A 144,179-nucleotide genomic window follows, 5' to 3' on the forward strand; every position below is an offset into this window, starting at 1 on the left:
CTATCTTCACATTCTGGTGTGCCCTCAAAGCAGTAACACGAGGGAAGCGATTCAAAGTGCGGCTAAGCTTAAAAGGGCATATCGTAAGAAATTTGAACAAGCTGAGCTCAGTCGCTTCCCTGGAGAGCTCCCACAAGGCGCATCCGCACGATAAAGCCCTCCTCAAGTCATTGAAAGAAGCAAGGGAGGCGGTTAATGTTTTCTATCTAGCGGAGGTCCAACGCAACCTACATAGACTGAACCAAAAATTTTATGTTTATGGCAACAGAGCTGGTAGATTACTGGCGAGGAAGCTGAGGGGGAAGAGGGCGAAAGAAAAAAATCCATATTGTCCATTCAGATAGGGGTAAGAGAGTCTACGATCCCGACGAAATTGCAAATGTCTTTGCATCCTATTACTCTAAATTATACAACTTAAGGGGGGATTCTTCTACTTTCCAACCTACAGGCATAGATGTTCAGAATTTTCTGAGTAACTTTCCTCTCCCCTCGCTGTCGTTGGAGTCATGTAGCTCACTCAGTGCGCCTTGGACTTTAGCCGAAGTCGAAAAGGCTATTGACTCCCTTCCAGCGGATAAGGCCCCGGGACCCGATGGTTACCCTTCTGGTTTTTATAAATCCTTTAAGGAGAACTTGGCCCCGGTCCTCTAGACAGTGTTTAATGAAGCCTCAGAGTCTGGCCACTTCCCCAAAGAGATGCTGGAAGCTCAAATCATCACCATTCCCAAACCGGGAAAAAGCCCTACCTCAGTCCAAAATTTTAGACCAATTGCTTTATTAAACACGGATCTAAAAATCTATGCCAAATTAACTGCTAACCGTATCAGTCCCCTTCACCCATCCCTAATCAACCCTGATCAAGTGGGCTTAGTTTTAAACAGACAAGCCCCGGATAATACGCGTAGGGTGATTAATGTTAATGAGCACTCTGCCTGTAGAGGAGAACCCCTCCTGGTTTTGTCTCTGGACGCCGAAAAGGCGTTTGATAGATTGAACTGGGACTTTATGAGATTAACGCTGGACAAATTTGGCTTCTCGGGAAGGATCTTAGACTCTATCCTGGCTCTCTACTCCACACCCAGTGCGCGGGTCTTTGTTAACGGATGCCTTTCTTCACCCTTCAATATTTCTAATGGCACGCGGCAGGGTTGTCCGCTATCTCCTCTTATTTTTGCATTGGCGATAGAACCCTTGGCTACCTGCATTAGATCCCGGGACTCAATTAGAGGCCCGGTTATAGGGGGCATTTCCCACAAAATTAGCTTGTTTGCGGATGATATTCTGCTATGTCTTTCTGACCCCGAGGCTTCCTTGCCAGTTCTTCATGATGTCCTACAAAGTTATTCGGATGTTTCCTTTTATAAATTAAATACAAATAAGACTGAAGCCCTCCCACTCAATATAACTCCGACCGTGGTCTCTAGGTTGAAGGATTCGTACAAATATGCCTGGAAGTCCTACTCTTTGAGATATCTAGGAATTAATTTAACCAGAGAAGATAATTTGATTGAGTGTAATTACGCCCCGTTATTAAAAGCGTTTACGTACTGACCGGGGAGTGGATGCTACAGGAGGTGTCTTGGTTAGGTAGGATTGCTGCTGCCAAAATGGTCCTATTGCCGAAATTAATGTACCTCTTTCGCGCCATACCTAGGCCCCTTCCCAGACTCTTTTATAATAAATTTAACCAGGTCCTGATCAGATATGTGTGGGGAGGCTCTAGACCAAAAATTGCAAAAAAAAACTAATTTTGCCCAAATTATCTGGAGGGGTAGCTTTTCCAGATATAGAAAAATACCATGCTGCATGCCTGATGAGTCAGTCTAGTGACTAGTTCGACACCTCGAATCCGAAACCTTGGGTTATCCTGGAAGCTTCACGCTTAGACGCCGTTTCTCTTACTGACCTGTTTTGGTTACCACTGTCTGCTGCTCGGAGTAGGGCCGGATCCTGCAAGTCTATTAAAACGACCCTAGATTCATGGCATAAACTAGTGCTCTCTTCGGAAGAGATTCATTTACCTGCCCCCTGCCTGTCGTTATCTGCTCTTATGTCATCGATTCCTAATGTCTCCCTAGAGGAGTGGATCCGTAGGGGGCTCTCCACTGTGGGCGATTTATTTGTAGGCGACGTCTTGATGTCCTTTTCTCAACTGCAAGAGAGATTTGGGATTCGGACTCAAGATTTTTTCAAATACCTGCAGGTGAGAAGTTGGTTACACTCATTTACTCCCTCACATCTCCACAAACCTTCTCTTCCGGCTTATATTATAAGCCGATTGGAATCGTCCTCACATAAATATGGGATTACGTGGTGGTACCAATTTCAATTGACTAATGGCCCACAGACAAAATTAAAAGCTCAGACTTTATGGGAAAGAGATTTGAATAGGTCCTTAGTTGATGCAGATTGGGACAGTATATTTAGATCTTGTTTTAAAGTCTCCAAATGTGTTAACCACTCTGAAATGTTCTACAAGCTTATACAGAGGGCCTACTTTACCCCTGCAAAACAACACAGGATCTGGCCTTCACAATCTAAATTATGTTGGAGAAAATGCGGCTCTACGGGGGATATCTATCACATCTTCTGGGCATGCACTCATATACAACCACTTTGGAGAGAAGTTTTACACATGGCTAGCATAGTGTTAGGGCTCAACATCCCCATGGACCAAGCTCTGGCGCTATTCCATTTATACGTTGACCGCCTCTCCGTAGGTGATCGCTACGTCTTGGGACATATCTTGATAGTCACTAAAGCCGCTATAGCACAATTGTGGAAGTCTGAGAATATTCCTACCCTAGCGTTTATTCAAAATAAAATCCACAAACATTTCATTTTCGAAACAGCAGAGGCTAAATACTCTTCCTCAGCTAACTCTATCCACCTGAAATGGGTAGGATGGTCCGACTATAGGAGTAGAGAGGGTAGACTGACAGTTTATAGCTCTCCAATTGATGTGTCTGTGCTTCACCCATCCTAGATTGACCTCTACAAGAAGGTTGTACTAGCAGGTATTTTCTAAGTTTAATATATTTTAGTCCTTGTTTTTTCTCAATGCTTTCTCCTCCTCATGTATTTGAAAGCCTAATGTAGCCAATTGTATATTCATCCGACTGTGAACTGTTTATAATCTGTATATGGTAACCATTCTGGACTTCCCCTGTGTTTCCCCTACCTCTCTTTTTTCTGTTCCCCATTTTTGTGTGTAAACCCTTTAATAAAAATTTCTCTATCGTCCTAAGTGGATGCTGGGGTTCCTGAAAGGACCATGGGGGATAGCGGCTCCGCAGGAGACAGGGCACAAAAAAGTAAAGCTTTTACCAGATCAGGTGGTGTGCACTGGCTCCTCCCCCTATGACCCTCCTCCAGACTCCAGTTAGATTTTGTGCCCGAACGAGAAGGGTGCAATCTAGGTGGCTCTCCTAAAGAGCTGCTTAGAGAAAGTTTAGCTTAGGTTTTTTACTTTACAGTGAGTCCTGCTGGCAACAGGATCACTGCAACGAGGGACTTAGGGGAGAAGTAGTGAACTCACCTGCGTGCAGAGTGGATTTGCTGCTTGGCTACTGGACACTAGCTCCAGAGGGACGATCACAGGTACAGCCTGGATGGTCACCGGAGCCGCGCCGCCGGCCCCCTTGCAGACGCTGAAGAGAGAAGAGGTCCAAAATCGGCGGCTGAAGACTCCTGAGTCTTCATAAAGGTAGCGCACAGCACTGCAGCTGTGCGCCATTTTCCTCTCAGCACACTTCACACAACAGTCACTGAGGGTGCAGAGCGCTGGGGGGGGGCGCTCTGAGAGGCAAATAAAAACCTTATTAGAGGCAAAAAATACCTCACATATAGCCCACAGAGGCTATATGGAGATATTTAACCCCTGCCTAACTTCAAAAATAGCGGGAGACGAGCCCGCCGAAAAAGGGGCGGGGCCTATCTCCTCAGCACACAGCGCCATTTTCTCTCACAGAAAAGCTGGAGAGAAGGCTCCCAGGCTCTCCCCTGCACTGCACTACAGAAACAGGGTTAAAACAGAGAGGGGGGGCACTGAATTTGGCGATATTGTATATATATAAAAGATGCTATAAGGGAGAAACACTTATATAAGGTTGTCCCTATATAATTATAGCGTTTTTGGTGTGTGCTGGCAGACTCTCCCTCTGTCTCCCCAAAGGGCTAGTGGGTCCTGTCCTCTGTCAGAGCATTCCCGGTGTGTGTGCTGTGTGTCGGTACGTGTGTGTCGACATGTATGAGGACGATGTTGGTGAGGAGGCGGAGAAATTGCCTGAAATGGTGATGTCACTCTCTAGGGAGTCGACACCGGAATGGATGGCTTATTTAGAGAATTACGTGAGAATGTCAACACGCTGCAAGGTCGGTTGACGACATGAGACGGCCGACAATCTATTAGGACCGGTCCAGGCGTCTCAGAAACACCGTCAGGGGTTTTAAAAACGCCCATTTACCTCAGTCGGTCGACACAGACACGGACACTGACACTGAATACAGTGTCGACGGTGAATAAACAAACGTATTTCTCATTAGGGCCACACGTTAAGGGCAATGAAGGAGGTGTTACGTGTTTCTGATACTACAAGTACCACAAGAAAGGGTATTATGTGGGAGTGAAAAAACTACCTGTAGTTTTTCCTGAATCAGATAAAATAAAATGAAGTGTGTGATGATGCGTAGGGTTACCCCGATAGCAAATATTGGCGTTATACCCTTTCCCGCCAGAAATTAGGGTACGTTGGGAAACACCCCTTAGGGTGATAAGGCGCTCACACGCTTATCAAGTGGCGTTACCGTCTCCAGATACGGCCGCCCTCAAGGAGCCAGCTGATAGGAAGCTGGAAAAATATCCTAAAAAGTATATACACACATACGGTGGTTATACTGCGACCAGCGATCGCCATCAGCCTGGAGATGCAGTGCTGGGTTGGCTTGGTCGGATTCCCTGACTGAAAATATTTTATTCATGTAGAGCATTTAATAGGATGCATTCTATATATATGTATGTGAGATGCACAGAGGGATATTTGCTCTCTGGCATCAAGATAAGTGCGTTGTCCATATCTCCCAGAAGATGTCAGGGACACGACAGTGGTCAGGTGATACAGATCCCATACGGCAGATGGAAGTATTGCTGTATAAAGGGAAGGAGTTATTTGGGGGTCGGTCCATCGGACCTGGGGACCACAGCAACAGCTGGGAAATCCAACCTTTTTTACCCCAAGTTACATCTCAGCTAAAAAAGACACCGTCTTTTCAGCCTCAATCTTTCCTTTCCCATGAGGGCATGCAGGCAAAAGGCCAGTCATATCTGCCCAGACATAGAGGTAAGGGAAGTAGACTGCAGCAGGCAGCCCTTTCCCAGGAAAAGAAGCCCTCCACCGCGTCTGCCAAGTCCTCAGCATGACGCTGGGGCCGTGCAAGCGGACTCAAGGTGGGGGGGTAGTCTCAAGAGGCTCAGGGCGCAGTGGGATCACTCGCAAGTTGACCCCTAGATCGTACGAGTATTATCCCAGGGGTAAAGATTGGAGAGTCGAGACATCTTCTCCTCGCAGGTTCCTGAAGTCTGCTTTACCAACGGCTCCCTCCGACAGGGAGGCAGCATTGGAAACAATTCACAAGCTGTATATCCAGCAGGTGATAATCAAAGTACCCCTCCTACGACAAGGAAAAGGGTATTATTTTTCCACACTATATTGTGGTACTGAAGCCAGACGGCTTGGTGACACATAGTCTAAATCTAAAATGTTTTGAACACTTACATAAAAGGTTCAAATCGAGATAAAGTCACTCAGAGCAGTGATAGCGAACCGGAAAAAAGGGGACTATATGGTGTCCCTGGACATCAAGGATTACCTCCATGTCCAAATTTTGTCCTTCTCATCAAGGGTACCTCTGGTTCGTGGTACAGAACTGTCAATATCAGTTTCAGACGATGCCGTTTGAATTATCCACGGCACCCCGGGCCTTTTTACCAAGGTAATGGCCGAAAAGATGTTTCTTCAAAGAAAAAAAGGCATCTAAATTATCCCTTACTTGCACGACCTAAAAAGGGCAAGTTCCAGAGAACAGTTGGAGGTCGGAAGAGCACTATCTAAAGTAGTTCTTCGACGGCACGACTGGATTCTAAATATTCCAAGAATCGCAGCTGTTTTCCGACGATACGTCTGCTGTTCCTAGGGATGATTCTGGACACGGTTCAGAAAAAGGTTTTTCTTCCCGAGGAAAAAGCCAAGGAGTTATCCGACCTGTCAGGAACCTCCTAAAACCAGGAAAGGTGTCTGTACATCAATGCACAGGAGTCCTGGGAAAAATGGTGGCTTTTTACGAAGCAATTCCATTCGGCAGATTCCATGCAAGAATTTTCCAAAGGGATCTGTTGGACAAATGGTCAGGGTCGCATCCTCAGATGCACCTGCGAATAACCCTGTCGCCAAGGACAAGGGTATATCTTCTGTGGTGGTTGCAAAAGGCTCATCTATTGGAGGGCCGCAGATTCGGCATACAGGATTTGATCCTGGTGACCACGGACGCCAGCCTGAGAGGTTGGGGAGCAGTCACACAAGGAAGAAACTTCCAGGGGGTATGGACGAACCTGGAAAAGTCTCTTCACATAAACATTCTGGTACTAAGAGCAATCTAAAATGCTCTAAGCCAGGCGGAACCACTCCTGCAAGGAAAACCGGTGTTGATTCAGTCGGACAACATCACGGCGGTCGCCCATGTAAACAGACAGGGCGGCACAAGAAGCAGGAGTGCAATGGCAGAAGCTGCCAAGATTCTTCGCTGGGCGGAGAATCACGTAATAGCACTGTCAGCAGTGTTCTTCCCGGGCGTGGACAACTGGGAAGCAGACTTCCTCAGCAGACACGATATTCACCCGGGAGAGGGGGGTCTTCATCCAGAAGTCTTCCACATGCTAATAAACTGTTGGGAAAGACCAATGGTAGACATGATGGCGTCTCGCCTCAACAAGAAACTGGACAAGTATTGCGCCAGGTCAAGAGATCCACAGGCAATAGCTGTGGACGCACTGGTAACACCTTGGGTGTACAAATCAGTATATGTGTTTCCTCCTCTGCCTCTCATACCAAAGGTATTGAAGATTATACGGTGAGGAGGAGTAAGAACAATACTAGTGGCTCCGGATTGGCCAAGAAGGACTTGGTACCCGGAACTTCAAGAGTTGGTCACGGACGACCCGTGCCCTCTACTTCTGAGAAGGGACCTGCTACAACAGGGTCCCTGTCTCTTTCAAGACTTACCGCGGCTGCGTTTGACGGCATGGCGGTTGAACGCCAGATCCTAAAAGGGAAAGGCATTCCAGAAGAAGTCATTCCTACCTTGATTAAGGCAAGGAAGGAAGTCACCGCGAAACATTATCACCGCATTTGGCGAAAATATGTCGCGTGGTGCGAGGATCGGAGTGTTCCGACGGAGGAATTTCAACTGGGTCGTTTCCTACATTTCCTACAATCAGGATTGTCTATGGGTCTCAAATTGAGATCTATTAAGGTTCAAATTTCGGCCCTGTCAATATTCTTCCAAAAAGAATTGGCCTCAGTTCCTGAGGTACAGACTTTTGTTAAAGGAGTACTGCATATACAGCCTCCTGTGGTGCCTCCGGTGGCACCGTGGGATCTAAATGTAGTTTTAGATTTCCTCAAATCCCATTGGTTTGAACCATTGAAAAAGGTGGATTTTAAATATCTCACATGGAAAGTGACTATGTTACTGGCCCTGGCTTCCGCCAGGAGAGTATCTGAATTGGCGGCTTTATCTTATAAAAGCCCTTATCTAATCTTCCATTCGGATAGGGCAGAACTGAGGACTCGTCCGCATTTTCTCCCTAAGGTGGTATCAGCGTTTCACCTGAACCAACCTATTGTGGTGCCTGCGGCCACTGGCGACTTGGAGGACTCCAAGTTGTTGGACGTTGTCAGAGCCTTAAAAATATACATTTCAAGGACGGCTGAAGTCAGAAAATCTGACTCGCTGTTGATACTATATGCACCCAACAAGTTGGGTGCCCCTGCTTCTAAGCAGACGATTGCTCGTTGGATTTGTAACACAATTCAACTTGCTCATTCTGTGGCAGGCCTGCCACAGCCTAAATCTGTTAAGGCCCATTCCACAAGGAAGGTGGGCTCATCTTGGGCGGCTGCCCGAGGGGTCTCGGCATTACAATTCTGCCGAGCAGCTACGTGGTCGGGGGAAAACACGTTTGTAAAATTCTACAAATTTGATACCCTGGCAAAAGAGGACTTGGAATTCTCTCATTCGGGGCTGCAGAGTCATCCGCACTCTCCCGCCCGTTTGGGAGCTTTGGTATAATCCCCATGGTCCTTTCAGGAACCCCAGCATCCACTTAGGACGATAGAGAAAATAAGAATTTACTTACCGATAATTCTATTTCTCGGAGTCCGTAGTGGATGCTGGGCGCCCATCCCAAGTGCGGATTATCTGCAATACTGTACATAGTTATTGTTAACAAATTCGGGTTATATTGTTAAGGAGCCATCTTTAAGAGGCTCTTTCTGTTATCATACTGTTAACTGGGTTTAGATCACAAGTTGTACGGTGTGATTGGTGTGGCTGGTATGAGTCTTACCCGGGATTCAAATTGCCTCCCTTATTGTGTACGCTCGTCCGGGCACAGTACCTAACTGGAGTCTGGAGGAGGGTCATAGGGGGAGGAGCCAGTGCACACCACCTGATCTGGTAAAAGCTTTACTTTTTTGTGCCCTGTCTCCTGCGGAGCCGCTATCCCCCATGGTCCTTTCAGGAACCCCAGCATCCACTACGGACTCCGAGAAATAGAATTATCGGTAAGTAAATTCTTATTTTAATGTTTAAAAAAAAGAAACCAGAAGCTGGTAGGCTCCTCACTGGGTACGCGGTGGTCACTATTGGAGTGAGTCGTGGTACGGCCAACAGAGGAGTTGGTGAGAGAACTCTGAGGACTTTCACCGTCTGCTCGTATTGTTCATTTGGGGATCGTGTATAAAAGGCCTACGATGGAAGCCAAGTGCACAAGCGAGAGACGTTCGGCAGCCAGGGTTCAGGCTGGAGAGCTGAGGCCAAGAGGGTCCGCTTGGTTGTTGTGTGGGAAGTATGGTCCACACGGAGAGGCTTTTTGTGATGAGTGGGTATGTATGACTGCTGATGATAGGACATCATTTCCTAGGGTTGGTAGTTTTGAACCAGAGGTACTGCAGAACCTAAGGAATAGAATATGTCTGATCAAATCTAAGAAACAAAGGATCAGACATAACGACTGTTTGAACATATGGCAACAGGAGGGAGACATGCAAAGGAAGCTTGCTCGCACAGCAAGTTCCAAACCAGACAGGAATGTGAATGCGAGTGCACCACCACCGCCATATGTCGATGGAGAAAAAACAGCTACAACCAATGGTACATCGGTAAATAATAGGAACATGCATAACAATTGTACTAACTCTAATCCCTGCAAGTTGTATCCTGTTTTAAATTCTCCCAAAGGTTGTGGTTTTGAGGAAGACGATGAGCCCAGCATGATCTCTGCCCTCTCCCTAGCAGCTACCATACAGGACACCCAGGTGGGCACGGCTCAACCAGTAAGAGCAGCGGCGATGTCCCCCAGTGGAGGGGCTAGTGAGGTCATATCCACCAGTAAGTATGGGACCGTCCATCATGCAGAGACAGTAGACCCCCGTATTATAGAGACAAACAGAAATTAAGTGGTTGTGTTAAACCCGGTCAGGGTGATTGCTGTCCCCAATGGGAGAACTGATAATCAGGGAGTAACCCCCATCAGGAACATTGCAATGCATTGTCCATGGTCCCGAACAGAACTGAGGTCAATTATGTCAGAATTCCCCGATCCCAGAAAAGATCTAGTCGGATGCCAGAAATTTATTAAAGAATTGGACAATGCCCATGAGCCCACAAACAAAGATTGGCGGACAGTGTGTTGGAGATAGACTCCGTATATCAACGCCCTTCGGTCATCTGTTTAATACCATTGAACATCAGTCAATGGTTCTGTACTTAGCAGCCGGCTGGAGACCAGAAATAATGAGACAACACACAGGAGATATGTAGAAGCTCAGCAAGTCATTTCTGATCTGACTCGTTATTTTAGGAGCCTTTATTTATACACAAATGAACAAAGGAATGACAGTGTGTTAGCCAATCAAAGCACACCGTGTGCAGATATGGCAGTGTGTTAACCAAAGTACACCATGTGTAAAGATAAACAATGATTTAATTAAACCAATTAACATTCCTGTATGTATATTCTTATCAGTATCTGCTCATTAATTTAATGACAAGGCCTGTTCCTTATAGCCATCTGGACAGTAATCTTGAAAGCCTTCTTTCTATTGTCACCTGGACATTCCAAAACATACTCCTTTAATGTTCTCATACGCAATTATAGTTTTATCTCAGCCTGGGAGTTAACTAGATGTCCATGTGACTGCAGCTGGAGAATTCATATTGCTCTCAACAAAAATAGTTTCTCACAGAAACATCCATGTAATTCATTTAAGGAAATTACATGTACTAGCTGGCTATGTTCATTGATTATTGCAATGAACATTCTAATCAATACCAAATTATGAAACATAGAATCACATAACTGCTTATTGGGTTGAAACATATATATATATATCATTATACATGCTTTTAGTTATTAAATACAAAGCTTACAAACAGTTATAAAGATGATTTTACATTTGAAACTGTTTAATTCCTTAAGAAACTCTTGTGGTAATTTTTCTGGGAAACTTGCCAAAAAAACTCCTATCTAGCAATTATATATCTGCAGGTGTAAATTTCTTAGCCTAACAAGCTAATAGGGAGTCTCTTCCCTATCAGGTCATTATTTTTAACAAGCTATTATTTCTTATCAATAAGTTTAGTTTTTATGTAGTGCAAACATTCATTTAAAACTCTTAAAGGGGTAGGTAGGATTAATAACCCATATATGCATCTGAGCTGATCCTTGACCATTATCAATATGTTGGAGTGCATATTTCTTATACAGGTTGCTATGGCCAAGGGTCTCATGCATATATCATATAAATGTCAGCATTACTTATAAACCTATAAAAAATAGCTTGAAATACATCTAGAATGGCTGCCATTATGCAAAATGGCTGATGGCTGCTTTAGCATAATGTCTCTTTCAAGTGTTAAGAGCGAGTCTACCCTCTAATATTGACATCACGAAATTTATAACAGACTGCAAACTAGTTGCAGAAGTGCCACTGACTGATGAATACAGTCAGGAGACTGTTAGGCAAATTAACATACAACTAGGATTGTATTTCCCCACTGTTGTCAAGTGGAATAAAATTTTCTCCATAAGACAGAAAGAAAGTGAAACGGCATCCGAGTATTTCCATAGAGCTTTACAGGAAATGGCTAGATACACTGGGATAGAGGATATAAAGGAAAATGCCAACTAAAGGGAGGTAGCTGTCTCTGTACTAATGGACGGACTAAAGGAGGCATTGAGGACCAGAGTGCAAACCTCTGTGACAAATTGGAGAGGTATTACGGTAGCTGCACTGAGAGAGTCTGCAATCGAACGCGACCGTAATATCATTTAGCACAGGGAGTCGCAAGGGGATAGGTTGATGCTGGTAAGTATACAGGCACTTGAAGGGATGTCCAACCAACCTAAACCCCTGAAGACTGGAAGAATGCAGGAACGAAGGGCACTTTGCCAGGGATTGTAGGAGTAATGGGACACATAATAAATATAGACCCCCTAGACCAGAGTACGAGCCACGTTACCAAACACAGACGGGATCAGGGAACATATAGGAGAGATTACGAGCCGCATAGAGGGGAAACAAGGAGTTACCCACCAAGGCGGGACTGGCAGGCCTCCGAAAACTCAGTTATCCACCGCACATATAGTAACTGCCAATACTCTGTGGGAAGGCCCAAAACCACAATAGGGTTCAGGTCATACCTGCAGTCTGCAGCCAGTGAAATTGATTGCTGGCCTTGGAGGTGAACCTGAGGTCATGGTCCGTGTAGCTGGCATACCACAACTTTTTCTTGTAGATACAGGGGCGGCCAGATCAGTACTAAACTCTACAACAGGTGTAATAACCATGGGTAAAACGATTTCGGCAATGGGAGTAACATAAAAGGTGCAACAGTACCCTTTGAGTAGACCTGCAGAGATTACGATAGGGCCCTTGCATACCAAACATACTTTCCTGTTGGCTGCATCGGCTCCGACTAATCTACTTGGCAGAGAGATGTTGTGTAAAATGCATGTGTGTCATATATTGTACCCCTAAGGGTGTGTACTTGGATATCCCTGAGAACCATGCACAGGAAGTACAAGACATATTAGACACCCCTCAAAGGCTAACGTTACACTCAACCATTATAGACACATCTCCATCGCAGGTAGAGGAAATGATCTCACAAATACCGGGTTCCCTTTGTACCAAAGATGGACAGGATACTGGACTGATGGCGAATGTAGCCCCAGTAGTAGTGCAAGTAAAATATAGCAGGATAGCTCCAAAAATCCCCCAGTACCCTCTGAAACCAGAGGTGGAAGTAGGAGTTTACCCTGTCATACAACGGCTGCTACAGAAGGGCATTCTAATCAGGACGTCCAGCACAGCCAACAGTCCCATCTTCCCTGTGAAAAAGAGTGGGGGGAGGGGTTACAGGCTAGTGAAGGATCTAAGAGGGATAAACAAGATAGTCGAGAGCCAATTACCCGTAGTGCCCATTCCAGCCGTCATCCTCATGCAGATTCCCTCCACCTCTAAGTTCTTCACTGTCCTCGACCTCTGTTCTGCTTTCTTTTGTCCCTCTTCACCCCGACAGTCAGTACCTTTCCGCTTTCACCTACAGGTGAGTATACCTGGACCCGAGTGCTGGGTGCGCGGCAGAGTCTTAACCCAGAAATATGGTGATGCCAGCAGACCGGTAGCCTACTACAGTGCACAATTGGACACTGTAGCACGGTCTCTCCCCACTTCCCTACGAAGTGTTAAAGCAATACCTTTGTTGGTAAGTAAAAGCAAAGACGTAGTGTTAGGACATGACCTGACAATCCATACACCACATGCAGTATCAGCCTTGCTGAACTCCGCCCAAACCAGACATGTCTCATTCGCTCGGTTTACAAAGTGGGAACTATCACTGATGGCCCCTGTAAACATCACCATAAAGAGGTGCAGCACACTAAATCCTGCAACTTACTTGCAGAGTGTGCCTTGTCATGCACAAAGGGTGGAGGATGAGAATGATGGTGAAGGAGGATTTAGTGTAAACACTGATATGCATGATTAAATGGAATACCTGAACCAGACTTTCACTGCGAGACCTGACATCAGTGACAACCCACTGGAAGGTGTAGACTTTACCATCTACAATGACGGTAGTTGCCACAGACAGCCAGACTCAGGAGACCTGTGCACCGGATACGCAGTTGTAGATGACGAAGGTATCATAGAAGCTGAACCCCTTGGTCCACCTCACTCAGCACAAGTCGCTGAGCTGGTAGCACTGACCATAGCATGCGAGTTGGCAAAGGGCAAGTCAGCTAATATATACATGGACTCTAGATACGCATTTGGAGTGGTGCATGATTTCAGGGCCCGGTGGTGCCTCAGAAATTTCATGACGGCACCTGGAACACCTGTAGCGCACGCGTCACACAATAAAAGGCTTCTGACAGCCATACAGGAACCGGACAGAGTGGCTGTTATCAAGTGTAAAACACACACTTATAGGCCCTACCCACATGCCGATATTCTGAAAGATATGAACGATCTCGTTCATAAATGAACGAGAACTTGTTCATATCTTTCAGTGTGGAGACTCCAGCGATGAACGATGCGCGTCCCCGCGCTCGTTCATCGCTGATCTCCCGTCGGCTGTGCATGCAGGCCAATATGGACGATCTCGTCCATATTTGCCTGCACTTCAATGCAGCCGGGTGACAGGGGGAGTGAAGAAACTTCACTCCCCCCGTCACTGCCCCCCCGCCGCCGGGTCGCTCGTCGGCCGTATCGGCCGTCGGGCACCTCGGCGGCGCATCGCAGAGTGTGTAGGGCCCTTTACAACCAAGACCCAATTTCACTTGGTAACAGCAGAGCGGACAAAGCAGCAAAATCAGCAGCGAGCACTACCACACAAATTGCCACCACACAACTGATGACATTCAACACGGTAAACATGCAACAATTAATCGAAATGCAAAATTTGTGCTCCCTGTCTGGAAGGCGAAGGGATATGGTCAGGAGTCCTCAGGACTTTGGAGAGAGGGACAAGGTAAGCCAGTGGCCCCCAGGGCATATCTCCCAAGCCTAGCTCAGGTTGCCTCATTGACAGGTGGGAAGGACCGTATCAAGTTTTGTTGACCAGCATGACAGCACTAAAAGTTGCCAAGAGAGACTTGGGTCCACTCGTCCTACTGCAAGAAGGTCGCTGACCCGGAGAAAACTCGTGAGAAAGAGAACCTCATATCACTAGAATCTGTTCCAGGAAAGCTGAGAGGCAGGACTGTTGAACGGCACCTGAGCGTGGTGAACAGCAAAATCAAGGACGGTTGTCATAAATTTTTTTCCTCCAGTCACCCCCCCCCCCACTGCATTTTTTCTCCCTTCCTACTTTCTCTTTACCAAAATGGATCCACATCAAGAGACTGTGTTCCGGCTTTTTCTTGTGATTCTATTTTTGATCAGGACAATTTGGTTTTGTGAGGGCCCCCGAGAAGTCTAGCAGGGATCTGGAATGGGTTCTGATGGAGAGGATGAATTCGTAGGACCCCAGGATTAGTCCATCACTTTGGTCAAAGCTGGTATAAGAGATATGGTAGTCACGGAGCTCGGAGGCAATGTGAAGGGTTATTGTCTGATGAATACTGCATTTGTACGTAACATATAACATAGTCGAAGATGAGTGCATCCAGAGATGTCGGTCAATCAATAATATCGTAATTGACAAGACATCCTTTGAGTGACTATCACTCTTTAGTGGGTACGGTCTTAAACCAAAAGGAATGCTGGTGGCGCTCACAAGTACCTCAAGGACAGAGTAAATCAGGATTAGTGCCATACCCCTTAACAGTAAATGAGGTACTCAAATTACATGGAGGGAAACTGGTGGACAGGAAATTCAATATATCTAGGCCCCCTAGCTTGAAGCTCCACCAGTACCACATAGATAGGTCACTACTGTGTTTTAACGTGTCCAATTTCCTGAAACCAGGAAATTGAGAAGTGACATGGAACAATCAGACAATGACCTTCTCACATAGGGCTGATAGAACCCATCAACTCCAAGCTTGTACGTGGGATAACCACAAGTGGAAAGTACTTCCGATACAGGTATACACGTGGGATCAAAACAATGTGGGCTGGAAAGGTGTCACAGGGATATTGTGCACACATCATGACAGCCTGATACTTGTGTAGAGCAGATGAAAGAACTGGGGACAGGTTTCTTTATAAGGATTATGTGTGACATGGTATTAATGCATTCTGTCCCCTATGTTCTCCCAGATGATGCATATTTCATATGCGGAAGGAAGGAGTACAAGTGGCTTACTCCGAGCTCTGAAGGAATGTGTTACATAGGCAGAGTACAACTTTACAGGATGTGAGGGGACAAAATTAGGTTAGGACGTGGTGTTTGGTATCCAGATGTACAGTATTTTAAGGGCTACATTCCGATCGCAGTTTGCAGATTATAGTATGCTCCTGCGCATAGATATGCGCAGGAATACAATATTCATATCTCACTGTAATTACTGTACTCCTGAAATTCGGCGGAAACCCAGTGGAGGACACCTGCAAGTACACCTGGACCAAGCATCGCCCACCTATTCAAACCAACCTATGACCCCTCACGTACTGTAAATGACCAGCCCTTTGACCTATGAAAGAAGAGCTTACAGTTTCTTTGTATTATGTTTTGGACTATTGTATAAAAGCACAGCCTCCTGGCCAGTCCCAGTCTAATTCTCTGAGGTCATCTTGCTAGACTGACTGAGGACCGGATCCGGGTGGCGCAGGCGAACAAACGTATGTACTATTGGTTGTAGCTCTTCTCTTGTATTATTGTTGTATTTCTGTGTGTATCCCCTTTTAGTAAATATTTGTTGCTGCGTTGGACCACAACATAACATATACAACTGGTGTCACATTCCATTCTTGTTAAGGGTTTAAAGAGTATTCAGCCACACTTGTCGCTGCATTGTGCTTACAGCGTGTCGGCGTGCATACATTTCATAGATGTTTATCGCATACATTCAGCAGCCGTTGCGGCCCGAACCCTTGTGTAATAAGGTACGGCTTTTTCCTGAAAGTTAAACGAACTTAACATCCTTTAAAGGAAGAGGCGCCCGGGAGTGGTAATACCACCTTTTTTTAGATGGGCATGAGATCGACACATCCATTTTTCAGTACACTATTTTCATGTATAAAAGCGGCTCTCCCCCTTATTTACACCCCTGTACCAGTTTCCTGTGTATCTTAAGTGTCCTGGAGGAGCGGTGTGCCTTGCTGCTGCAGCTGTAAGCAGAGGAAGGCGCCAAGAAGCCGCTGGTCCCGCTTTAAGTAAGCTCCGCCCCCTTGTAATGGCACCGGGGCCATGCAGTTATTTATACTGGCAAATGTCTCCTGTGGTGTAAAACAGAGTATGAATACTTGTTTTTACTGCCCAGATTACGCAGGGGGGCTATGGGATCCCACCCGGGGACGGGGGTCTGGATGCTGCCCCTGCGATAGCACCGCACCAAGAACCTGGTGACCCCCGGTTTGTACTCACCACTCTTGTCACCTTCAGGCAATGTTAGGGGTGTGCGATTGCTTCCGCTAAGGCGCTGTGCCTGCGGTACCACAACCTCTCAGGACGGTGGTCCTGCAGTGGGGAAGCAGCTCTGACACCTTACAGAGGCCGGTGACCATCATCCCCCCTAACTCCCACGGTGCAGGTATGCTGTTGCCCAAACAGCATACCGAAAATAAGAAAGTTTAAAATAGAGTGAAGAAAAATCCTTTGGAGCTCCAGAGTGTGCATCCTCTCATGAGGGAACAGGTTTCTAAACTGGCTGTGGGAGGGTCATAGAGGGGAGGAGCCAGCACATCCAGTTGAAGAAATTTAAAGTGCACCGGCTCCTTTGGACCCCATCTATACTCCATCATACTAAAACTCCAGTATCCCTTATAGATGCTAGAGAAAGATGAAATTCCATACCTGTATGTTAAAGGTTTAAATTTGTTGTTCACACGACCAACTAGTGTCATCTATTTAAAAAGCTTTATTGCACCATTATATTTGCTGTTTGCACTGTTACACTGAATACCCTCGAACCTTCAAGAAGGTTTATAAACATAACAAAAACAGAAGTTTTAATAGAACAGTTAAAAGGGGTCTAAACATTGGTTAGGTTTGAATACAAAAAAAATAAGAATTTACTCACTGGTAATTCTATCTATCTCTCGTAGTCCGCAGTGGATGCTGGGGACTCCGTAAGGACCATGGGGAATAGACGGCTCCGCAGGAGACTGGGCACATCTAAAGAAAGATTTAGGACTATCTGGTGTGCACTGGCTCCTCCCCCTATGACCCTCCTCCAAGCCTCAGTTAGGATACTGTGCCCGGAAGAGCCGACACAATAAGGAAGGATTTTTGAATCCCGGGTAAGACTCATACCAGCCACACCAATCACACCATATAACACGTGATAGGAACCCCGGTTAACAGTATGATAACAACTGGAGCCTCTGAAGAGATGGCTTTTACATGACAAAGCCGCCAATTCTGACACACGCCTAGCCGAAGCTAAGGCCAATAGCATGACCATTTCTACGTGAGATATTTTAGCTCCACGGTCTTAAGTGGCTCAAACCAGTGGGATTTCAGGCAATCCAACACAACGTTAAGATCCCAAGGTGCCACTGGAGGCACAAAAGGGGGCTGAATATGCAGCACTCCCTTAACAAACGTCTGAACTTCAGGCAGTGAAGCCAGTTCTTTTCGAAAGAAAATAGATAGGGCCGAAATCTGGACCTTTATGGATCCTAATTTTAGGCCCATAGTCACTCCTGACTGTAGGAAGTGCAGGAATCGACCCAGCTGGAATTCCTCTGTAGGGGCCTTCCTGGCCTCACACCAAGCAACATATTTTCGCCATATACGGTAATAATGTTGTGCTGTCACGTCTTTCCTAGCGTTTATCAGCGTAGGAATCACTTCATCTGGAATGCCCTTTTCCGTTAGGATCTGGCGTTCAACCGCCATGCCGTCAAACGCAGCCGCGGTAAGTCTTGGAACAGACAGGGCCCCTGCTGTAACAGGTCCTGTCTGAGAGGCAGAGGCCATGGGTCCTCTGAGATCATTTCTTGTAGTTCTGGGTACCAAGTTCTTCTTGGCCAATCCGGAACGATGAGTATAGTTCTTACTCCTCTCTTTCTTACTATCCTCAGTACCTTGGGTATGAGAGGAAGAGGAGGGAACACAAACCGACTGGTACACCCACAGTGTCACTAGTGCGTCCACAGCTATCGCCTGAGGGTCCCTTGACCTGGCGCAATATTTTTTTAGCTTTTTGTTGAGGCGGGACGCCATCATGTCCACCTGTGGCCGTTCCCAACGGTTTACAATCTGCGTGAAGACTTCTGGATGAAGTCCCCACTCTCCCGGGTGGAGGTCGTGCCTGCTGAGGAAGTCTGCTTCCCAGTTGTCCACTCCCGGAATGAACACTGCTGACAGTGCTAGCACGTGATTTTCCGCCCATCGGAGAATCCTTGTGGCTTCTGCCATCGCCATCCTGCTTCTTATGCCGCCCTGGTGGTTTACATGGGCGACCGCCGTGATGTTGTCTGATTGAATCAGCACTGGTTGGTTTTGAAGCAGGGGCTCTGCTTGACTCAGGGCGTTGTAAATGGCCCTTAGTTCCAGTATATTTATGTGTAGTGAAGTCTCCTGACTTGACCACTGTCCTTGGAAGTTCCTTCCCTGAGTGACTGCCCCCATCCTCGGAGGCTTTTCGTCCGTGGTCACCAGGACCCAGTCCTGTATGCCGAATCTGCGGCCCTCGAGAAGATGAGCACTCTGCAGCCACCACAGCAGAGACACCCTGGCCCTTGGGGACAGGGTGATCAACCGATGCATCTGAAGATGCGATCCGGACCATTTGTCTAACAGATCCCACTGAAAGATCCTTGCATGGAACCTGCCGAAGGGAATTGCTTCGTAAGAAGCCACCATCTTTCCCAGGACTCGCGTGCATTGATGCACCGACACCTGTTTTGGTTTCAGGAGGTCCCTGACCAGAGATGACAATTCCTGGGCCTTCTCCTCCGGGAGAAACACCTTCTTCTGTTCTGTGTCCAGAATCATGCCCAGGAAGAGCAGACGCGTCGCAGGAATCAGCTGCGACTTTGGGATATTCAGAATCCAGCCGTGCTGTTGCAACACTTCCCGAGAGAGTGCTACGCTGACTAACAACTGCTCTCTGGACCTCGCCTTTACAAGGAGATCGTCCAAGTACGGGATAATTATAACTCCCTTTTTCCGAAGGAGTAACATCATTTCGGCCATTACCTTGGTAAATACCCTCGGTGCCGTGGACAGACCAAACGGCAACGTCTGGAATTGGTAATGACAATACTGTACCACAAACCTGAGGTACTCCTGGTGAGGTGGGTAAACGGGGACATGCAAGTAAGCATCCTTGATGTCCAGCGACACCATAAAATCCCCCTCTTCCAGGCTTGCAATAACCGCCCTGAGCGATTCCATTTTGAACTTGAACTTCCTTATATAAAAGTGTTCAAGGATTTTAAATTCAGAATGGGTCTCACCGAACCGTCTGGTTTCGGTACCACAAACATTGTGGAATAGTAACCCCGTCCCTGTTGAAGGAGGGGAACCTTGATTATCACCTGCTGGAGGTACAGCTTGTGAATTGCCGCCAGTACTACCTCCCTTTCTCCCTTTCCCTGGGAGCAGCTGGCAAGGCTGATTTGAGGTAACGGCGAGGGGGAGTCGCCTCGAACTCCAGCTTGTATCCCTGAGATACAATTTGTACAGCCCAGAGATCCACTTGTGAGCGAACCCACTGGTTGCTGAAGTTTCGGAGACGCGCCCCCACCGCACCCGGCTCCGCCTGTGGAGCCCCAGCGTCATGCGGTGGACTTAGAGGAAGCGGGGGAGGATTTTTGTTCCTGGGAACTGGCTGCCTGGTGCAGCTTCTTTCCTCTACCCCTGCCTCTGGGCAGAAAGGATGCGCCTCTGATCCGCTTGCCTTTCTGAGGCCGAAAGGACTGTACATGATAATACGGTGCTTTCTTAGGTTGTGAGGGAACCTGAGGTAAAAAAGTTGACTTCCCGGCTGTTGCCGTGGATACGAGGTCCGAGAGACCGTCCCCAAACAATTCCTCACCCTTATAAGGCAAAACCTCCATGTGTCTTTTAGAATCAGCATCACCTGTCCACTGCCGAGTCCATAATACTCTCCTGGCAGAAATGGACATTGCATTAATTCTAGATGCCAGCAGGCAAATGTCCCTCTGTGCATCCCGCATATATAAGACGACGTCTTTTATATGTTTTATGGTTAGCAAAATAGTATCCCTGTCGAGGGAATCAATGTTGTCTGACAGGGAATCAGACCATGCGGCTGCAGCACTACACATCCATGCTGAAGCAATAACAGGTCTTAGTATAGTACCTGAGTGTGTATATACAGACTTCAGGATAGCTTCCTGCTTTCTATCTGCAGGCTCCTTTAAGGCGGCCGTATCCTGAGACGGCAGTGCCACCTTTTTTTGATAAGCGTGTTAGCGCCTTGTCCACCCTAGGGGATGTTTCCCAACGTAACCTATCCGTTGGCGGGAAAGGGTACGCCATCAGTAACCTCTTAGAAATCACTAGTTTCTTATCGGGGGAACTCCACGCTTCCTCACACAATTCATTTAATTCATCAGATGGGGGAAAAGTCACTGGCTGCTTTTTCTCCCCAAACATAATACCCTTTTTGGTGGTAGCCGGGTTAATATCAGAAATGTGCAATAAATTTTTCATTGCAGTAATCATGCATCGGATGGCTTTTGCAGACTGTGCATTTGTCTCATCCTCATCTACACAGGAGTCAGACTCCGTGTCGACATCTGTGTCTACCATCTGAGCTAGCGGGCGTTTTTGAGTCCCTGATGGCCTCTGAGACGCCTGGGCAGGAGCGGGCTGAGATCCCGGCTGTCCCAAGGCTGCTGCGTCATCGAACCTTTTATGTAAGGAGTTGACACTGTCTGTTAAGACCTTCCACATATCTATCCAATCCGGTGTCGGCCCCGTCGGGGGCGACACCACACTTATCTGCCCTTGCTCCGCCTCCACGTAACCCTCATCAAACATGTCGACACAGCCGTACCGACACACTGCACACACACAGGGAATGCTCTGACTGAGGACAGGGCCCCACAAAGTCCTTTGGGGAGACAGAGAGAGAGTATGCCAGCACACACCACAGCGCTATATAACAGGGATTTACACTATACTGAGTGATTTTTCCCAATAGCTGCTTATTATCTTATTTGCGCCTAAATTTATGTGCCCCCCCTCTTTTTTACCCTTCATGTACAGGATACTGCAGGGGAGAGTCTGGGGAGCGTCCTTCCAGCGGAGCTGTGAAGAGAAAATGGCGCTGGTGTGCTGAGGAAGAAGGCCCCGCCCCCTCAGCGGCGGGCTTCTCCCGCGTTTTGTTTCTCTTAATGGCGGGGATTTTTGCACATATACAGTTTTCCAGACTGTATTATGTGCATACTGTGCCAAAAGGTATTCTTATTGCTGCCCAGGGCCGGCTGCCCCCCCCCCCCCCCCCCTAGCGCCCTGCACCCTACAGTGACCGGAGTGTGTGGTGTGCAGTGGGAGCAATGGCGCACAGCTGCAGTGCTGTGCGCTACCTTAATGAAGACCGGAGTCTTCTGCCGCCGATTTCATCTCCTTCTCTTCTGTCTTCTGGCTCTGCAAGGGGGACGGCGGCGCGGCTCCGGAAACGGACGATCGAGGTCAGGCCCTGTGTTCGAACCCTCTGGAGCTAATGGTGTCCAGTAGCCTAAGAAGCACAAGCTAGCTGCTCGCAGGTAGGTTTGCTTCTCTCCCCTCAGTCCCACGAAGCAGTGAGTCTGTTGCCAGCAGATCTCACTGAAAATAAAAAACCTAACAAATACTTTCTTTCTAGCAAGCTCAGGAGAGCCCACTAGGAGCACCCAGTTCTGGCCGGGCACAGATTCTAACTGAGGTCTGGAGGAGGGGCATAGAGGGAGGAGCCAGTGCACACCAGATAGTACCTAATCTTTCTTTTAGAGTGCCCAGTCTCCTGCGGAGCCCGTCTATTCCCCATGGTCCTTACGGAGTTCCCAGCATCCACTAGGACGTCAGAGAAATTATCCTCAAAATCAGGGGAATATATTATTCAAAGCAATTTTATGATGGTTCAGCAAGAAATTATTTACAGAGACGATGTTTTAGAACGCTTTTTTCTAGGACTCTCGGTGGTCTTTGATGGAGTAACAGTTTTTCTTTTTTTAGCAGAGTCTGCAGTTTTCTGTTTTGTACTTCTAGCAGGTTTTGATTTTAGCTGCTGGGGAGTCTTAGCTTTTTCTGGGACGGCGGCCTTTGTTTTATCTGGGACGGAGGCCTTAGCCTTATCTGGGACGGAGGCCTTAGCCTTATCTGGGATGGAGGCCTTAGCCTTATCTGGGACAGAGGCCATAGCCTTATCTGGGACAGAGGCCATAGCCTTATCTGGGACAGAGGCCATAGCCTTATCTGGGACAGAGGCCTTAGCTTTTTCTGACTTCTTTGTACTCCAATTGAGATCTGGATGTTCCTCCCTGCAGATATAAAAAGAAAGTTAGGCAGAATTTAAAGAAAAAAAAAAAAAAAAAACTTTTGCCAAGACACAGACATTATTCACCTGAATTTTGCTAATTTTCTGTCAAACTCTTGTTTCTCTCTCAGAAAATCTTCTTCGTATTTGCTCTGTAAGAAATGTAGGACAACTGGGGTCAAGCTGCATTGCAGAATTTCTTAAAATGTTCTATTTCAGCTCTTACTGCAACCTCTCATCTAGACCTTACATGCCACTTCATACTGTACCTTTGTTTCCTCCGGTAGCTCTTTATATATTATTGCCAATATCTTGTCTAGATCACCGTGGCGCATATCTGTATAGATCTCCTTATATTTTGCTTTGTTCTCCCCGGAGAAGCGAAAAAACGGCTTTTTGGGCTTCTTAGGAAAGTCTGGATGAGTCTGGAACATTATTGTAGAATAGTTGCACTGATTAACCGGGTCACTACTTTTTGACAGAAAAATAAGAATTTACTCACCGGTAATTCTATTTCTCGTAGTCCGTAGTGGATGCTGGGTACTCCGTAAGGACCATGGGGAATAGACGGGCTCCGCAGGAGACTGGGCACTCTAAAAGAAAGATTAGGTACTATCTGGTGTGCACTGGCTCCTCCCTCTATGCCCCTCCTCCAGACCTCAGTTAGGGAAACTGTGCCCGGAAGAGCTGACACTACAAGGAAAGGATTTGGAATCCAGGGTAAGACTCATACCAGCCACACCAATCACACCGTACAACTTGTGATAACTATACCCAGTTAACAGTATGAACAACAAATGAGCCTCATTAACAGATGGCTCATAACAAAACCCTTTAGTTAAGCAATAACTATATACACGTATTGCAGAGAGTCCGCACTTGGGACGGGCTCCCAGCATCCACTACGGACTACGAGAAATAGAATTACCGGTGAGTAAATTCTTTTTTTCTCTCGGACGTCCTAGTGGATGCTGGGTACTCCGTAAGGACCATGGGGATTATACCAAAGCTCCCAAACGGGCGGGAGAGTGCGGATGACTCTGCAGCACCGAATGAGCAAACTCAAGGTCCTCCTCAGCCAGGGTATCAAACTTGTAGAATTTTGCAAATGTGTTTGAACCCGACCAAGTAGCAGCTCGGCAAAGTTGTAAAGCCGAGACCCCTCGGGCAGCCGCCCAAGAAGAGCCCACCTTCCTCGTGGAATGGGCCTTGACTGATTTAGGATGCGGCAGTCCAGCCGCAGAATGTGCAAGTTGAATCGTGCAACAGATCCAGCGAGCAATAGTCTGCTTAGAAGCAGGAGCACCCAGCTTGTTGGGTGCATGCAGGATAAACAGCGAGTCAGTTTTTCTGACTCTAGCCGTCCTGGAAACATAGATTTTCAGGGCCCGGACTACGTCCAGCAACTTGGAAGCCTCCAAGTCCCGAGTAGCCGCAGGCACCACAATAGGTTGGTTCAAATGAAACGCCGATACCACCTTAGGGAGAAATTGGGGACGAGTCCTCAATTCTGCCCTGTCCATATGGAAGATCAGATAGGGGCTTTTACATGACAAAGCCGCCAATTCTGACACACGCCTAGCCGAAGCCAAGGCCAAAAGCATGACCACTTTCCACGTGAGATATTTCAACTCCACGGTCTGAAGTGGCTCAAACCAATGTGATTTTAGGAAATCCAACACAACGTTGAGATCCCAAGGTGCCACTGGGGGCACAAAAGGGGGCTGAATATGCAGCACTCCCTTAACAAACGTCTGAACCTCAGGCAGTGAAGCCAGTTCTTTTTGAAAGAAAATAGACAGGGCCGAAATCTGGACTTTAATGGATCCCAATTTTAGGCCCATGGTCACTCCTGACTGTAGGAAGTGCAGAAATCGACCCAGCTGAAATTCTTCTGTTGGGGCCTTCATAGCCTCACACCAAGCAACATATTTTCGCCATATGCGGTGATAATGTTTTGCTGTCACATCCTTCCTAGCTTTTATCAGCGTAGGAATGACTTCAACCGGAATGCCCTTTTCCATCAGGATCCGGCGTTCAACCGCCATGCCGTCAAACGCAGCCGCGGTAAGTCTTGGAACAGACAGGGCCCCTGCTGTAGCGGGTCCTGTCTGAGAGGCAGAGGCCAAGGGTCCTCTGAGATCATTTCTTGTAGTTCCGGGTACCAAGTCCTTCTTGGCCAATCCGGAACGATGAGTATAGTTCTTACTCCTCTCTTTCTTATTATCCTCAGTACCTTTGGTATGAGAGGAAGAGGAGGGAACACATAAACCGACTGGTACACCCACGGTGTCACTAGAGCGTCCACAGCTATCGCCTGAGGGTCCCTTGACCTGGCGCAATATCTTTTTAGCTTTTTGTTGAGGCGGGACGCCATCATGTCCACCTGTGGCCTTTCCCAACGATTTACAATCAGCTGGAAGACTTCTGGATGAAGTCTCCACTCTCCAGGGTGGAGGTCGTGCCTGCTGAGGAAGTCTGCTTCCCAGTTGTCCACTCCCGGAATGAACACTGCTGACAGTGCTATCACGTGATTTTCCGCCCATCGGAGAATCCTTGTGGCTTCTGCCATCGCCATCCTGCTTCTTGTGCCGCCCTGGCGGTTTACATGGGCGACCGCCGTGATGTTGTCTGACTGAATCAGCACCGGCTGGTTTTGAAGCAGGGGTCTTGCCTGACTTAGGGCGTTGTAAATGGCCCTTAGTTCCAGAATATTTATGTGTAGGGAAGCTTCCTGACTCGACCATTGTCCTTGGAAGTCTCTTCCCTGAGTGACTGCCCCCCAACCTCGGAGGCTTGCATCCGTGGTCACCAGGATCCAGTCTTGTATGCCGAATCTGCGGCCCTCGAGAAGATGAGCACTCTGCAGCCACCACAGCAGACACCCTGGCCCTCGGGGACAGGGTGATCAGCCGATGCATCTGAAGATGCGATCCGGACCACTTGTCTAACAGATCCCACTGAAAGATCCGTGCATGGAACCTGCCGAATGGAATTGCTTCGTAAGAAGCTACCATCTTTCCCAGGACTCGAGTGCAGTGATGCACCGACACCTGTTTTGGTTTTAGGAGGTCTCTGACCAGAGATGACAACTCCTTAGCCTTCTCCTCCGGGAGAAACACCTTCTTCTGTTCTGTGTCCAGAATCATACCCAGGAACAGCAGACGCGTCGTAGGAACCAGCTGCGACTTCGGGATATTCAGAATCCAGCCGTGCTGTTGTAGCACTTCCTGAGATAGTGCTACTCCGACCAACAACTGCTCCCTGGACCTCGCCTTTATAAGGAGATCGTCCAAGTACGGGATAATTATAACTCCCTTCTTTCGAAGGAGTATCATCATTTCGGCCATTACTTTGGTAAATACCCTCGGTGCCGTGTACAGACCAAACGGCAACGTCTGGAATTGGTAATGGCAGTCCTGTACCACAAAACGGAGGTACACCTGGTGAGGTGGGTAAATGGGGACATGTAGGTAAGCATCCTTGATGTCCAGTGATACCATGTAATCCCCCTCTTCCAGGCTTGCAATAACCGCCCTGAGCGATTCCATTTTCAACTTGAACTTCCTTATATAAAAGTGTTCAAGCATTTCAAATTTAGAATGAAGTTCCGGAGACGGGCCCCCACCGCACCTGGCTCCACATGTGGAGCTCCAGCATCATGCGGTGGACTTAGTGGAAGCAGGGGAGGATTTTTGTTCTTGTTCTTGGGAACTGGCTGTATGGTGCAGCTTTTTCCCTCTACCCCTGCCTCTGGGCAGGAAGGACGCGCCTTTAACCCGCTTGCCTTTCTGAGGCCGAAAGGACTGTACTTGATAATACGGTGCTTTCTTAGGCTGTGAGGGAATCTGAGGTAAAAAAGTCGACTTCCCAGCTGTTGCTGTGGATACGAGGTCCGAAAGACCGTCCCCAAACAATTCCTCACCCTTATAAGGCAAAATTTCAATGTGCCTTTTAGAATCAGCATCACCCGTCCACTGCCGAGTCCATAATACTCTCCTGGCAGAAATGGACATCGCATTAATTCTAGATGCCAGCCGGCAAATGTCCCTCTGTGCATCTCTCATATATAAGACTACGTCTTTAATATGCTCTATGGTTAGCAATATAGTGTCCCTGTCAAGGGAATCAATGTTATCAGACAGGGAATCAGACCACGCTGCTGCAGCACTGCACATCCATGCTGAAGCAATAGCAGGTCTCAGTATAGTACCTGAGTGTGTATACACAGACTTCAGGATAGCCTCCTGCTTTCTATCTGCAGGCTCCTTTAAGGCGGCCGTGCCACCTTTTTTGATAAGCGTGAGCGCTTTGTCCACTTTAGGGGATGTCTCCCAGCGTAACCTATCCGCTGGCGGGAAAGGGTACGCCATTAGTAACCGCTTAGAAATTACTAGTTTCTTATCTGGGGAACCCCACGCTTCTTAACACAATTCGTTTAACTCATCAGATGGGGGAAAAGTCACTGGCTGCTTTTTCTCCCCAAACATAATACCCTTTTTTGTGGTAACCGGGTTTATGTCAGCAATGTGTAAAACATCTTTCATAGCCGTAATCATACATCGGATGGCCCTTGTGGACTGTACACTTATCTCATCCTCGTCTACACTGGAGTCAGACTCCGTGTCGACATCTGTGTCTGCCATCTGAGTCAGCGGGCGTTTTTGAGCCCCTGATGGCCTCAGACGCCTGGGCAGGTGCGGACTGAGCTGCCGACTGTCCCATGGCTGTCACGTCGTCAAACCTTTTATGTAAGGAGTTGACACTGTCTGTTAAAACCTTCCACATATCCATCCACTCCGGTGTCGGCCCCACAGGGGGCGACATCACACTTATCGGCTCCTGCTCCGCCTCCACGTAACCCTCCTCCTCAAACATGTCGACACAGCCGTACCGACACCGCATACACACAGGGAATGCTCTGACTGAGGACAGGACCCCACAAAGTCCTTTGGGGAGACAGAGAGTATGCCAGCACATACCACAGCGCTATATAATCAGGGATGTACACTAACACAAAGTGATTTTTCCCTATAGCTGCTTTACATATACAATTTGCGCCTAAATTTAGTGCCCCCCCCCCCCTCTCTTTTTTACCCTTTGAGCCTGGAAACTGCAGGGGAGAGCCTGGGGAGCTGTCTTCCAGCGGAGCTGTGAAGAGGAAATGGCGCCAGTGTGCTGAGGGAGATAGCCCCGCCCCCTTCTCGGCAGACTTCTCCCGCTCTTATATTTATATTATGGCGGGGGATTTTGCACATATATAGTTTATTGGACTATATTATGTGCTTTTTGCCATAGAAGGTACTCTAATTTGCAGCCCAGGGCGCCGGCGCCCCCCCCCCCCAGCGCCCTGCACCCATCAGTGACCGGAGTGTGTGGTGTGCATAGGGAGCAATGGCGCACAGCTGCAGTGCTGTGCGCTACCTTCATGAAGACCGAAGTCTTCAGCCGCCGATTTTCAGGATGTTCTTCTTGCTTCTGGCTCTGCAAGGGGGACGGCGGCGCGGCTCCGGGACCGGACGATCGTGGACGGGCCCCAGTGTTCGATCCCTCTGGAGCTAATGGTGCCCAGTAGCCTTAGAAGCCCAAGCTAGCTGCAAGCAGGTAGGTTCGCTTCTCTCCCCTCAGTCCCTCGTAGCAGTGAGTCTGTTGCCAGCAGATCTCACTGAAAATAAAAAACCTAACAAATACTTTTACTAGAAGCTCAGGAGAGCCCCTAGTGTGCAACCAGCTCGGGCCGGGCACAGATTCTAACTGAGGTCTGGAGGAGGGGCATAGAGGGAGGAGCCAGTGCACACCAGATAGTACCTAATCTTTCTTTTAGAGTGCCCAGTCTCCTGCGGAGCCCGTCTATTCCCCATGGTCCTTACGGAGTACCCAGCATCCACTAGGACGTCAGAGAAAGTACAGTATGATTTTAAGTCAGTTGTAAATAAAAGGGGTTACATTTTCAAAGCTTCACAAGCGGCGCAAAGTACTAAGGGCCAAATGGAATAGCTTGCAGTTTGGGTAAGGTGTTGAGGTTTTGCCAAATTTAGTTGTCAGATTTAAAAGCAGCAGCCTGCCAACAAAATCTCAGCAACCCGCAGACTGTTCAATCTGGTATTAAATGTAATGGTTCGGAACTATGTGCATCATTTGCACAATTCTGACATTAAGTAATATACTTAAGCAACAAGACTAGCTAGCTACACGTGATTGAGGGTAAAAATATCACTATGCAATCATGGAGGTCAGGGGCACCACAGGTAAACTGCTTAATGGCCACATACAGTATGACCCCAAAGCCACAAACTGATCACTGCAGCAATAGCTTATAAAATATATTAATTTTCTCACAGCCTACTCGGTCACTGATATCCATGGATGCATAACAAAATGGAACAAAGTATAGTTAGGGCATCAATGACTAAGAAATATATGACTAGGTACCATTCCACCATCAACTGAGTAAGGACGGAATAACCTGCAGACAATCAGGTACCAGGAATGCTCACAACAGCACTAATTATTTCCAGAGATGGTCGTGCTGATCTTGTGGGAGGTAGTAACCTATCCGGTTGTGTGAATATGCTAGCGACACCAGTGCTTCATGTAACAGGGCCACAGTCATAAGGAGATGCAAGGAGTCAAATGGAGGCAATATGGATAATGTAATGAAGTACTGTACTTCTGTCAAACTGATGCAAGTAAATTGTGGTAACAACTTCAGTTCCTACATCCATATTGATTTGCCTATCTCTGCTTGCTGCACAGCGATTACTTGAAAAAGGTAATATTACTCTTTTGCACAATATTCTGAGATCCTTGTGGTCATATATATCCTATTAAATCTGCTATACCCATATACATCACTACTGACCAGAATGTTCTTTCCTTCGTATAGGTTCTTTACACATTCCTCTGCATCCACAATCATCTCGGTGAGTGTACGAACCTTCCTGATCTACAGGCGACATTGGTTTAGTTAGTTAATTGAATATATGAAAGTAATTCAGTAAAAATAAACATATATACCCAATACGTCTATTTAGCTCAAGGTTTTTTTTTGTTACATAGAATGGGCAAAAATGTTACATTCTACATCAACATTCATAAATATGTAAATAAGGTCATATTTTTATATTAAACATACAAAAAGCAGGATGTGCGAAGGCCAGAATTGCAGCCAAAACTCAGAAAATGCTGTTTTCTGAGTTTTGGCAGCATTCCCATATGTACCAAGCTTCGGAATGTGATACATATCAGAGCTTGGACCGGATGCCATCTTTAGAAGCCCATGGGCTCCTTTCTGCATTTACCTCTGAGAGCGATCCAATCGGATCCCTCCCAACCCCCCCCCCCCCCCCCAGTATGTACCCGAAAAGTGACAGGTAGGGTGGCCAATACCAGGATCAGGAGTGATGGAATCCCGGGATTTAGGCCAAACATCAGCAGAGATTCAATCCCGAGATTGGAAGCTCCAAAGCCGGGGATTTCGAAATCAGGCGGTCCTTTGTTCTTTAATGCCGGGCAGCATGAGTGTCCTCAGGAGGCACGGACGCTGCCTAGATCCCTTCTCCTGGCTCCCCCTGCGCATCGTGACGTGAAGTTAGAGGTCACGCTGCGCAGCCATCCGTCCACCACACGGACTTCACTGATCTGGAGAAAGTGACCTACCCACCCTCCCAGGTACTATGGTGGTCAGTTATGTGTGTGGGGCGGGGACACAGGAATCAAACCAATCTTGACCATTTTTCAATCCCGGTACCTGGGATTGAATAAATGGCCTGGGATTGCCCTCCCTAGTGGCAGGATGTATCGCATCACTGATGCAATGCCTAGAATACGGTACCCCAAAAGAACCAATTTCCTGTTGTACATTTAAGGGATGAGAAATAATTTGAGATGTTGGTGGATTTGAAATGCTGCTGTTACGACGGCACTTTGCAATCAACACTGCCAAATTATGTGCCCCCATAAATTCTACTGCGATTGGTTCTAACATGATCCTGTTAACATCTCATGCCACCTTATTTGAGATCTCAGTCCACTTTTCACGACACATTGCTCCAGTGTATTCCTTAAATGCCAGCTTGTCCCAGTCCAAGCTGGACACTGTGACCTTGAACAGTTTGTCATCCTTGGCGGGCAGTTTGGCCTTCATAGTTTCAATGAGAGTAAGGATGTCCTCTTGAGACCATTTATCTGCATGGAATGAAAGAAAACAAGCACATTAAATCAGAATTCATGCTGTAAATTAGGTCATAACTGCTGTAGTCTTATGGTATTCATATATACCAGTGTTTGTCACTGTAAATAATTCACAGCTTTTTTTTGCATAAAGAGAATGTGGGTATGGGATCCTACAAACTGAGAAAAACAACAGCAATGGGTACATTTAATAAGTAGCGGTTTTGCCCACAGGATTTAAAAAATATGATTTTAATTACCTACCAGTTAATCTTTTTCTCGTAGTCCGTAGAGGATACTGGGGTCCATTTAGTACCATGGGGTATAGACGGGTCCACTAGGAGCCTTGGGCACTTTAAGAAATCAATAATATGCGCTGGCTCCTCCCTCTATGCCCCTCCTACCAGACCCAGGGCAGGATGTACTAAAGGGAAAATGTTTTGGGGGTTTTTACCGCATTTTCATATGTACTAAGACCCCACCGCCGGGGGTATCGCCATCTTTTGATGGCGATAGCCTATAGGCTTCTTACCGCTGCGCCGACCTGCGCCTCTCACGACAACCTCCCTCCTGCCCGGCAGCACAGCCTTGTCTCCTTCCGGCTGCAGGGGGGAGAAGGAGGATCATGGGGACTCCCTGCACGTCCCCTCCCGGGGCTGGGAGGTGACGGAAGCCGGCTCAAACCCACTCCTGCGGACCATCACTGATCGCAGGACACCCCTGGCATCGCTTTGAGATACTAATCGCATATGTTAATACATATGCGATTAGCATCATTTCGATGACCGATGACAGACGATGACTCGCGATCATTGATAGTACATCCCGCCCTCAGTCTAGAAACTGTGCCCGAGGAGACGGACATACCTTGAGAGAAGGATTTAAAGAACAGTGATGAGATTCGAACCAGCACACACAAATAAGAGGAAAACCATGCTAACCCACTTGATGAGGAACAGCAACAGCTGAACCAACAACATTACTTAACCAAGTAAAAGTGCAGGAACACACTAAGCACAGGGAGGGAAGCCAACTGTTTCTGGAAGAAAAATAGGATTTTGGTACTTACCAGGTAAATCCTTTTCTTTGAATCCATAGGGGTCACTGGAGTACTCTTGGGATATGGACGGGCTTCCGTAGGAACACAGCACTGAATATTTAAATTTAGTAACACTCCACCCCTCCATATCCCCGAGCACTTACTCAGTGTTTTTTACTGAGCCGAACAGGAATTAAGAGAGGTTAATAATGGAGTATTACATATAACATAACTGACAATAACGAAGTTAACCCATAACGTTACTGACAACTAACAGTTGACACCCTAACCAGCACTTGTAACTTGAACCAGTCGGTGAAAATGTGTTACCATAAGATCCTCAGAACTAACCCCAAGTAAGTAAACTGCTCTGGGTGGGCGTCCAGTGACCCCTATGGATTCAAAGAAAAGGATTTACCTGGTAAGTACCAAAATCCTATTTTCTTTTTCATCCACTAGGGGTCACTGGAGTACTCTTGGGACGTACCAAAGCTTCCCCCGTGGGCGGGAGAGCAGTTTGGCACTTGTAACACTAGGCGGCCAAAGCTAGATGCTGATGCCGCAAAAGTATCAAACTTGTAAAAGCGCACAAACGTGTGCACTGAAGACCATGTAGCCGCCCGGCAAAGCTGCGTCGCAGAAGCCCCACGACCAGCTGCCCATGAAGTTCCCACAGAACGTGTGGAATGAGCGGTTACTGACGTAGGCGGTTGTAACCTAGCATGAAGGTAAGCCTGGCGTATGGTCAGTTTTATCCATCTGGATAAAGTTTGTTTAGATGCTGGCCAACCCATCTTGGCAGCATCATAGAGAACAAATAACGTATCCGTCTTACGAACTGAAGACGTTCGGGTTACATAAACGCGTAACGCACGAACCACATCCAGAGTTCCAGAATGTGCTGTCAACACAGGAACTACTATTGGTTGATTGATGTGAAAAGATGACACTACCTTTGGTAAGAAGGCGGGATTCGTCCGAAGTTCCGCTCTGTCATCATGAAACACCAAATACGGTGGCTTGCATGACAAGGCACCCAAATCCGAAACACGCCTTGCCGAAGCTAAGGCTAAGAGAAAAATTGTTTTCCAAGTGAGAAACTTTATATCCACTTGTTGTAAGGGTTCAAAATATGAAGACTGTAAGAACTCCAAAACCAGATTCAAGTCCCATGGCGCTGTAGGTGGAATGAAAGGAGGCTGTACCCTGATTACACCTTGGAGAAAGGTGCGTATAGACGGCAATAGAGCCAATCGTCTTTGAAAGTAAATTGACAAAGCAGATACCTGCACCTTTAGTGTAGATAAACGCAATCCTCCATCTAAGCCTGATTGTAGAAACAACAAAAGGCGGCATAACTTGAAAGCTGATGTCGGAAATTTCCGAGCTTCACACCAACCTATATAGGCTCGCCATATTCTGTAATAATGAGCTGCCGTAACCGGCTTTCTAGCTCGTAACATGGTTGGTATAACTGAATCTGGAATGCCCTCTCTTTTTAAGAGGGCGGTCTCAACAGCCACCCCGTCAAACGCAGCCGCGCTAAATCGGGGTAAAGAAAAGGACCCTGTTGTAACAGGTCTGGACGTATCGGGAGCGGCCACGGATCGTCTGCGAGTAATCCTCGAAGATCCGAGAACCAAGCTCTCCGAGGCCAATGAGGCGCCACTAGTATGACTGTGAGCGACTCTCTTTTGATCCGTTTTAGCACCAGAGGGAGCAGCGGAAACGGTGGAAACAGATACACCAGACTGTACGGCCACGCGACAGTGAGAGCATCCACCGCGACTGCCTTTGGATCTCTTGTTCTGGACACATACTGGGGCGTTTGATGATTGTGTCGAGATGCCATCAGGTCCACCTGAGGATAACCCCATCGCTGAACCAACATGTGAAACACTTCTGGATTTAATGACCATTCGCCTGGGTGAAGATCCCGACGACTGAGATAATCCGCTTCCCAGTTGTCCACTCCCGGAATGAACACGGCCGACAATATCACCTGGTGGTATTCTGCCCAATTGAGGATTCGAGCTACTTCCCGCATTGCCATGCGGCTTCTCGTTCCTCCTTGTTTGTTGATGTATGCGACCGCTGTCGCATTGTCCGACTGCACTTGGACAGGCTGAGAGCGAACCATGTGCACCGCTTGTCGTAGCGCATTGAAAATCGCGCGGAGTTCTAGAACATTTATTGACAGCAATTTTTCGTGATCCGCCCAGAGACCCTGGAGCTGACAATTTTGAATTACCGCTCCCCAACCTCTGAGACTGGCGTCCGTAGTTAGAATTATCCAATTGCAAACTCCGAACCGTCTTCCTGCGGTTAAATTGTGTTCCTTGAGCCACCATAGCAGAGAAACTCTTGCTATTGGTGACAACCTCACTCTGTGGTGAATCTGCAGATGCGAGCCCGACCACTGGGCAAGCACGTTCAGCTGAAATGGACGAGAGTGAAATCTCCCGAACTGAAGCGCCTCGAAAGCTGCCACCATTGTGCCTAACAGGCGAATGCACAAGTGTACCGACACTGTGCGTGGTTTGAGTACTAATTGTACTAGATGGCGTAGCATTTGTACTTTCTGTTGTGGTAGGTAAATCCTTTGATTGACCGTATCGAGAATCATACCTAGGAACTGAAGGCGTTGAGACGGAATCAGATGTGATTTCTTGAAATTGACAATCCAACCGTGGTGAACCAATACATTGTAAGTGAGCAGCGCATGTTGGGTAAGTATCTGTTGAGACGGAGCTTTGATGAGCAGATCGTCTAAATACGGAACTATCGTCACTCCCAGGGATCTGAGGTGAGCTATCATCACAGACATTACTTTGGTGAATACCCGAGGCGCTGATGACAGGCCAAACGGCAGAGCCTGAAACTGGTAATGGTTCTGGCGTATTGCAAACCGCAAGAACCTCTGATGAGGCTGCCAAATCGGAATGTGTAAGTACGCATCCTTGAGGTCTAGCGCAATCATAAATTCCTTGGTCTCTAACCCCGCAATCACCGACCGTAGAGACTCCATTTTGAATCTGTAGTAAGTTACGTACTGATTGAGGCCCTTTAAGTTCAATATTGGTCTGACTGAGCCATCCGGCTTCGGGACCACAAATAGACTTGAATAATAACCCTGACCCTGTTGGTGTACAGGGACCGGAATCAACACTGCCGAATCCAGTAAGGACTGAATGGCAATTTGCAAAACTGTCCTCTTGTCGTCCGACAGAGGCAAACCTGTCTTGAAAAACCGCAGAGGCGGAAGACAGTCGAACTCTATTTTGTAACCTTTTAACACTAAATTGCGAATCCAGCCCTCCGCGGACGTGTGGAACCACGCCCCATGGAACGTGTGAAGGCGTGCTCCCACAATTGGAGATCCGAGATGGGCTGGTAACCCGTCATGCCACTGGCTTGTCGGTAACCTTAGCGTCTTGGCGAGTTGTGTTGGTTTGACGGAAACCACGTCCTCGACCACGTCTAGCTGGCGTGGCGGATCCTCTGCCACGTCCTCGAAAGGGCTGAGGTCTAAAGGATTTGAACGAAGGTCCAGCGTACCTTCTTCTTGGCGCAGGTGGAGGCAATGGTAAGAACACAGACTTACCTCCCGTAGCCTCCTTAATCCATGCGTCCAATTCTGGACCAAACAACTTCTTGCCATCGTAAGGCAACGCCTCTATACTTCGTTTGACCTCTGCCTCCGCTTGATAAGTACGCAGGTAGAGTGCTCTTCGTGCCGTAACTAGCGAAGATGAAATACGAGAAGTGAGCTGACAGACGTCAGTAGACGCTGTACAGAGATACTCTACAGCCTCAATCATTTGATTCACCTGAATTATCAGGTTTTCGTCATGTAAAGCCGATTTGAGTTCTGTAAGCCATATTATGAGCGCCTTAGTGACCCAAATGCCAACCAATCCAGGTCTTAGCATCACACCTGCTGCTACATACATGGATTTAAGCATAGTTTCTATCTTACGATCTGACGGATCTTTAAGCGTAGTAGCTGATGGCACTGGTATGGTTAATTTCTTGGTAAGCTTTGACACTGAAGAATCAACTATTGGTGGATTCTCCCATGTACCCGTTACCGATTCTGGAAACGGATAACTAGACTTAAATCTGCGAGGTATAGAAAACCGTTTATCTGGATTCTGTCTGGATTCTACTAACATCTGATTTAGAGAATCCGACACAGGAAAACTTACTGGCGTCTTCCGTCGTTTAGTAAATATGACCTGATCATTGGTGAGAGGCTGCTCAGCTTCAGGAAACCTTAGCGACTGCCGTACCGCTCTGATGAGATCATCAATGCCGGAACTGTTAACATCCTCGCCGTCTGACTCCACTTCGCCCTCCTCCCCCTCATCGTGTTCCGTGAGGTCTGGGATGGAATCGTCAGACTGCAACATAGCAGACACTGGAAAATCATAAGACATATGAAAATTATCCCGTTTGCCCAAAATGGATTTGGACCCTACGCAAGGCTGAGACGCCTCCGGTAGTTCTGGCGGTCTCACCCTAGACTCAGCTCTTAGCGTTTCTCGCTCCAGACGAGCAGCGGTCATTTCTGTCTGAAATTTCTCCAGTACATTTACTAACATACCCCACGGAGGGTCCGGTGATGAAATTGGTTGCAAAACCGGAGCAGAAATGGTATTCTGAACGGAATCCACAAAACATACGTTACATGTGGTAGATCCATCCGGTAACACACTGCCACATACTTTGCAAATATGCTTTTTAGTTTTTGCTGGCGTCTTACTCATTATGGCGACAGACAATACAATACACAAAACACAGACACCTGCACGGCTCAGTAAAATAGCAATAAGGTGGCTCTGTATATATATCTGGCCCAGTGCAATACACGTGGCCAGTACTATGAAATTTGATCCCAAATTCCCACGAACACCCCTGCGCCTCCGGTGGAGAAGAGATGTAGGACAGGAACGTTCTGGAATCACAGAGGAAGACACAGGAAGCTGTTAAAAATGGCTGCCCTGCTCTACTTATACATATAATCACAGTGCTGCATTCACTGATTATACTGTAATAATCCCTCTGCTGCTGCAGTATTTCACTGATATGTCCCCCCTGTAATGGCTGTTTATCTTATTACAGCGGCAGCGCAGCGTGTGGGCCCCCAGCGGGTATCGTAGAGCGCTATGTGCCTCGTGTGTCCCAGCGGTGGGCTCCTATATATAGCGTGTCAGCTACCCAGGTAGCGCTGCTGTTCCGAGGTGCCTGGCCGGAGGCTGTGGCCTAACGGGCGGGTACCTGAGCGGGGAGAGCCGCGGCGCCTGCACGGAGGTCTGTGCCGACCGTGCGGGCGCCTGAGTGGGGAGAGCCGCTGCGCCTGCACGGAGGTCTGTGCCGAACGTGCGGGCGTCTGAGTGGGGAGAGCCGCGGCGCCTGCACGGAGGTCCGTGCCGAACGTGCGGGCGTCTGAGTGGAGAGAGCCGCGTGCCTGCACGGAGGTTCTGAGCGGGCCGGAATGGGCGGGCGCCTGAGCGGGAAGATGCCGGAGGCTGAGAGGGGAGAGCCGCTCTGCCACTTGCCGTCACCCAGCACTATGTCCCCATACGTCGGGGCGGCAGCGGGAGCTGACCGCCCCGTTTCACATACCTCACTCCTGCAGACGTGCGGAGGCTCCGACGGGGCTTTTCAGTAAGCGCCGGCCAGCCAGTGCAGGAGGATGTGAGGGCTGTGAGGGAGCTCTTTCAGAGAGGCCCGACACGCCCGTGCTGCAATCAGCAGCTGCACTATCCCTGACCCTGCCTTTTGGAAGGGGGACAGGGATGTGTCAAACAGTAGAAAAAATAAAAATAAAAATGAAAAATAAAACTTTCTTCTGACTTCAGCTAAGCATGTGTTGCCACGTGCAGCACAGAAAAAACACTGAGTAAGTGCTCGGGGATATGGAGGGGTGGAGTGTTACTAAATTTAAATATTCAGTGCTGTGTTCCTACGGAAGCCCGTCCATATCCCAAGAGTACTCCAGTGACCCCTAGTGGATGAAAAAGAAATGGATAAGGCCGAAATCTGGACTTTTATGGAGCCCAGGAATAGGCCCACATCCACACCTGACTGCAGAAAAAGCAGAAAACGACCCAGTTGACATTTCCTGTTTTCACACCAAGAGACGTATTTTCTCCAAATACGGTGGTAATGTTTAGACGTTACCCCTTTACTGGCTTCGATCAAGGTAGAAATGATCCTATCCGGAATCCCTTTCCAGGCTAGAATTTGACGCTCAACCTCCACGCCGTCAAACGTAGCCACGGTAAGTCTTGATAGACGATCGGCCCCTGTTGCAGAAGATCCTCTCGAAGAGGTAGAGGCTATGGATCCTCCAGGAGCATTTCCAGTAGATCCGCGTACCAAGCCCTTCTTGGCCAATCCGGAGCAATGAGAATTGCTTGAACATTTTCCCTTTTTATTCTTTTGAGAATTCTTGGGATCAATGGAAGTGGTGGAAACACATACACCATCTGATAGACCCATGGAGTCACCAGAGCGTCCACCGCCACTGCCTGTGGGTCTCTCGACCTGGAACAATACTGCGTGAGCTTCTTGTTGAGGCAAGAGGTCATCATGTCGATCTGTGGAATTCCCCACTGACGTGTCAAGCACCCGAACACCCCCGGGTGAAGGCCCCACTCTCCTGGGTGGAGGTCGTGTCCGCTGAGGAAGTCTGCGTCGCAGTTGTCTACTCCCTGAATAAAGACTGCAGACAACGCAACAGCGTGTCTTTCTGCCCTTGTTAATCCTTGTTACCTCTGACATTGCTGCTCTGCTCTTTGTTCCGCCCTGTTGGTTTATGTACGTTACCGCCGTCACATTGTCCGACTGAACCTAGATGGCCTGATCTTGAAGAAGATTTGACGCCTGTAGAAGGGCGTTGTATATGGCCCTTAGTTCCAGAATGTTGATTGGAAGAATGGTTTCCTGACCTGACCATTTTCCTTGGAAGTGTTCCCCCTCGGTGACTGCTCTCCAACCTCTGAGGCTTGCGTCTGTGGTTAGCAGAATCCAATTTTGAATCCCGAGCTTTCGGCCCTCGGTCAGGTGAGAATTCTGAAGCAACCACAGAAGAGAAATCCTGGCTCTTGGCGACAGACGTATCCTCTGGTGCATGTGGAGATGCGATCCGGACCATTTGTCCAACAGATCCAGCTGGAAGGGCCTTGCGTGAAACCTTCCGTATTGCAGTGCCTCGTAAGCATCTACCATCTTTCCCAGAAGGCGAATGCATAGATGCACCGATATCCGGGTTTGTTTTCGAAAATCCTGCACCATCCACTGGATTACCAATGCCTTGTCCAATGGAAGGAATACCTTCTGTGCCTCCGTATCCAGTATCATCCCCAAGAACAGAAGCGTCCGTGTTGGTTCCAGGTGAGATTTTGGTAGGTTCAGAATCCACCTGTGATCCCAGAGTAGTCGAGTTGAGAGGGCAATGTTGTCCAAAAACCGCTCCCTGGATGGTGCTTTTATCAGCTGATCGTCCAGGTACGGAACTATGTTCACTCCCTGTTTGCGGAGGAGAAACATCATCTCTGCCATTACCTTGGTGAACACACCCTCAGTGCCGTGGAGAGGCCAAATAGCAGGGCCTGGAACTGGTAGTGATGCAAACCTTAGATAAGTCTGATGATGCGGCCGGATTGAGTTATGAAGGTATGCATCCTTGATATCCAGAGACACCAAGAATTCCCCTTCCTCCAGACCTGAGATCACCGCTCTCAGATACTCCATCTTGAATTTGAACACCCGTAAATACTGGTTCAGTGACTTGAGGTTTAAAATGGGTCTCACCGAACCATCCGGTTTCGTTACCACAAACAGCTTGGAATAATAACCTTTGTTCTGTAGCTGAGGTGGAACTGGAACAATGACCCGAGTCTGTACCAGTTTTTGAATTGCATCCTGTAAAATTATACATGCCTCGTGAGAAGATGGTAAGTCCGATTTGAAGAATCTGTAAGGTGGGAGTTCCTGAAACTCCAGTCTGTACCCCTGGGCGATGAGCTCTTTGACCTAGGGATCCTAGCATGATGTCACTCATATGTGACTGAAATCTCTTAATCTGGCTCCCATCTGCCTGCCTTCCAGGCAGTGCGGTACACCATCATGCTGAAGGTTTCGAGGAAGCAGAACCAGAGTTCTGTTCCTGTGAACCTGCAGCTGCTTGTTTTCTGGGTTTACCTCTATTGCCTTTGAAGGCTGTAAAAGAACCTTTGGTTTTATTTTAAAATTTTGTTGTCCGAAAGGACTGCAGAGTTGGAGCAAATTAGGTCCTCCTAGCTGGTGGGGCTGCGGAAGGAAGGTATGTAGACTTACCCGCCGTAGCCTTGGATATCCACGTATCCAGTTCATCTCCGAACAGGGCCTCATCCAGGAAAGGTAGGCTTTCCACACCTTTTCTGGAATCCGCATCCGCAGTCCACTGACGCAGCCATAGGCCCCTGCGTGCTGACACTGCCATGGCCGTGGTGCGTGCATTGAGCACGCCTATCTCTTTTATGGCCTCCACCATAAAATTTGAAGTCCTGTATATGCTGTAGGAGTAAAACTATCTCCCCTCTGGGTAAGGAATCTAACCCCTCAGTTAGGTTACCTGACCATTTTGCAATGGCCCTAGTGATCCATGCACAAGCTATAGTGGGTTTTTGGGCCACACCCGCAGCTGTGTACAGAGATTTGAGAGTGGTCTCAATGTTGCGGTCAGCCGTGTCCTTTAAAGAGGCTGCAACCAGGACAGGTAAGATTATCTTACGTGACAACCTAGATACCGATGCGTCATCAATCGGTGGGTTTTCCTATTTTTTTTTATATCATCCTGAGGAAAAGGGAAGGATGTCAGTAACCTTTTAGGGATCTGAAACTTCTTGTCAGGATTAATCCAAGTTTCTTCAAATAGGGAATTTAATTCCTTAGATGCAGGGAAAGTAGCAGAGGATTTCTGTTTTACATTAAAAACGAGTTTTATGGTAAGAACCTACCTTTGTAAAAACTCTTTCTGCGAGGTACACTGGGCTCCACAAGGATAGACATTGGGGTGTAGAGTAGGATCTTGAAACGAAGCACCAACAGGCTCAAAAGCTTTGACCTTCTTCCCAAGATGCATAGCACCGCCTCCTATATCACCCCGCCTCCGTGCACAGGAGCTCAGTTTTGTTAACCAGCCCAATGCAGTAGCAAGTAAAAGAGAAGACAACTGCAAGTTGCCACAAACACCACACTCTCCCGACAGGAGAAGTGTCAGCGGCTAATGCCATACCAACCCAAAGAAACTAAGTGCGTCAGGGTGGGCGCCTTGTGGAGCCCAGTGTACCTCGCAGAAAGTTTTAACAAAGGTAAGTTCTTACCATAAAACTTGTTTTCTGCTGCGGGGTACACTGGCCTTTACAAGGATAGACATTGGGGATGTCCAATAGCAGTTCCTTATGGGAGGGGACGCACTGTAGCGGGCACAAGAACCCGGCGTCCAAAGGAAGCATCCTGGGAAGCGGCAGTATCGAAGGCATAGAACCTTATGAACGTGTCCACTAAGGACCACGTAGCCACCTTGCACAATTGTTCAAGGGCCGCACCACGGCGGGCCGCCCAAGAAGGTCCCACGGACTGAGTAGAATGGGCCGTAATGTGAGCAGGAGCGGATAGACCAGCCTTCACATAAGCATGTGCAATCACCATTCTAATGCATCTGGCCAAAGTCTGCTTGTGAGCAGGCCAGCCCCGTTTGTGAAACCCAAACAGAATAAAGAGAGAATCAGATTTCCTAACAGTAGCAGTTCTCTTCACATAGATATGGAGAGGCCGTACCACATCCAAAGACCGCTCTTTGGGAGACAGATCAGGAGAGGCAAAGGCCGGTACCACAATCTCCTGATTAAGGTGGAACAAAGAAACCACCTTAGGCAAATAACCGGGACGAGTCCCAAGAACCGCCCGGTCACGTGAAATATCAGATATGGGGAATTACAAGACAAGACAAAGCACCCAAATCCGACACTCTTCTAGCTGAAGCAATAGCCAGCAGAAACACCACCTTAACGGAAAGCCACTTAAAATCAGCTGAACCAAGAGGTTCAAACGGAGACTCTTGTAACGCCTCCAAAACCACAGACAAGTCCCAAGGAGCCACTGGCGGGACATAGGGAGGTTGGATACGCAACACACCCTGAGTGAATGTATGCACATCAGGTAAGGTCGCAATCTTTCTCTGAAACCACACCGACGAGGCAGATCTTTGAACCTTGAGGGAGGCCAGACGCAGGCCTAAGTCCAGGCCCTGCTGAAGAAAGGCCAACAACTTGGCTGTACTAAACTTAAAAGCGTCATAATCGTTAGATGCGCACCAAACAAAGTAAGAATGCCAGACCCTATAGTAAATCCGAGCAGAAGCCGGTTTCCGGGCCCGCAACATAGTTTGAATGACCGCCTCAGAAAACCCTTTAGCCATTAAGACGGAAGCTTCAAGAGCCACGCCGTCAAAGACAGCCGGGCTAGGTCCTGGTAGACACAGGGGCCCTGAACAAGGAGGTCTGTGCGTTGTGGAAGTAGAATCGGACGCTCTGACGATAGGCCCTGCAGGTCTGAGAACCAGTGCCGTCTGGGCCACGCTGGGGCTATGAGAAGCAGAATTCCTCTTTCTTGCTTGAACTTCCGAATTACCCTGGGCAGGAGTGACACCGGAGGGAATACGTACGGCAGTTGAAACCTCCACGGCACCGCCAGTGCATCCACAAATGCTGCTCGAGGATCCCTCGTCCTTGCTCCGAAGACCGGAACCTTGTGATTGTGTCGAGACGCCATCAGATCTACGTCTGGAAGGCCCCACTTTTCCACTAGGAGTTGAAACACTTCTGGATGGAAGCCCCACTCTCCGGCGTGTACGTCCTGACGACTGATAAAGTCCGCTTCCCAATTCAGGACTCCTGGAATGAATATTGCCGATATGGCCGGTAGATGGCTTTCCGCCCAATGTAGAATCCATGAGACTTCCTTCATTGCCAAACGGCTTCGAGTGCCGCCTTGATTTATGTAAGCCACTGTGGTGGCGTTGTCCGACTGTACTTGAACAGGAATGTTCTGAATTAAATGCTGGGCCAGGTTCAATGCATTGAAGACCGCCCGCAATTCCAGAATGTTGATCGAGAGGAGAGATTCCTCCTTGGTCCACCGACCCTGAAGGGAGTGTTGCTCCAACACCGCACCCCAACCTCTTAGACTGGCATCTGTCGTCAACAGGACCCAGTTGGATATCCAGAAGGGACGGCCCTTGCACAATCGTTGGTCCTGGAGCCACCAGTGCAGCAACAGATGGACCTCCGGAGTCAATGAGATCTGATCCGGTGAGGCAGGCCGTCCCACTTGGCTAGAATCAGCCTCTGGAGGGGGCGAGAATGGAATTGAGCATACTCCACCATGTCGAATGCGGATACCATGAGGCCCAGCACCTGCATCGCCGAATGTATCGACACTTGCGGACCAGAAAGGAAGCAACGAATCCTGTCCTGAAGCTTCAGGACTTTCTCCTGAGACAAGAACAACCGCTGGTTGTAAGTGTCCAATAGCGCTCCCAGGTGCACCATGCTCTGAGCAGGGACCAGGGAGGATTTCTTCCAGTTGATGAGCCACCCGTGGGCTTGTAGAAACTGGACAGTCATATCCAGATGATGTAGGAGAAGTTCTGGGGAATTTGCCAGGATTAACAAGTCGTCCAGATACGGCAGTATCCTGACCCCTTGACGGCGGAGTACAACCGTCATCACCGCCATAACTTTGGTGAAGACTCGCGGAGCTGTAGTTAAACCAAAAGGTAACACCCAAAACTGGTAATGGAGGTTGCCAATCGCAAACCTCAGGTATTGCTGATGTGACACTGCTATAGGAATATGCAGGTAAGCATCCTGCATGTCCAGGGAGACCATGTAGTCCCCAGGTTCCAAGGCCAGAACTATAGAGCGAAGGGTTTCCATACGGAACTTGGAAACTTTCACAAACCGGTTCAATGCCTTGAGGTTGAGAATGGGCCGAGAGGACCCGTTCGGTTTCGGGACTAGAAACAGCGGAGAATAGTACCCCCGGCCCCTCTGAGCAAGAGGCACCAGTACTACGACTCCTGTATCCAGGAGGGTCTGTACCACCGAATGTAGAGTGTTTGCCTTTGTCTGGTCCAACGGGACGTCTGTCAGGCAAAATCGATATGGGGGACAGTTTTTGAAGGCCATGGCGTAACCTCGAGTGACGACTTCCCGTACCCAGGCATCTGAAGTGGTCTTCAACCATTCCTGGGTATACCCTAGAAGCCGGCCCCCCACCCTGGGATCCCCCAGGAGGAGGCCCTCCTCGTCATGGACGCTGGCTGACGGGCATCCCAGGCTCTTTTGGGCTTCGGCTTACCAGGTTTTGAAGTGCGGGCCTGCTTGTTGTACGCCTGACCTTTTGCTTTACTTGAAGGATGAAAGAGGCGAAAGGAAGTACCTTTAGCCTTCGACACAGAAGGAGTGGTACTTGGCAGACAAGCAGTTTTGGCAGTAGCCAAGTCAGCCACTATCTTATTTAAGTCTTCCCCAAACAGAATGTCTCCCTTGAAAGGGAGTACCTCCAGGGTTTTGCTAGAGTCCAGATCCACAGACCAGGATCTCAGCCACAATATCCGGCGAGCCAGGACTGATGTAGTAGAGGCCTTGGCTGCTAGAATACCGGCATCAGAAGCCGCCTCTTTAATATAGTGAGAAGCTGTGACAATATATGACAAGCATTGTCTAGCATGGTCAGAAGAGATTTCAGCTTCCAACTCTAGGGCCCATGCTACAATAACCCCTGCAGCCCATGTTACTGCAATAGTGGGCCTTTGTGCAGCACCTGTGAGGGTGTAAATCGCTTTCAGACAACCCTCCACACGTTTAACCGTAGGCTCTTTTAGAGACGTGACGGTAGTGACAGGTAGAGCTGAGGAAACCACCATCCTAGCCACATGTGAGTCTATTGGAGGGGGCGGTTCCCAATTTTTAGACCGCTCTGGCGCGAGGGATAGCGAGCCAGCATCTTCTTTTGAGGCAAAAACTTCTTTCCCGTGTTTCCCCAGGGTTCCTAACGTATATCCACTAGGTGATCAGAGTGATGTAAAATAAGATTTTAAACCTACCGGTAAATCTTTTTCTACTAGTCCATAGAGGATGCTGGGGACTCCGGAAGGACCATGGGGTATAGACGGGCTCCGCAGGCGACATGGGCACTCTAAAGACTTTAGATGGGTGTGCACTGGCTCCTCCCTCTATGCCCCTCCTCCAGACCTCCGTTAGAGAACTGTGCCCAGAGGAGACGGACAGTACAAGGAAAGGATTTTTGTTAATCTAAGGGCAAGATACATACCAGCCCACACCATCCACCTTGGAACATACGAACCAGTTAACAGTATGAAACAAAACAGCATCAGCCAGAGACTGATCAAAACTGTAACATAACCCTTATGTAAGCAATAACTATATACAAGTCTTGCACTGGGACGGGCGCCCAGCATCCTCTACGGACTAGGAGAAAAAGATTTACCGGTAGGTTTAAAATCTTATTTTCTCTTACGTCCTAGGAGGATGCTGGTGACTCCGTAAGGACCATGGGGATTATACCAAAGCTCCAGACCGGGCGGGAGAGTGTGGATGACTCTGCAGCACAGATTGAGCAAACATGAGGTCCTCCTCAGCCAACGTATCAAACTTGTAGAATTTAGCAAGTGTTTGAACCCGACCAAGTCGCCGCTCGGCAAAGTTGCAATGCCGAGACACCTCGGGCAGCCGCCCAAGAAGAGCCCACCTTCCTAGTGGAATGGGCCTTTACCGAATTTGGTACCGGCAATCCAGCCGTAGAATGAGCCTGCTGGATCGTGTTACAGATCCAGCGAGCAATAGTCTGCTTAGAAGCAGGAGCGCCAACTTTGTTGGCCGCATATAGGACAAACAGTGCCTCTGTTTTCTGAACTCGAGGCGTCCTGGCTACATACATTTTTAAGGCCCTGACTACATCAAGGGACTTGGAATCCTCTAAGTCCCCCGTAGCCACAGGTACCACAATAGGTTGGTTCATATGAAACCACCTTAGGCAGAAATTGAGGACGAGTTCTCAACTCTGCTCGATCCACATGGAAAATCAGATAAGGGCTCTTGTGAGACAAAGCCGCCAATTCGGACAGATGCCAAGGCCAGCAACATGACCACTTTCCAAGTGAGAAATTTTAAATCAACCGTTTGAAGAGGTTCAAACCAGTGTGATTTTAGGAACTGTAACACCACGTTAAGGTCCCATGGTGCCACTGGGGGCACAAAAGGAGGCTGGATGTGCAGTACTCCCTTCACAAAAGTTTGGACTTCCGGGAGAGAAGCCAATTCCTTCTGAAAGAATATTGATAGGGCCGAAATCTGTACCTTAACGGAGCCTAACTTTAGGCCCATAACCACTCCTGTTTGTAGAAAGTGGAGAAAACGGCCCAGGTGGAAATCTTCCATAGGAGCATTCTTGGCTTCACACAAAGATACATACTTCCTCCAGATACGGTGATAGTGTTTCGCCATCACCTCCTTCCTAGCCTTTATCAGGGTAGGGATGACTTCCTCCGGAATACCTTTCCCAGCTAGGATTCGGTGTTCAACCGCCATGCCGTCAAACGTAACCGCGGTAAGTCTTGGAACACGCAGGGCCCCTGCTGCAACAGGTCCTCCCTGAGAAGAGGCCACGGATCTTCTGTGTGCATGTCCTGAAGATCTGAATACCAGGCCCTTTGAGGCCAATCTGGAACAATGAGTATTGTCTGCACTCTTGTTCGTCTTATGATTCTCAATATTTTTGAGATGAGAGGAAGAGGAGGGAACACATAGACCAACTGAAACACCCATGGTGTCACCAGGGCGTCTACCGCTACTGCCTGAGGGTCCCTTGACCTGGCACAATATCTCCAAAGCTTCTTGTTGAGGCGTGACGCCATCATGTCTATTTGAGGAAGTCCGCAACGACTTGTTATCTCTGCAAAAACTTCTTGATGAAGTCCCCACTCTCCTGGATGGAGATCGTGTCTGCTGAGGAAGTCTGCTTCCCAGTTGTCCACTCCCGGAATGAAGACTGCTGACAGAGCGCTTACGTGATTTTCCGCCCAGCGAAGAATCCTGGTTGCTTCCGCCATTGCCACTCTGCTCCTTGTCCCGCCTTGGCGGTTTACATGAGCCACGGCTGTGACGTTGTCTGATTGAATCAGCACCGGTAGGCCGCGAAGAAGATTCACTGTTTGTCGTAGGCCGTTGTATATGGCCCTCAATTCCAGTACGTTGATGTGTAGACAAGCCTCCTGGCTTGACCATAGTCCCTGAAAATTTCTTCCTTGTGTGACTGCTCCCCATCCTCGGAGGCTCGCGTCCGTGGTCACCAGAACCCAGCCTTGAATGCCGAACCTGCGACTCCCGAGAAGGTGAGTACTCTGCAGCCACCACAGGAGAGACACCCTGGCCCTGGGGGACAGGCTTATTTTCTGATGTATTTGTAGATGGGACCCCGACCACTTGTCCAGAAGGTCCCACTGAAACGTCCTCGCATGGAACCTGCCGAAGGGGATGGCCTCGTAGGTCGCCACCATTTTTCCCAGTACTCGAGTGCATTGATGGAGTGCATTTTTGGTTTTAACAGGTCCCTGACCATGTTCTGGAGTTCCTGGGCTTTTTCCATTGGGAGAAAAACCCTATTCTGTTCCGTGTCCAGAATCATGCCTAAGAAAGATAGCAGAGTCGTTGGAATCAACTGCGACTTTGGTAGATTTAGAATCCAGCCATGCTGCTGCAGCACTCTCAGGGAGAGCGACACGCTTTTCAGCAACTGATCTCTCGATCTCGCTTTTATCAGGAGATCGTCCAAGTACGGCAGGCCTGGCCAACCTGTGGCTCTCCAGCTGTTGTAAAACTACAATTCCCATCATGCTTTGCCACAGTTTTGCTATTAAGGAATGCAAAAAATGTGTCAGGGCATGCTGGGATGTGTAGTTTCATAACATCTGGAGAGCCACAGGTTGGCCAGGCCTGAAGTACAGGATAAATGTGACTCCCTGCCTGCGCAGGAGCACCATCATTTCCGCCATTACCTTGGTGAAAATCCTCGGGGCCGTGGAAAGCCCAAAACGGCAACGTCTGAAACTGGTAATGACAGTCCTGTACAGCGAATCTCAGGTACGCCTGATGTGGAGTATATATGGGGACATGAAGGTATGCATCCTTTATGTCTAGAGACACCATAAAATCCCCCCCCCTTCCAGGCTGGAGATAACTGCCCGGAGCGATTCCATCTTGAATTTGAACTTTTTCAAGTACAGGTTTAGGGATTTTAGATTCAGAATGGGTCTGACCGAGCCATCCGGTTTCGGGACCACAAACAGAGTTGAATAGTACCCCTTCCCCTGTTGGACTAGGGGAACCTTGATAATCACTTGCTGTTGACACAAGCTGGTAAAGTCGATTTGAAAAATTGGCGAGGAGGCACCTCTTCGAATTCCAGCTTGTAGCCTTAGGATACAATTTCCATCGACCAAGGATCCACGTCTGACTGAACCCAGACCTGGCTGAAGAGTCGAAGACGTGCCCCCACCGGACTCCCGCAGCAGAGCCCCAGCGTCATGCGATGGATTTAGTAGAAGCCAGGGAGGAGCCGTAGCAGGCATTCTTTTCCCTCTACCTTTACCTCTGGCGAGGAAGGAAGAGCCCCGACCTCTTCTGGACTTATGCGACCGAAAGGACTGCATCTGATATTGTGGTGTTCCTTTTGCTGTGGGGGAACATAAGGTAAAAAAGTAGATTTACCCGCGGTAGCTGTGGAAACCAGGTCCGGGAGACCCTCCCCAAATAAAACCTCACCCTTGTAAGGCAAAACTTCCATATGTCTCTTGAGTCGGCATCACCCGTCCATTGGCAGGTCCACAGGGCTCGCCTAGCAGAAATTGCCATGGCGTTGGCTCTTGAACCTAACAGCCCAACGTCTCTCGCAGCGTCTCTCATATATAAGGCTGCGTCTTTAATGTGACCCAAGGTCAATAAAATGCTATCCCTATCTAGGGTATCAATGTCAGATGACAAGTTATCTGCCCATGCTGCTACTGCGCTACATACCCAAGCCAACGCTATTGCCGGTCTGAGCAAGGCACCCATATGTGCATAAATTGATTTTAAGGTAGTTTCCTGTCTGCGATCAGCAGGATCCTTGAGGGCTGGCGTGTCTGGAGACGGTAGCGCCACCGTTTTGGACAAGCGCGTCAAAGCCTTGTCCACCCTGGGCGAGCATTCCCACCGTAACCTGTCCTGTGCGGGGAAAGGATACACCATAAGAATTCTCTTGGGAATCTGCAGTTTCTTGTCTGGAGTTTCCCAAGCCTTTTCAAATAAAGCGTTCAGCTCATGAGATGGGGGAAAGGTTACCTCAGGTTTCTTTTCCTTAAACATGCATACCCTCGTGTCAGGGACAGAGGGGTCATCTGTGATATGCAAAACATCTTTTATTGCAATAATCATATAATGAATACGTTTGGCCACCCTTGGGTGCAACCTCGCATCATCGTAGTCGACACTGGAGTCAGAATCCGTGTCGGTATCAGTGTCTGCTACTTGGGACAGGGGACGTTTCTGAGACCCTGAAGGGCCCTGTGATACAGCCAAAACCATGGATTGACTCCCTGTTTTTTCTCTGGACTCCGCTTTGTCCATTCTCTTATGTAATAAAGACACATTTGCATTTAAAACATTCCACATAACCACCCAATCAGGTGTCGGCGTCGCCGACGGAGACACCACAATCATCTGCTCTACCTCCTCCTAAGATGAGCCTTCCGCTTCAGACATGCCGACACACACGTACCGACACCCCCACACACTCAGGGATAGATAGATAGATATATAGAGATATATATATATCGTAGATGTAGTGCCCAGCATTCCTGGTCCTATAGTGCATAGATGCCTGGGTGCCCTCCACAGAAGTAAGTATAAACAGTCAAGGAAAGAATGGCGTCACTCCAGGTCTTAAGGTGGTAAATCTTCAATCAGTATAATATAGAAACAACACAAAAACCTTTTTTGACGGAGAGAGAGGCGTCACCGGACACTGGAATAAAATCCCAGTCAGTATAGCGCTTTTATATAAATATACTCACTGCGCCAAATAAATGTGCCCCCCCATCTTTTTGCCCTCTGTACATGTGTTCAGCAGGGGAGAGTCCGGGGAGCCAGCTTCTCTGCAGCGTGCTGTGGAGAAAATGGCGCTGGTTAGTGCTGAGGGATCAAGCTCCGCCCCCTCAACGGCGGGCTGCGGTCCCGCTCAAATCCTTATACTGGCGGGGTTTTTTGCAATATACAGCCTCCGCAGTATATATCTATGCCAGTTCCCTAGAGGTTTCATAATTGCTGCCCAAGGCCCCCCTGCGCCCTGCACCCAAACAGTGCCACCAGTGTGTGTGTAAATGAGGGAGCAATGGCGCGCAGCGTTACCTCATTGAAGATCTGCAGTCTTCAGCGCCTTTGAAGTCTTCTATCTTCTCATACTCACCCGGCTTCTATCTTCCGGCTCTGTGAGGAAGACGGTGGCGCGGCTTCGGGACGAACGGCGAGGGTGAGACCTGCGTTCCGACCCTCTGGAGCTAATGGTGTCCAGTAGCCTAAGAAGCAGAGCCTATCATTTAAGTAGGTCTGCTTCACTCTCCTCAGTCCCACGATGCAGGGAGCCTGTTGCCAGCAGTGCTCCCTGAAAATAAAAAACCTAACAAAAGTCTTTTACAGAGAAACTCAGTAGAGCTTCCCTGCAGTGCACCCAGTCTCCTCTGGGCACAGGATCTAACTGAGGTCTGGAGGAGGGGCGTAGAGGGAGGAGCCAGTGCACACCCAGACCTAAAGTCTTTCTTAAAGTGCCCATGTCTCCTGCGGAACCAGTCTATACCCCATGGTCCTTACGGAGTCCCCAGCATCCTCTAGGACGTAAGAGAAAACTTGTTTAACCACCTTCTGACGCTTGAACCTATCTGGTTTCTTAGGAGGGACGGATGGTTCGGGATCATCCGTAATCTGTAAAATCAACTTAATAGCCTCCAAAAGATCAGGAACACCCACATGTTAACTACCCTCCCTATCAGCAGTATCTGTGTCAGAATCTGTGGGGTCAGTGTAAACGCCATCTTCATCAGACGAGGTGTCAGTGACAGCAGTGGATTGTGAGGAGATAAGAGCTCGATTAGAGGACCCCATGGTCTTAGGCGAGCGAGGGTCAGACTTTTTAGTAGTCAAGGACTGGTTCAACTTCTTCAATTGAGCAGACAAATTATCTGCCTACGGCGGGTTAGCTGCGGGGACCACATACGGTTGCACCGGCATAGGAGGTCCCATAGGGGGTGTTAGTTTAGTAACTAGCGTATGTAGAAGTGTGGAGAAAGTAGCCCACGGTGGGTCATTATGTACCCCCGTTGCTACAGTCCCACTGGGGGGCAAGGAGCCGCCAGAACCAGAGCCCACAGCTGCTATAGTCTCCTCATAGGGATCTGTGGCTTCAGCAACACCGGCAGTGTGTTCAGCCCCAGAACCGTTACCTTCAGAAGCAGACATGATATAACAATACCTCTTGCCCAAACCCCTGCGCAGTGTAGTCAGCACAAGCAGAGATACAGGAGAGATATGCTGACTAAAATCACAAAGAAAAATACGTATTAAAGTATATCTTGTGAAAATCCTATATAATTATAAAACCTGACGCACCAAGCCCCCTCAGGTTATAGAATATAGGGATAGCAAGTTGAGTGAGAGACACAAAATGGAAACAACTCAGCATGCTAATGCACACACATATAGTCACAGTTATACAATGCAGAGGTTATTACTAACAATAATACTGCACTGGACCAGCTTTTTTTTTATATACACATATATATATATATATATATATATATATATATATATATATATATATATATATATATATATATATATATAATAAGATTTTACTCACCGGTAAATCTATTTCTCGTAGTCCGTGGTGGATGCTGGGAACTCCGTAAGGACCATGGGGAATAGCGGCTCCGCAGGAGACTGGGCACAACTAAAGAAAGCTTTAGGACTACCTGGTGTGCACTGGCTCCTCCCTCTATGACCCTCCTCCAGACCTCAGTTAGGATACTGTGCCCGGAAGAGCTGACACAATAAGGAAGGATTTTGAATCCCGGGTAAGACTCATACCAGCCACAGAAATCACACTGTATAACTTGTGATACTATACCCAGTTAACAGTATGAAATAGAACTGAGCCTCTCAACAGATGGCTCAACAATAACCCTTTAGTTAAACAATAACTATATACAAGTATTGCAGACAATCCGCACTTGGGACGGGCGCCCAGCATCCACTACGGACTACGAGAAATAGATTTACCGGTGAGTAAAATCTTATTTTCTCTGACGTCCTAGTGGATGCTGGGAACTCCGTAAGGACCATGGGGATTATACCAAAGCTCCCAAACGGGCGGGAGAGTGCGGATGACTCTGCAGCACCGAATGAGCGAACTCTAGGTCCTCCTCAGCCAGGGTATCAAACTTGTAGAATTTAGCAAATGTGTTTGACCCCGACCAAGTAGCTGCTCGGCAAAGTTGTAAAGCCGAGACCCCTCGGGCAGCCGCCCAAGAAGAGCCCACCTTCCTCGTGGAATGGGCTTTCACAGATTTAGGATGCGGCAGTCCAGCCGCAGAATGTGCAAGTTGAATCGTGCTACAGATCCAGCGAGCAATAGTTTGCTTTGACGCAGGTGCACCCAACTTGTTGGGCGCATGCAGGATAAATAGCGAGTCAGTCTTTCTGACTCCAGCTGTCCTGGAAACAGATTTTTAGGGCCCGGACTACGTCCAGCAACTTGGAGTCATCCAAGTCACGAGTAGCCGCAGGCACCACAATAGGCTGGTTCAAATGAAACGCTGAAACCACCTTTGGGAGAAATTGGGGACGAGTCCTCAATTCCGCCCTATCCATATGGAAAATCAGGTAAGGGCTTTTACATGACAAAGCCACCAATTCTGACACACGCCTGGCCGAAGCCAAGGCCAACAGCATGACCACTTTCCACGTGAGATATTTTAGTTCCACGGTTTTAAGTGGTTCAAACCAATGTGACTTTAGGAAATCCAACACCACGTTGAGATCCCAAGGTGCCACTGGGGGCACAAAAGGGGGCTGAATATGCAGCACTCCCTTAACAAATGTCTGAACTTCAGGTAGTGAAGCCAGTTCTTTTTGGAAGAAAATCGATAGAGCCGAAATCTGGACCTTAATGGAACCCAATTTTAGGCCCATAGTCACCACTGACTGTAGGAAGTGCAGAAATCGACCTAGCTGAAATTCCTCCGTTGGGGCCTTCCTGGCCTCACACCACGCAACATATTTCCGCCATATGCGGTGATAATGGTTTGCGTTGACTTCTTTCCTAGCTTTAATTAGCGTAGGGATAACTTCCTCCGGAATGCCCTTTTCCTTCAGGATCCGGCGTTCAACCGCCATGCCGTCAAACGCAGCCGCGGTAAGTCTTGGAACAGACAGGGCCCCTGCTGCAGCAGGTCCTGCAGCAGGTCCTGTCTGAGCGGCAGAGGCCATGGGTCCTCAGATCATTTCTTGAAGTTCTGGGTACCAAGCTCTTCTTGGCCAAACCGGAACAATGAGTATAGTTCTTACTCCTCTTCTTCTTATTATTCTCAGTACCTTGGGTATGAGAGGCAGAGGAGGGAACACATACACCGACTGGTACACCCACGGTGTTACCAGAGCGTCCACAGCTATCGCCTGAGGGTCCCTTGACCTGGCGCAAAATCTTTTTAGCTTTTTGTTGAGGCGGGACGCCATCATGTCCACAAGTGGCCTTTCCCAATGTTGTACAATCATTTGGAAGACTTCTGGATGAAGTCCCCACTCTCCCGGGTGGAGGTCGTGTCTGCTGAGAAAGTCTGCTTCCCAGTTGTCCACTCCGGGAATGAACACTGCTGACAGTGCTAACACATGATTTTCCGCCCATCGGAGAATCCTTGTGGCTTCTGCCATCGCCATCCTGCTTCTTGTGCCGCCCTGTCGGTTTACATGGGCGACCGCCGTGATGTTGTCTGACTGGATCAGCACCGGCTGGTGTTGAAGCAGGGGTCTTGCCTGACTTAGGGCATTGTAAATGGCCCTTAGTTCCAGAATATTTATGTGTAGGGAAGTCTCCTGACTTGACCATTGTCCTTGGAAATTTCTTCCCTGTGTGACTGCCCCCCAACCTCGAAGGCTGGCATCCGTGGTCACCAGGACCCAGTCCTGTATGCCGAATCTGCGGCCCACTAGAAGATGAGCACTTTGCAGCCACCACAGCAGCGACACCCTGGCCCTCGGAGACAGGGTTATCAGCCGATGCATCTGAAGATGCGATCCGGATCACTTGTCCAACAGATCCCACTGAAAGATCCTTGCATGGAACCTTCCGAATGGAATTGCTTCGTAAGAAGCCACCATCTTTCCCAGGACTCGCGTGCAGTGGTGCACCGACACCTGTTTTGGTTTTAGGAGGTCTCTGACTAGAGATGACAACTCCTTGGCCTTCTCCTCCGGGAGAAACACTTTTCTGTTCTGTGTCCAGAACCATCCCCAGGAACAGTAAACGCGTTGTAGGAACCAGCTGCGACTTCGGAATGTTCAGGATCCAGCCGTGCTGTTGTAGCACTGCCCGAGCTAGTGCTACTCCGATCAACAACTGTTCCCTGGACCTCGCCTTTATAAGGAGATCGTCCAAGTACGGGATAATTATAACTCCCTTTTTTCGAAGGAGTATCATCATCTCTGCCATTACCTTGGTAAATACCCTCAGTGCCGTGGACAGACCAAACGGCAACGTCTGGAATTGGTAATGACAGTTCTGTACCACAAATCTGAGGTACTCCTGGTGAGGGGGGTAAATGGGGACATGCAGGTAAGAATCCTTGATGTCCAGTGATACCATGAAATCCCCTTCGTACAGGCTTGCAATAACCGCCCCGAGCGATTCCATTTTGAACTTGAACCTTCGTATATAAGTGTTCAAGGATTTCAAATTTAAGATGGGTCTCACCGAACCGTCCGGTTTCGGTACCACAAACATTGTGGAATAGTAACCCCGTCCCTGTTGAAGGAGGGGTACCTTGACTATCACCTGCTGCGAACACAGCTTGTGAATTGCCTCCAGCACTGCCTCCCTGTCCGAGGGAGCCGTCGGCAAGGCAGATTTGAGGAAACGGCGAGGGGGAGACGTCTCGAATTCCAGCTTGTACCCCTGAGATACTACCTGTAGAATCCAGGGATCCACCCGTGAGCGAGCCCACTGGTCGCTGAAGTTCTTGAGACGGGCCCCCACCGTACCTGGCTCTGCCTGTGGAGCCCCAGCGTCATGCGGTGGACTTAGAGGAAGCGGGGGAGGACTTTTGTTCCTGGGAACTGGCTGTATGCTGCAGTTTTTTCCCCCTACCTCTGCCTCTGGGCAGAAAGAACGCGCCTTTAATCCGCTTGCCCTTATGGGGCCGAAAGGACTGTACCTGATAATACGGTGCTTTCTTCGGCTGTGAGGGAACATGGGGTAAAAATGCTGATTTCCCAGCTGTAGCTGTGGAAACGAGGTCCGAGAGACCATCCCCAAACAACTCCTCACCCTTGTAAGGCAAAACTTCCATGTGCCTTTTAGAATCAGCATCACCTGTCCACTGCCGAGTCCACAATCCTCTCCTGGCAGAAATGGACATTGCGTTTATTTTAGATGCCAGCCGGCAAATATCCCTCTGTGCATCTCTCATGTATAAGACTGCGTCTTTAATGTGCTCTACGGTTAGCAATATAGAGTCCCTGTCTAAGGTATCAATGTTTTCTGACAGGGAATCTGACCACGCAGCTGCAGCACTGCACATCCATGCAGAAGCAATAGCTGGTCTCAGTATAATGCCTGAGTGTGTATATACAGACTTCAGGATAGCCTCCTGCTTTCTATCTGCAGGTTCCTTTAAGGCGGCCGTGTCCGGAGACGGTAGTGCCACATTCTTTGACAGACGTGTGAGCGCTTTATCCACCCTAGGGGATGTCTCCCAACGTGACCTGTCCTCTGGCGGGAAAGGGTATGCCATTAGTAACTTTTTAGAAATTACCAGTTTCTTATCGGGGGAAGCCCACGCTTCTTCACACACTTCATTTAATTCATCAGAAGGGGGAAAAACCACTGGTAGTTTTTTCTCCCCAAACATAATACCCTTTTTTGTGGTACCTGGGGTAATATCATAAATATGCAACATATTTTTCATTGCCGTAATCATGTAACGGGTGGCTCTATTGGAAAGTACACTAGTCTCATCATCGTCGACACTGGAGTCGGTATCCATGTCGACATCTGTGTCTGCCATCTGAGGTAGCGGGCGTTTTAGAGCCCCTGATGGCTTTTGAGACGTCTGCGCAGGCACGGGCTGAGAAGCCGGCTGTCCCACATCTGCTATGTCGTCAAACCTTTTATGTAAGGAGTTGACACATAATTCCTTCCACATAACCATCCACTCAGGTGTCGACCCCGCAGGGGGTGACATCACATTTATCAGCACCTGCTCCGCCTCCACATAAGCCTCCTCATCAAACATGTCGACACAGCCGTACCGACACACCGCACACACACAGGGAATGCTCTGACTGAGGACAGGACCCCACAAAGTCCTTTGGGGAGACAGAGAGAGAGTATGCCAGCACACACCAGAGCGCTATATATAATAAGATTTTACTCACCGGTAAAACTATTTCTCGTAGTCCGTAGTGGATGCTGGGCCTCCGTAAGGACCATGGGGAATAGCGGCTCCGCAGGAGACTGGGCACAACTAAAGAAAGCTTTAGGACTACCTGGTGTGCACTGGCTCCTCCCACTATGACCCTCCTCCAGACCTCAGTTAGGATACTGTGCCCGGAAGAGCTGACACAATAAGGAAGGATTTTGAATCCCGGGTAAGAGTCATACCAGCCACACCAATCACACCGTATAACTCGTGATACTATACCCAGTTAACAGTATGAAATATAACTGAACCTCTCAACAGATGGCTCAACAATAACCCTTTAGTTAGGCAATAACTATATACAAGTATTGCAGACAATCCGCACTTGGGATGGGCGCCCAGCATCCACTACGGACTACGAGAAATAGATTTACCGGTGAGTAAAATCTTATTTTCTCTGACGTCCAAAGTAGTGATGAGCGGATTCGGTTTTACTCGGTTCTCAAAACCGAATCTTATTGGCTATCCAAAACACGTGACATCAGTGAGCCAATAAGATTCGGTTTTGAGAACCGAGTAAAACCGAATCCGCTCATCACTAGTCCTAAGTGGATGCTGGGACTCCGTAAGGACCATGGGGATTATACCAAAGCTCCCAAACGGGCGGGAGAGTGCGGATGACTCTGCAGCCCCGAATGAGCAAACTCTAGGTCCTCCTCAGCCAGGGTATCAAACTTGTAGACTCTTGCAAAAGTGTTTGAACCCGACCAAGTAACAGCTCGGCAAATTTGTAAAGCCGAGACCCATCGGGCAGCCGCCCAAGAAGAGCCCACTTTCCTCGTGGAATGGGCTTTTACAGATATATGGTGCGGCAGTCCAGCCGCAGAATGTGCAAGTTGAATCGTGCTACAGATCCAGCGAGCAATAGTCTGCTTAGAAGCAGGAGCACCCAGCTTGTTGGGTGCATACAGGATAAATAGCGAGTCAGTTTTCCTGACTCCAGCCGTCCTGGAAACATATATTTTTCAGGGCCCTGACTACGTCCAGTAACTTGGAATCCTCCAAGACCCAAGTAGCCGCAGGCACCACAATAGGTTGGTTCACATGAAAACTGATACCACCTTAGGAAGGAATTGGGAACGAGTAGTCAATTCCGCCCTATCCATATAAAAAATTTAGATAAGGGCTTTTGCATGATAAAGCCGCTAATTCTGATACACGCCTGGCTGACGCCAAGGCCAACAGCATGACCACTTTCCACGTGAGGTATTTTAGCTCCACGGATTTAAGTGGCTCAACACAATGCGACTTCAGGAAATCCAACACCACGTTGAGATCCCACGGTGCCACTGGAGGCACAAACGGGGGCTGACTATGCAGCACTCCCTTAACAAAAAGTCTGAACTTCAGGCAGTGAAGTCGGTTCCATTTTTGAAGAAAATCGATAGAGCCGAAATCTGGACCTTAATGGAACCCAATTTTAGGCCCATAGTCACCCCCGACTGTAGGAAGTGCAGAAATCGACCTAGCTGAAATTCCTCCGTTGGGGCCTTTCTGGCCTCACAGCACGCAACATATTTCCGCCATATGCGGTGATAATGGTTTGCGCTCACTTCTTTCCTAGCTTTAATTAGCGTAGGGATAACTTCCTCCGGAATGCCCTTTTCCTTCAGGATCCGGCGTTCAACCGCCATGCCGTCAAACGCAGCCGCGGTACGTCTTGGAACAGACAGGTCCCCTGCTGCAGCAGGTCCTGTCTGAGTGGCAGAGGCCATGGGTCCTCTGAGATCATTTCTTGGAGTTCTGGGTACCAAGCTCTTCTTGGCCAATCCGGAACAATGAGTATAGTTCTCACTCCTCTCCTTATTATTCTCATTACCCTGGGTATGAGAGGCAGAGAAGGGAACACATACACCGACTGGTACACCCACGGTGTTACCAGAGCGTCCACAGCTATCGCCTGAGGGTCCCTTGACCTGTCGCAATATCTTTGTAGCTTTTTGTTGAGGCGGGACGCCATCATGTCCACCTGTGGCCTTTCCCAACGGTGTACAATCATTTGGAAGACTTCTGGATGAAGTCCCCACTCTCCCGGGTGGAGGTCTTGTCCGCTGAGAAAGTCTGCTTCCCAGTTGTCCACTCCGGGAATGAACACTGCTGACAGTGCTAACACATGATTTTCCGCCCATCGGAGAATCCTTGTGGCTTCTGCCATCGCCATCCTGCTTCTTGTGCCGCCCTGTCGGTTTACATGAGCGACCGCCGTGATGTTGTCTGACTGGATCAGCACCGGCCGGTGTTGAAGCAGGGGTCTAGCCTGACTTAGGGCATTGTAAATGGCCCTTAGTACCAGAATATTTATGTGTAGGGAAGTCTCCAGCTTGTGAATTGCCTCCAGCACTGCCTCCCTGTCCGAGGGAGCCGTCGGCAAGGCAGATTTGAGGAAACGGCGAGGGGGAGACGTCTCGAATTCCAGCTTGTACCCCTGAGATACTACCTGTAGAATCCAGGGATCCACCCGTGAGCGAGCCCACTGGTCGCTGAAGTTCTTGAGACGGGCCCCCACCGTACCTGGCTCTGCCTGTGGAGCCCCAGCGTCATGCGGTGGACTTAGAGGAAGCGGGGGAGGACTTTTGTTCCTGGGAACTGGCTGTATGCTGCAGTTTTTTCCCCCTACCTCTGCCTCTGGGCAGAAAGAACGCGCCTTTAATCCGCTTGCCCTTATGGGGCCGAAAGGACTGTACCTGATAATACGGTGCTTTCTTCGGCTGTGAGGGAACATGGGGTAAAAATGCTGATTTCCCAGCTGTAGCTGTGGAAACGAGGTCCGAGAGACCATCCCCAAACAACTCCTCACCCTTGTAAGGCAAAACTTCCATGTGCCTTTTAGAATCAGCATCACCTGTCCACTGCCGAGTCCACAATCCTCTCCTGGCAGAAATGGACATTGCGTTTATTTTAGATGCCAGCCGGCAAATATCCCTCTGTGCATCTCTCATGTATAAGACTGCGTCTTTAATGTGCTCTACGGTTAGCAATATAGAGTCCCTGTCTAAGGTATCAATGTTTTCTGACAGGGAATCTGACCACGCAGCTGCAGCACTGCACATCCATGCAGAAGCAATAGCTGGTCTCAGTATAATGCCTGAGTGTGTATATACAGACTTCAGGATAGCCTCCTGCTTTCTATCTGCAGGTTCCTTTAAGGCGGCCGTGTCCGGAGACGGTAGTGCCACATTCTTTGACAGACGTGTGAGCGCTTTATCCACCCTAGGGGATGTCTCCCAACGTGACCTGTCCTCTGGCGGGAAAGGGTATGCCATTAGTAACTTTTTAGAAATTACCAGTTTCTTATCGGGGGAAGCCCACGCTTCTTCACACACTTCATTTAATTCATCAGAAGGGGGAAAAACCACTGGTAGTTTTTTCTCCCCAAACATAATACCCTTTTTTGTGGTACCTGGGGTAATATCATAAATATGCAACATATTTTTCATTGCCGTAATCATGTAACGGGTGGCTCTATTGGAAAGTACACTAGTCTCATCATCGTCGACACTGGAGTCGGTATCCATGTCGACATCTGTGTCTGCCATCTGAGGTAGCGGGCGTTTTAGAGCCCCTGATGGCTTTTGAGACGTCTGCGCAGGCACGGGCTGAGAAGCCGGCTGTCCCACATCTGCTATGTCGTCAAACCTTTTATGTAAGGAGTTGACACATAATTCCTTCCACATAACCATCCACTCAGGTGTCGACCCCGCAGGGGGTGACATCACATTTATCAGCACCTGCTCCGCCTCCACATAAGCCTCCTCATCAAACATGTCGACACAGCCGTACCGACACACCGCACACACACAGGGAATGCTCTGACTGAGGACAGGACCCCACAAAGTCCTTTGGGGAGACAGAGAGAGAGTATGCCAGCACACACCAGAGCGCTATATATAATAAGATTTTACTCACCGGTAAAACTATTTCTCGTAGTCCGTAGTGGATGCTGGGCCTCCGTAAGGACCATGGGGAATAGCGGCTCCGCAGGAGACTGGGCACAACTAAAGAAAGCTTTAGGACTACCTGGTGTGCACTGGCTCCTCCCACTATGACCCTCCTCCAGACCTCAGTTAGGATACTGTGCCCGGAAGAGCTGACACAATAAGGAAGGATTTTGAATCCCGGGTAAGAGTCATACCAGCCACACCAATCACACCGTATAACTCGTGATACTATACCCAGTTAACAGTATGAAATATAACTGAACCTCTCAACAGATGGCTCAACAATAACCCTTTAGTTAGGCAATAACTATATACAAGTATTGCAGACAATCCGCACTTGGGATGGGCGCCCAGCATCCACTACGGACTACGAGAAATAGATTTACCGGTGAGTAAAATCTTATTTTCTCTGACGTCCAAAGTAGTGATGAGCGGATTCGGTTTTACTCGGTTCTCAAAACCGAATCTTATTGGCTATCCAAAACACGTGACATCAGTGAGCCAATAAGATTCGGTTTTGAGAACCGAGTAAAACCGAATCCGCTCATCACTAGTCCTAAGTGGATGCTGGGACTCCGTAAGGACCATGGGGATTATACCAAAGCTCCCAAACGGGCGGGAGAGTGCGGATGACTCTGCAGCCCCGAATGAGCAAACTCTAGGTCCTCCTCAGCCAGGGTATCAAACTTGTAGACTCTTGCAAAAGTGTTTGAACCCGACCAAGTAACAGCTCGGCAAATTTGTAAAGCCGAGACCCATCGGGCAGCCGCCCAAGAAGAGCCCACTTTCCTCGTGGAATGGGCTTTTACAGATATATGGTGCGGCAGTCCAGCCGCAGAATGTGCAAGTTGAATCGTGCTACAGATCCAGCGAGCAATAGTCTGCTTAGAAGCAGGAGCACCCAGCTTGTTGGGTGCATACAGGATAAATAGCGAGTCAGTTTTCCTGACTCCAGCCGTCCTGGAAACATATATTTTTCAGGGCCCTGACTACGTCCAGTAACTTGGAATCCTCCAAGACCCAAGTAGCCGCAGGCACCACAATAGGTTGGTTCACATGAAAACTGATACCACCTTAGGAAGGAATTGGGAACGAGTAGTCAATTCCGCCCTATCCATATAAAAAATTTAGATAAGGGCTTTTGCATGATAAAGCCGCTAATTCTGATACACGCCTGGCTGACGCCAAGGCCAACAGCATGACCACTTTCCACGTGAGGTATTTTAGCTCCACGGATTTAAGTGGCTCAACACAATGCGACTTCAGGAAATCCAACACCACGTTGAGATCCCACGGTGCCACTGGAGGCACAAACGGGGGCTGACTATGCAGCACTCCCTTAACAAAAAGTCTGAACTTCAGGCAGTGAAGTCGGTTCCATTTTTGAAGAAAATCGATAGAGCCGAAATCTGGACCTTAATGGAACCCAATTTTAGGCCCATAGTCACCCCCGACTGTAGAAAGTGCAGAAATCGACCTAGCTGAAATTCCTCCGTTGGGGCCTTTCTGGCCTCACAGCACGCAACATATTTCCGCCATATGCGGTGATAATGGTTTGCGCTCACTTCTTTCCTAGCTTTAATTAGCGTAGGGATAACTTCCTCCGGAATGCCCTTTTCCTTCAGGATCCGGCGTTCAACCGCCATGCCGTCAAACGCAGCCGCGGTACGTCTTGGAACAGACAGGTCCCCTGCTGCAGCAGGTCCTGTCTGAGTGGCAGAGGCCATGGGTCCTCTGAGATCATTTCTTGGAGTTCTGGGTACCAAGCTCTTCTTGGCCAATCCGGAACAATGAGTATAGTTCTCACTCCTCTCCTTATTATTCTCATTACCCTGGGTATGAGAGGCAGAGAAGGGAACACATACACCGACTGGTACACCCACGGTGTTACCAGAGCGTCCACAGCTATCGCCTGAGGGTCCCTTGACCTGTCGCAATATCTTTGTAGCTTTTTGTTGAGGCGGGACGCCATCATGTCCACCTGTGGCCTTTCCCAACGGTGTACAATCATTTGGAAGACTTCTGGATGAAGTCCCCACTCTCCCGGGTGGAGGTCTTGTCTGCTGAGAAAGTCTGCTTCCCAGTTGTCCACTCCGGGAATGAACACTGCTGACAGTGCTAACACATGATTTTCCGCCCATCGGAGAATCCTTGTGGCTTCTGCCATCGCCATCCTGCTTCTTGTGCCGCCCTGTCGGTTTACATGAGCGACCGCCGTGATGTTGTCTGACTGGATCAGCACCGGCCGGTGTTGAAGCAGGGGTCTAGCCTGACTTAGGGCATTGTAAATGGCCCTTAGTACCAGAATATTTATGTGTAGGGAAGTCTCCTGATCTTTCCATAGTCCTTGGAAGTTTCTTCCCTGTGTGACTGCCCCCCAGCCTCGAAGGCTGGCATCCGTGGTCACCAGGACCCAGTCCTGTATGCCGAATCTGCAGCCCTCTAGAAGATGAGCACTTTGCAGCCACCACAGCAGCGACACCATAGCCCTTGGAGACAGGGTTATCCGCCGATGCATCTGAAGATGCGACCCGGACCACTTGTCCAACAGATCCCACTGGAAGATCCTTGCATGGGATCTGGCGAATGGAATTTCTTCGTAAGAAGCTACCATCTTTCCCAGGGCTCGCGTGCATTGATGCACCGAAACCTGTATTTGTATTAGGAGGTCTCTGTCTAGAGACGACAACTCCTTGGACTTCTCCTCCGGGAGAAACCCTTTTGTCCCGTTCTGTGTCCAGAACCATACCCAGGAATAGTAGACGCGTCGTAGGAACCAGCTGCGACTTTGGAATATTCAGAATCCAGCCGTGCTGTTGTAGCACTTCCTGAGATAGTGCTACTCTGACTAACAACTGCTCCCTGGACCTCGCCTTTATAAGGAGATCGTCCAAGTACGGGATAATTATTTCGGCCATTACCTTGGTAAATACCCTCGGTGCCGGGGACAGACCAACGGCAACGTCTGGAATTGGTAATGACAATCCTGTACCACAATTTTGAGGTACTCCTGGTGAAGAGGGTAAATAGGGACATGCAGGTAAGCATCCTTGATGTCCAGTGATACCATGAAATTCTCCAGGCTTGCAATAATCACCCTGGGCGATTCCATTTTGAACTTGAACCTTCGTATATAAGTGTTCAAGGATTTCAATTTTAGAATGGGTCTCACCGAACCGTCTGGTTTCGGTACCACAACATTCTGGAATAGTAACCCCAGCCTTGTTGAAGGAGGGGTACCTTGATTCCACCTGCTGGAAGTACAGCTTGTGAATTGCCGCCAGTACTACCTCCCTTTCTCCGAGGGCAGCAGGCAAGGCTGATGTGAGGTAACGGCGAGGGGGAGTCGAACTCCAGCCTGTATCCCTGTGATACTACTTGCAGAACCTAGGGATCCACCTGTGGGTAAGCCCACTGGTCCCTGAAGTTCCCGAGACGCGCCCCCACCGCACCTGTCTCCACCTGTGGAGCGCCAGCGTCATGCGGTGGACTCAGAGGAAGCGGGGGAAGATTTTTGATCCTGGGAACTGGCTGGCTGGTGCAGCTTTTTCCTTCTTCCCTTGTCTCTGTGCAGAAAGGAAGCGCCTTTGACCCGCTTGCTTTTCTGAAGCCGAAAGAACTGTACCTGAAAATACGGTGCTTTCTTAGGCTGTGAGGAAACCTGAGGTAAAAAATTTTCTTCCCAGCTGTTGCTGTGGATACGAGGTCCCAGAGACCATCCCCAAACAATTCCTCACCCTTATAAGGCAGAATCTCCATGTGCCTTTTAAAGGCAGCATCACCTGTCCACTGCCGGGTCTCTAATACCCTCCTGGCAGAATGGACATTGCATTAATTCTGGATGCCAGCCGGCAAATATCCCTCTGTGCATCCTTCATATATAAGACGACGTTTTTAATATGCTCTATGTTAGCAAAATATTATCCCTGTCTAGGGTATTAATATTATCTGACAGGGTATCAGACCACGCTGCAGCAGCACTATTTATGCTGAGGCAAATGCAGGTCTCAGTATAGTACCCGAGTGTGTATATACAGACTTCAGGATAGCCTCCTGCTTTTTATCAGCAGGCTCCTTCAAAGTGGCCGTATCCCCAGACGGCAGTGCCACCTTTTTTTGACAAGCATGTGAGCGCCTTATCCATCCTAGGGGATATCTCCCAACGTGACCTATCCTCTGGCGGGAAAGGGTACGCCAGCAGTAACTTTTTAGAAATTACCAGTTTCTTATCGGGGGAACCCACGCTTCTTTACACACTTCATTCACTCATCTGATGGGGGAACAAAACACTGGCTGCTTTTTCTCCCCAAACATAAAACCCCTTTTATGTGGTACTTGGGTTAATGTCAGAAATGTGTAACACATTTTTTATTGCCGAGATCATGCAACGGATGTTCCTAGTGGATCGTGTATATGTCTCAACCTCGTCGACACTGGAGTCAGACTCCGTGTCGACATCTGTGTCTGCCATCTGAGGTAACGGGCGTTTTTTTGAGCCCCTGATGGCCTTTGAGACACCTGGGCAGGCGCGGGCTGAGAAGCCGGCTGTCCCACAGCTGTTACGTCATCCAGCCTTTTATGTAAGGAGTTGACACTGTCGGTTAATACCTTCCACCTATCCATCCACTCTGGTGTCGGCCCCACAGGGGGAGACATCCCATTTATCGGCCTCTGCACCGCCTCCACTTAACCTTCCTCATCCAACATGTCGACACAGCCGTACCGACACACCGCACACACACAGGGAATGCTCTGACTGAGGACAGGACCCCACAAAGTCCTTTGGGGAGACAGAGAGAGAGTATGCCAGCACACACCAGAGCGCTATATAATGCAGGGATTAACACTATAACTGAGTGATTTTCCCCCCAATAGCTGCTTGTATACACATATTGCGCCTAAATTTAGTGCCCCCCCTCTCTTTTTAACCCTTTGAGCCTGAAAACTACAGGGGAGAGCCTGGGGAGCTGTCTTCCAGCTGCACTGTGAAGAAAAAATGGCGCCAGTGTGCTGAGGGAGATAGCCCCGCCCCTTTTTCGGCTGACTTTTCTCCCGCTTTTTTCATGGATTCTGGCAGGGGTAATTTATCACATATATAGCCCTGAGACTATATATTGTGATGATTTGCCAGCCAAGGTGTTTATATTGCCCTCAGGGCGCCCCCCCCCCCCCCCCAGCGCCCTGCACCCATCAGTGACCGGAGTGTGAGGTGTGCATGAGGAGCAATGGCACACAGCTGCAGTGCTGTGCGCTACCTTGTTGAAGACAGAAGTCTTCTGCCGCCGATTTTCCGGAACACTTCGTGCTTCTGGCTCTGTAAGGGGGCCGGCGGCGCGGCTCCGGGACCGAACACCAAGGTCGGGTCCTGCGGTCGATCCCTCTGGAGCTAATGGTGTCCAGTAGCCTAAGAAGCCCAAGCTACCACCAGTTAGGTAGGTTCGCTTCTTCTCCCCTTAGTCCCTCGCTGCAGTGAGTCTGTTGCCAGCAGATCTCACTGTAAAATAAAAAACCTAAAATATACTTTCTTTCTAGGAGCTCAGGAGAGCCCCTAGTGTGCATCCAGCTCAGCCGGGCACAAGATTCTAACTGAGGTCTGGAGGGTCATAGTGGGAGGAGCAAGTGCACACCAGGTAGTCCTAAAGCTTTCTTTAGTTGTGCCCAGTCTCCTGCGGAGCCGCTATTCCCCATGGTCCTTACGGAGGCCCAGCATCCACTTAGGACGTCAGAGAAATAGGGATTCACACTACCCACAGTGATTTTTTCCCCTATAGCTGCTGATATTACACAGATTGCGCCTAAATTTAGTGCCCCCCCCTCTCTTTTTTACCCTATGTAGTCTGGAAACTGCAGGGGAGAGCCTGGGGAGCGTCCTTCCAGCGGAGCTGTGAGGGAAAATGGCGCCAGTGTGCTGAGGGAGCTAGCCCCGCCCCTTTTCCGACTGACTTCTCCCACTTTTTTATGGAATATATGGCAGGGGATTTTACACATATATAGTCTTAATGACTATATTATGTGTTATTTTGCCAGTAAGGTACTCTTATTGCAGCCCCAGTGCCCTGCACCCATCAGTGACCAGAGTGTGTGGTGTGCATGGGGAGCAATGGCGCACAGCTGCAGTGCTGTGCGCTACCTTAATGAAGACTTTAGTCTTCTGCCGCCGATTTTCAGGAACATCTTCTTGCTTCTGGCTTTGCAAGGGGGACGGTGGCGCGGGACCGGACGACCGAGGCTGGGCCTGTGTTCGATCCCTCTGGAGCTAATGGTGTCCAGTAGCCTAAGAATCCCAAGCTAGCTGTAAGCAGGTAGGTCCGCTTCTCTCCCCTAAGTCCCTCGTAGCAGTGAGTCTGTTGCCAGCAGATCTCACTGAAAATAAAAAACCTAAATATAAAACTTTCTTTTCTAAGCTCAGGAGAGCCCCTAGTGTGCATCCAGCTCGGCCGGGCACAAAATTCTAACTGAGGTCTGGAGGAGGGTCATAGAGGGAGGAGCCAGTGCACACCAGGTAGTCCTAAAGCTTTCTTTAGTTGTGCCCAGTTTCCTGCGGAGCCGCTATTCCCCATGGTCCTTACGGAGTTCCCAGCATCCACTAGGACGTCAGAGAAATAGAGATATAGATAGATATATAGATATATATAAATATATCTCTCTATCTATCTATCTATAGCTATGAAGTCAATAGATATAACACTGCACAGTAAGAACTGGATGTATATCACAGGGTACTTGTACCAGAGAGAACCCTGACTAAATGCACTCTTTCTTAACTAACACTGTCTAATTGACATGTAGAATACTTAAGTGTCATGTAAAGTCACAGCTCTGACAACCAGGCGGCTTTACACAGGAGGATTTGCCCAAGCAGTCCCAGGAACAGTGTAGCTGAGAGAAATGGCACCCAGACACTGACAGGGAGTGAGGGAGAGACAGATATGCAGCTCCAGGGCAGGAACATTTACTGGAAATGGCACCCTGGGGCTGGGGGAGAGGCTCCAGGTCTAAGCCTTATCCCCTCTGCTGGCAAAACCACCGGGTACTGCGGGCTACTTGTAAAAAGGTTTAGAAAGAAAACCTGACCTGCACCCATGCCCTGGTGATCTAGTGGGATCGCCTGTACTGCCACAGTGTCCACCACCAGCGTGCGCGGCCCGCCTCCCACCGGATCGCGATAAAGTGCGGGTCCCACTTACCTCCTCCCGAGGTGCGGCCACGCGATCCCGGAGAGCCCCAGCCGTGTGTGACTAACTTGGAAGAAAACCGGAGCCTCCTGCTGTAGGTACCCGGCAACCAGGGCACGGGAGTGTACAGCGCCGCTGGGGGAGAGATGGAGCTGCAGCAGGCAATGTCTACTGACATCTAACACAATCTGTGCCTCTGCTGCAGCCCTTGTAGTCAGAAAAAGCTTTTTCTCTAACGTCCTAGTGGATGCTGGGAACTCCGTAAGGACCATGGGGAATAGCGGGCTCCGAAGGAGGCTGGGCACTCTAGAAAGATTTATGACTACCTGGTGTGCACTGGCTCCTCCCACTATGACCCTCCTCCAAGCCTCAGTTAGATTTTGTGCCCGGCCGAGGTTGGATGCACACTAGGGGCTCTCCTGAGCCCTTAGAAAGAAAGTATAGTTTAGGTTTTTTATTTTCAGTGAGACCTGCTGGCAACAGGCTCACTGCAGCGAGGGACTAAGGGGAGAAGAAGCGAACTCGCCTGCTTGCAGCCGGATTGGGCTTCTTAGGCTACTGGACACCATTAGCTCCAGAGGGATCGACCGCAGGCCCAGTACTTGGTGTTCGGTCCCGGAGCCGCGCCGCCGTCCCCCTTACAGAGCCAGAAGCAAGAAGAGGTCCGGAAAAACGGCGGCAGAAGACATCAGTCTTCACCAAGGTAGCGCACAGCACTGCAGCTGTGCGCCATTGCTCCTCATACACACTTCATACTCCGGTCACTGAGGGTGAAGGGCGCTGGGGGGGGGGGGGCGCCCTGAGAAGCAATAATAACACCTTGGCTGGCAAAAACTCCACAATATATAGTCCCAGAGGCTATATATGTGGAAAATACCCCTGCCAGAATATGGAAAAAAAGCGGGAGAATAGGCCGCGGAAAAGGGGCGGAGCTATCTCCTGCAGCACACTGGCGCCATTTCTCCTTCACAGATCCGCTGGAAGGAAGCTCCCTGGCTCTCCCCTGCAGTCTACACTACAGAACAGGGTAAAAACAGAGAGGGGGGGGCACTAAATTTAGGCGCAATATATATATTATATAAAAAAGCAGCTATAGGGGACATAACTCAGTTAGTCCCTGCATTATATAGCGCTCTGGTGTGTGCTGGCATACTCTCACTCTGTCCCCCCAAAGGGCTTTTGTGGGTCCTGTCCTCATTCGGAGCATTCCTTGTGTGTGTGCGGTGTGTCGGTACGGCTGTGTCGACATGTTTGATGAGGATAATGATGTGGAGGCGGAGCAGATGCCTTTAGAAGGGATGTCACCCCCTGCGGGGCAGACACCTGAGTGGATGGGCTTATGGAAAGTAATGAGTGCACGTATAGACTCCCTATATAAGAAAATCGACGACATGCCAAATGTGGGACAGCCGACTTCTCAGCTCGTGCCTGCCCAGGCGTCGCATGGGTCGTCAGGGGCTCTAAAACGCCCGCTACCTCAAGCAGACCCAGATGTCGACACTGATACTGACACCAGTGTCGACGACGAGTCTAACCTGATGCCCACTAAGGCCATTCACTGCATGATTGAGGCAATGAAAGAGGTGTTACACATTTCTGATATAACTACAGGTACCACTAAAAAGGGTATTATGTTTGGAGAGAAAAAACTACCCGTAGTTTTTCCCCCATCAGATGAATTAAATGAAGTGTGTGAAGAAGCGTGGGCTTTCCCTGATAAAAAATTGGTAATTCCTAAGAAAATACTAATGGCATTCCCTTTCCCGCCAGAGGATAGGTCACGTTGGGAAACACCCCCTAGAGTGGATAAAGCGCTCACACGTTTGTCTAAAAAGGTGACACTACCGTCTCCGGATACGGCCGCCCTCAAGGAACCTGCTGATAGAAAGCAGGAGGCGATCCTGAAGTCTGTATATACACACACAGGCATTATACTTAGGCCAGCTATTGCGTCAGCTTGGATGTGCAGTGCTGCCGCTGCGTGGTCAGATAAACTGTCAGAAAATATTGACACATTAGACAGAGACACGATCCTGTTAACCATAGACCATATAAAAGACTCAGTCTTATATATGAGAGATGCACAGAGGGAAATCTGCCGACTGGCATCTAAAGTAAGTGCATTGTCCATTTCTGCTAGGAGAGGCTTATGGACTCGCCAGTGGACAGGAGATGCGGATTCAAAAAAGCACATGGAAGTGTTACCATATAAGGGTGAGGAATTATTTGGGGATGGTCTCTCGGACCTAGTTTCCACAGCAACGTCTGGGAAGTCAGCATTTTTACCCCATGTCCCCTCACAGCCTAAGAAGGCGCCGTTTTATCAGGTTCAGTCCTTTCGGACCCAGAAAAACAGGCGTGGAAAAGGCGGGTCCTTTCTGTCCAGAGGCAGAGGAAAAAGGCTGCAACAAACAGCAGGTTCCCAGGAGCAAAAGTCCTCCCACGCTGCTTCTTCCAAGTCCGCCGCATGACGGTGGGGCTCCACAGGCGGAGCCAGGTACGGTGGGGGGGTCGCCTCAAAAATTTCAGCGATCAGTGGGTTCGCTCACAGGTGGATCCCTGGATCCTGCAAATAGTATCTCAGGGGTACAAGCTGGAATTCGAGGCGTCCCCATCCCACCGGTTCCTAAAATCTGCCTTGCCGATTGCTCCCTCAGACAGGGAGGCGGTGCTAGCGGCAATTCACAAGCTGTATTCCCAGCAGGTGATAATCAAGGTACCCCTACTTCAACAAGGCCGGGGTTATTATTCCACACTATTTGTGGTACCGAAACCGGACGGTTCGGTGAGACCCATTCTAAATTTGAAATCCTTGAACACGTACATAAAGAAATTCAAGTTCAAGATGGAATCGCTCAGGGCGGTTATTGCAAGCCTGGACGAGGGGGATTACATGGTATCCCTGGACATCAAGGATGCTTACCTACATGTCCCCATTTACCATCCTCACCAGGAGTACCTCAGATTTGTGGTACAGGATTGCCATTACCAATTCCAGACGCTGCCGTTTGGACTGTCCACGGCACCGAGGGTATTTACCAAGGTTATGGCGGAAATGATGATACTCCTTCGAAGAAAGGGAGTTTTAATTATCCCGTACTTGGACGATCTCCTAATAAAAGCGAGGTCCAAGGAACAGTTGTTGGTGGGAGTAGCACTATCTCAGGAGGTGCTGCACCAGCACGGCTGGATTCTGAATATCCCAAAGTCACAGCTGGTTCCGACGACACGGCTACTGTTCCTGGGTATGATTCTGGATACAGTCCAGAAGAAAGTGTTTCTCCCGGAGGAGAAAGCCAGGGAGTTGTCATCTCTAGTCAGAGACCTCCTGAAACCAAAACAGGTATCAGTGCATCGCTGCACACGGGTCCTAGGGAAGATGGTGGCTTCTTACGAAGCAATTCCCTTCGGCAGGTTCCATGCCAGAATCTTTCAGTGGGACCTGTTGGACCAGTGGTCCGGATCGCATCTTCAGATGCATCGCTTAATAACCCTGTCTCCAAGAACCAGGGTGTCTCTACTGTGGTGGCTGCAGAGTGCCCATCTTCTAGAGGGCCGCAGGTTCGGAATACAGGACTGGGTCCTGGTGACCACGGATGCCAGCCTTCGAGGCTGGGGGGCAGTCATACAGGGAAGAAACTTCCAAGGACTATGGTCGAGTCAGGAGACTTCCCTTCACATAAATATTCTGGAACTAAGGGCCATCTACAATGCCCTAAGTCGAGCAAAAGCCCTGCTCCTACACCAGCCGGTGCTGATCCAGTCAGACAACATCACGGCAGTCGCCCATGTAAATCGACAGGGCGGCACAAGAAGCAGGATGGCGATGGCAGAAGCCACAAGAATTCTCCGATGGGCGGAGAATCATGTACTAGCACTGTCAGCAGTGTTCATTCCGGGAGTGGACAACTGGGAAGCAGACTTCCTCAGCAGACACGACCTCCACCCGGGAGAGTGGGGACTTCACCCAGAAGTCTTCCAGATGCTGGTAAACCGTTGGGAAAAACCACAGGTGGACATGATGGCGTCCCGTCTCAACAAAAAGTTAAAAAGATATTGCGCCAGGTCAAGGGACCCTCAGGCGATAGCTGTGGACGCTCTAGTGACACCGTGGGTGTACCAGTCGGTTTATGTGTTCCCTCCTCTGCCTCTCATTCCAAAGGTATTGAGAATAATAAGAAAGCGAGGAGTAAACACAATTCTCGTGGTTCCGGATTGGCCAAGACGAGCGTGGTACCCGGAACTTCAAGAGATGCTCTCAGAGGACCCCTGGCCTCTACCGCTCAGACAGGACCTGATACAGCAGGGGCCCTGTCTGTTCCAAGACTTACCGCGGCTGCGTTTGACAGCATGGCGGTTGAACACCGGATCCTAAAGGAAAAGGGTATTCCGGAAGAAGTCATTCCTACGCTTATTAAGGCCAGGAAAGATGTTACGGCAACGCATTATCACCGCATATGGCGAAAATATGTTGCATGGTGCGAGGCCAATAAGGCCCCAACAGAGGAATTTCAACTAGGTCGATTTCTGCATTTCCTGCAAGCAGGAGTGGATATGGGCCTAAAACTAGGCTCCATTAAAGTACAGATCTCGGCTCTGTCGATTTTCTTTCAAAAAGAACTAGCTTCAGTCCCTGAAGTTCAGACTTTTGTAAAAGGAGTGCTGCATATTCAGCCCCCGTTTGTGCCTCCTGTGGCACCTTGGGATCTCAACGTGATGTTGAGTTTCTTAAAATCACATTGGTTTGAGCCACTAAAAACCGTGGATCTGAAATATCTCACGTGGAAAGTGGTCATGTTGTTAGCCTTGGCTTCGGCCAGGCGAGTGTCAGAATTAGCGGCTTTATCATGTAAAAGCCCTTATCTGATTTTCCATATGGATAGGGCAGAGTTGAGGACTCGTCCCCAATTTCTCCCTAAGGTGGTGTCAGCGTTTCACCTGAACCAGCCTATTGTGGTGCCGGCGGCTACTAGTGAATTGGAGGACTTCAAGTTGCTAGACGTTGTCAGGGCCCTGAAAATATATGTTTCCAGGACGGCTGGAGTCAGGAAAACTGACTCGTTGTTTATCCTGTATGCACCCAACAAGCTGGGTGCTCCTGCTTCTAAGCAGTCTATTGCTCGCTGGATTTGTAGTACAATTCAGCTTGCACATTCTGTGGCAGGCATACCACAGCCAAAATCTGTAAATGCCCATTCCACAAGGAAGGTGGGCTCATCTTGGGCGGCTGCTCGAGGGGTCTCGGCTTTACAACTTTGCCGAGCAGCTACTTGGTCAGGGGCAAACACGTTTGCAAAATTCTACAAATTTGATACCCTGGCTGAGGAGGACCTGGAGTTCTCTCATTCGGTGCTACAGAGTCATCCGCACTCTCCCGCCCGTTTGGGAGCTTTGGTATAATCCCCATGGTCCTTACGGAGTTCCCAGCATCCACTAGGACGTTAGAGAAAATAAGAATTTACTCACCGGTAATTCTATTTCTCGTAGTCCGTAGTGGATGCTGGGCGCCCATCCCAAGTGCGGATTGTCTGCAATACTTGTACATAGTTACTGTTAACTAAAGGATTATTGTTGAGCCATCTGTTGAGAGGCTCAGTTGTTTTCATACTGTCAAACTGGATATAGTATCACGAGTTGTACGGTGTGATTGGTGTGGCTGGTAAGAGTCTTACCCGGGATTCTAAATCCTTCCTTATTATGTCTGCTCGTCCGGGCACAGTGTCCTAACTGAGGCTTGGAGGAGGGTCATAGTGGGAGGAGCCAGTGCACACCAGGTAGTCCTAAATCTTTCTAGAGTGCCCAGCCTCCTTCGGAGCCCGCTATTCCCCATGGTCCTTACGGAGTTCCCAGCATCCACTACGGACTACGAGAAATAGAATTACCGGTGAGTAAATTCTTATTTTCTAGAGCTGCTGTGAGCAGCTCTTCCTGTTACATGCTTGCACTGCAAGCACCGACTACAAAACTGAGCTCCTGTGCATGGAGGCGGGGTGATATAGGAGGCGGCGCTATGCATCTTGGGAAGAAGGTCAAAGCTTTTGAGCCTGTTGGTGCTTCGGATCAAGATCCTACTCTACACCCCAATGTCTATCCTTGTGGAGCCCAGTGTACCCTGCAGCAGAAATAAGATTCCTCATCGTCCTCTGTCACTTTGTCAGGAATGTGCAGGACGTCTCTAATAGCTTCTATCGAGGCCTGTATTCCTTGTGACAGAGCTGCATCCCTCCCCCTCCCGAGTCCACCTAACCCTCCTCTGTGTCTGATGCATCATCATCAGTGTCAGCACGCAGGATTTGGGCCAGTGTACGCTTTTCTGGACAAATGGTACAGGTCTGACAAGCTGGTATGGACACTGAATCTCTATTCATCAGGTCACCCACAGACTGTCTTAAGTATTGCGTCTCCTCATTTTGGGACAATTTACTTGAAATATTTGAGATCATCCCTTTAATTAATCCAACCATACTGGTTCGGACCCACTAGCCTGAGAATGTGTACTATCCTGAGTACACTGTAGTGATCCCCCTGGGGAAGATAAACACTCTGTCGTACATGAGACACTCCGTTGACATTGTAAAATGTGAAAGAACACACCCACACAAGAGAAAGGTTAAAAGCAGTTAACCCACACAGAGCCCTCTAGGGAGACAGAGTATGATGGAGCCAGCCACACCGCGCCCTTATAGCTAATGCCAACCTTAGCTGGGTCGCAAACTAAGTACCCTTAATAGGGGCATAGTATTTTAATATTGCTCCCCCCACTTACTATGACTCCCTGGTACCACTGAGGTAATCTGGAGACCTTGTGGAGGAGCTGCGCTTCCCTGTCAGTCTGTCTGTGTAAGCTGCAGAGGGAAAATGGCGCTGGTGAGCTGCTGGATCCGCTCATAGTGAAGGCCCCGCCCCCTCAATTGCACGCGGTCTTCCCAGCTTTTTTTATACTGGCTGAGGTGATTTTGGTGCATAACAGTGGGTCAGAGCCCCTGTAAGCGCTGCGCCAGTGTGTGTTTGTTTAAACCGGATCAGCTCGCCCCTCATAGCGGTGCGGCAATGCTAATCTGAGCCTAGAAACGCAGCCTGCACTCAGAGCTGCGTTTCTACCCTTGTGCCGTCATAATAGCCGGCGACCCGCTAACCGGGACGCCGGCATAGTACTCACCACTCTTCAAACTTCTGCCTCTGTTAGGGGTGGCGATGTGCTGCGGGAATGTACGATCGCCGTGGTGGGGCTTGCGAATGGTTCCCTGAGGAGCTCAGTATCCTGTCAGCGGGGAATGGGACCATTAACCCTATAGGAGGTTGGGCCGATATTCCCCCCCCCCCCCCAAGTCCTACGAAGCAGACAGCCCTGTCTGAAAATAACAAACAGAAAAAAAATGCAGAAAACTCTTCAGAAGCTTCCCAAAGCGTGACTGGCTCCTCCGGGCACATTTCCTAAACGGAGTCTTGTAGGAGGGGCATAGTGGAAGGAGCAAGTGCACACTATTGATTTCTTAAAGTGTCCAAGGCTCCTAGTGGACCCGTCTGTACCCCATGGTACTAAATGGACCCCAGTATCTTCTAGGACGTAAGAGAAAATAAGACTTTAAACCTACCTGTAAATCTTTTTCTCCTAGTCCGTAGAGGATGCTGGGGACTCCGAAAGGACCATGGGGTATAGACGGGCTCCGCAGGAGACATGGGCACTATAAAGAACTTTAGATGGGTGTGAACTGGCTCCTCCCTCTATGCCCCTCCTCCAGACCTCAGTTATAGAACTGTGCCCAGAGGAGACGGACAGTACGAGGAAAGGATTTTTGTTAATCTAAGGGCGAGACACATACCAGCCCACACCATACAACATGGTATATACTAAACCAGTTAACAGTATGAACAAAACAGCATCAGCCAGAGACTGATCTCGACTGTAACATAACCCTTATGTAAGCAACAACTATATACAAGCCTTGCAGAATTTGTCCGCACTGGGACGGGCGCCCAGCATCCTCTACGGACTAGGAGAAAAAGATTTACCGGTAGGTGTAAAATCTTATTTTCTCTTACGTCCTAGAGGATGCTGGGGACTCCGTAAGGACCATGGGGTTTATACCAAAGCTCCAGACCGGGCGGGAGAGTGCGGATGACTCTGCAGCACCGATTGAGCAAACACGAGGTCCTCATCAGCCAGGGTATCAAACTTGCAGAACTTTGCAAAAGTGTTTGTTCCCGACCAAGTAGCTGCTCGGCAAAGCTGTAATGCCAAGACGCCACGGGCAGCCGCCCAAGAAGAGTCCACCTTCCTAGTGGAATGGGCCTTTACCGAATTTGGCAACAGCAATCCAGCCGTAGAATGAGCCTGCTGAATCGTGTTACAGATCCAGCGAGCAATAGTCAGCTTAGAAGCAGGAGCGCCAACCTTGTTGGCTGCATACAGGACAAACAGTGCCTCTGTTTTCCTAACCCGAGCCGTCCTGGCTACATAAATTTTTAAAGGCCCTGACTACATCAAGGGACTTGGAATCCTCCAAGCCACCCGTAGCCACAGGTACCACAATAGGTTGGTTCATATGAAACGACGAAACCACTTCAGGCAGAAATTGAGGACGAGTCCTCAACTCTGCTCGATCCACATGGAAAATCAGATATGGGCTCTTGTGAGACAAAGTCGCCAATTTGGACACCCGCCTCGCAGATGCCAAGGCCAGCAACATGACCACTTTCCAAGTGAGAAATTTCAAGTCAACAGTTTGAAGAGGTTCAAACCAGTGTGATTTTAGGAACTGTAACACCACGTTAAGGTCCCACGGTGCCACTGGGGGCACAAAAGGAGGTTGGATGTGCAGTACTCCCTTTACAAAAGTCTGGACTTCTGGGAGAGAAGCCAATTCCTTCTGAAAGAATATAGATAAGGCCGAAATCTGCACCTTAATGGAGCCTAACTTTAGGCCCATATCCACTCCTGTCTGTAGAAAATGGAGAAAACGACCCAGCTGAAAATCTTCCGTAGGAGCATTCTTGGCTTCACACCAAGATACATATTTCCTCCAGATACAGTGATAGTGCTTCGCCGTTACCTCCTTCCTAGCTTTGATTAGAGTAGGGATGACTTCCCTCGGAATACCTTTCCTAGCTAGGATTTGGTGTTCAACCGCCATGCCGTCAAACGTAACCGCGGTAAGTCTTGGAACACACAGGGTCCCTGTTGCAACAGGTCCTCCCTGGGAGGAAGAGGCCACGGATCTTCTGTGATCATTTCCTGAAGATCTGAATACCAGGCCCTTCGAGGCCAATCTGGGACAATGAGTATTGTCTGCACTCTTGTTCGTCTTATGATTCTCAATATTTTTGAGATAAGTGGAAGCGGAGGGAACACATAGACCGACTGAAACACCCACGGTGTCACCAGGGCGTCCACCGCCACTGCCTGAGGGTCCCTTGACCTGGAACAATACTTCCAAAGCTTTCTGTTGAGGTGTGACGCCATCATGTCTATTTGAGGAAGTCCCCAACGACTTGTTACCTCTGCAAAGACCTCTTGATGAAGTCCCCACTCTCCTGGATGGAGATCGTGCTTGCTGAGGAAGTCTGCCTCCCAGTTGTCTACTCCCGGAATGAAGACCGCTGACAGAGCGCTTACATGATTTTCTGCCGAGCAAAGAATCCTGGTGGCTTTTGCCATTGCAGCTCTGCTCCTTGTCCTGCCCTGGCGGTTTTCATGCGCCACGGCTGTGACGTTGTCTGACTGGATCAGAACGGGTAAGTTGCAAAGAAGATTCTCCGCCTGTTGCAGGCCGTTGTATATGGCCCTTAATTCCAGCACATTGATGTGTAGACAAGCCTCCTGGCTTGACCATATTCCCTGAAATTTTTTTCCTTGTGTGACTGCTCCCCATCCTCGGAGGCTCGCGTCCGTGGTCACAAAAACCCAATCTTGAATGCCGAACCTGCGACCCTCTAGAAGGTGAGCACTCTGGAGCCACCACAGGAGAGAGACCCTGGCCCTGGGGGACAGGCTTCTCCTCCGATTCATCTGTAGATGGGACCCTGTCCACTTGTCCAGAAGGTCTCACTGAAAAGTTCTCGCATGGAACCTGCCGAACGGAATGGCCTTGTAGGCCACCACCATCTTTCCCAATACTCGAGTGCATTGATGAACTGACACTTTTTGGTTTCAGCAGGTCCTTGACCATGTTCTGGAGTTTCTGGGCTTTTTCCATTGGGAGAAAAACCCTCTTTTTCCGTGTCCAGAATCATGCCCAAAAATGACAGCCGAGTTGTCGGAACCAACTGCGACTTTGGTAAATTTAGAATCCACCCGTGTTGTTGTAGTACTCTCAGGGAGAGAGACACGCTTTTTAGTAACCGATCTCTTGATCTTGCCTTTATCAGATCGTCCAAGTATGGCATAATTGTGACCCCCTGCTTGCGCAGGAGCTCTGTCATTTCCGCCATCACCTTGGTATAAATTCTCGGGGCCGTGGAAAGCCCAAACGGCAACGTCTGAAACTGGTAATGGCAATCCTGTACAGCGAATCTCAGGAACGCCTGATGAGGAGGATATATGGGGACATGAAGGTATGCATCCTTTATGTCTAGTGACACCATAAAATCCACCCCTTCCAGGCTGGAGATCACTGCCCGGAGATATTCCATCTTGAATTTTAACCTCTTCAAATATAGGCTTAGGGATTTTAGATTCAGAATTGGTCTGACCGAGCCATCTGGCTTCGGGACCACAAATAGGGTTGAATAAAACCCTTTCCCCTGTTGCACTAGGGGAACCCTGATAATCACTTGCTGTTGACACAGCTTTTGTATGGCAGCTGAAACTATTTCCCTCTCTGGGGGAGAAGCTGGCAAGGCCGATTTGAAAAATCGGTGTGGAGGCACATCTTCGAACTCCAGCCTGTAGCCTTGGGATACAATTTTGACCACCCAAGGATCCAAATCCGACTAAACCCAGACTTGGCTGAAGAGTCGAAGACGTACCCCCACCGATGCGGACTCCCGTAGCGGAGCCCCAGCGTCATGCGGTGGATTTTGTAGAGGCCGGGGAGGATTTTTGTTCCTGGGAACTAGCCGTAGCTGGTGTTCTTTTCCCTCTACCTCTGGTGAGGAAGGAAGAGCCACGCCCCTTTCTAAACTTATGAGACCGAAAGGACTGCATCTGGTATTGAGGTGTTTTCTTCTGCTGTGGGGGAACGTAAGGCAAAAAAGAAGAAGACTTACCCGCAGTAGCTGTGGAAACCAGGTCCGCGAGGCCCTCCCCAAATAAAACTTCACCTTTGTAAGACAAAGTCTCCATATTTCTCTTTGAGTCGACATCACCTGTCCATTGACGGGTCCACAGGGACCTTCTAGTAGAAACTGCCATGGCATTGGCTCTTGAACCCAAAAGCCCAATATCTCTCGCAGCCTCTCTCATATATAACGCTGCGTCCTTGATGTGACCTAAAGTCAACAAAATACTATCTTTATCTAGGGTGTCAATGTCAGATGACAAGTTATCAGCCCAAGCTGCAATTGCGCTACCCACCCATGCCGACGCTACTGCAGGTCTGATCAGGGCTCCCGTAGTCGCATAAATTGATTTTAAGGTAGTTTCCTGCCTGCGATCCGCAGGATCCTTTAGGGCCGCCGTGTCCGGGGACGGTAGTGCCACCTTTTTGATAAGCGCGTCAAGGCCTTGTCCACCGTGGGCGAGGATTCTCACCGTAACCTGTCCTTTGAGGGGAAAGTAAACGCCATAATAATTTTGTTGGGAACCTGCAGTCTCTTATCTGGAGTTTCCTAAGCCTTTTCAAATAAAGCGTTCAGCTCATGAGATGGGGGAAACGTTACCTCAGGCTTCTTTTCCTTAAACATGCAGACCCTCGTGTCAAGGACAGAGGGGTCCTCTGTGATATGCAAAACATCTTTTATTGCAATAATCATATATTGAATACTCTTGGCCACTCTTGGGTGCAACCTTGCATCATCATAGTCGACACTGGAGTCGGAATCCGTGTCGGTATCAGCGTCTGCTCTTTGGGAAAAGGGACGTTTATGGGACCCTGAAGGGTCTTGTGACACAGTAACAGCCATGGATTGACTTCTCTGCTTTGTCCAATCTCTTATGTAATAAAGCCACATTAGCATTTACAACATTCCACATGTCCAACCAATCAGGTGTCGGCTGTGCCGATGGAGACACCACCACTATCTGCTCTGCTTCCTCACTAGACGAGCCTTCCGCTTCAGACATGTCAACACACACGTACTGACACCCCCACACACACTGGGATATATGAATATGGGGACAGACCCACAATAAGGCCCTTTGGAGAGACAGAGAGAGAGTACGCCAGCACACACCCAGCGCCACTAGATACTGAAACAAAGCCTGTACAGCGCTTCATATATAGAATTAGCACCAAATAATTGTGCCCCCCCCCCCCCGTCCTTGTTTTTGCCTCCTGTTACTTGTTCAGCAGGGGAGAGTCCGGGAGCAGCTTCTCTGCAGCATGCTGTGGAGAAAATGGAGCTGGTTAGTGCTGGAAGATCAAGCTCCGGCCCCTTGACGGCGGGCTTCGGTCCTGCTATTTTTATTATACTGGCGGGGGATTTATTATATACTGCCTCCGCAGTATCTATACACGTGTGCCAGTCTTATGTGAGGTAAAAATTGGTGCCCAGGGCGCCCCCCCCTGCGTGTGTTGTGGGAGCAATGGCGCGCAGCGCGACCGCTGCGCGGTACCTCATGAAAATCTGAAGTCTTCTGCCGCCTTTGAAGTCTTCCTGCTTCCTATACTTACCCGGCTTCAATCTTCCGACTCTGTGAGGACGGCGGGGCGGCTCTGGGACGAACAGCAAGGACGACACCTGTGTTCCGACCCTCTGGAGCTAAGAAGCAGAGCCCATCAGTCCAGGAAAGTGGGTCTGCTTCTCTCCCCTCAGTCCCACGAAGCGCCTGTTGCCAACAGTGCTCCCTGAAAATAAAATACCTAACAAAAGTCTTTTCAGAGAAACTCAGTAGAGGTCCCCTGTAGTGCATCCTGTCTCCTCTGGGCACAGGACCTAACTGAGGTCTGGAGGGGGGGCATAGAGGGAGGGGCCAGTTCACACCCATCTAAAGTCTTAAGAGTGCCCATGTCTCCTGCGGAGCCCATCTATACCCCATGGTCCTTACAGAGTCCCCAGCATCCTCTAGGACGTAAGAGAAATATCAATATTAAATTGAAAACATGACAGGTTTCCATTTAATATTATTGCTGTTTTAAACCCCAATGGCAAAACCTTCAACAACCGGTGTCTTTAAATAGTTGCCGCTTAGTAAATAATAGGATTAATACCTACCGGTAAATCCTTTTCTCTTAGTCCGTAGAGAATACTGGGGATGCTTTAAGAACCACGGGGTATAGACGGGATCCTCAGGAGACATGGGCACTTTAAGACTTAAAAAAGGGTGTGAACTGGCTCCTCCCTCTATGCCCCTGCTCCAGACTCCAGTTATAGGAACTGTGCCCAGGGTGACGGACATTTCGAGGAAAAGGATTTATTTAATTTTTAAACTAATGTGAGATACAGACCAGCTCACACCTCAAACACGCCGTACAACATGGCATTCAACAACAACAACGCATGCAACGGCATGACTAACATCAGCCACAGACTGACTGAACTCAACACAACATGTGTGTAACCATAACTAATAACTGCAGATACAGCCCGCACTGGGACGGGCGCCCAGCATCCTCTACGGACTAAGAGAAAAGGATTTACCGGTAGGTATTAAAATCCTATTTTCTCATACGTCCTAGAGGATGCTGGGGATGCTTCAAGAACCATGGGGTTTATACCAAAGCTCTTGAACGGGCGGGAGAGTGCGGATGACTCTGCAGCACCGATTGACCAAACAAGAGATCCTCCTCAGGCAGGGTATCAAACTTGTAAAGCTTCGCAAAGGTGATTGATCCCGACCAAGTAGCAGCTCGGCAAAGCTGTAATGCCGAGACCCCTCGGGCAGCCGCCCAGCACGAGCACACCTTTCTGGTAGAATGGGCCTTTACGGATTTCGGTAACGGCAATCCCGCCGTAGAATGAGCCTGCTGAATCGTATTACGATCCAGCGTGCAATAGTCTGTTTGGAAGCAGGAGCCCTGTGGCAAATGGGACATTAATTTGTATCCAGCGATATAAGAATTGTATGTAATGCCTACGTGTATATTGTAATGGAGTCTGCAACACAAAATGGTTTCCAACCTGTCCTTTAAATGAACCCATAACTACATAGATATGGGAGTAGAGGACACTGATGTATCCCCAATCTTGTTGGGAGCCCACAGGACAAACAGAGCCTCTGTTTTCCTAATCTGAGCCGTTCTGGCGACAGATTTTCAAAGCTCTGACCACATCGAGAGACTTCGATTCCGCCAAGGCATCAGTAGCCACTGGCACCACAATAGGCTGGTTTACGTGAAACGATGAAACCACTTTTGGCAGAAATTGCTGATGAGTTCTCAACTCCGCTCTATCTGCATGGAAGATTAAATAGGGGCTTTTGTGAGACAAAGCCGCCAATTCAGACAACCGCCTTGCGGATGCCAAGGCCAACAGCATGACTACTTTCCAAGTAAGGAATTTCAACTCAACCTTACATAAAGGTTCAAACCAATGAGATTGCTGGAACTGCAACACCACATTAAGATCCCATGGTGCCACTGGGGGCACAAACGGAAGATGGATGTGCAGCACGCCTTTCACGAGGGTATGAATTTCTGGAAGGGAGGCCAATTCTTTCTGAAAGAAAATTGGTAAGACCGAAATTTGTACTTTAATGTTGCGTAACTTTAGGCCCGCATTCACACCTGCTTGCAAAAAATGGAGCAAGCGCCCCAGCTGAAATTCTTCCGTAGGAGCCTTCTTGGATTCACACCAAGACACGTATTTTCTCCAAATACGGTGGTAATGCTTCGCCGTTACTGCTTTTCTAACCTGAAGTAGTGTGGGAATGACTTCACTGGGAATACCCTTTCGGGCTAGGATTTGGCATTCAACCGCCATGCCGTCAAATGCAGCCGCGGTAAGTCTTGATACACGCACGGTCCTTGCTGTAACAGGTCCTCTCGTAGAGGAAGAGGCCAGGGATCTTGCATGAGTAATTCTTAAAGATCCGGATACCAGGCCCTCCTTGGCCAGTCTGGAACAATTAGTATCGCCTGAACCCTTGTTCTTCTTATGATCTTTATCACCTTTGGAATGAGTGGAAGTGGAGGCAACACATAGACCGACTGAAACACCCACGGTGTCACCAGGGTGTCCACCGCTATTGCTTGAGGGTCCCTCGACCTGGAACAATATCTCTGAAGTTTCTTGTTGTGGCGAGACGCCATCATGTCTATTTGAGGAATTCCCCAACGACTTGTCACTTCTGCAAAGACCTCTTGATGAAGACCCCACTCTCCTGGATGGAGATTGTGTCTGCTGAGGAAGTCTGCTTCCCAGCTATCCACTCCTGGAATGAAGACTGCTGACAGAGCGCTTGCATGTTTCTCCGCCCAGCGAAGAACTTTTGTGGCCTCCGCCATCGCCGCTCTTTGTTCCGCCCTGGCGGTTTATGTACGCCACTGCTGTTATGTTGTCTGACTGAATCAAGACGGGCAGACCGCGAAGATGTTCCGCTTGCAGAAGGCCGTTGTAAATGGCCCTCAATTCCAGAATGTTTATGTGCAGACAAGCTTCCAGGCTTGACCATTTTCCCTGGAAATTTTTCCCCTGTGTGACTGCTCCTCAGCCTCGGAGACTTGCATCTGTGGTCACCAGGATCCAATCCTGAATCCCGAACCTGCATCCCTCTAGGAGGTGAGAACTGTGCAGCCACCACAGGAGAGAGATTCTGGTCCTGGAAGATAGGATTATTTTCCGGTGCATGTACAGGCGAGACCCGTACCACTTGTCCAACAGGTCCTACTGAAACACTCTGGCATGGAACCTGCCAAACTGAATGGCCTCGTAGGCCGCCACCATCTTCCCCAGCAACCGAGTGCATTGAAGAATCAACACTCTTGCCGGTTTCAGAATCTGTTTTACCATGTTCTGTATTTCCAGAGCCTTTTCCACTGGAATAAAAACTCTCTAATTCTGTATCCAGAATCATACCCAAGAATGACAGCCGTGTTATCGGAACCAACTGTGATTTTGGCAAGTTTAGGAGCCAACCATGTTGTTGCAGAATTGTCAGGGAGAGCGTAACGTTTTTCAGTAATTGCTCCTTGGATCTCGCCCTTATCAGGAGATCGTCCAAGTATGGGATAATTGTGATTCCCTGCTTGCGCAGAACCATCATTTCCGGCATACCCTTGGTGAAAATCCTCGGAGCCGTGGACAGACCAAATGGCAACGTCTGAAATTGGTAATGACAATCATGAACAGCAAACCTCAGATAAGCCTGACATGGAGGATACATGGGGACGTGTAAGTAGGCATCCTTTATGTTGACCTACACCATAAAATCCCCCTCCTCCAGACTGGAAATCACTGCTCGGAGAGATTCCATCAGGAATTTTAATTTATTTTTTTTATAGAAATTGAGGGATTTTAGGTTCAGAATCGGTCCGACTGAGCCATCAGGCTTCGGGACCACGAACAGGCTCGAATAAAAGCCTTCCCCCTGTTGTGACGGGGGTACCGTGACAATAACTTGATTTTGACACAGCTTTAGTATTGCATCGCATACTACCTCCCTTTCTGGACGAGAAGCTGGCAAGGCCGATTTGAAAAATCAGTGAGGGGGCACGTCTTGAAACTCCAATTTGTACCCTTGGGCTACTATTTCTAACACCCAAGGATCCAGGGCCGAGCGAACCCAGACCTGACTGAAGAGTTGGAGACGTGCCCCCACCGGTGCGGACTCCCGCAGAGGAGCCCCAGCGTCATGCGGTGGATATGGTAGAAGCCGGGGAGGCCTTCTGCTCTTGGGAACTTGCCACAGCCTGTGACCTTTTTCCCCTTCCTCTCGTAGGAAGGAAGGAAGACCCTTTTTGTATTTATTGGGCCGAAAGGACTGCATTTGATAGTGGGGTGTTTTCTTTTGATGTGCAGGGACATAAGGCAGAAACGATGACTTACCCGCGGTAGCCGTAGATACCAGGTCAGCGAGGCCAAACAAGACACCACCTTTAAACGGCAGAGACTCCATAGCCTTCTTAGAGTCAGCATCAGCATTCCATTGATGAATCCACAATGCCCTCCTAGCTGAGACTGCCATGGCATTGGCCGTTGATCCCAAAAGGCCAATATCCCTCGCAGATTCCTTTAGATAGGCTGCAGCGTCCCTGATATGACCCAGTGTCAAAAGAACGCTATCCCTGTCCAGGGAATCTATATCAGATGACAAGTTATCTGCCCACTTTTCAATAGCGCTACTCACCCATGCCGATGCAACGGCAGGCCTGAGCAGCGTACCTGTAGTGACAAAAATGGATTTTAGTGTATTTTCCTGCTTACGATCCGCAGGATCCTTTAGGGCTGCCGTGTCAGGAGACGAAAGCGCCACCTTTTTGGACAGACGCGATAGAGCTTTGTCCACCGTGGGAGTTGACTCCCACTTTTCCCTGTCCCCAGAGGGGAACGGATATGCCACTGGAATTCTCTTGGGAACCTGTAACTTCTTGTCAGGATTTTCCCAAGCTTTTTCAAAAAGAGCGTTCAGTTCATGAGGGGGAGGAAACGTCACCTCAGGTTTCTTTCCCTTAAACATACAGACCCTAGTATCAGGAACAGCAGGGTCTTCCGTGATATGTAATACGTCTTTTATCGCCACAATCATGTACTGAATGCTCTTAGCCAGTTTAGGATTCAATCTGGCATCACTATAGTCGACACTGGAATCAGAGTCCGTGTCGGTATCTGTATCCGCTATCTGGGTAAATGAACGCTTCTGTGACCCCGAGGGGGTCTGAACTTGTGATAATGCATCCTCCATGGATTTTCTCCATGTCTGGTTCTGAGACTCAGATTTATCTAATCTCTTATTCAATCGAGCCACATTAGCATTCAAAACATTTACTAAATCAGACGTCGGCGGTGCCGACACGGTCACTCCCACAGCCTTTTCTGTCCCCACTCCAGCCTCCTCCTGGGAAGAGCACTCAGACTCAGACATGTCAACACACATGTACCGACACCCACAACCACACTGGGGCTATAGGGAACAGACCCACAGCAAAGCCTGTTTGAGAAACACAGAGGGAGTTCTGCCAGCTCACAACCCAGCGCCTATCCCGGTCTGAACACGATTAAAATAATGCCTCAGACCTGTTAGCGCTTTTATACTAATAAAACAGCACCAAATAACTGTGTCTCCCCCCCCCCCCCCCGGTTTCGCACCGTTACTTGTACAGCAGTGTAGGTGGTCAGCACCAGCGTCTCTGCTGCTCTGTGAAGAGAAAATGGCGCTGATTAGAGCTGTGAGGGCTAAGCCACACCCCCTTAATGGCACGCTTCAGCCCCGCTGTTTTTCTAATTTTTACACTGGCGGGGGTTTGGTATTAGTGCCCAGGCACTGTAATCCTGTTTTGCCAGTCTATATATTGAGGTTTAATACCACCCAGGGCGCCCCCCCCCTGCGCCCTGTAGTGCCGCTGTGTGTGTGGGAGCATGGCACGCAGCACGGCCGCTGGCGGTACCTCAAAGCCGTCACTGAAGTCTTCTGATCTCCTTCTACACACCCATCTTCTGACTTCTGGCTCTGCAAGGGGGGCGACGGAGCGGCTCCGGGAACGAGCATCTAGGCGTTCCTAGCGATCAGACCCTCTGGAGCTAATGGTGTCCAGTAGCCTAAGAAGCAGAGCCTTGAAACTCACAGAAGTAGGTCTGCTTCTCTCCCCTCAGTCCGACGATGCAGGGAGCCTGTTGCCAGCAGGTCTCCCTGGAAATAATAAGCCTAACAAAGTCTTTTTTTCTGAGAAACTCTGGAGAGCTCCTCAGTGTGCATCCAGTCTCACTGGGCACAGAATCTAACTGGAGTCTGGAGGAGAGGCAAAGAGGGAGGAGCCAGTTCACACCCCTTTAAGTCTTAAAGTGCCCATGTCTCCTGCGGATCCCGTCTATACCCCATGGTTCTTGAAGCATCCCCAGCATCCTCTAGGACGTAGGAGAAATATAATTTAAGGTTAAACACAAACTACTCAGCAGTATTATACTTGCAGGTAGACTGAAAATTACACAACTAATTAGACTTCAAAGCATTACCACAACAAACTCACCCCAAGATAGCACATAAAACATATCTCTCAGAGAATTAAAGCTGAATGTTCCAAGACATTCAAAGGTAAAACAGGATTTGTAAAGGTAAAAACACCAGTGGCGGGATGTACTAAACGGAAAATTCTGTAATTTTCAGAATGTACTGACCCCCGGGACAGTGCTGCGGAGGGGATCGCCAGCTTATGGGCTTCTCTCCGCAGCGCTGGTGTGAGGGATCTGATCGGATCCCTCCCAGCATGCCCCGTCACCCTACGTATGCGCAGAATGACTTGTGGGGACGAAGCCCGGAAGTCAGGGAGCAGATGGAGATCGCGAAGGACAGCTCTTATCGGAAGAGCTGTCCTTCGCAATGCTATTCGCTCTTAGTACATCCCGCTCCAGGCATTGCTGAATACCCATCCTTGGAACCAGGCAGGGCCACACACCAATCTACTCACCTTGATCACTTTCAGCAGTCATGGTGGCTTTTATTTGTGCCCCTTCTGCTCCGTTCAGTGTCTGCAGGGCAAATCCTTAGTATTGGTCCAAGAGACTCTACGATGGCAGACCAGGAGCCGTTTATAGAATATGCTGCTCACTAACAGCTACTCATAAGTACCTTGAGTCCTGTTTGAGAAAGAGCACTATATAAATAAAATTATCAGCCAATTTGTGGGAGACTCCCGGCCATTACGGGAGAGTAGGCAAGCATGACCCCAGTTTGGGAACTGAACTGTATTTTTTGGCTTTAGACTGGGATACCAGCTCTACACCCCTCCCACATGCCCGTGTCATAGGATTATAGCCTTAGCATTACCAACATTCAACTTTGATCATATGAACCCTCACCCAGCCGCAGCCATCCTGTGCCTGCCAACACCTTCATTGCAGCTGCTGCTCATCCTACGAGCGAGATGCATGTGATCGTTAATGAACATTGGCCCAAATGTATTAAGCTTTAACAAGAGAAAGTGGAGACGGATTTTGAGTAATAAAGTACCAGCCAACCAGCTCCTAACTGTCATGTTACAGGCTGTGTTTGAAAAGTGACAGGAGCTGATTGGCTGGACATTTATCTCTCTATCAGTCTCCACTTCATCTTTTGTTAAGGCTAAATACATTTGGGCCATTTAGGTAAATGTAATATAGCGGCATACATTGTACCGCTATAACACTTCCTGCTTCGCATTATAACTGAGGCAAAGCAGGAAAGGACTTAACATATTGTCTGCCGAAGCGGGGGAGCTCCCAGCGGTGTCCCCCTGAGCTCACAGCGTATCAGCTCAGTGCTGACGCTCTGTCTCTCCCTGCCCAGCTGGCTCCACTGTGCATGTGCAGGATATCGCTACTCACGTAAGATCCCCAGCACAGTAAGGAGCCGGCACCCACCACTGCCAACTCTGTCCCTGCTGTGGTGTATGGGCATCGACACCATACAGCTGTTGAAATAGACAGCTGCAGGTGTCGGAACGGTCAGCATACATTGGCTGCACATACAGGCTTGTTATCTTTTAGATAGCAGCGCTGATACGCATCCCAGCTATCATACATAGAGGGGAAGTGATATAGCACACATACCATTCCTCTCCCCCCCTCCCATATCACCAGTTCATATATTTACCCTGCAGTCACATGCTCTTGCTGGGACATCTGATGACATGATCTCTTCTTAGTTCCTGGGGATTGAAATTTAAAGCCACCGTCCTTCGCATGGGACCTGTGATGTGAATGGCTCCTTCGGGTCCCTTTCCATTTATAGTTGCGAAAAGAAGCTCCTATAGCCAAAGCCATAAATAGTGGGCACAAACTCCTGCAGTTACGCTTTCTGGAGCTTTGTGCATGCTGCCCCATTGCAGCAGATATCAGACCCTATTCTTACAAATAGGAAATGTACAAACACGGTAAAACGTCAGTAAACTGCAATGTGACTGAGGTGTTACAGCAATAAAAGCCCTGCTATACGCCGCCCCCGGGCTGACCGGGAGCCGAAGCAGCACACATACGTTCTCATAGCAGATCGCGCTGAAGCATGCAATGCCATCTGCACGTGCGCTGTGACCGGGCGGCCGCAACTGCTGCAGGCGGAGATCCGCCACACATGACCACTTGCAGCAGAGTTAATACTACCGGATGGTAGTGATTAGCGAGGGGCAACGCGGTGATCTCCACTTACCCAGTCTTATAGCATACGGCTAGTCCATGTGCGCCCTGTTGACCATGCTGCTCTGGTGGCGTCTCACCGGAACACGCGCACCGGAAGCCCCCCCGACGAAGCTCAGCTCCCTCCGGGCAACGGTAGATGCTAGAATCAAGTGGGCTAAGGGACCTTTTCCGTCTGGGGGCCTTAGCTCAGTGTCCGTGAGACTGCACTGGCTTCACTGTGAGTGGCAGAGACTTCCTATTGGAAGTCCTACCTGCCAGTCACAGACACTACAGGCAGTCCCAATGGGAGGTGTTTGCATCCGATTCTGTGGTTTAACGCATGCGCCGGGTTCCAGCATCTGAACTGTACATAGTACAGGGGCGAGGACAGCTAGGTGGCGGAGCCGCAGCTGGTGGGATGTTCATCCATGGTCCCATCTCTCAACTCCCTTGCCTCTCCAAGCTACTTGAGAAACTGGACCCAGTTCATTCAGGCTTCATTCAGTGTTCCTAACACTCCACAGAGACAGCACTGACTAAAGGCCATTACTCACTTTTTCTTCTAGATCTCTGCTGCTTTTGACCACCCTCCTTTCATAAAAAGATTACAATTCCTAGGTCTTTAAGACACAGCTCTTGGTTCCTATCCTACCTATCTTATCGCTCTTTCAGTGTCCATTTTTCTCTTATGTCCTAGAGGATGCTGGGAGGCATAGTACCATGGGGTATAGACGAGTCCACCAGGAGCCATTGGCACTTTAAGAGTTTAATAGTGTGGGCTGGCTCCACCCTCTATGCCCCTCCTACCAGACTCAGTTTAGAAAATGTGCCCAGAGGAGCCGGTCACAGCTAGGGGAGCTCTACAGAGTTCTCTTTGAAAAACAAAGAAAAAAAACTTTTTCTGAGTTTATTTTACAGGGAGGCTGCTTGCGACAGCCTCCCTGCAGCGAGGGACTGAGCGGGGAGAGCAGTGTCCGCCCTGCGGGGTCCGATCACGCCCCGCCACAGGGGAACGCTCACCCCAGCCGCCACAACCTCAGGGAGCTGAAGTGTGGCAAGTGAGTCAGTGTCTCCCCTTGCAAGCGGGGGGCCAGTGTGAAGAAGGCGGCTAGAGGGTACTGCGCTCCTGGAAGGCTCAGCGGTGCTGGGAGGGGCGCCCTGGCCCAGCTCCGGACCCTACACTGACCAAAACAAGCCTGTCTGGGTCTGTGGATCCAGGCCAGCACAAAATCCTCCGGCCAATAAAATCTTCAAAGAGCAGGAAGCCAGCACCATTGAGGGGGCGGAGCTTCTCAAAGCGGACCCAGCAGCGTTCAGCGCCAATTTCCTGCCTGCCGCTCACTGCCAGTGGATGCACAAGTCCCTCCAGAGCGAATCCAGCTATCTGTACGGTAGCAGGGGGTTGTAGAAGGGAGGGGAGGCTGTGTCACCTATTAAGGGACACAGTCAGCGTGGGTTTAGGGTCTCCCTGTACTCTAATAGCGCTGTGTGTGGGTTGGCTCCAATCTCTGTGTGTTTGTGGGGTGTGTGACAACATGTCTAGGGACAATGTTTCATATGCTGAGGAGGATTTGTCTGCCCAGGAAGACTCCATACCATGTAATCAGGATTGCACTGTTTTAGCACAGATCCCAGCTAGAGAGCCAGAATGGTTAGCCTCTCTTAGGGGGACTATCAGATTTCTGATAGAGTTGCTAGGACTGAGCATGCCACTTAGGTCCTCCAGTCCTCTGGTTGTATGGTCTGATACTGCCTCCTCGGGGTACCCTGCAGTACATTCTCACAAACGTGCGCTTACTTTGCTGACGCAGGGTGACACCGACTTTGACGCTGCAGACGGTGACGGGGATGTGTCAAGGGGGACAACATCACTTGCTAAGGGGGTGCAGTTGATGATTGAAGCTGTGAGGGATATTTTACATATTTCTGACACAGCTCCTGAGCAGATGGAGGAGGCCTTTTTTACAGATAATAAGAAGCCCCCCCTCACCTTCCCGGCATCCAAAGAATTAAACGCTATCTTTGAAAAGGCCTGGGAAACTCCGGAAAAGACAAAAGCAGTGTTACAGGAGCCTCCGCGCTCTCCCTCCCCATACTGGGAGCTTTGGTACATCCCCATGGAACTAATATGGACCCCAGCATCCTCTAGGACGTAAGAGAAAATAAGAATTTACTCACCGGTAATTCTATTTCTCGTAGTCCGTAGTGGATGCTGGGACTCCGTAAGGACCATGGGGAATAGCGGCTCCGCAGGAGACTGGGCACAACTAAAAGAAAGCTTTAGACTACTGGTGTGCACTGGCTCCTCCCACTATGACCCTCCTCCAGACTTCAGTTAGGATACTGTGCCCGGAAGAGCTGACACAATAAGGAAGGATTTTGAATCCCGGGTAAGACTCATACCAGCCACACCAATCACACCGTATAACTCGTGATACAATACCCAGTTAACAGTATGATAACAACTGAGCCTCTCAACAGATGGCTCAACAATAACCCTTTAGTTAAACAATAACTATATACAAGTATTGCAGACAATCCGCACTTGGGATGGGCGCCCAGCATCCACTACGGACTACGAGAAATAGAATTACCGGTGAGTAAATTCTTATTTTCTTTGACGTCCTAAGTGGATGCTGGGACTCCGTAAGGACCATGGGGATTATACCAAAGCTCCCAAACGGGCGGGAGAGTGTGGATGACTCTGCAGCACCGAATGGGCAAACTCTAGGTCCTCCTCAGCCAGGGTGTCAAACTTGTAGAATTTAGCAAAGGTGTTTGACCCCGACCAAGTAGCTGCTCGGCAAAGTTGTAGAGCTGAGACCCCTCGGGCAGCCGCCCAAGAAGAGCCCACCTTCCTCGTGGAATGGGCTTTCACTGATTTAGGATGCGGCAGTCCAGCCGCAGAATGTGCAAGCTGAATCGTACTACAGATCCAGAGAGCAATAGTCTGCTTTGAAGCAGGTGCACCCAACTTGTTGGGCGCATATAGGATAAATAGCGAGTCAGTCTTTCTGACTCCAGCTGTCCTGGAAACATAAATTTTCAGGGTCCTGACTACGTCCAACAACTTGGAAGCCTCCAAGTCTTTAGTAGCCGCAGGCACCACGATAGGTTGGTTCAGATGAGAGGCTGATACCACCTTAGGGAGAAATTGGGGACGAGTCCTCAATTCTGCCCTATCTATATGGAAAATCAGATAAGGGCTTTTACATGACAAAGCCGCCAATTCTGATACACGCCTGGCCGAAGCCAAGGCCAACAACATGACCACTTTCCACGTGAGATACTTCAATTCCACGGTTTTAAGTGGCTCAAACCAATGTGACTTTAGGAAATCCAACACCACGTTGAGATCCCAAGGTGCCACTGGAGGCACAAAAGGGGGCTGAATATGCAGCACTCCCTTAACAAAAGTTTGAACTTCAGGTAGTGAAGCCAGTTCTCTCTGGAAGAAAATCGATAGAGCCGAAATCTGGACCTTAATGGAACCCAATTTTAGGCCCATAGTCACCCCTGACTGTAGGAAGTGCAGGAAACGGCCCAGCTGAAATTCCTCCGTTGGGGCCTTCCTGGCCTCACACCACGCAACATATTTTCGCCATATGCGGTGATAATGGTTTGCGGTTACTTCTTTCCTAGCTTTAATCAGCGTAGGAATGACTTCCTCCGGAATGCCCTTTTCCTTCAGGATCCGGTGTTCAACCGCCATGCCGTCAAACGCAGCCGCGGTAAGTCTTGGAACAGACAGGGCCCCTGCTGCAGCAGGTCCTGTCTGAGCGGCAGAGGCCATGGGTCCTCTGAGATAATTTCTTGAAGTTCCGGGTACCAAGCTCTTCTTGGCCAATCCGGAACAATGAGTATAGTTCTTACTCCTCTTCTCCTTATTATCCTCAGTACCTTTGGTATGAGAGGAAGAGGAGGGAACACATAAACCGACCGGTACACCCACGGTGTCACTAGAGCGTCCACAGCTATCGCCTGCGGGTCTCGTGACCTGGCGCAATACTTTTCTAGCTTTTTGTTTAGGCGGGACGCCATCATGTCCACCTGTGGCCTTTCCCAACGGTTTACAATCAGTTGGAAGACTTCTGGATGAAGTCCCCACTCTCCCGGGTGGAGGTCGTGCCTGCTGAGGAAGTCTGCTTCCCAGTTGTCCACTCCCGGAATGAACACTGCTGACAGTGCTAACACGTGATTTTCCGCCCATCGGAGAATCCTTGTGGCTTCTGCCATCGCCGTCCTGCTTCTCGTGCCGCCCTGTCGGTTTACATGGGCGACCGCCGTGATGTTGTCTGACTGGATCAGTACCGGCTGGTCTTGAAGCAGGGGTTTTGCCTGACTTAGGGCCCTCAGTTCCAGAATATTTATGTGTAGGGAAGTCTCCTGACTTGACCATAGTCCTTGGAAGTTTCTTCCCTGTGTGACTGCCCCCCAGCCTCGAAGGCTGGCATCCGTGGTCACCAGGACCCAGTCCTGTATGCCGAACCTGCGGCCCTCTTGAAGATGAGCACTCTGCAGCCACCACAGCAGAGACACCCTGGTCCTTGGAGACAGGGTTATCAGCCGATGCATCTGAAGATGCGATCTGGACCACTTGTCCAACAGGTCCCACTGAAAGGTTCTTGCATGGAACCTGCCGAATGGAATTGCTTCGTAGGAAGCTACCATCTTTCCCAGGATCCGCGTGCAGTGATGCACCGACACCTGTTTTGGTTTTAGGAGGCCTCTGACTAGAGATGACAGCTCCTTGGCCTTCTCCTCCGGGAGAAACACTTTTTTCTGTTCTGTGTCCAGAACCATCCCCAGGAACAGTAGACGTGTCGTAGGGACCAGCTGTGACTTTGGAATATTTAGAATCCAGCCGTGCTGTTGTAGCACCTCCCGAGATAGTGCTACCCCGACCAACAACTGCTCCCTGGACCTCGCCTTTATCAGGAGATCGTCCAAGTACGGGATAATTAAAACTCCCTTCATTCGAAGGAGTATCATCATTTCGGCCATTACCTTGGTAAAGACCCTCGGAGCCGTGGAGAGACCGAACGGCAGCGTCTGGAATTGGTAATGACAATCCTGTACCACAAATCTGAGGTACTCCTGGTGAGGATGGTAAATGGGGACATGCAGGTAAGCATCCTTGATGTCCAGTGATACCATGTAATCCCCCTCGTCCAGGCTTGCAATAACCGCCCTGAGCGATTCCATCTTGAACTTGAATTTTTTTATATATGTGTTCAAGGATTTCAAATTTAAAATGGGTCTCACTGAACCGTCCGGTTTCGGTACCACAAACATTGTGGAATAGTAACCCCATCCTTGTTGAAGTAGGGGCACCTTTACTATCACCTGCTGGGAATACAGCTTGTGAATTGCCTCTATCACTGCCTCCCTGCCTGAGGGAGTTGTTGGCAAGGCAGATTTGAGGAAACGGCGGGGGGGAGACGTCTCGAATTCCAGCTTGTACCCCTGAGATACTACTTGAAAGATCCAGGGATCCACCCGTGAGCGAGCCCACTGATCACTGAAATTTTTGAGACGGGCCCCCACCGTACCTGGCTCCGCCTGTGGAGCCCCAGCGTCATGCGGTGGACTTAGAGGAAATGGGGGAGGACTTTTGCTCCTGGGAACTGGCTGTATGCTGCAGCATTTTTCCTCTACCTCTGCCTCTGGGCAGAAAGGACGCGCCTTTAATCCGCTTGCCCTTATGGGGCCGAAAGGACTGTACCTGATAATACGGTGCTTTCTTTGGCTGTGAGGGAACATGGGGTAAAAATGCAGACTTCCCAGCAGTTGCTGTGGAAACTAGGTCCGAGAGACCATCCCCGAACAACTCCTCACCTTTAAAAGGCAAAACTTCCATGTGCCTTTTTGAGTCTGCATCACCTGTCCACTGCCGAGTCCATAACCCTCTCCTGGCAGAAATGGACATTGCACTTATTTTAGATGCCAGCCGGCAAATATCCCTCTGTGCATCTCTCATGTATAAGACTGCGTCTTTAATATGCTCTATGGTTAGCAATATAGTGTCCCTGTCTAGGGTATCAATATTTTCCGACAGGGAATCTGACCACGCAGCTGCAGCACTGCACATCCATGCTGAAGCAATAGCTGGTCTCCGTATAATACCTGTGTGTGTATATACAGACTTCAGGATAGCCTCCTGCTTTCTATCAGCAGGTTCCTTTAGGGCGGCCGTCTGTATATACAGACTTCAGGATAGCCTCCTGCTTTCTATCAGCAGGTTCCTTTAGGGCGGCCGTATCCAGAGACGGTAGTGCCACCTTCTTTGACAAGCGTGTGAGCGCTTTATCCACCCTAGGGGATGTTTCCCAACGTGACCTATCCTCTGGCGGGAAAGGGTACGTCATTAGTAACCTTTTAGAAATGACTAGTTTCTTATCGGGGGAAGCCCACGCTTCTTCACACACTTCATTTAATTCCTCAGATGGAGGAAAAGCTACTGGTAGTTTTTTCTCTCCAAACATAATACCCTTTTTTGTGGTACCGGGGGTAACATCAGAAATGTGCAACATATTTTTCATTGCCTCAATCATGTAACGTGTGGCCTTATTGGAAGTTACATTAGTCTCATCGTCGTTGACACTGGAGTCAGTATCCGTGTCGACATCTGTGTCTGCCATCTGAGGTAGCGGGCGTTTTAGAGCCGCTGATGGCTTTTGAGACGCCTGGGCAGGCACAGGCTGAGAAGCCGGCTGTCCCATATTTGGTATGTCGTCAAACCTTTTATGTAAGGAGTCGACACTGTCACGTAGTTCCTTCCACATAACCATCCACTCAGGTGTCGGCCCCGCAGGGGGTGACATCACATTTATAGGCATCTGCTCCGCCTCCACATAAGCCTCCTCATCAAACATGTCGACACAGCCGTACCGACACACCGCATACACACAGGGAATGCTCTGACAGAGGACAGGACCCCACAAAGCCCTTTGGGGAGACAGAGAGAGAGTATGGCAGCACACACCAGAGCGCTATATAACACAGGGATCCCACTATAAATGAGTGTTTTTTTCCCTTATAGCTGCTTATATTATATATACTGCGCCTAAATTTAGTGCCCCCCCTCTCTTTTTTACCCTTATGTAGCTTGACACTGCAGGGGAGAGCCAGGGAGCGTCCTTCTAGCAGAGCTGTGAGGGAAAAATGGCGCCAGTGTGCTGAGGGAGATAGCCCCGCCCCTTTTCCGTCGGACTTCTCCCGCTTTTTCTGGAATTCTGGCAGGGGTATTTTTATACCTATATAGCCTTCCTGACTATATATGGTGTAGATTTGCCAGCCAAGGTGTATTATATTGCCCTCAGGGCGCCCCCCCCCAGCGCCCTGCACCCATCAGTGACCGGAGTGTGAGGTGTGCATGAGGAGCAATGGCGCACAGCTGCAGTGCTGTGCGCTACCTTGTTGAAGACAGAAGTCTTCTGCCGCCCATTTTCCGGAACACTTCTTGCTTCTGGCTCTGTAAGGGGGCCGGCGGCGCAGCTCCGGGACCGAACGATCGAGGTCGGGTCCTGTGTTCGATCCCTCTGGAGCTAATGGTGTCCAGTAGCCTAAGAAGCCCAAGCTACCTCCAGTCAGGTAGGTTCGCTTCTTCTCCCCTTAGTCCCTCGCTGCAGTGAGTCTGTTGCCAGCAGATCTCACTGTAAAATAAAAAACCTAAATATACTTTCTTTCTAGGAGCTCAGGAGAGCCCCTAGTGTGCATCCAGCTCAGCCGGGCACAAGATTCTAACTGAAGTCTGGAGGAGGGTCATAGTGGGAGGAGCCAGTGCACACCAGTAGTCTAAAGCTTTCTTTTAGTTGTGCCCAGTCTCCTGCGGAGCTGCTATTCCCCATGGTCCTTACGGAGTCCCAGCATCCACTTAGGACGTCAGAGAAAATAGGATTTTAATTACCTACCGGTAAATCCTTTTCTCGTAGTCCGTAGAGGATGCTGGGTGCCCGCCCAGCGCTGCGTTTTCCTGCATTGGTTTCTAGTTCAGTTCTGCCTGGTTCCTAGGTAAGTTCTGTGTTGTTTACTGTCTCAGCTGTTGCTGATTTGCCTGTTGTGTGAGCTAGTATGACTCTCGCCACTATCTGTGTAATTCCTTCTCTCGAAGTATGTCGTCTCCTTGGGCACAGTTTCTAGACTGAGTCTGGTAGGAGGGGCATAGAGGGAGGAACCAGCCCACACTATTAAACTCTAAGTGCCAGTGGCTCCTGGTGGACCCGTCTATACCCCATGGTACTAATATGGACCCCAGCATCCTCTACGGACTACGAGAAAAGGATTTACCGGTAGGTAATTAAAATCCTATTTTCCGAATCCTGCTTTTCACTACCTCTTTCAGTTGAAGTACCACAAGGCTCAGTCTTAGGTCCTCTGCTTTTCTCAATCTATACCTCATTTCTTGGTAAACTAATCAGCTCTTTTTGATTACAGTATCATCTGTACACAGATGATACTGAAATCTACCTATCCTTACTGATTTGTCTCCATCTGTGGGCCTAATTCAGACTTGATCGCAGCAGCAAAATCAAGAACGATTTTTTAATGGGCAAAACCATGTTGCACTGCATGTGGGACAGATAACATTTGCAGAGAATTAGATTTAGGTGGGTTATTTTGTTTCTGTGCAGGGTAAATACTGGCTGCTTTATTTTTATACTGCAATTTAGATTTCAGTTTGAACACACCCCACCCAAATCTAATGGAGCATACAGACGGTACGATGCACTCAATGCCTGACATGGACTATGCGATGTGGCAGAAGCCCGGCGCCACCGACATAGACAATGTTGGCTGCCTGCAGTCTTTTTTTTCCTTGCAACGCCAATCCTGCACATCGCTAGCTTTGTACACACTGTGCAGTATGCAGTAACTTTCCTTACGATTTTGACTAAAGTCTAAATCATAAGTAAAGTTAGTGCATAGTGCACAATGTATGCACCTTTACTCTCTCTGCACATGTTATATCTGCCCCACCTGCACTGCACATGGGGGGTCATTCCGAGTTGTTCGCTCGCTAGCAGATTTTAGCAGCATTGCACACGCTAGGCCGCCGCCCTCTGGGAGTGTATCTTAGCATAGCAGAATTGCGAACGAAAGATTAGCAGAATTGCGAATAGAAAACTCTTAGCAGTTTCTGAGTAGCTCGAGACTTACTCCTACACTGCGATCAGCTCAGCCCGTTTCAGTCCTGGTTTGACGTCACAAACACGCCCTGCGGTCGGCCAGCCACTCCCCCGTTTCTCCAGACACTCCCACGTTTTTCCCTGACACGCCTGCGTTTTTCCGCACACTCCCAGAAAACGGTCAGTTTCCGCCCAGAAACACCCACTTCCTCTCAATCACACTCCGATCACTTCAACGATGAAAATTCTTCGTTCGGACGCGAGTAAATCTACCGGTGTAGAAAAGTTAAACTCATGTCAACCTTTTTCCATGTCAACCTAGTCAGCATGTCGACCAATAGTGGTCAACCTAATGACTGTCGACCTAATGACCGTATCCCTCACTGATTGCCTGCAGTGGCTAATTACACAAGAGAATGGGCAAAAGCCAGACAGAGCACTAGCAGCCGCCTCCTGCTGACGCTGGCTGGATTTGGGGACCCTTTGTCTCCTGTCAAGCAGTGGCTTTGGTAGCGATTTCTCTCATAGGGGTGCAGATGTACTGACTGGAAAATGAGGTAAAAACCCCAGTTTTCAGGGTTTTACCGCAATTCCCGTATGAATACCTCACAACTGTCCTGATTTTCGCGGGTCTGTCCCGCGGGCAGTTGGGAGGCACCCTACCACTCACAGCTCTGCTTAGTTCAGAACAGTGGTGAATAGATGCTATGCGCATGTGCACAGCGTCAATTCCAGTAAGCCAGAGGGACTGGGGACATGTCCAGCAGCTCACAGAGCGTTGCCCGTGCCTCCATTGTGATGAAAATGTGAGGCATGGCATACGGCTTTGCCATGCGAGGGGTTCCACCTTCATGTATGCTTATGTAGCAAGAGCCCGATGTGGAGGGTTACAAGCTTTTTACCGCATCGGTGCTGTCAGAGGGTTCTGATCATATCCCTCCCAGCACCCCCCATGGCACTGCACATGCGCAGATGGACTCCTGGGTCATAAACCCGAAGTCCAGGAACCAGCAGGCATCACAAAGGACAGCTCTCCCTTTGCAGTACTAACTGCATATGTTAGTACATATGCGATTAGTGTCAGTGGGATTTAGTGGCTGTTATTACCAATGGGCTGCAGTCCAAGATAAAATCCACCACCTCAGCTCAGGGTAGATGCTAGAATCAAGTGGGCTAAGGGACCTTTTCCATCTGGGGGAGGAGTCACAACACAAGGGGGAGGAGCAAGGCCAGCAGGATAGTTCCTCTACTATCCACGCCACCAACTATTACCTTTAGTAATCAGGTGGCGAGCGAAGCGTGGCGAGCGTACTTTTCGGGTACCCTGTTCGCCCGTAGCTCCTCCCCTAGATACGTCAGAAGGTCCCTTCTCCCACTCCGAAATAGAATCAACCCTCAGCACAGTGTCCGTGAGACTGCACTGGCTTCACTGTGAGTGGCAGAGACTTCCTATTGGAAGTCCTACCTGCCAGTCACAGACACTACAGGCAGTCCCAATGGGAGGTGTTTGCATCCGATTCTGTGGTTTAACGCATGCGCCGGGTTCCAGCATCTGAACTGTACATAGTACAGGGGCGAGGACAGCTAGGTGGCGGAGCCGCAGCTGGTGGGATGTTCATCCATCGTCCCATCTCTCAACTCCCTTGCCTCTCCAAGCTACTTGAGAAACTGGACCCAGTTCATTCAGGCTTTTGTTCCTAACACTCCACAGAGACAGCACTGACTAAAGGCCATTACTCACTTTTTCTTCTAGATCTCTGCTGCTTTTGACCACCCTCCTTTCATAAAAAGATTACAATTCCTAGGTCTTTAAGACACAGCTCTTGGTTCCTATCCTACCTATCTTATCGCTCTTTCAGTGTCCATTTTTCTCTTATGTCCTAGAGGATGCTGGGAGGCATAGTACCATGGGGTATAGACGAGTCCACCAGGAGCCATTGGCACTTTAAGAGTTTAATAGTGTGGGCTGGCTCCACCCTCTATGCCCCTCCTACCAGACTCAGTTTAGAAAATGTGCCCAGAGGAGCCGGTCACAGCTAGGGGAGCTCTACAGAGTTCTCTTTGAAAAACAAAGAAAAAAAACTTTTTCTGAGTTTATTTTACAGGGAGGCTGCTGGCGACAGCCTCCCTGCCTTTCGAAAAAGACGCCCTGCTGGCGTTGAAACGCGTTAAGGATACAGGCTTTTTTCTTTTAAGGATCAACACTGCTAGTGGCTGTTTATTCATTTCCAAACCGTGCATAGGAGCCCGGTTCTAACCACCGCAATTAGGAACACCTTTATTGCAGCTCATACCCCTACAGCCACAGCCGTCCATCTTAACTTGGGGGGGTAGAAGCCACAGGTGCCGTTCCCTCCCAGCCCGGCGCAGACCGGTGTACTCCGGAACATCAGCTTACAGCCTCCGTTGTGAAAGTGCGGAGGTACCGGAGGTGGCGTTGACCATCGGGGACGGCTTGTCGGGACTCCCTGCACGGTGCGGCATCAGTTGTACCCGCTGAGGCTCTGGTGTGTGTCTCTGGTGGGACGACACCAGGGAGCAAGGACTGAATAGGCTCCTGCCCAGCGGAGGTTGTATTCTTCAAATTATCTTCTCTGCACCAGCTGCTTATTGTTATGGATTTGTGCTACACGCAATCCCTTCAAAACATACAGCCGTGAGTGACTCTTGTTTAGATCAAGCATATAACAGCTATACATTTTTATATATATCGCCGTTTGTGTGCACATAGTGAACCCAGCACGGTCCAAAACTTTCTATGTGTTACTAATGAATAGTCACGTGCAAGTAAGATTAATTATCATTCATGTTTTTTATTAATTGATAATGAAGCTATAATATAGTGCACATTCATATTATTGTGACATTCTCAATATTGTTTTTTACTCCCGGGAGGTTGTTGTAACTTACATACATTTTATATAAATAAATGTTTTTTTAATTGTCCGATTGTCAAGCGCCACTTGTTATTTATTTGTTAGTTTCGTTTTAAGGGACTGGCAATTCCCTTTTTCAGGAGGCTGCTGACAATCAAAGTGCAGTGCTACTCACCTGAGCGCTTAGTTTTCTTTCATCCCTGCAGCGAGGGACTGAGCGGGGAGAGCAGTGTCCGCCCTGCGGGGTCCGATCACGCCCCGCCACAGGGGAACGCTCACCCCAGCCGCCACAACCTCAGGGAGCTGAAGTGTGGCAAGTGAGTCAGTGTCCCCCCTTGCAAGCGGGGGGCCAGTGTGAAGAAGGTGGCTAGAGGGTACTGCGTTTCTGGAAGGCTCAGCGGTGCTGGGAGGGGCGCCCTGGCCCAGCTCCGGACCCTACAATGACCAAAACAAGCCTGTCTGGGTCTGTGGATCCAGGCCAGCACAAAATCCTCCGGCCAATAAAATCTTCAAAGAGCAGGAAGCCAGCACCATTGAGGGGGCGGAGCTTCTCAAAGCGGACCCAGCAGCGTTCAGCGCCATTTTCCTGCCTGCCGCTCACTGCCAGTGGATGCACAAGTCCCTCCAGAGCGACTCCAGCTATCTGTACGGTAGCAGGGGGTTGTAGAAGGGAGGGGAGGCTGTGTCACCTATTAAGGGACACAGTCAGCGTGGGTTTAGGGTCTCCCTATACTCTAATAGCGCTGTGTGTGGGTTGGCTCCAATCTCTGTGTGTTTGTGGGGTGTGTGACAACATGTCTAGGGACAATGTTTCATATGCGGAGGAGGATTTGTCTGCCCAGGAAGACTCCATACCATGTAATCAGGATTGCACTGTTTTAGCACAGATCCCAGCTAGAGAGCCAGAATGGTTAGCCTCTCTTAGGGGGACTATCAGATTTCTGATAGAGTTGCTAGGACTGAGCATGCCACTTAGGTCCTCCAGTCCTCTGGTTGTATGGTCTGATACTGCCTCCTCGGGGTACCCTGCAGTACATTCTCACAAACGTGCGCTTACTTTGCTGACGCAGGGTGACACCGACTTTGACGCTGCAGACGGTGACGGGGATGTGTCAAGGGGGACAACATCACTTGCTAAGGGGGTGCAGTTGATGATTGAAGCTGTGAGGGATATTTTACATATTTCTGACACAGCTCCTGAGCAGATGGAGGAGGCCTTTTTTACAGATAATAAGAAGCCCCCCCTCACCTTCCCGGCATCCAAAGAATTAAACGCTATCTTTGAAAAGGCCTGGGAAACTCCGGAAAAGACAAAAGCAGTGTTGCAGGAGCCTCCGCGCTCTCCCTCCCCATACTGGGAGCTTTGGTACATCCCCATGGAACTAATATGGACCCCAGCATCCTCTAGGACGTAAGAGAAAATAAGAATTTACTCACCGGTAATTCTATTTCTCGTAGTCCGTAGTGGATGCTGGGACTCCGTAAGGACCATGGGGAATAGCGGCTCCGCAGGAGACTGGGCACAACTAAAAGAAAGCTTTAGACTACTGGTGTGCACTGGCTCCTCCCACTATGACCCTCCTCCAGACTTCAGTTAGGATACTGTGCCCGGAAGAGCTGACACAATAAGGAAGGATTTTGAATCCCGGGTAAGACTCATACCAGCCACACCAATCACACCGTATAACTCGTGATACAATACCCAGTTAACAGTATGATAACAACTGAGCCTCTCAACAGATGGCTCAACAATAACCCTTTAGTTAAACAATAACTATATACAAGTATTGCAGACAATCCGCACTTGGGATGGGCGCCCAGCATCCACTACGGACTATGAGAAATAGAATTACCGGTGAGTAAATTCTTATTTTCTTTGACGTCCTAAGTGGATGCTGGGACTCCGTAAGGACCATGGGGATTATACCAAAGCTCCCAAACGGACGGGAGTGCGCGGATGACTCTGCAGCACCGAATGGGCAAACTCTAGGTCCTCTTTAGCCAGGGTGTCAAACTTGTAGAATTTAGCAAAGGTGTTTGACCCCGACCAAGTAGCTGCTCGGCAAAGTTGTAGAGCCGAGACCCCTCGGGCAGCCGCCCAAGAAGAGCCCACCTTCCTCGTGGAATGGGCTTTCACTGATTTAGGATGCGGCAGTCCAGCCGCAGAATGTGCAAGCTGAATCGTACTACAGATCCAGCGAGCAATAGTCTGCTTTGAAGCAGGTGCACCCAACTTGTTGGGCGCATACAGGATAAATAGCGAGTCAGTCTTTCTGACTCCAGCCATCCTGGAAACATAAATTTTCAGGGCCCTGACTACGTCCAACAACTTGGAAGCCTCCAAGTCTTTAGTAGCCGCAGGCACCACGATAGGTTGGTTCAGATGAAAGGCTGATACCACCTTAGGGAGAAATTAGGGACGAGTCCTCAATTCTGCCCTATCCATATGGAAAATCAGATAAGGGCTTTTACATGACAAAGCCGCCAATTCTGATACACGCCTGGCCGAAGCCAAGGCCAACAACATGACCACTTTCCACGTGAGATACTTCAATTCCACGGTTTTAAGTGGCTCAAACCAATGTGACTTTAGGAAATCCAACACCACGTTGAGATCCCAAGGTGCCACTGGAGGCACAAAAGGGGGCTGAATATGCAGCACTCCCTTAACAAAAGTTTGAACTTCAGGTAGTGAAGCCAGTTCTCTCTGGAAGAAAATCGATAGAGCCGAAATCTGGACCTTAATGGAACCCAATTTTAGGCCCATAGTCACCCCTGACTGTAGGAAGTGCAGGAAACGGCCCAGCTGAAATTCCTCCATTGGGGCCTTCCTGGCCTCACACCACGCAACATATTTTCGCCATATGCGGTGATAATGGTTTGCGATTACTTCTTTCCTAGCTTTAATCAGCGTAGGAATGACTTCCTCCGGAATGCCCTTTTCCTTCAGGATCCGGTGTTCAACCGCCATGCCGTCAAACGCAGCCGCGGTAAGTCTTGGAACAGACAGGGCCCCTGCTGCAGCAGGTCCTGTCTGAGCGACAGAGGCCATGGGTCCTCTGAGATCATTTCTTGAAGTTCCGGGTACCAAGCTCTTCTTGGCCAATCCGGAACAATGAGTATAGTTCTTACTCCTCTTCTCCTTATTATCCTCAGTACCTTTGGTATGAGAGGAAGAGGAGGGAACACAAAAACCGACCGGTACACCCACGGTGTCACTAGAGCGTCCACAGCTATCGCCTGCGGGTCCCTTGACCTGGCGCAATATCTTTCTAGCTTTTTGTTTAGGCGGGACGCCATCATGTCCACCTGTGGCCTTTCCCAGCGGTTTACAATCAGTTGGAAGACTTCTGGATGAAGTCCCCACTCTCCCGGGTGGAGGTCGTGCCTGCTGAGGAAGTCTGCTTCCCAGTTGTCCACTCCCGGAATGAACACTGCTGACAGTGCTAACACATGATTTTCCGCCCATCGGAGAATCCTTGTGGCTTCTGCCATCGCCGTCCTGCTTCTTGTGCCGCCCTGTCGGTTTACATGGGCGACCGCCGTGATGTTGTCTGACTGGATCAGTACCGGCTGGTTTTGAAGCAGGGGTTTTGCCTGACTTAGGGCATTGTAAATGGCCCTCAGTTCCAGAATATTTATGTGTAGGGAAGTCTCCTGACTTGACCATAGTCCTTGGAAGTTTCTTCCCTGTGTGACTGCCCCCCAGCCTCGAAGGCTGGCATCCGTGGTCACCAGGACCCAGTCCTGTATGCCGAACCTGTGGCCCTCTTGAAGATGAGCACTCTGCAGCCACCACAGCAGAGACACCCTGGTCCTTGGAGACAGGGTTATCAGCCGATGCATCTGAAGATGCGATCTGGACCACTTGTCCAACAGGTCCCACTGAAAGGTTCTTGCATGGAACCTGCCGAATGGAATTGCTTCGTAGGAAGCTACCATCTTTCCCAGGATCCGCGTGCAGTGATGCACCGACACCTGTTTTGGTTTTAGGAGGCCTCTGACTAGAGATGACAGCTCCTTGGCCTTCTCCTCCGGGAGAAACACTTTTTTCTGTTCTGTGTCCAGAACCATCCCCAGGAACAGTAGACGTGTCGTAGGGACCAGCTGTGACTTTGGAATATTTAGAATCCAGCCGTGCTGTTGTAGCACCTCCCGAGATAGTGCTACCCCGACCAACAACTGCTCCCTGGACCTCGCCTTTATCAGGAGATCGTCCAAGTACGGGATAATTAAAACTCCCTTCTTTCGAAGGAGTATCATCATTTCGGCCATTACCTTGGTAAAGACCCTCGGAGCCGTGGAGAGACCGAACGGCAACGTCTGGAATTGGTAATGACAATCCTGTACCACAAATCTGAGGTACTCCTGGTGAGGATGGTAAATGGGGACATGCAGGTAAGCATCCTTGATGTCCAGTGATACCATGTAATCCCCCTCGTCCAGGCTTGCAATAACCGCCCTGAGCGATTCCATCTTGAACTTGAATTTTTTTATATATGTGTTCAAGGATTTCAAATTTAAAATGGGTCTCACTGAACCGTCCGGTTTCGGTACCACAAACATTGTGGAATAGTAACCCCGTCCTTGTTGAAGTAGGGGCACCTTTACTATCACCTGCTGGGAATACAGCTTGTGAATTACCTCTATCACTGCCTCCCTGCCTGAGGGAGTTGTTGGCAAGGCAGATTTGAGGAAACGGCAGGGGGGAGACGTCTCGAATTCCAGCTTGTACCCCTGAGATACTACTTGAAAGATCCAGGGATCCACCCGTGAGCGAGCCCACTGATCGCTGAAATTTTTGAAACGGGCCCCCACCGTACCTGGCTCCGCCTGTGGAGCCCCAGCGTCATGCGGTGGACTTAGAGGAAGTGGGGGAGGACTTTTGCTCCTGGGAACTGGCTGTATGCTGCAGCTTTTTTCCTCTACCTCTGCCTCTGGGCAGAAAGGACGCGCCTTTAACCCGCTTGCCCTTATGGGGCCGAAAGGACTGTACCTGATAATACGGTGCTTTCTTTGGCTGTGAGGGAACATGGGGTAAAAATGCAGACTTCCCAGCAGTTGCTGTGGAAACTAGGTCCGAGAGACCATCCCCGAACAACTCCTCACCTTTAAAAGGCAAAACTTCCATGTGCCTTTTTGAGTCTGCCTCACCTGTCCACTGCCGAGTCCATAACCCTCTCCTGGCAGAAATGGACATTGCACTTATTTTAGATGCCAGCCGGCAAATATCCCCCTGTGCATCTCTCATGTATAAGACTGCGTCTTTAATATGCTCTATGGTTAGCAATATAGTGTCCCTGTCTAGGGTATCAATATTTTCCGACAGGGAATCTGACCACGCAGCTGCAGCACTGCACATCCACGCTGAAGCAATAGCTGGTCTCAGTATAATACCTGTGTGTGTGTATATACAGACTTCAGGATAGCCTCCTGCTATCTATCAGCAGGTTCCTTTAGGGCGGCCGTATCCGGAGACGGTAGTGCCACCTTCTTTGACAAGCGTGTGAGCGCTTTATCCACCCTAGGGGATGTTTCCCAACGTGACCTATCCTCTGGCGGGAAAGGGTACGTCATTAGTAACCTTTTAGAAATTACTAGTTTCTTATCGGGGGAAGCCCACGCTTCTTCACACACTTCATTTAATTCCTCAGATGGAGGAAAAACTACTGGTAGTTTTTTCTCTCCAAACATAATACCCTTTTTTGTGGTACCGGGGGTAACATCAGAAATGTGCAACACATTTTTCATTGCCTCAATCATGTAACGTGTGGCCTTATTGGAAGTTACATTAGTCTCATCGTCGTTGACACTGGAGTCAGTATCCGTGTCGACATCTGTGTCTGCCATCTGAGGTAGCGGGCGTTTTAGAGCCCCTGATGGCTTTTGAGACGCCTGGACAGGCACAGGCTGAGAAGCCGGCTGTCCCATATTTGGTATGTCGTCAAACCTTTTATGTAAGGAGTCGACACTGTCACGTAGTTCCTTCCACATAACCATCCACTCAGGTGTCGGCCCCGCAGGGGGTGACATCACATTTATAGGCATCTGCTCCGCCTCCACATAAGCCTCCTCATCAAACATGTCGACACAGCCGTACCGACACACCGCATACACACAGGGAATGCTCTGACAGAGGACAGGACCCCACAAAGCCCTTTGGGGAGACAGAGAGAGAGTATGCCAGCACACACCAGAGCGCTATATAACACAGGGATCCCACTATAAATGAGTGTTTTTTTCCCTTATAGCTGCTTATATAATATATACTGCGCCTAAATTTAGTGCCCCCCTCTCTTTTTTACCCTTATGTAGCTTGACACTGCAGGGGAGAGCCAGGGAGCGTCCTTCCAGCGGAGCTGTGAGGGAAAAATGGCGCCAGTGTGCTGAGGGAGATAGCCCCGCCCCTTTTCCGGCGGACTTCTCCCGCTTTTTCTGGAATTCTGGCAGGGGTATTTTTACACCTATATAGCCTTCCTGACTATATATGGTGTAGATTTGCCAGCCAAGGTGTATTATATTGCCCTCAGGGCGCCCCCCAGCGCCCTGCACCCATCAGTGACCGGAGTGTGAGGTGTGCATGAGGAGCAATGGCGCACAGCTGCAGTGCTGTGCGCTACCTTGTTGAAGACAGAAGTCTTCTGCCGCCGATTTTCTGGAACACTTCTTGCTTCTGGCTCTGTAAGGGGGCCGGCGGCGCGGCTCCGGGACCGAACGATCGAGGTCGGGTCCTGTGTTCGATCCCTCTGGAGCTAATGGTGTCCAGTAGCCTAAGAAGCCCAAGCTACCTCCAGTCAGGTAGGTTCGCTTCTTCTCCCCTTAGTCCCTCGCTGCAGTGAGTCTGTTGCCAGCAGATCTCACTGTAAAATAAAAAACCTAAATATACTTTCTTTCTAGGAGCTCGGGAGAGCCCCTAGTGTGCATCCAGCTCAGCCGGGCACAAGATTCTAACTGAAGTCTGGAGAAGGGTCATAGTGGGAGGAGCCAGTGCACACCAGTAGTCTAAAGCTTTCCTTTAGTTGTGCCCAGTCTCCTGCGGAGCCGCTATTCCCCATGATCCTTACGGAGTCCCAGCATCCACTTAGGACGTAAGAGAAAATAGGATTTTAATTACCTACTGGTAAAACCTTTTCTCGTAGTCCGTAGAGGATGCTGGGCGCCCGCCCAGCGCTGCGTTTTCCTGCATTGGTTTCTAGTTCAGTTCTGCCTGGTTCCTAGGTAAGTTCTGTGTTGTTTACTGTCTCAGCTGTTGCTAATTTGCCTGTTGTGTGAGCTGGTATGACTCTCGCCACTATCTGTGTAATTCCTTCTCTCGAAGTATGTCGTCTCCTTGGGCACAGTTTCTAGACTGAGTCTGGTAGGAGGGGCATAGAGGGAGGAACCAGCCCACACTATTAAACTCTAAGTGCCAGTGGCTCCTGGTGGACCCGTCTATACCCCATGGTACTAATATGGACCCCAGCATCCTCTACGGACTACGAGAAAAGGATTTACCGGTAGGTAATTAAAATCCTATTTTCCGAATCCTGCTTTTCACTACCTCTTTCAGTTGAAGTACCACAAGGCTCAGTCTTAGGTCCTCTGCTTTTCTCAATCTATACCTCATCTCTTGGTAAACTAATCAGCTCTTTTTGATTACAGTATCATCTGTACACAGATGATACTGAAATCTACCTATCCTTACTGATTTGTCTCCATCTGTGGGCCTAATTCAGACTTGATCGCAGCAGCAAAATAAAGAAAGATTTTTTTAATGGGCAAAACCATGTTGCACTGCATGTGGGACAGATAACATTTGCAGAGAATTAGATTTAGGTGGGTTATTTTGTTTCTGTGCAGGGTAAATACTGGCTGCTTTATTTTTACACTGCAATTTAGATTTCAGTTTGAACACACCCCACCCAAATCTAATGGAGCATACAGACGGTACGATGCACTCAATGCCTGACATGGACTATGCGATGTGGCAGAAGCCCGGCGCCACCGACATAGACAATGTTGGCTGCCTGCAGTCTTTTTTTTCCTTGCAACGCCAATCCTGCACATCGCTAGCTTTGTACACACTGTGCAGTATGCAGTAACTTTCCTTACGATTTTGACTAAAGTCTAAATCATAAGTAAAGTTAGTGCATAGTGCACAATGTATGCACCTTTACTCTCTCTGCACATGTTAGATCTGCCCCACCTGCACTGCACATGGGGGGTCATTCTGAGTTGTTCGCTCGCTAGCAGATTTTAGCAGCATTGCACACGCTAGGCCGCCGCCCTCTGGGAGTGTATCTTAGCATAGCAGAATTGCGAACGAAAGATTAGCAGAATTGCGAATAGAAAACTCTTAGCAGTTTCTGAGTAGCTCGAGACTTACTCCTACACTGCGATCAGCTCAGCCCGTTTCGTTCCTGGTTTGACGTCACAAACACGCCCTGCGTTCGGCCAGCCACTCCCCCGTTTCTCCAGACACTCCCGCGTTTTTCCGCACACTCCCAGAAAACGTCCAGTTTCCGCCCAGAAACACCCACTTCCTCTCAATCACACTCCGATCACTTCAACGATGAAAATTCTTCGTTCGGACGTGAGTAAATCTGCTAAGTTTTGTGCTAAAATACTTAGCGCATGCGCACTGCGTACCATGCGCATTTTCGTCTTAATCGCTCCGTTGCAAAAATCGGCAATGTGCGAACAACTCGGAATGACCCTCATGGTTTTGCCCTTTAGAGAAAACTGTTGCTGCTGCAATCAGGTCTGAATTAGGCCCTGTATTGGGCCGTGTCACTGAATGCCTCTGCTGTTTCATCTTGGATGTCATCTCGCCACCTCAAACGAAATATTACAAAAACAAAACAAAACAAAAAAACAGAGTTAATTGTATTTCCACCGGCCAATAGTAGTCACCAACCTGATATCTTTGTCACTGTTGTGAACTCGACTATAAACCTTACCCCAACAAGCTCGCTGCCTAGGTGTCATCCTAGACTCTGAACTGTCCTTTGTTCCCCACATTCAATATCTCAAGATGCTGTTACAGGCATCTAAAAACACATATGCAAAAATACGACCATACCTTACACAAGACGCAGCAAAAACTAATCCATGCTCTTATTATCTCCCACATTGATTATTGCAATAGTCTTCTTACAAAGAAGAGACTCTCACCACTACAATCTATTCTGAATGCAGCTGCGGAGCTAATCTACATTCATCATCTGCAGATCCACTCTGTCAGTCCCTCTACTGGTTACCTGTATTCCACCATATTCAATATAAAAATATGTTGACTCACACACAAGGCCATTAACCAAACTACACTTATGTACACAAAAAAGTCTCCTACCCTGATCTCTTCACAATATCTACATCTCTCATCCACACTCATTCGGTCCCATTCATGACTACAGGACTTTCTTCGGGCTGCACCTACTTTGTGGAATGCCCTACCACGTACAGTAAGACTCTCCTCTAGTCTCCAAACCTTCCCTAAAAACTCAACTCTTCAGGCAAGTTTATCAAATTCCAGAGCTGCTCACATAGGGGTCAATTCATTCAAGCCGGAATTGCCGTCAAGTCGGAAAAATAACTTATCTGAAAACACGTGGATCGGCGAATTAGCCGCGGAACCACATATTTTATATTTGCTGGCATTTTAGACAGGATTTTGGCCCATTTATTTACAACGCTGACCAGGCTTTAAAAAAAGTTGGATCGGCATTGTCGAAAACAGGTTAAACCTGTCAAAAACGCTCACAAATTGAATAGTGCAGTGTCGGATCCTCTCCGGAGTGGATCGGACACCAACTGAATACACCCCGTCGCCTTTATAAGCTTCCCTATTGTCGAAGTCAAAAATATTACATAGAAAGAACATACAAACTCTACACATATAAATCGCTATACTTGCAAATACGCGCAGCGAGCACAGCAATATATGGTAACACACGCATTTACACGGACATGCCACAGAGATGGATTCGACACTTATTTCATACAGTACATAATTATAATAATATCAAGCGCCAGACATCATGATGATATAAAATTATATAATGAAGTAATGTCATGTATGTGTATTATTTGAACGACGCAAGATACACCTGTCATATTTGGTATTTAAGCAACCAGATTAATGTGTAGATTAATTTGATACTTGTTATTAAGTTGTAGGACATTGCAACAAATAATAAGAATTTACTTACCGATAATTCTATTTCTCGTAGTCCGTAGTGGATGCTGGGAACTCCGTAAGGACCATGGGGAATAGCGGCTCCGCAGGAGACTGGGCACAAAAGTAAAGCTTTAGGACTACCTGGTGTGCACTGGCTCCTCCCCCTATGACCCTCCTCCAAGCCTCAGTTAGGATACTGTGCCCGGACGAGCGTACACAATAAGGAAGGATTTATGAATCCCGGGTAAGACTCATACCAGCCGCACCAATCACACCGTACAACCTGTGATCTGAACCCAGTTAACAGCATGATAACAGAGGAGCCTCTGGAAAGATGGCTCACAACAACAATAACCCGATTTTTGTAACAATAACTATGTACAAGTATTGCAGACAATCCGCACTTGGGATGGGCGCCCAGCATCCACTACGGACTACGAGAAATAGAATTATCGGTAAGTAAATTCTTATTTTCTCTGACGTCCTAGTGGATGCTGGGAACTCCGTAAGGACCATGGGGATTATACCAAAGCTCCCAAACGGGCGGGAGAGTGCGGATGACTCTGCAGCACCGAATGAGAGAACTCCAGGTCCTCCTCAGCCAGGGTATCAATTTTGTAGAATTTTGCAAACGTGTTTGCCCCTGACCAAGTATCTGCTCGGCAAAGTTGTAAAGCCGAGACCCCTCGGGCAGCCGCCCAAGATGAGCCCACCTTCCTTGTGGAGTGGGCATTTACAGATTTTGGCTGTGGCAGGCCTGCCACAGAATGTGCAAGCTGAATTGTACTACAAATCCAACGAGCAATAGTCTGCTTAGAAGCAGGAGCACCCAGCTTGTTGGGTGCATACAGGATAAACAGCGAGTCAGATTTTCTGACTCCAGCCATCCTGGAAACATATATTTTCAGGGCCCTGACAACGTCCAGCAACTTGGAGTCCTCCAAGTCCCTAGTAGCCGCAGGTACCACAATAGGCTGGTTCAGGTGAAACGCTGAAACCACCTTAGGGAGAAATTGAGGACGAGTCCTCAATTCTGCCCTGTCCGTATGAAAAATCAGGTAAGGGGTTTTATAAGATAAAACCGTCAATTCTGACACGCGCCTGGCCGAAGCCAAGGCCAACAGCATGACCACTTTCCATGTGAGACATTTCAAATCCACAGATTTAAGCGGTTCAAACCAATGTGATTTTAGGAACCCCAAAACTACATTGAGATCCCCAGGTGCCACTGGAGGCACAAAAGGAGGCTGTATATGCAGCACCCCCTTGACAAACGTCTGAACTTCAGGAACTGAAGCCAGTTCTTTCTGGAAGAAAATCGACAGGGCCGAAATCTGAACCTTAATGGATCCTAATTTTAGGCCCATAGACACTCCTGTTTGCAGGAAATGCAGGAATCGACCCAGTTGAAATTCCTCTGTAGGGGCCTTCCTGGCCTCGCACCACGCAACATATTTACGCCAAATGCGGTGATAATGTTTTGCGGTTACATCCTTCCTGGCTTTGATCAGGGTAGGGATGACTTCATCCGGAATGCCTTTTTCCTTCAGGATCCGGCGTTCAACCGCCATGCCGTCAAACGCAGCCGCGGTAAGTCTTGGAACAGACAGGGTCCTTGCTGGAGCAGGTCCCTTCTTAGAGGTAGAGGCCACGGGTCCTCTGTGAGCATCTCTTGAAGTTCCGGGTACCAAGTCCTTCTTGGCCAATCCGGAGCCACGAGTATAGTTCTTACTCCTCTCCGTCTTATAATTCTCAGTACCTTGGGTATGAGAGGCAGAGGAGGGAACACATACACTGACTGGTACACCCACGGTGTTACCAGAGCGTCCACAGCTATTGCCTGAGGGTCCCTTGACCTGGCGCAATACCTGTCCAGTTTTTTGTTGAGGCGGGACGCCATCATGTCCACCTTTGGTTTTTCCCAACGGTTCACAATCATGTGGAAGACTTCTGGGTGAAGTCCCCACTCTCCCGGGTGGAGGTCGTTCCTGCTGAGGAAGTCTGCTTCCCAGTTGTCCACTCCCGGAATGAACACTGCTGACAGTGCTATCACATGATTTTCCGCCCAGCGAAGAATCCTTGCAGCTTCTGCCATTGCCCTCCTGCTTCTTGTGCCGCCCTGTCTGTTTACATGGGGGACTGCCGTGATGTCGTCTGACTGGATCAGCACCGGTTGACCTTGAAGCAGAGGTCTTGCTAGGCTTAGAGCATTGTAAATGGCCCTTAGCTCCAGGATATTTATGTGAAGTGATGTCTCCAGGCTTGACCACAAGCCCTGGAAATTCCTTCCATGTGTGACTGCTCCCCAGCCTCGCAGGCTGGCATCCGTGGTCACCAGGACCCAGTCCTGAATGCCGAATCTGCGGCCCTCTAGAAGATGAGCACTCTGCAACCACCACAGGAGAGACACCCTTGTCTTTGGTGACAGGGTTATCCGCTGATGCATCTGAAGATGCGATCCGGACCATTTGTCTAGCAGGTCCCACTGGAAAGTTCTTGCGTGGAATCTGCCGAATGGAATTGCTTCGTAGGAAGCCACCATTTTTTTTCAGGACCCTTGTGCATAGATGCACTGACACTTGGCCTGGTTTTAGGAGGTTTCTGACTAGTTCGGATAACTCCCTGGCTTTCTCCTCCGGGAGAAACACCTTTTTCTGGACTGTGTCCAGGAACATTCCTAGGAATAGAAGACATGTCGTCGGGATCAGCTGCGACTTTGGAATATTGAGAATCCAACCGTGCTGCCGCAACACTACTTGAGATAGTGCTACCCCGACTACCAACTGTTCCCTGGATCTTGCCCTTATCAGGAGATCGTCCAAGTAAGGGATAAATAAAACTCCCTTCCTTCGAAGGAGTATCATCATTTCGGCCATTACTTTGGTAAAGACCCGGGGTGCCGTGGACAAACCAAACGGCAGCATCTGAAACTGATAGTGACAGTTCTGTACCACAAACCTGAGGTACCCTTGGTGAGAAGGGTAAATTGGGACATGGAGGTAAGCATCCTTGATGTCCAAAGACACCATATAATCCCCTTCTTCCAGGTTCGCAATCACCGCTCTGAGTGACTCCATCTTGAATTTGAACCTTTGTATGTAAGTGTTCAAGGATTTTAGATTTAAAATAGGTCTCACCGAGCCGTCCGGCTTCGGTACCACAAACAGCGTGGAATAATACCCCTTTCCCTGTTGCAGGAGGGGTACCTTGATTATCACCTGCTGGGAATACAGCTTGTGAATGGCTTCCAATACCGCCTCCCTGTCGGAGGGAGACGTCGGTAAAGCAGACTTTAGGAAACGGCGAGGGGGAGACGTCTCGAATTCCAATTTGTACCCCTAAGATACCACCTGAAGGATCCAGGGGTCCTGAGTCCGCTAGTGAAGCCCCAGCGTCATGCTGAGGACTTGGCAGAAACGGGAGAGGGCTCTGTTCCTGGGAACTGGCTGTTTGCTGCAGCCTTTTTACTCTCCCTCTGCCACGGGGCAGAAATGAGGAGCCTTTTGCCCGCTTGCCCTTATGGGGCCGAAAGGACTGCGCCTGATAATACGGCGTCTTCTTATGTTGAGAGGCTACCTGGGGTAAAAATGTGGATTTCCCAGCAGTTGCCGTGGCCACCAGGTCTGATAGACCTACCCCAAATAACTCCTCCCCTTTATAAGGCAATACTTCCATATGCCTTTTGGAGTCAGCATCACCTGACCACTGCCTCGTCCATAACCCTCTTCTGGCAGAAATGGACAGCGCACTTACTCTTGATGCCAGTCGGCAAATATCCCTCTGTGCATCACGCATATATAGAAATGCATCTTTTAAATGCTCTATAGTCAGTAATATACTGTCCCTATCTAGGGTATCAATATTTTCAGTCAGGGAATCCAACCACGCCACCCCAGCACTGCACATCCAGGCTGAGGCGATTGCTGGTCGCAGTATAACCCCCGTGTGAGTGTATATACTTTTATGATATTCTCCTGCTTTCTGTCAGCAGGTTCCTTAAGGGCGGCCGTATCAGGAGACGGTAGTGCCACCTGTTTAGACAAACGTGTGAGCGCTTTATCCACCCTAGGGGGTGTTTCCCAACGTGCCCTATCCTCTGGCGGGAAGGGGTATGATGCTAATAACCTTTTAGGAATTATCAGTTTTTTATCGGGGGAAACCCACGCTTCATCACACACTTCATTTAATTCCTCAGATGCAGGAAAAACTACAGGCAGTTTTTTCTCACCAAACATAATACCCTTTTTAGTGGTACTTGTATTATCAGAAATATGTAAAACATTTTTCATAGCCTCAATCATGTAACGTGTGGCCCTACTGGAAGTCACATTCGTCTCTTCATCGTCGACACTGGAGTCAGTATCCGTGTCGGCGTCTGTATCTGTCATCTGAGGTAACGGGCGTTTTAGAGCCCCTGATGGCTTTTGAGACGCCTGGACAGGCACAAGCTGAGTAGCCGGCTGTCTCATGTCATCATTTTTGTCACGTAATTCCTTCCATAAGCTCAGCCACTCAGGTGTCGACTCCCTAGGGGGTGACAACTCCACACCATTTTCCTCCTCATACATGTCGACACAATCGTACCGACACACAGCACACACACAGGGAATGCTCTGATAGAGGACAGGACCCCACTAGCCCTTTGGGGAGACAGAGGGAGAGTATGCCAGCACACACCAGAGCGCTATATATATATATATACAGGGATAACCTTATAGAAGTGTTTTTCCCCTTATAGCTGCTGTTTTATTAATACTGCGCCTAATTAGTGCCCCCCTCTCTTTTTTAACCCTTTCTGTAGTGTAGTAACTGCAGGGGAGAGCCAGGGAGCTTCCCTCCAACGGAGCTGTGAGGAAAAATGGCGCCAGTGTGCTGAGGAGATAGCCTCCGCACCTTTTTCGCTGACTTTTCTCCCGCATTTTTATGGATTCTGGCAGGGGTTAAAATACATCCATATAGCCCTGGGGGTTATATGTGATGTATTTTCGCCAGCCAAGGTGTTTTTATTGCTGCTCAGGGCGCCCCCCCCCCAGCGCCCTGCACCCTCAGTGACCGGAGTGTGAAGTGTGCCTGAGGAGCAATGGCGCACAGCTGCAGTGCTGTGCGCTACCTTGGTGAAGACTGATGTCTTCTGCCGCCGATTTTCCGGACCTCTTCTTGCTTCTGGCTCTGTAAGGGGGCCGGCGGCGCGGCTCTGGGACCGGACTCCGAGGCTGGGCCTGTGTTCGGTCCCTCTGGAGCTAATGGTGTCCAGTAGCCTAAGAAGCCCAAGCTGGCTGCAAGCAGGCAGGTTCGCTTCTTCTCCCCTTAGTCCCTCGATGCAGTGAGCCTGTTGCCAGCAGGTCTCACTGAAAATAAAAAACCTAAAACTAAACTTTTTCTAAGAAACTCAGGAGAGCCTCCTAGAATGCACCCTTCTCGGCCGGGCACAAAAATCTAACTGAGGCTTGGAGGAGGGTCATAGGGGGAGGAGCCAGTGCACACCAGGTAGTCCTAAAGCTTTACTTTTGTGCCCAGTCTCCTGCGTAGCCGCTATTCCCCATGGTCCTTACGGAGTTCCCAGCATCCACTAGGACGTCAGAGAAAGTTATGATTAAATGTATGAAAGCTAAAATCACTCTTATTAGTTCAGTGGACAGGAAGCTCAGGCCAACCCCTTTTGATGTCTTCAAGGCTGTTGAGGATACGAACAGACTAGTGACTCATCATGAATGAGAAAGTTCCCTCCCCCAAAAAACTAGATAACACATTGCAGAGACACACAGTTCTCAGTTGCTATTCTGTCCCAGACGATGATGGAGATGCTGTCTGCCCAATTCCTGCATGATTTTACACAGAGAAAGAGAGAGAGTGATATGGAGAGACTTTATACGAGAAAGATATGGTGATGTATTTGCTGGCCTGTAACTGTATGTATTAACTGCTTGCTGTATGAGTTGTAACCATGTAACTATAGGTATACTGTACACTGTAATATATTGAATCCATATCCTTTTAATAACAAATATATACATCAATAAGCTTTGGAACTCAGATAATGTGGGTGTATTGTTTTCTCTTATGGGATGCAGTGTTTTGCTATGTATAGCGCACATTCATGCCACATGGTAATAAGAGGTGCAGGCGTTTACAATATATATTAGAGCGGGCATTTTAAATATTTGTAAGGAAACAATTTGGTATTTACAGATGGGGGCTCGTAAAGGGATATCATGGTCTTAATGATGCACTGTACATTATAAACACGACGCTGTGGTCGATCAGCTTGTGGTGGACGCATCGTAAAGCTGAGAAAATCATATCCGTGTGTATTGTTGTAAGCCAATGATATGAAATTTCAAGGGACAATGTTTCTCATAATATTTAAGATGCTAAAATGTATTTTTATTGTTGCAAACAAAGTTCAAATAAGTCATATTGTGTTTGATTCAGATTGGATTGTTTATCCGTTAAGTAGGTTTAAAAGTACATTTAAAATAGCCTTGATATAGTTTTTTTTTTTTAAACTCAGGCCTAAAATAACTTCTGGTGCTTGTATAATGCGTGATTTCTTTGTGACAAAGGATGCCACATGGTCTGTCCTCCATTTTGGACTAACCACATGGCCTGTCCACCATCTTGTGTAAACCTCATGGATGTGGAAGGGGAGGAGCAGTGGCCATTTTAGGAAGGTCATTTTCTAAATAGCTGATTTTCAGTCTGCTCAGAACAATCAGTTTCCTTTGTAACATTAAGCAACTTTTAGGAGTTACCAATGCATATATTTAACCCAGGGGTGGGGAACCTTTTTTCTACTGAGGGCCATTTGGATATTTATAAAATCCTTCGGGGGCCATACAAAAATTCTCAACTTAAAAAATTACCCTGCCCCTTAGAGGTACTGTGTGTGCGCGCCAGAGGCGCGCACGCGCCCCAAAAATGGGTGTGGCCAGTTAAAAATAAGAATTTACTTACCGATAATTCTATTTCTCATAGTCCGTAGTGGATGCTGGGGACTCCGAAAGGACCATGGGGAATAGCGGCTCCGCAGGAGACTGGGCACAAAAGTAAAAAGCTTTAGGACTACCTGGTGTGCACTGGCTCCTCCCCCTATGACCCTCCTCCAAGCCTCAGTTAGGATACTGTGCCCGGACGAGCGTACACAATAAGGAAGGATTTTGAATCCCGGGTAAGACTCATACCAGCCACACCAATCACACTGTACAACTTGTGATCTGAACCCAGTTAACAGCATGATAACAGAAGGAGCCTCTGAAAAGATGGCTCACAACAACAATAACCCGATTTTTGTAACAATAACTATGTACAAGTAATGCAGACAAACCGCACTTGGGATGGGCGCCCAGCATCCACTACGGACTATGAGAAATAGAATTATCGGTAAGTAAATTCTTATTTTCTCTAACGTCCTAGTGGATGCTGGGGACTCCGAAAGGACCATGGGGATTATACCAAAGCTCCTAAACGGGCGGGAGAGTGCGGATGACTCTGCAGCACCGAATGAGAGAACTCCAGGTCCTCCTCAGCCAGGGTATCAAATTTGTAGAATTTAGCAAACGTGTTTGCCCCTGACCAAGTAGCTGCTCGGCAAAGTTGTAAAGCCGAGACCCCTCGGGCAGCCGCCCAAGATGAGCCCACTTTCCGTGTGGAATGGGCTTTTACAGATTTTGGCTGTGGCAGGCCTGCCACAGAATATGCAAGCTGAATTGTACTACAAATCCAACGAGCAATCGTCTGCTTAGAAGCAGGAGCACCCAGCTTGTTGGGTGCATACAGGATAAACAGCGAGTCAGATTTTCTGACTCCAGCCGTCCTGGAAACATATTTTCAGGGCCCTGACTACGTCCAGCAACTTGGAATCCTCCAAGTCCCTAGTAGCCGCAGGCACCACAATAGGCTGGTTTAAGTGAAATGCTGAAACCACCTTAGGGAGAAATTGAGGACGAGTCCTCAATTCTGCCCTGTCCGTATGAAAAATTAGGTAAGGGCTTTTATAGGATAAAGCCGCCAATTCTGAGACACGCCTGGCTGAAGCCAGGGCTAACAGCATTACCACTTTCCATGTGAGATATTTTAAGTCCACAGTGGTGAGTGGTTCAAACCAATGTGATTTTAGGAAACCCAAAACTACATTGAGATCCCAAGGTGCCACTGGAGGCACAAAAGGAGGCTGTATATGCAGTACTCCCTTGACAAACGTCTGAACTTCAGGAACAGAAGCTAGTTCTTTTTGGAAGAATATTGACAGGGCCGAAATTTGAACCTTAATGGACCCTAATTTGAGGCCCATAGACAGTCCTGTTTGCAGGAAATGCAGGAATCGACCCAGTTGAAATTCCTCTGTAGGGGCCTTCCTGGCCTCGCACCACGCAACATATTTACGCCAAATACGGTGATAATGTTGTACGGTTACATCCTTCCTGGCTTTGATCAGGGTAGGGATGACTTCATCCGGAATGCCTTTTTCCTTCAGGATCCGGCGTTCAACCGCCATGCCGTCAAACGCAGCCGCGGTAAGTCTTGGAACAGACATGGTCCCTGCTGGAGCAGGTCCTTTCTTAGAGGTAGAGGCCACGGGTCTTCCGTGAGCATCTCTTGAATTTCCGGGTACCAAGTCCTTCTTGGCCAATCCGGAGCCACGAGTATAGTCTTTACTCCTCTCCTTCTTATGATTCTCAGTACTTTTGGTATGAGAGGAAGAGGAGGGAACACATACACTGACTGGTACACCCACGGTGTTACCAGAGCGTCCACAGCTATTGCCTGAGGGTCCCTTGACCTGGCGCAATATCTGTCCAGTTTTTTGTTGGAGGCGGGACGCCATCATGTCCACCTTTGGTTTTTCCCAACAGTTCACAATCATGTGGAAGACTTCTGGGTGAAGTCCCCACTCCCCCGGGTGAAGATCGTGTCTGCTGAGGAAGTCTGCTTCCCAGTTGTCCACTCCCGGAATGTACACTGCTATCACATGATTTTCCGCCCAGCGAAGAATCCTTGCCACTTCCGTCATTGCCCTCCTGCTTCTTGTGCCGCCCTGTCTGTTTACGTGGGCGACTGCCGTGATGTTGTCCGACTGGATCAACACCGGCTGACCCTGAAGCAGAGGTCTTGCCTGACTTAGGGCATTGTAAATGGCCCTTAGTTCCAGGATATTTATGTGAAGTGACGTTTCCATGCTTGACCACAAGCCCTGGAAATTTCTTCCCTGTGTGACTGCTCCCCAGCCCCTCAGGCTGGCATCCGTGGTCACCAGGACCCAATCCTGAATGCCGAATCTGCGGCCCTCTAGGAGATGAGCACTCTGTAACCACCACAGGAGAGACACCCTTGTCCTTGGAGACAGGGTTATCTGCTGATGCATTTGAAGATGCGATCCGGACCATTTGTCCAGCAGATCCCACTGAAAAGTTCTTGCGTGGAATCTGCCGAATGGAATCGCTTCGTAAGAAGCCACCATCTTTCCCAGGACCCTTGTGCATTGATGTACTGACACTTGGCCTGGTCTTAGGAGGTTCCTGACTAGGTCGGATAACTCCCTGGCTTTCTCTTCCGGGAGAAACACCTTTTTCTGTACTGTGTCCAGAATCATTCCTAGGAACAGCAGACGTGTCGTCGGAATCAGCTGCGATTTTGGAATATTTAGAATCCATCCGTGCTGTCGTAGTACTACTTGAGATAGTGCTACTCCGACCTCTAACTGTTCTCTGGACCTTGCCCTTATCAGGAGATCGTCCAAGTAAGGGATAATTAAGACGCCTTTTCTTCGAAGAAGAATCATCATTTCGGCCATTACCTTGGTAAAGACCCGGGGTGCCGTGGACAATCCAAACGGCAGCGTCTGAAACTGATAGTGAAAGTTCTGTACCACAAACCTGAGGTACCCTTGGTGAGAAGGGCAAATTGGGACATGGAGGTAAGCATCCTTGATGTCCAGAGACACCATATAGTCCCCTTCTTCCAGGTTCGCTATCACTGCTCTGAGTGACTCCATCTTGAACTTGAACCTTTTTATGTAAGTGTTCAAGGATTTCAGATTTAAAATGGGTCTCACCGAGCCGTCCGGCTTCGGTACCACAAACAGCGTGGAATAATACCCCTTTCCCTGTTGTAGGAGGGGTACCTTGATTATCACTTGCTGGGAATACAGCTTGTGAATGGCTTCCAATACCGCCTCCCTGTCGGGGGGGGAGACGTTGGTAAAGCAGACTTCAGGAACCGGCGAGGGGGAGACGTCTCGAATTCCAATTTGTACCCCTGAGATACTACCTGCAGGATCCAGGGGTCCACTTGCGAGTGAGCCCACTGCGCGCTGAAATTCTTGAGACGGGCCCCCACCGTGCCTGAGTCCGCTTGTAAGGTCCCAGCGTCATGCTGAGGACTTGGCAGAAGCGGGGGAGGGCTTCTGTTCGTGGGAAGAGGCTGTCTGCTGCAGTCATTTTCCCCTTCGTCTGCCCCGGGGCAGATATGAGTGGCCTTTTGCCCGCTTGCCCTTATGGGGACGAAAGGACTGAGCCTGAAAAGACGGTATCTTTTTCTGCTGCGAGGTGACTTGGGGTAAAAAGGTGGATTTCCCAGCCGTTGCCGTGGCCACCAGGTCCGATAGACCGACCCCAAATAACTCCTCCCCTTTATACGGCAATACTTCCATATGCCGTTTGGAATCCGCATCCCCTGACCACTGTCGCGTCCATAATCCTCTTCTGGCAGAAATGGACATCGCACTTACTCTTGATGCCAGAGTGCAAATATCCCTCTGTGCATCTCGCATATATAGAAATGCATCCTTTAAATGCTCTATAGTCAATAATATATTGTCCCTGTCCAGGGTATCAATATTTTCAGTCAGGGAATCCGACCAAGCCACCCCAGCACTGCACATCCAGGCTGAGGCGATTGCTGGTCGCAGTATAATACCAGTATGTGTGTATATACTTTTTAGGATATTTTCCAGCTTCCTATCAGCTGGTTCCTTGAGGGCGGCCGTATCAGGAGACGGCAACACCACTTGTTTTGATAAGCGTGTGAGCGCCTTATCTACCCTAGGGGGTGTTTCCCAACGTGCCCTAACCTCTGGCGGGAAAGGGTATAATGCCAATAATTTTTTTAGAAATTAGCAGTTTTTTATCGGGGGAAACCCACGCTTCATCACACACCTCATTTAATTCATCTGATTCGGGAAAAACTACGGGTAGTTTTTTCACACCCCACATAATACCCTTTTTTGTGGTACTTGTAGTATCAGAAATATTCAAAACCTCCTTCATTGCCGTGATCATGTAACGTGTGGCCCTACTGGAAAATACGTTTGTTTCCTCACCGTCGACACTGGAATCAGTGTCCGTATCGACCTGAGGTAACGGGCGCTTTAGAGCCCCTGACGGTGTTTGAGACGCCTGTACAGGTATTAACTGATTTGCCGGCTGTCTCATGTCGTCAACAGTCTTTTGTAAAGTGCTGACACTATCACGTAATTCTTTCCATAAGACCATCCAGTCAGGTGTCGACTCCCTAGGGGGTGACATCACTAACACAGGCAATTGCTCCGCCTCCACACCATTTTCCTCCTCATACATGTCGACACAACGTACCGACACACAGCACACACACAGGGAATGCTCTGACTGAGGACAGGACCCCACTAGCCCTTTGGTGAGACAGAGGGAGAGTTTGCCAGCACACACCAGAGCGCTATATATATACAGGGATAACCTTATATAAGTGTTTTTCCCTAATATAGCTGCTGTATATATTTATATGCCAATTTAGTGCCCCCCCTCTCTTGTTTTACCCTGTTTCTGTAGTGCAGGACTGCAGGGGAGAGTCAGGGAGCCTTCCTCCAACGGAGCTGTGAGGAAAAAATGGCGCCAGTGTGCTGAGGAGATAGGCTCCGCCCCCTTCTCGGCGGCCTTTCTCCCGCTTTTTTATGGAAAAATTGGCAGGGGTTAAATGCATCCATATAGCCCAGGAGCTATATGTGATGTATTTTTTGCCAAAAAAAGGTGTTTTATTGCGTCTCAGGGCGCCCCCCCCAGCGCCCTGCACCCTCAGTGACCGGAGTGTGAAGTGTGCTGAGAGCAATGGCGCACAGCTGCGGTGCTGTGCGCTACCTTATTGAAGACAGGACGTCTTCTGCTGACGATTTTCCGGACCTCTTCAGTCTTCTGGCTCTGTAAGGGGGCCGGCGGCGCGGCTCTGGGACCCATCCATGGCTGGGCCTGTGATCGTCCCTCTGGAGCTAATGTCCAGTAGCCTAAGAAGCCCAATCCACTCTGCACGCAGGTGAGTTCGCTTCTTCTCCCCTTAGTCCCTCGGTGCAGTGAGCCTGTTGCCAGCAGGTCTCACTGAAAATAAAAAACCTACTTTAAACTTTTACACTAAGCAGCTCAGGAGAGCCCCTTAGCCTGCACCCGTCTCGTTCGGGCACAAAAATCTGAGGCTTGGAGGAGGGTCATAGGGGGAGGAGCCAGTGCACACCAGGTAGTCATAAAGCTTTTTACTTTTGTGCCCAGTCTCCTGCGGAGCCGCTATTCCCCATGGTCCTTTCGGAGTCCCCAGCATCCACTAGGACGTTAGAGAAATGGGACGTGATACACATATGCCCCCAATAGTGCGGTGCCAGGTATACAAATGCCCCCCACAGTGCCAGGTATACAAATGCCCCCCAGTGCCAGGTATACAGATGCCCCCCACAGTGCCAGGTATACAAATGCCCCCCACAGTGCCAGGTATACAGATGCCCCCACAGTGCCAGGTATACAGATGCCCTCCCCTCCGTGCTGCTTACCATGGGACACGGAGGAGAGCGCGGCTGTCGGGTGGGAGCGGCGGCGTGTAGTACTTCAAACCAGCCGCCGGTTTGAGAGCCAATCAGAGCTCGCGGACCGGCAGCCGCGGCTCCCGATTGGCTGCCGGTCCGCGAGCTCTGATTGGCTCACGGACCGGCGGCTGGTTTGAAGTACTACACGCCGCCACTCCCACTCGAGAGCCGCGCTCTCCTCCCTGTTCTGACAGCTGAGACACGCTGCCGCCGGACTGAGCGGCAGCGTGTCTCACTGACACAAGCTGGTGGGCCGGACCAAACGGCTTCGCAGGCCGTATACGGCCCACGGACCGGAGGTTCCCCACCCCTGATTTAACCCATGCCATAGTCAATTACAAATAGTTTCAGTTGGGCCTAGTGAGAGTAAATGGTGAGATAAGTTTTTTTTTTGTTCTTGTCTGTGCATAATTACTTTACATCAAGTGGGGGGTTGCACACAGATAGAAAAAGGAAAGAAAGAGTTGGTTTTGGTTTTTTTTCCTTCCAAGACTTGTAGAATCTGCTTACTAGGGAAGATAGCCATTGAAATGCATATTAACCTGTGTAACTGCTTTTTTTTAGCAGTGAAAAGCAAATAGCTTTGATATGCAAATAAGAGGTAAGGTGTCTCATAGGAGACCACTGAATGATATATATATATATATATATATATATATAGATTATAATAATTATGTGTATATTTATATTAGTGTATGTTCTGCAAGATAGCTATCCAATCTGAATCATATCATTTAAATTATAGATTATTGCAGTCATTATAGATCTGTGTGAAATCGGATACATTTGTTGCTATATAGGTAAATTTTAAATAAAAGTATTTAAGGAAGTAAGAAAAAAAACTGGGTGTTGTGTTAAGTGAGCGATTATAGTTAGTATTGCTCACATTTATAGAGACTGTGTGGTTTGTTGAATTGCGTACGCACATTGGTACATGTGGTACGGAACGTGAGGACAGCGTACAAAAAACGTGCACGTGGCGCAAGGCCGCATACGTGGCATAGAGGTACGCATAGTTGCGTAATTACGCAAGCTTGCGCAGGGTTGTGTGTGCATAATAAAAGCACATGATATTTGTTCAATTAAAGGTGGGATAGTAGACATTTAATACAATAGCACATAACAATTTCAAAAGCAGGTTACTCTAAATTTAGTTTAAAAACTGTATTGCCTCTGGGGGTAAAGCTGCCAATCAGAACGAGTGAAAATTTTCTGTACTGAAAAACAAAGCATATTTGAGTGAGTGAAAGCGGATTGAGTGGAGCTGAACACAGGAACTAAGTGGTCTAAATGGCTGGAGTGGTAACACTGGGTTAGTAGAGGCCCGGTGGTTTAGGGTTCGTTACCTTGCGTGATTAGAACTAAGTGGTCTTAGTGATCCCATACAACTAAGTGGTCTGGAGTGGTCTAGGCTAAGTGGTCTACAGCAATCGTAGGGCATATAGATAACTAGTCCGTTTGTTCTACACAGCACAACGTGATACCATTGTGTCATATGCGCTGTGGAAAAGCATACGCAGACGTGATTGTATAGACAAAGGGGTTTTCCTTTGATAACGTCAGGAAATCTCCCTGGTGGGATTCACTGGAAAGGGTGACGGATAGTTATCTAATTTCTATGTTTTTCACCCTACAAACAATTCCAGTTGAAAGATACCGAAAAGGAATTTTTCGCTGCATCTCTCAGGAAAATATTCCAACAGAACCTCCACCAAAAGAAATTACGGTGCTGTAAGGTCTGATAAGAGCCCTAAATTGGGTACATCGCCTTCGCTATCGACAGTGTATGGTAGTACCAGCCAACGTGGGCGAGAGTGGGTAGAAGCGCTCAGAGAACTTTCACCGTCGCCTTATATTGAGTATTTTGGTATTTGTGGGAATAGCCGAGAAGGCAAGACCCACAAATTATGGGAGCCAGTTGCTCATCTAAGGGACGTATGATAGGCAGGGTTCAGGCAGAAGAATTGCGGCCGAAAGGGTCAGCAAGGTTTATCACGTGTGAAAAATATGGTTCACACACTGAAGTTTTTTTTGCAATGAATGGTTACGTATGACTGACAAAGATAGGGTACCATTCCCTAGGGTGGGCAGCTTTGAACCAGAGGTACTGCAGAACTTAAGGATAAGGATATGTCTGATAAAATCCCTAAAACAAAGGGTCAGACATACAAATTGTTTAAACCTGTGGCAACAAGAGGGGTTGGTGAGTTTGATCCTAAGGTATTGCAGGTGGTATGTCTAACCAAAGTCATATAAGACAAGAATGGAAATATCGGAACTATTTGAACTTGTAGCAACAATAAAAATAAAAAAAGAATGCAAGTACACCGCCTTATGTAGATGTGGAAGCAGTTACGGCCAGCATACAAACTATAGAAAATAATAAAAATATGAAAAATGACTGTAACCTATATATGTACTAATGAATGTTGAAGTTTTATTTAGGAGGAGAAGGTGACCTGATTGTTTTCAGCCATTTCTCATGTACCCAGAGGAGTATCCAACCGGTAAAAGAGCAGTAGCCTGTGGGGGAAGTGGCTGAGACCAATGGAACAGGTAAGTATGGTATAATTCGTGTACATATATAGTAAAACCCAAAAATAAAACTAAAAAAATCAAGAAAGTAATGTCAGAAATGGAGAAAAAAACCTGTCCGCACATTAGTATTTGCCAGTAGGAAAGCGGACAGAGACATGGTAACCCCCGGGTATTTCTTTCAGTTACCATATAAGAAGTATTCATTCCTAGTAGACCCTTAATACGGGATGAGAAGGATTGAATGAATACTTCGCATGACCTAGAAGCTTGTTCAACTTTTTTTTTTTTTTTGGTCTCTTGCAGTAATAGAAAACTCTCCATCTGGAATAAGATCACTGGTAAACACTAATTTGACAAATGGGAGGTGGCCGTCTCTGTGCTAATGGACGGGCTCAATAAGGCATTGAGGGTCAGGGTGCAGACTTCTTTGCAAAATTGGAAAGGGGTCACAGTAGCTAATCTTAGATAGTGTGCTATTGAACATCACAAGAATAGTGCTAGGCGCAGAGAACAACAGGTGGAGAGGTTGAGGACGGTAAGTATACTAGCACATACAGGAAAGACCCATCAGTCCAAACCCCAGATCCCTAATGGTCAATAATATGTTACACTTGTAGGTAGGAAGGGCATTTTGCCAGAGATTGTAGGAGTAGTAGAACACATAGTCAATATAGACCCCCTAGACAGAAAACACAAGCCACATTATTAAACACATAGACAGGACCAAGGGACATATTGTAAGGAATCACGAGCCATATAGAAAACGCAGATTCGGGCAATGGGAGTAACCGGAACGGTGCAACAATACCCTTTGAGTAGACCTGCAGAGATTACGATAGGGCCCTTGCAAACCAAACATTCTTTTCTGCTGGCTGCATCGGCTGACTAATCTACTCGGCAGAGACTTAGTGTAAAATGCGGTGTGTCATATATTGTACTCCTGAGGGTGTCTTCTTGGATATACCTGAGAACCATGCTCAAGAAGTACAAGATATACTAGACACCCCTCAAAGGCTAATGTCGCATTCTACTGTTCTAGATGCATGTACATCACAGGTAGAGGAAATTATCTCACAGATACCGGGTTCCCTATGAACTTAGGATGGACATGACACTGGATTGATGGCTGGAATAACAGGATTTTGGTACTCACCGTTAAATCCTTTTCTCCTAGTCCGTAGAGGATGCTGGGGACTCCAAAAGGACCATGGGGTATAGACGGGATCCGCAGGAGCTTGGGCACACTAAAAAGACTTAAAACTGGGTGTGAACTGGCTCCTCCCTCTATGCCCCTCCTCCAGACCTCAGTTATAGGAACTGTGCCCAGGAGAGATGGACAGTACAAGGAAAGATTTTTGTTTTAACTAAGGGCTACCAAACTACCAGCCCACACCATAAACATACCATACAACCGGAATAACGCCAAACCAGATAACAGTATGCATAAAACTCCAGCAACCAGCTGCAACAAACCAATACACAACTCGTGTACAAACTAACTTAACCAGTAAGAAAACACACTGCAAGTAATAGTCCGCACTGGGACGGGCGCCCAGCATCCTCTACGGACTAGGAGAAAAGGATTTAACGGTGAGTACCAAAATCCTGTTTTCTCTTACGTCCTAGAGGATGCTGGGGACTCCAAAAGGACCATGGGGATTATACCAAAGCTCCAGAACGGGCGGGAGTGCGCAAACGACTCTGCAGCACCGACTGAGCAAACGCCAGGTCCTCATCGGGCAGGGTATCAAACTTCTAGAACTTAGCAAAAGTGTTCGAACCCGACCAAGTAGCTGCTCGGCAAAGCTGTAGCGCCGAGACACCTCGGGCAGCCGCCCAAGATGAGCCCACTTTCCTGGTAGAATGGGCTTTAACCGATTTCGGCACCGGCAGTCCTACCGAAGAATGAGCTTGCTGGATCGTACTACAAATCCAGCGTGCAATAGTCTGTTTTGAAGCAGGATGACCAATCTTGTTGGCCGCATACAAAACAAACAACGCTTCAGTTTTCCTAGTAACAGCTGTCCTAGAAACATATACTTTTAATGCTTACAACATCCAGAGATTTTGGAATCGCCACCTCTTCTGTAGCTACCGGAACCACAATAGGTTGGTTAATGTGAAATGAAGAAACGACCTTCAGTAGAAATTGTTGACGAGTCCTCAATTCCGCCCTATCCGAATGAAAAATCAAGTACGGGCTCTTATGAGATAAAGCTGCCAATTCCGACACTCGCCTGACAGATGCCAGCGCCAAAAGCATAACGACCTTCCAAGTGAGAAATTTCAACTCTACCTTACGCAAAGGTTCAAACCAGGAAGACATGAGAAACCGTAAGACGACATTGAGGTCACATGGAGCTACAAACGGCGGATTGATATGCATTACACCCTTCACAAACGTCTGAACCTCTTGGAGGGCAGCTAACCCTTTTTGAAAGAAAATAGACAAAGCCGAAACTTGCACTTTGATGGAACCCAATTTCAGGCCTGCATCTACGCCCGCCTGTAAAAAGTGGAGAAAACGACCCAAGTGAAAATCCTCCGCTGGAGCCTTTTTAAGCTCACACCAGGAAACATACTTCCTCCAGATACGGTGATAGTGTTTCGCTGTAACCTCTTTCCTAGCCTTAATGAGAGTGGGAATGACTTCCCTGGGAATACCCTTACGAGCTAAGATCTGGCGCTCAACCTCCATGCCGTCAAACGCAGCCGCGGTAAGTCTGGAAACACGCATGGACCCTGCAACAACAGATCCTCTCTTAGAGGAAGCGGCCAAGGATCTCCCACCAGCAAGTCCTGAAGATCCGGGTACCAGGCCCTTCTTGGCCAGTCTGGAACTACGAGAATCGCCTGAACCCTTGCTCGACGAATGATCCCCAGCACCTTTGGAATGAGAGGAAGTGGAGGGAACACATACACCGACTGGAAGACCCACGGAGACACCAGGGCGTCCACTGCAGTGACTTGTGGGTCCCTTGACCTGGAACAATACCTCGGGAGCTTCTTGTTGAGCCGAGACGCCATCATGTCCATCAATGGAATTCCCCAGCGTCTTGTCACTTCTGCAAATACCTCTTGGTGCAGAGCCCACTCTCCCGGATGGAGGTCATGTCTGCTGAGGAAATCCGCTTCCCAGTTGTCCACCCCTGGTAAGAAAACTGCTGACAGTGCGCTGACGTGTTCCGCCCAGCGAAGGATCTTTGTGGCCTCCGCCATTGCCGCTCTGCTCCTCGTTCCGCCTTGCCGGTTTATATGGGCCACTGCTGTGATGTTGTCTTACTGTACCAGGACCGGTCGATCCTGAAGAAGACTTCTTGCTTGGAGCAGGCCGTTGTAAATGGCTCTTAACTCCAGAATATTTATGTGGAGACAGGCTTCCTGGAGCGACCATTTTCCCTGGAAATTTCTTCCTTGGGTGACTGCGCCTTAGCCCCGGAGACTTGCATCTGTCGTCAGAAGTACCCAATCCTGGATACCGAATCGGCGTCCCCCCAGGAGGTGATGAGCTTGTAGCCACCACAGGAGAGAAATTCTGGCTCTGGGAGATAGACTTATCTTCCGGTGAATGTGTAGATGAGATCCGGACCATTTGCTCAGCAAGTCCCACTGAAACACGCGGGCGTGAAATCTGCCAAATAGAATGGCTTCGTACGCCGCAACCATCTTCCCCAGAACCCGAGTACAATAATAGATCGACACTCGTCTGCTTCAGAAGTTCTCTGACCATCGTCTGCAGTTCCCGAGCCTTTTCTTCTGGAAGGAATACCTTCTGTAACTCCGTGTCCAGAATCATGCCCAGAAAAGGAAGCCGAGTGGTCGGAATCAACTGGGATTTCGGCAAATTGAGCACCCAACCGTGCTGTCGCAGAACCGATAGTGACAACTCTACACTTCTCAGCAACCGTTCCTTGGACCTCGCCTTTATCAGGAGATCGTCCAAGTACGGGATAATTGAAACCCCTTGTTTGCGAAGAAGAACCATCATTTCTGCCATGACCTTGGTGAAAATCCTCGGAGCCGTGGAAAGCCCAAACGGCAACGTCTGAAATTGGTAATGAGAATCCTGTATCGCAAACCTGAGGAAAGCCTGATGTGGAGGATATATCGGCACATGTAAGTAGGCATCCTTTATGTCGACTGACGCCATAAAATCCCCCCCCCCCCTCCAGGCTGGCAATCACTGCTCGAAGGGATTCCATCTTGAACTTGAAGACTTTCAAGTATGGATTGAGGGATTTTAGATTTAGAATTGGTCTGACCGAACCATCCGGTTTCGGTACCACAAAGAGGCTCGAGTAGAACCCCTCCCCCCGCTGGGACGGAGGGACGGGAACAATGACCTTCTGTAGACACAATTTTTGAATCGCCGCCCGAACCACCTCCCTGTCCGGAAGAGCTACTGATAATGCCGAAATGAAGAACCGGTGAGGGGGCATCTCCTGAAACTCCAGTTTGTATCCTTGAGACACGATTTCTAACACCCAAGGATCCAGGTCTGATTGAATCCAGACCTGGCTGAATACCTGAAGACGGCACCCCACCGGTCCGGACTCCCCAGGGAAGCCCCAGGGTCATGCGGTGGACTTGGTAGCAGCCGGGGAGGACTTCTTGTCCTGTGCGCCTGAGGCTGCAGGCAGTTTTCTTCCACGTCCTCTACCCTTTGAGGCGAGGAAAGACGAACCTTTCCCACGCCTGTATTTATTGTGACGAAAGGACTGCATTTGTTGATGCGGTGCCTTTTTCTGTTGTGTGGGAACATAAGGAAGAAAAGAGGACTTACCCGCAGTCGCGGTCGAGACTAGGTCCGCCAGGCCGTCCCCAAACAAGACAGTACATTTAAAGGGTAGAGCTTCCATAGACCTCTTGGAGTCGGCATCAGCATTCCATTGATGGATCCACAAGGCCCTCCTGGCAGATATCGACATGGCATTGGTCCTTGATCCCAAGAGACAGACGTCCCTTGCCGCGTCCTTTAGGTAATCCGCAGCGTCCTTAATATAACCGAGAGTTAGAAGGACATTATCTTTATCAAGAGTATCCATGTCACTAGCTAAATTCTCAGCCCATTTAGCAATAGCACTACTCACCCATACCGACGCCACAGCAGGTCTGAGCAATGCACCCGTATTAGCGAAAATGGACTTCAGACACGTCTCCAACTTGCGATCCGCCGGATCCTTGAGAGCTGCCGTGTCAGGAGACGGAAGCGCCACCTTCTTAGACAAACGGGATAGAGCTTATCAACAGTTGGAGATGTCTCCCATTTTCCCCTGTCATCAGAGGGGAAAGGATACGCCATATAAATCCTCTTGGGAATCTGCCATTTCTTATCCGGCGACTCCCAAGCCTTTTCACAAAGAGTATTCATTTCATGAGAGGGGGGAAACTTCACCTCAGGTTTCTTTCCCTTGAACAAGCAAATCCTTGTTTCCTGTACCGCAGGTTCATCAGAAATCTGCAAAACATCCTTTATAGCCACAATCATGTACTGAATACTCTTAACTAATCGTGGATGTAACGCAGCCTCAGTGAAATCGACCTCGGAATCAGAGTCCTTGTCGGTATCCGTATCCCCCACCTGAGTAAAAGGCCTCATGGACCCGGATGGGGTCTGTACCTGAGATAAAGCCTCCTCCATGGACTTTTTCCACACCTGCGTCTGTGACTCAGACTTATCTTACCTCTTAGATAAAGAAGCTACATTGGAATTTATTGTATTAAGAAGTGCTAGTAAATCAGGAGTCGGCTGCGTCGACAGTGCTACATCTAGCCCCGCATCCCCACCTCCCATAACCTCCTCTGGTGAATAACATTCAGGCTCCGACCTGTCGACACGTAGTACCGACACACAACACACACAGAACCGTCCCAGGACGGTGACAGGCCCACAATGCAGCCCAGAAGAGGAGACAGAGGGAGTATGCCAGCTCACACCCCAGCGCTTGTATATTGGTACACGAATATATGTACCCAGCGCTGCCTTATTATCAAAAAGACTGGTACCCCACTGCGGCTCCCCTCTGGAGATGCCCCCTTTACTTGAAATCAGCGTGGAGGTCCCGGCAGCGTCTCTCCCTCCGTCTGGTGCAGGGAGAAAATGGCGCGTGAGCCGCAGACCGAAGCTCCGCATACTTCCCGGCGGCTTCGGCCCGCCAAATTCAAACTCATGTAAAATGCCGGCGGGGGTCTGTAAAAGGTGCCTCGGCACCCACAATCATATGCCGCCCTTACAAAACTTCAGTAACATGCCTCCCAGGGCGCCCCCCCCCAGCGCCCTGCACCCAGTGACAACCGTTGGTGATATGTGTGTGGGAGCATGGAGCACAGCGTTACCGCTGTGCTTTACCTTCCGTCACTGAAGTCTTCTGCCGTCCTGAAGTCTTCTGATCTTCTCATACTCACCCGACTTCTGCCTTCTGTGAGGGGGTGACGGCGTGGCTCCGGGAACCAGCAGCTAGGCGCACCAAGTGATCGAACCCTCTGGAGCTAATGGTGTCCAGTAGCCGAGAAGCAGAGCCTTGAAACTCACAGAAGTAGGTCCTGCTTCTCTCCCCTCACTCCCACGCTGCAGGGAGCCTGTAGCCAGCAGGGCTCCCTGAAAATAAAAAACCTAACAAAAGTATTTTTCTAGAGAAACTCAGTAGAGCTCCCCTAGTGTGCATCCAGGTCACTCCTGGGCACAAAGTCTGAGGTCTGGAGGAGGGGCATAGAGGGAGGAGCCAGTTCACACCCAGTTTTAAGTCTTTAGTGTGCCCAAGCTCCTGCGGATCCCGTCTATACCCCATGGTCCTTTTGGAGTCCCCAGCATCCTCTAGGACGTAAGAGAAAGTCCCAATAGCGATACGATAAACACAGAATTTTTTTTAAGGGGAGTAGACAAAGTAGAGAATCACCAATCCAGTTGTCAAATTTTTATAAAATCTTCACCTCTGCAAACTCATCTGTCACCAACCTCTATTCTGTTTCTCTACAGTTTCCTCTTCATCTTTTGCGTTCACACAGGGTGGTACAATACATGGACCCAAGTACAGTTAAAACTACACATGCCTAGGTCCTTCAGAGTTCTGCCCAGACCCAGTATATCTCAACAGCACGATAACACCAGTATTACTACAGTGTGCCTTGTCATGCACAAAGGGTGGAGAATGGGAATACTGGTGAAGGGAAATTTTGGATAGACACTCATATGCCTGTTGGTGAATGGCAAACCTGATATTTTATTTTTAATTTTCTTCTCTCTCTCCTCTAGAGAGGTTTCTTTTTTCTTAGAGTTATGCTCATGATACTCTACATTGCAAACACACAACAGTTAAATTAAAATGAAAAATCTGTGTTCCCTACAGGAAAAGGCAGTCTGGAGGACAAAGGGGTATGGCCAGGAGTCCTCAGGACTGTGGACAGGTGGACACGGTCAGCCAGTAGCCCCCAGAGCATACCTTCCAAGTCTAGCTGAGGTGGCACACGGTCTGACTCATCTAGGCAAAGAGGGTATGTGCAGGCTGATGAGAGCCTACTGGTGTGTGCCAGGATTCTATTCTCATGCAGGTAAGAGAGCAATGACCTGTCTTACTTGCTTGAGGAAGAATATTGGTAACGCAATACCAACAGAGCCATCCCATATCCCTCCTGCAGAGGGATATTTTCAGGAAATACAAATCGACTTCGTACAGTTAACACCCTTTAGGAATTATTGTTATGTATTGGTGTGCACTGATGTTTTCTCAAACTGGGTAGAGGCATTTCCTGCCGCCACGGATGCTGCTGTGTTTACCGCAAAGAAAAAAATTGCGCAGAAATTTGTGTGTAGATAATGGTACCACTAGAAGTAGGAGCAAAGCTTGAAATTGTACCATTGTGATCATAGATATTGCCACTAGTATTATGTAGCATCGGAACCACTCCCAGAGCTTCACTCAACTAATCACCCTCTTCGAAATTTTTGTTTTGTATTTGTCTTTTTGATTGTTTTTGGAAGACAACCTCATGTCATGATTGATCCAATGATCAGAAATACACCAATGAGGTGACAGTACAGTACCTTATTGAGATGAGCCAGCATTTGAGAACTTGACAAAAGAACTTGAAACTGTTGATTGCTGGTATGCCAAATACTAACTGTCTTGATTGTGAACCAAGAGACCGTGTTATTGTTCTTACGCTCAGGTTGCCTAATAGACAGGTGGGAAGGACCATACCAAGTTTTGTTGACAGCACTATTCCAGTGAAAGTAGCCGAGAGACTTGGGTCCACGATTCCCATTGCAGGAAAGTCGGTAGTCCGGAAGGAACTCGTAAATGGAGTGAGATCGCAAAAGTATCACCAGAGACTGTTCCGTGAAGACTGAGAGGTGGCACTGTTGAACACTACCTGAGCGTACTAAAGGATTGCAGAAAGACCAGTCATTGTAATTGATTTGTTATGAACAAGAGTTGTTTTGTTCTATTTCTCTTTTCTCTCTTTCCCGCTGACATTTTTTTTTCAGGACATTCTATTTTTGCGAGGATTTTTATGAGTCGTCGAGTGTGGGACTGGAACTGGTTCTGGAGGAAGGAGTGATTTCCTTATAGGATCCCAGGATTAGCCAATCAGTTTGTTAAAGTCAGAGAAAAATCAAAGGTCTAGTAGTTATGGAGTTCAGAGGTAATCAGGAACAATCAGACAATGGCTATTCACACATTGCAGATAAAGAGCTCATTAATATATGTGGAAGAAAGGTTTATGAGTGGCTCTCACCGAACTCCGAAGGTTTATGTTATTTAGGAAGGACACTACTTATAACCCTTGTTCAATTATTAAACAGACCTAGCATACGTTCTAGAAATGGAAACAATGTTCAGAAAAGGATAGGAATATGTAGATCATGAACATTTTATATGTCACTTTCACGATTTGTTTGTGTCTTCATCTACCCGGCAGAACCTCAATCGAATCCAAACATCAGTGTACAAAGACGTAGGTACATGTATGTGTGAAATGTTCATCGCAAATCAGACATTATAGGCCAAAGCACTGTCCCAGCATACTCTATAGGTTGAATGTTGTCCCACACCCAACCAGTGGTCCCGTGACCGCCGAGTGCATATAGAGGATGTCTCGTCCTCCTCCCTGTCTTCCCCAAATATAGTCAAGTGTCTGATTTGCGAAATGAATACATACTTGTGTCTAGGTCACCGATTATTGTATGAAATATTTCTTCTTATGTTAATAATTGATGGCAGTTATTGTTTACTGCCAAAGGGTGGACTGTCAAAGTCAAAAATATTACATAGAAAGAACATACAAACTCTACACACATAAGTCGCTATACTTGCAAATACGCGCAGCGAGCACAGCAATATATGGTAACACACGCATTTACACGGACATGCCACAGAGATGGATTCGACACTTATTTCATACAGTACATAATTATAATATCAAGCGCCAGACATCCTGATGATTTAAAATTATATAATGAAGTAATGTCATGTATGTGTATTATTTGAACGAAGCAAGATACACCTGTCATATTTGGTATTTAAGCAACCAGATTAATGTGTAGATTCATTTGATACTTGTTATTAAGTTGTAGGACATTGCAACAAATAGTTATGATTAAATGTATGAAAGCTAAAATCACTCTTATTAGTACAGTGGACAGGAAGCTCAGGCCAACCCCTTTTGATGTCTTCAAGGCGGTTGAGGATACGAACAGACTAGTGACTCATCATGAATGAGAGTTCCCTTCCCCAAAAAACTAGATAACACATTGCAGAGACACACAGTTCTCAGTTGCTGTTCTGTCCCAGACGATGATGGAGATGCTGTCTGCCCAGTTCCTGCATGATTTTACACAGAGAGAGAGAGAGAGAGAGAGAGAGAGTGATATGGAGAGACTTTTATACGAGAAAGATATGGTGATGTATTTGCTGGCCTGTAACTGTATGTATTAACTGCTTGCTGTATGAGTTGTAACCATGTAACTATAGGTATACTGTACATTGTAATATATTGAATCCATATCCTTTTAATAACAAATATATACATCAATAAGCTTTGGAACTCAGATAATGTGTGGGTGTATTGTTTTCTCTTATGGGATGCAGCGCCAGACATCATGATGATATAAAATTATATAATGAAGTAATGTCATGTATGTGTATTATTTGAACGACGCAAGATACACCTGTCATATTTGGTATTTAAGCAACCAGATTAGTGTGTAGATTAATTTGATACTTGTTATTAAGTTGTAGGACATTGCAACAAATAGTTATGATTAAATGTATGAAAGCTAAAATCACTCTTATTAGTACAGTGGACAGGAAGCTCAGGCCAGCCCCTTTTGATGTCTTCAAGGCTGTTTAGCATACAAACAGACTAGTGACTCATCATGAATGAGAGTTCCCTTCCCCAAAAAACTAGATAACACATTGCAGAGACACACAGTTCTCAGTTGCTGTTCTGTCCCAGACGATGATGGAGATGCTGTCTGCCCAGTTCCTGCATGATTTTACAGAGAGAGAGTAATATTGTGAATGCCAAATTGTTTCCTCACAAATATTTAAAATGCCCGCTCTAATATATATTGCAGACGCCAGGCGCATCTTATTACCATATATGATAAAAGTGCACTGTACATCGCAAAACACTGCATCCCATAAGAGAAAACAATACACCCACACATTATCTGAGTTCCAAAGCTCATTGATATATATATTTGTTATTAAAAGGATATGGATTCAATATATATTACAATGTACAGTATACCTATAATTACATGATTACAACTCACACAGTAAGCAGTTAATACATAGTTACAGGCCAGCGATACAATTACCATTCCCTCAATGCATCTTATGTCTCTCTCTCTCTGTAAATAAATATAGGAACTGATCTGCCAGCAAGACCATCATCCTCTGAGACCAAAAAGCAATTGCTATCCTGTGTGATCAGCAATGTGTTATCTAGTTTTTGGGGGAGGGATTTATGATGAGTCACTAGTATCTTTGTATATGCTAATCAGGTTCAGCCTTAAAGACATCCAAAGGGGCTGGCAAGAGTTTCCTGTCCTCGACCTGTTTGGAATATCTATTGTTCTAATAAAAGTGATTTTAGCTTACATACATTTAATCATAATTATCCACTGCAATGTCCCACAAGCATCAAATGAATCTACACATCAATCTGGTTGCTTCAATAGTAAACATGACCGGTCTATCTTGTTTCGTTCAAATAATACACATACATGACACCACTCCATCATATACAATTCTAAATCATCATGATGTCTGGCGCTTGATACCACCACAATTATGTACTGCATGAAATAAGTGTCGAATCCATCTCTGTGGCATGTTCGTGTAAATGCGTGTTACCATATATTGCTGTGCTCGTTGCGCGTATTTGCAAGTATAGCGACTTATATGTGTGTAGTTTGTATGTTCTTTTTATGTAATATTTTTGACTTCGACAATATGGAGAGACTTTTATACGAGAAAGATATGGTGATGTATTTGCTGGCCTGTAACTATATGTATTAACTGCTTACTGTATGAGTTGTAACCATGTAACTATAGGTGTACTGTACATTGTAATATATTGAATCCATATCCTTTTAATAACAAATATATACATCAATGAGCTTTAGAACTCAGATAATGTGTGGGTGTATTGTTTTCTCTTATGGGATGCAATGTTTTGCTATGTATAGCGCACATTCATGGCACATGGTAATAAGAGGTGCAGGCGTTTACAATATATATTAGAGCGGGCATTTTAAATATTTGTAAGGAAACAATATGGTATTTACACTATCCAATTACATCCCCAATGTGCAGTACCACACACATCCTCACATATTTTCTCTTTCTTCATTTTCCCTTTCTCTTGACCTCGGTTCATCATTGCTGTGTGGCCATATCATGCAGCCCACAAAGAACCTTTACAATCCGGTGGACAATTATGCAATAGCACCTATCCTTGTGTATCAATGCCTATTTCCCTATAGATTGTAAGCTTGAGAGCAGGGCCTTCCTACCGCTATGGGGTATATTCAATTAAAGTAGGATCCATTCCTACATGCATTTGACGGAATGGATCCGACAAGGGCTATTCGATGAACGCCCAAATCCGACAGGATTTGGCCGTTCCAGACCATCTTAATCCGACTTTAAAAAAAGTCGTATTGAGATGAGGGAGCTGAGAGGAAGAGACGGGGGAAAGCAGCGGCTACAGCGTAGCAGGAGGATGGGGCACCGCCGGCAGACCTCACGGCAGCGTCTACCTGGCTCCAGCAAGCAGGTGCCCCATTCTCCTGTTACACTGCTGTAGCCGCTGCTCTCCCACATCTCCTCCTCTCAGCTCCCTCATCTCAAGCAGACATTTTTTAAAGTCGGATTGAAATGGTCGGAAACGGGGCCAAAACCCCCACCGATCTACCTATTCCACCGATCCACGTGCTTTCGGACTTGTTGAAAAATTCTGGGGAGTACTGAATAGGTCGGAACCTCTTCCGACCTAAAAAAAAGTTGAAAACTGCCGTCTTTCCGACAGACTGCAGTTTCGACTGCAATTGAATATACCCCTATGACTGTTTATTACCCAGTTTTGTTTTATCATTGATGTTTCTAATTGTGAAGTGAAACAAAATTTTCTGCGCTGTACAAGAAACTGCTAATAAACATTTGTGTTACTATTTTAAACCTTTAGCTAATAAAGTCGGATTGAATTCCAACATATTAGGAATTTATTATTTCAGAACAAAAACTGCACTATACACTGACGACGACTTTTTCTCTTTAGTCAATCTTTTGGAATGAATAGCTTACTACACTGCTTTATCAGGCTATAAAATTAACCTGGACATAAACCAACTGTTAGATGTGAATACTCCGCACCAATAAAAAAATAAAACTAAAAATAGTATTTTAATTAGCTACCAGTAAATCCTTTCCTTGCAGTCCGTAGAGGATGCTGGGGTCCACATTAGTACCATGGGGTATAGACGGGTCCACTAGGAGCAATTGGCATTTTAAGAGTTTGAGAGTGTGGGCTGGCTCTTCCCTCTATGCCCCTCCTACCAGACCTAGTTTAGAAAATGTGCCCGAGGAGACTGACATCTTCGAGAGAAGGATTACACAGATAGTGGCAAGATTAACACCAGCTCACACACAAGGCAACCCAAGCTAACTAGCTTGAAACATCAGCAACGTAACAAGACAGTACTTACCCATAACTAAGCAGTACTGAACTAAACCACTGCAGGATAACGAAGCACTGGGCGGGCGCACAGCATCCTCTATGGACTACGAGAAAAGGATTTACCGGTAGATAATTAAAATCTTATTTTCTCTAAAGTCCTAGAGGATGCTGGGGACTCCGTAAGGACCATGGGGAATAGAGGGGCTCCGCAGGAGATGGGGCACTTTAAGAAAGCTTTGGATTCTGGGTGTGCACTGGCTCCTCCCTCTATGTCCCTCCTCCAGACCTCAGTTTTACACTGTGCCCAGAGGAAGATGGGCGCACTGCAGGGAGCTCTCCTGAATTCTTTGCATTAGAAAGCATTTTTGTTTGGATTTTTCTATTTTTACAGGGAGCACTGCTGGCAACAGGCTCCCTGCATCGAGGGACTGGGGAGAGAGTAGCAGACCTACTTAAATGATAGGATCTGCTTCCTCGGCTACTGGACACCATTAGCTCCAGAGGGGGTGAACACAGGTTCGTCCTGGGCGTCCACCCCCGGAGCCACGCCGCCGTTCTCCTCACAGAGCCAGAAGAACAGAAGCAAGAAGACGTCTCAGGCGGCAGAAGCCTTCAGCGGCTTCACTGAGGTAACGCACAGCACCGCAGCTGTGCGTCATTGCTCCACACACCTCACACACTCCGGTCACTGTATGGGTGCAGGGCGGGCGCCCTGGGCAGCAATAATAACACCTCAAAACATGGCAAAAAGATATATACATGAACAGCTGGGCACTGTACATTTATATAAAAGAGGGGGCGGGGCTTCTCCCTCAGCACTCACCAGCGCCATTTTTCTCTCCACAGAATGCTGAGAGGAAGCTCCCCGGACTCTCCCCTGCTTACACACAATGAAGGGGTGTTTAAAAGAGAGGGGGGGGGGGGGCACATAATTGGCGGATAAGATATTATACAGCGCTGCTGTGGAAAAACATTGTGTGTTGGTCTCCAGGGTCATTGCGCTGGAGTGTGTGCTGGCATACTCTCTGTCTGTCTCTCCGAAGGGCCTTAAAGGGGATACTGTCTTCAGAAAAGAGTTTCCCTGTGTGTGTGAAGTGTGTCGGTACGTGTGTGTCGACATGTTTGACGAGGAAGGCTCGCTTAATGTGGAGGGGGAGTGTTTGAATGTCAGGTGGGCGTCGGCAACGCCGACACCGGACTGGGTGCATATGCTGAATGTCTTAAATGCAAATGTGAATCTCCTGCATAAAAGGTTAGACAAGGCTGAGGCTAGGGATCAGTCAGGTAGCCAGACCGTGCCTGTCCCTGTGGCGCCAGGACCTTCAGGGTCTCAAAAGCGCCCCATATCCCAGGTCGCTGACACAGATACCAACTCTAGTGTCGACTATGAAGATGCAAAATTACAGCCAAAGGGTTTTCGATACATGATTATTGCCATAAAAGAGGATTTGCAAATCACTGAGGAACCCCCTGTCCCTGACACGAGGGTTCACATGTATAAAGGGAAAAAGCCTGAGGTCACGTTTCCGTCCTCATTTGAGCTAAGCGAATTGTGCGAAAAGGCTTGGGAGTCTCCGGATAGGAGACTACATGTTCCCAAAAGGATTCTTATGGCGTATCCTTTCTCTGACGTCCTAGTGGATGCTGGGAACTCCGTAAGGACCATGGGAATAGACGGGCTCCGCAGGAGACTGGGCACTCTAAAGAAAAGATTAGGTACTATCTGGTGTGCACTGGCTCTTCCCTCTATGCCCCTCCTCCAGACCTCAGTTAGAATCTGTGCCCGGCCAGAGCTGGGTGCTCCTAGTGGGCTCTCCTGAGCTTGCTAGAAAGAAAGTATTTGTTAGGTTTTTATTTTCAGTGAGATCTGCTGGCAACAGACTCACTGCTACGAGGGACTGAGGGGAGAGAAGCAAACCTACCTGCTTGCAGCTAGCTTGTGCTTCTAAGGCTACTGGACACCATTAGCTCCAGAGGGATCGAACACCTCGATCGTCCGTTCCCGGAGCCGCGCCGCCTTCCCCCTTACAGAGCCAGAAGACAGAATAAGCGTCGAAATCGGCGGATGAAGACTCCTGTCTTCATTAAGGTAGCGCACAGCACTGCAGCTGTGCGCCATTGCTCCCACAGCACACCACACACTCCGGTCACTGTTGGGTGCAGGGCGCTGTGGGGGGGGGGGGGGGGGGGGGCGCCCTGGGCAGCAATTAGATTACCTTTTGGCACAAAATGCACATAATACAGTTTATAAAACTGTATATGTGCAAAACCCCCCGCCATTAATATTATACAAAATGCGGGAGAAGCCCGCCGCTGAGGGGGCGGGGCCTTCTTCCTCAGCACACCAGCGCCATTTTCTCTTCACAGCTCAGCTGGAAGGACGCTCCCCAGGCTCTCCCCTGCAGTATCCATTACAACAAAGGCAAAAAGAGAGGGGGGGCACATAAATTTAGGCGCAATTGTGATAATAAGCAGCTATTGGGAAAAATCACTCTTTTTAGTGTAAATCCCTGTGTTATATAGCGCTGTGGTGTGTGCTGGCATACTCTCTCTCTGTCTCCCCAAAGGACTTTGTGGGGTCCTGTCCTCAGTCAGAGCATTCCCTGTGTGTGTGTGGTGTGTCGGTACGGCTGTGTCGACATGTTTGATGAGGAGGGTTACGTGGAGGCGGAGCAAGGGCAGATAAGTGTGGTGTCGCCCCAGACGGGGCCGACACCGGATTGGATGGTTATGTGGAAGGTTTTAACAGACAGTGTCAACTCCTTACATAAAAGGTTCGATGACGCAGCAGCCTTGGGACAGCCGGGATCTCAGCCCACGCCTGCCCAGGCGTCTCAGAGGCCATCAGGGGCTCATAAACGCCCGCTAGCTCAGATGGTAGACACAGATGTCGACACGGAGTCTGACTTCAGTGTAGATGAGGATGAGACAAATGCACAGTCTACAAAAGCCATCCGATGCATGAGTACTGCAATGAAAAATGTATTGCACATTTCTGATATTAACCCGGTTACTACCAAGAAGGGTATTCTGTTTGGGGAGAAAAAGCAGCCAGTGACTTTTCCCCCATCTGATGAATTAAATGAATTGTGTGAGGAAGCGTGGAGTTCCCCCGATAAGAAACTAGTGATTTCTAAGAGGTTACTGATGGCGTACCCTTTCCCGCCAACGGACAGGTTACGTTGGGAAACATCCCCTAGGGTGGACAAGGCACTCACACGCTTATCAAAAAAGGTGGCACTGCCGTCTCAGGATACGGCCGCCTTAAAGGAGCCTGCGGATAGAAAGCAGGAAGCTATCCTGAAGTCTGTGTATACACACTCAGGTACTATACTGAGACCTGCTATTGCTTCAGCATGGATGTGTAGTGCTGCAGCTGCATGGTCTGATTCCCTGTCAGACAACATTGATTCCCTCGACAGGGATACTATTTTGCTAACCATAGAACATATAAAAGACGTCGTCTTATATATGCGGGATGCACAGAGGGACATTTGCCTGCTGGCATCTAGAATTAATGCAATGTCCATTTCTGCCAGGAGAGTACTATGGACTCGGCAGTGGACAGGTGATGCTGATTCTAAAAGACACATGGAGGTGTTGCCTTATAAGGGTGAGGAATTGTTTGGGGACGGTCTCTCGGACCTCGTATCCACGGCAACAGCCGGGAAGTCAACTTTTTTACCTCAGGTTTCCTCACAGCCTAAGAAAGCACCGTATTATCATGTACAGTCCTTTCGGCCTCAGAAAGGCAAGCGGATCAGAGGCGCATCCTTTTTGCCCAGAGGCAGGGGTAGAGGAAAGCTGCAGCACCAGGCAGCCAGTTCCCAGGAACAAAAATCCTCCCCCGCTTCCTCTAAGTCCACCGCATGACGCTGGGGCTCCACAGGCGGAGCCAGGTGCGGTGGGAGCGCGTCTCCGAAACTTCAGCAACCAGTGGGTTCGCTCACAAGTGGATCTCTGGGCTGTACAAATTGTATCTCAGGGATACAAGCTGGAGTTCGAGGCGACTCCCCCTCGCCGTTACCTCAAATCAGCCTTACCAGCTGCTCCCAGGGAAAGGGAG

General features: G+C 48.6%; 1 protein-coding gene across 3 annotated transcripts; it reads right to left on the reverse strand.

Annotated features, from left to right (window-relative positions):
* Nucleotides 1-22,457: 22,457 nt before the first annotated feature.
* Nucleotides 22,458-89,707, reverse strand: LOC135055638 (nucleolar transcription factor 1-B-like). 3 transcript variants are annotated; one of them, XM_063959932.1, is made up of 7 exons: nucleotides 89,442-89,706; nucleotides 87,727-87,895; nucleotides 30,894-31,069; nucleotides 29,745-29,828; nucleotides 23,152-23,307; nucleotides 22,970-23,034; nucleotides 22,458-22,886 (listed from the first exon to the last, which is right to left on the reverse strand). In XM_063959932.1, exons 2-7 carry the CDS (start codon nucleotides 87,746-87,748, stop codon nucleotides 22,502-22,504), a joined length of 888 nt encoding a protein of 295 aa, XP_063816002.1. In that variant the 5' UTR covers nucleotides 87,749-87,895; nucleotides 89,442-89,706; the 3' UTR covers nucleotides 22,458-22,501. The 3 variants fall into 3 exon arrangements, with proteins under 3 accessions (XP_063816002.1, XP_063816003.1, XP_063816004.1); XM_063959933.1 differs by lacking the exon at nucleotides 89,442-89,706 and adding an exon at nucleotides 88,890-89,118; XM_063959934.1 differs by lacking the exon at nucleotides 87,727-87,895 and having other exon boundaries at nucleotides 89,442-89,707.
* Nucleotides 89,708-144,179: the final 54,472 nt, after the last annotated feature.

The sequence above is a fragment of the Pseudophryne corroboree genome, chromosome 3, assembly GCF_028390025.1.
Source record: "Pseudophryne corroboree isolate aPseCor3 chromosome 3, aPseCor3.hap2, whole genome shotgun sequence".
Lineage (NCBI taxonomy): Eukaryota > Metazoa > Chordata > Amphibia > Anura > Myobatrachidae > Pseudophryne > Pseudophryne corroboree.

What these genes read in the sequence shown, in the direction of transcription:
- LOC135055638 (XM_063959932.1), bottom strand. Translation starts at nt 87,748, where the DNA reads ATGACTGCTGAAAGTGATCAAG. An exon ending in ACGAAGGAAAGAACATTCTG is followed by an intron (nt 23,308 to 29,744) that starts GTCAGTAGTGAT and finishes ATAATGTTCCAG; the next exon opens with ACTCATCCAGACTTTCCTAA. An exon ending in AGCTACCGGAGGAAACAAAG is followed by an intron (nt 23,035 to 23,151) that starts GTACAGTATGAA and finishes CATTTCTTACAG; the next exon opens with AGCAAATACGAAGAAGATTT.